Here is a 144,179-nt window from a genome sequence, read left to right on the forward strand (position 1 = left end):
AGAATCTTTCTTCAGCTTAATAGTTTATGTTCTAAACCATTATTCTCATGATAAGATCTTTTTCTCATTATCAAGGACACGCAGTCTTTCATGCCAGTGCATGCCATGCAAACGTATACTCATATGCCTGACTAGTGTACCTACAAGGCAGAGAATACTGATAGGCAGAGAAGGTAGCTCAGTTTGCAATAATTGTATTTACCCTGAGAAGGATTAACTGGCTCAATAGTACAAATGAAACATTATTGCTGCAGCTACAAAGTTTTCAGGACTTTGATTAGCTCATTTGTTTTTGTACTTTTGCTTAACACCACACTGAATGCATCACAATCACAAATGTGGAATACACACAAACGCACACTCACCCCACAGTCCTTCTACCAGTCTATCTCCTCCAACCAAAGCTCTTACCAGCAGGAGCTTTCCCTTTGAAGGAGTCAAATCCCTTCATTCTCAGGCTGCTCAACCAGGCTTTTTGAAGCACCACTCTCTTAGAAGCTGGATCCCTCCCTCCTATCTTAAAAGATGTCCAATACCTATATAAGATAGTCAGATGCAAGCCTGTCATGTTCTAAACCAAAGAAGACCCCAAAAAATGAATCTTATTGTTAACTTCACACTGAAGCTGTTCCGTCCAATCCTTGCTTATGTAAAGTTCCAGCTTAACTCTTGTAACTCACACCCCCGGTCATTGTGCTTGCATTAATCTAGGCAAAGATAACTTGACCTAATTAATCAGCAATTGCTGGTTAATTAATATTAAATGGTTGCTTAATATTTATCCTGCTCCATCTTCAGGGGTTACTGTATACCATTTCCTATAGCAAATGCTGACATCAGCAAATACGGGATCTCCTATGATGGCTAAGAAGAAGTGATAAGTCAACATTTCAGACAGTAACTGTCTCCTTTAGGAACCCTCCCAAGTGCCACTTTGAAAGACTCCTGTTAGATTCTAATTATCTCACTTCTGTATATTCACTCATCTTTAACTGATCTCTCATCTGCCTAGTCAGGTAAAATTGGGATGAATGTCAGAAAGTGAGAAGATCTCTGTGAGGCACTATACACCCCGTGGTGGCAGCTTAGCAAAGCACTTGAAGTGCATCTTTTGCTAGAGTGGAGACCAAATCAATGGCCACCTGCAGTCTGTGGAAGTCTGTGGATTTCAGAAATCTTGCTCATTCATATTAGAAAAAAAAGTTTGCCCTGTTTAGCTCTCTCTCTCCCTGTTGCTTATTATAAACACAAACAACAGCTCAGTGCTCAATTTAGCCATTACTAAATGATATTATTTATTTAATAAGTAAATGTGATTAAATGATAACTTTTTACAAAATTATTCCCAAAAACATCTTAATCTGATCCTAGAGCAGAGATATTAACATTTAAGTGTTTTAGAGCACCAGTCTTTCCTTCTCATACCCAAGGGTTTTGCACACCATTTCTACAGGGTGTGAAAGTGCCAGTGATTAGACAAGTGTAAATCCTTGTTTTTGTGTGAAGTTCATTTTAAGATCAAGGCTTCAGTCAGTGTAGCCATGGCAATTTTTTTGTAACACACTAATATCCAAACTGTTACCATGGAACCGAGTTACAAAGACTTGGACAATCAATTCCAATTATAATAGTCAAATGGTCATGACTTAAATCGTACAAATGGCAATTTTCATACACATATTTGAATTAAATAATTCTATTTATTGAGAACAGAGTGAGTTGTGCTTAGCATTGTAATACCAAGGCTTGTCATTCAGGATATAATGATATAATTTGCCCTGATATTCACACATGCTACTTTTCTTTTTCCTTTTTCAACATATATTCAAGTGCCATTCAAAAAGGTAGACTCCTGCTGTCTTTAAAGATCAAAGAAGCCAAGAAATTACATCCAATCTGATCCTGAGCAATCAAACATTCATATGTTCGATATTTCAAAAAGCAAACACATCAGCACCAACTGGAATTGGCTTTTACAAGGTAATTTTTTATCTGGAAGTCAAATAATAGTACAATTAAATTTCCCCGCTCGTTGATTTTGGAATAAAGCAGAAGAAAAAGAATGGGTCAGGATAATACAAAGACATTTTAAAATATAGAATTGGTTATTATTTCAGAAAGAACAAGAATAAAAGGTAATTGTAACTTTTTTTCTTGATTGTAAGCAGGAAGAAGGAGAAAAGAGTGAAATAGCAGACTAGGCAAAATAAGTCTCCTTGACTTAATCCTTCCTTCTAGCCTTGACAGGAGACACTGAATACTTTATTAGCACATATCTAATATACTGTCAAGTGGTCAGAGAACCAAATATTGCAGCTATTTCAAGGGTATCATTGTTTTGTGAACTCTGACAGGAAAACAAGAATAGAGAGTATCTGCTTCAGCAGAGCAAGTGAAGCATTCTCCACTCACAGTCAAAGATATTTTGGAGCCTAAACATTAGCTACACTTATTGCTCATTTGGACAAACAATCAAAGCGTGTAGAAATCAAAACAGCGGGTTGTTTATTACGTGCCATCTGCCACCAACATGACATAAACTTGGACAGCGTGATCCATTACTGTTTGCGCAACAATAGCATGGAATTGTTTAATAGCAGCAAGCTTTTATTGAGAAAGTAAGTTTATTTTACAATTGTTCAAGGAAGATTCCAACTTATTTACATAATTTCTTGGGCGAATGTGTCAGTCGAGTGCCTGAAGTCCTATTCACCTGGAAAATCCAATGTATGACAAGAAAAGAAAACCTATGCTACAGCATGACCATTATGCCTTTGCAAAGTAGAAAAAAAAAATGCCTGCAGTATAAAACACCACACTGATTTAAGCACTGCTGTCAACATTTGCTTCTCTTAGGCTCTAAGGACCAGTAGATTCTTACAGGGAAGCAAATCTGGGTCTGACAGACAGGCAGAGCTCCTGCCACTGATTATTCACACTCGGGTCCCCAGAAACTTTTTATTATATTTCATATTTTTCAATTTGAAAGAATTCACTACTTATATTGAAGCCTCCTTTCTCCCAGAAATTCAATCTATCAATAAAGATAGAACACCGGCACAGCCCACAACCATTAAAACCCCACCAACAACAGAAAACCAACCTTTCAGAACTGACTTTTACTTCTGACTTTCCCTTAAGTGTTCAGTAGATTAATAATTACTATCCACCTGAAAAATCGTTATGCACCAATATTGTCCTTAACCACAAAATAATACTATGCACTGATATGAAACTAAGTTGGAAACTTCTGTAGCTAACCATCCCTGTCACAACCTCTTTTCTCTTAATTGCATGTGTATTTTGCGTCTAGGATAAGCAAATGACACAAAGGAACCAAGCTTGACAGTTAATTTATTGTTACAGTAGTCGATTATTCATTTTTTTAGCTGTCTTTTCCATCTACTTGAACGGTAAAATGAAAACTAGTACTTTAAGAGTTAATGTTATACTAATGTGGGGAGAAAAAGAAAGAAATAGAGAAGAAATAACACTGGATCAGGAGAGATCTGAAAATTCAGAGATCTGGTCCAGAGACCTACTGAAGTTGACACACAATCTACAGTATTATGGTGAATTATTTTTATCCTCTACTCTAAGAACAAAGAGGAAAGCACATCACACATTTATAATAATAACTGTTTTTCAAGTCTAAGGAATTTGAGCAGAACTTGAAAGAACTTCACTGATGTTTCTGATTCGTAACAAGAAACTCTCAACCAATCAAAGACTTACATTTCATTCCAAGTTACATCATATTAAATTTCGCTTCCATACCTGATGTCTTCTTATTGTCCTATTGTTCTCCCAGGCAACCAGAGACCAGAAGAGAGGACACAGTCTTAAGCTGCACCAGAGAAAGTTTAAGCTAAAAATCAGAACATTATTTACAGAAAGAGTGGTTGGGCATTGGAATGGGCTGCCCAGGGAGGTGATGGAGTCACTGTCCCTGGAGGTGTTTAAAAGACGACTGGATGTGGCACTCAGTGCCATGGTTTAGCTGACACAAGGGTGTTAGGTCAGAGGTTGATGATCTCTAAGGTCTTTTCCAACCTAGTTGATTCTATGATTCCCTGATTCCAGAAGAAGCAGCCAGAAACTGTATGCATGTCTGATGGAGCCAATGCCAGCCTTCTCCAAGCCAAACCCCTCAGTGACAATAGCAGCATCTCTGGGATAACAGATTTAAGAAGGGGAAGAATTCGTTGTGCAGAAGCAATTGCAGCCAGAGAAGAATGAGAGCTTTGTGGATACCAAAGTCAGTGAATCACAGAATTATAGAATCATTAAGGTTGAAAATACCTCCAAGATCATCAAGTCCAACTTTTGACACCGTATTCCCATGCCCACTAAAACATATCATGAAGTGCCACAAAGAGGGAGGAGGTGTTCAAGTAGCAGAGCAGAGATTCCCCTGCAACCTGTGATGCAGACCACAGTGAAGCAGCTGTGTCCCTGCAGCCCATGGAAGTCCATGGGAAAGAAGAAATCCACATGCAGCACAGGAAGGACCTCACTCCAGAACAGGTGCATGCCTGACAGAAGACTGTGACCCAGTAGGAAACCTACACTGGAGCAGGCTCCTGCAGGACTTGTGAGCCATGGAGAGAGGAGCCCATGTGGGTTCAGGTTTGCTGACAAGACTTGTGGCCCTGAATTCATTCCATGATGGAGCAGCCTGTTCCTGAAGAACTGCACCTCCAGGAAGGGATCCACACTGGAGCAGGGGAAGTATGTGAGGAGTTCTCCCCCTGAGGAGGAAGGAGTGGCAGAGATAATGTGTGATGAACAGACAAGGCCCACTCCTCTGTCCCCCTCCACTGCCGGGGTTGAGGAGATAAAGTAATACAAATGAAGCTGACCTAAGGAACAAGGGAGGGGTGGGAAGGAAGTTATTTTGAGTTTCAGTTTTATTTCTCAATATTCCACTTGGAGTTGTTGGGCGATAAATTAATTTCTTAAAGTCCAGTCTTTTCTGGCCATGAGACCAATGGCTAAGTGACCTCTCCCTGTTCTTATCTCAACCCATAAACCTTTGGTTGTATTTTCTCTTCTCTGTTCAGCTGAGGAGAAGAGTGATAGAGCAGATTTGGCAGGCACTTGTCACGCAGCCAAGATCAGCCCACCAAAATGTTCAGTTAGGCATATTTCATCCTATCTAAGTAGTTGTCCTAATCTTGTATGTTTCAGTAGCAAGTGGACTGATTTGTTATCCATTCTGTAGATTCAGATGCATATTCATGATTGAAAAATCCTGGGAAAGAAAAGATATTCTATGGAGAGGAGTCAAACAAAACTAGAAGTAAAATTGCATGACTCATAAACTCTAGGCAATGCCAAATCCTCCTCAGCAGAATGACTTCTCTTCCAAAATCTTAATATGTTGTGTTTTCTTACTCTTCAAAAGGCTTTCAGTTTTATGAATAAATGTTTTCCATACCACAAACAGATGTATTTAAGTACAATCTTTTTCTTATGAAAGCTAAAGAAAACCATTAAAAATTAGCCCAAACAAAGCAAAGTAAGTTACAGAAAAACGTTTCTTCTACTACAACAATTCAGATGCTGTGTTTGGGTCTGATCAAGCTGTTTGGTCAGAGAAAATGTCTTACATTAAGAACAATGAAAATAACCAATAGTCCACATATGTCATGGGTTTCTTAACTTTTCGAATCCTAAATCCCTGTCATCTCTCAAAATCGCACATCATTTTTTTAACATTAAAACACTAGAGACGTAAGGTGTTACCTTAATGAAGAAGAACTGAAGCCTGCCTTGAAGACCAGCTGTACATACATACACGCGTACAAACATACATACATGATCTTGCTGAACATGAGGTGGGTTTTGTGCTAAAAATGCCTACAAGAGAAGAAAATCAAGTTCAAGAAGATAGTAACCATACTCACATTATAAAAAAAAATATGGCTTAATCAAAAACAAGTTCATATTTGCATTTAATAATACTGAAATCACTGTAGGCCTGCAGCCTTATTTTCAGATTTCAAAAGCTTCCTTTAGACTACTTTAACCTTGAGGGGAAATGGTAAAGGAATATTTGGGGGTTGGTAATTTGGACAATTGAATTAGTAATAAAGAAATAAACATATATAAGAACTAATAACAATAAACACAAGGTATTTAATTAAGCCTAAAGTTCAATATTTATTCATAAAAAGTTCAGTTTTCCTAAAATAAAGGGTGATTTTTTCTGAAATAGCAGCATACAATAATGTTTCAGTACACAAATGCAACTATTGCTTAATAAACTCTCTTCATTAAAAAAACCCCAAAACTATCCAAAAAAACTATCCCCTATCAAATCTAGTCTTAGTCAAATTTTCATTGGAATGATTTTTACTTCAGAATAACAAAGACATAGCAAAATATTTCATTCAGCCCTTCCAAATCTCACTATTATAAATTGTTCCAACATAAACTCATTTAAAACACGATAAAACCTAGGAAGTCTAATCTAAATCATACACCTAGCCATCTTCTTCCCACAAGCCTTGAAGTCTGAAAGTTACCATGGAAACAAATTCTACATTTCCACAAATTGGAAGAGCCAGCTAAAAACAAAACAAAACTAAAAGAGAATATTAGCTCACTGCTAACTATGCCTTACTCAATGTATTAAGAATGCCATGGCTAAATACCCTCTAAACAGGAACAGTGAGACTCACATTCTCATTAGTAAACCAATTTACTGTCCAGGGAGGGAAGGAGGGAGGGAAGGAAGGAGGGAAGGAGGGAGGGAGGGAAGGAAGGAAGGAGGGAGAGAGGGAAGGAAGGAAGGAGGGAAGGAAGGAAGGAAGGAAGGAAGGAAGGAAGGAAGGAAGGAAGGAAGGAAGGAAGGAAGGAAGGAAGGAAGGAAGGAAGGAAGGAAGGAAGGAAGGAAGGAAGGAAGGAAGGAAGGAAGGAAGGAAGGAAGGAAGGAAGGAAGGAAGGAAGGAAGGAAGGAAGGAAGGAAGGAAGGAAGGAAGGAAGGAAGGAAGGAAGGAAGGAAGGAAGGAAGGAAGGAAGGAAGGAAGGAAGGAAGGAAGGAAGGAAGGAAGGAAGGAAGGAAGGAAGGAAGGAAGGAAGGAAGGAAGGAAGGAAGGAAGGAAGGAAGGAAGGAAGGAAGGAAGGAAGGAAGGAAGGAAGGAAGGAAGGAAGGAAGGAAGGAAGGAAGGAAGGAAGGAAGGAAGGAAGGAAGGAAGGAAGGAAGGAAGGAAGGAAGGAAGGAAGGAAGGAAGGAAGGAAGGAAGGAAGGAAGGAAGGAAGGAAGGAAGGAAGGAAGGAAGGAAGGAAGGAAGGAAGGAAGGAAGGAAGGAAGGAAGGAGTGGACAAGGAGTCAATAGGTCTTTGCAATGTATTATGGTGCTAACCTATACGCACCAGAAAAAAAAAGTGGGAAAAAAAAGCCATCTCATTTCTACTTCAGTTTTTTTCTTACTATTCTTTACTTCTAACAGTTAAAAAACTTTGTTTAAAAAGAATGATTTCTTCATTTAGCTTCAATGCTAAAACAATAAACCTACAAAAGCAAATTTCTAAAGAACATGTACTTTTGTTACTTAAAATAAAATGCATAAATATTACAGGGATTGAATTTGTTTATTTTAATTGCATATTAGACACAGACTAAGTTTTCCCAGTTCTCAAAAATAAGTAGTCTTAAATCCTCAATGTTTTTCTTCCATGCTGTTTCAGTGCATACGGTAAATCTATTTCTAGATATTCAAACTCTTTTAAATCTATTGTAAAATCCAGTTCTTTTTTTTCTCCTTTGTTCTAAAAAACATTTCTCAGAGGAAAACCAAGAAGACGTATACTACTTTTGCTATAAAAAATCAAATATAGAAAAATCTATTTTTGGTTTTAAAAGTATCAACTATAATAGCAAATTCCATCAAATTTCCTAGGATTGTTGGCACAGCATAAACATTCACTTTTCTTATTTAGAGGTATGCTTCAGTGTTTTCAGATGAGAAAAATTAAGTGTTTGTGTGGCTTTAAGACATCCTTCTAGTTTTAGACCAGTACTGTCTCTGGTCATTAGAGAAAATTTGCAACAGAGATGATAAGTAAAAGAATTCATCATAATAAAAGAAAAAAGTATCAGCTACTAAAGGAAAGGGGGGAGAGAGGGCAACTGAGAATTGTGTGTTTCTCAAGAGACACAGCACAGTGGATGCTGATTAAGTATCTAAACAAAAAGATAGCTTTACTTCTTTCCAAACTAAAAGAATATGCAGTAATATACAGTAATCAAAACTAAAGAAGAAAAAAAAAATAAAACCAAAACCAGTCTCTGATTCAATCATCTTAGGTTTTTAGGTCTTTAAAGCAACTCTGTATTATTCTTCTCATGCCAGTTTTTTTCTAAGGTTTGATCACCTGTAAAATTGTAGTCTCCCTCAGGCTGGAGACTCAACATGTGTTATTTCCTACATCTTCTGTCATGCAGAAAAGAAATAAGAACACCTTCAATGATATTTGCTTCTATAAAGTGATTATAGTTTGTGTACAGTGTTAGTGCATTTTGAAACTGTTTTTTCACACAGCAGTAGGGTGTGCACACATTTGACACAACTTTTAATGTAACATGCTTGAGTAGTTCAAGTCATTTGTATAATATTTGTATATCATCTGCATTGGCAATTCATTCAACTTCCAGAAATCAGTATACACAGTATTTTAAAATTCTGGGTTTGTAATTTTAGAATAATCATCTAAAGTCAAAATACCTTTAACAAGAAAAATCTTTGTCAATTTTGGACTATAGTCCTGATGTTACCTCAAACTGATCTTCATGTGTAGTGTCATCACCAGTTTGTAATTTCATGGTGTTTCTTGAAAGTTTGCTTCATCTTTGCTTCAAACTCATTTACTGTTGATCCTTGAATACTTTCTACAAATAATCCTTCTTTCCTGTATAGGAAATAGAAAAACACCTTATTCTCAAAATAATGCACATTTTATCTTTAACTAGAAGTTGAAAAAGCATTTGGTTTCTCATTAATATAGTAACTTGGACTAAAAGCATGTACCTGTGTTCTCTTAATTTCAGAATTGCTCTTCACACAGCCTCTTGAACACTAACCTTGTTTGTAAAGTGTAGATTATTTCTTACAGAATCCACTAATACTTTCCTTATGCATACCCCTAGAAATATGTAGCACTGTAATTCAGACAATCTTGTGTTGCCTTGTTCTTCAGTTCAAGGCAAATTTTCTTACATTCTGTAACATGGAAAAATTCCTATGCATTTTTAAGTTTTAACCAAACTGTTCTTACATCTTGCATATGTAAAATATTGCACATCTATCATAACATTCTCACCTATTACGAATGAAAAAACATTCAGAGAAATCTAAGGTTTTCGTTTTGTCTGCCTCTCTCAAAAGTTTGGACATGCAATAGACTTTTTTACAGTCTTATGTACAGTCTTATGTTCACTCAAGTGAACTTCTGTAGATTTGTATCTTCTGAAAACTGGCTTTTTATTTAGGCTAGTTTTAAACTAACTAACTTGCAGTCATATCCCTGTTTTTTACGTGACATAAGGAACTTTAAGCAACTCATGGGAAATACCATAAACTGCAACATCTTCTCAGACACAAGACAACAATCAAAGAGAGAATTAGCATCAAACAACATTTTCACAGACCATGAGTGGCTGAACCATCACATGTCTGAACACAGCTGACAGCTTGCCCTTATTTAAAGAAGCATTAGCATTGCCTTCCAACAATAGGCCCAAGTCTATTCTGCTTCTTTTCCACAGCTATATAAAGGGATAGAGTCCTTATTCAGTTGGCTGTGCAGATCTTAGCACATCTGAGATTGCCAATCAGGGCACAAGACAAAGATCAGTCAGGGTAGGTTCCTCAGTGTCATACTCCTGGTGTCATGCCATTAATTGCTGCAGAAACCATTCTAGAAATGTTCAAATTGTACCTACAGAGAAAATTGAAGCAGCGTCTCTCCTTCAAATCTACTTTTTGTTATCACAATACTTTCTTCAAAATTATATCCTTGCAGAAAGGCCTTGCACATTTTAGTATTTTCTTCCCTGGAAAAGCATCCACTAAACTTTGAATTCACATACACAGATATTTTAAACACTAAAATTTTAATACAATTGGAGAAGAAATTGAGCTAAAAATTTCTATTGGGAAAAATAAGACCATAAAGTCTAACAAATACAAATACCATCCTGCAGTTATGACCAGACTGACTTTTTTTGCTGCTGTCCACTGAAATGTTTAACCAGCTCCAGATTATTGCATTTGCCTTTTTATTAATCTTATCTACACTGTCATGTTCCCAGACTACTACAAACGTTGCATGATGTCTTGTCTTTATGGTAAATAAGCTCTATCTGGTTACCTAGGTGCAACATAAAGTATTTTCTATGAACCAAATACAAAACTAAACATCTGAAAATGAAAAGCTTAGGGAAAAAAAGAAAACTGAGGTTTGCTGCCAGAATATATTCTTTATATTTAAATACTTGAACTCTCCTGTCAAATTTTCAAGCAATTATAGTAAACAATATTTAGTGTAATTTAATTTTAAATCTTATGCTAATTGTCAGTGACCTTTGAACCTTGGAAACAGTGCTACCATCCGCATGGCAAATGGAATCTGATTTCCCTATATGTTTTAAGCAATGAAACTGCTTTAATTGACACTGATATATATTTGTAATAACTTTTGTGTAAATTAAAAATCAATGTCAATATTAGCTCCCTGGATCTTATTTTTATCAGACTGCTTATTTCCTTAGAATTGGAGATATGTAAGAGCAAATATTTTGCATAATGTACAATATATATTTTAAATCCCAGTGTAATTTTCATGCATGCCATTTACGTAAAAAGCTTGCACATCTTGCTCTTATATGCACACAAATAAGGACAAATCCCGTCAGATCTAGGCTGCCTTCAGGAGATTTTGCTTCCAGCTGATTTCTGATTGATTGTCAAGCATGCTTCACCATGACTAAGTGGGATATCATTATATTATCTGGTATCAATGCTGCAGTGCATTGTAGATATCCAAAACAGGGTTGCAAAAAAAAAAAAAAAAAAAAAAAAAAAAAAAAAAAAAAAAAAAAAAAAAAAAAAAAAAACCACAAAACACTAGAAGTAGAATTATTCACTTTGATTGTTTTTTTTTTCCAATTTGTATAGGGCATTCTAGATTTTAAGCCCTTCAACCCTGCTGTGCATTCAAAGATATTCTTGGCAAACAGTGCTAACATTTCTCTCCTATTTTATCATTTTTCTTTGTCTCCATACTCTTTGTTTAAATGTTGGAAAGCAAACTATAAATACAAACATATAAAATGTATTTAAAACTTTATACCAAGAAAAATATCTTTGTTCATAAAAACATTCTGCCATCTGGATGCAAGCATTTATTAAGAATTCAGGTAAATTTCAGGCTAGGCTTTGAAACAGTCACAATAGCTGCTGTGGGGAGTGGAAGGAAGGGGATCTTTGTTATTTGAGCCCTCAAAACCAGCATGCTGGATTGAGTAAAGTACTTTTCTATTGTCATAAAAACCACCACTTACACTTTTTCCCAAAAAGTAAAAATGCCAGCAGTATATTTTGAAACTATGCTATTAACCATATAAACTACATATTAAATAAAGATGGATTGAGGAACAATGAAGAGAATAACAACACTCCAAGGTCTTGCTCTCAGACACAGCACAGGGCCACATCTGATCACACTGTGGTTTATCCTGCTGTGGCTGCACAGACTTCATTAAGCTTCATCCTTTATATAAACACAAATGAATACATAAATAGAAAGCAAAGATTGCACAGATTTTACAGTGGGGGGAGGGGGGCGGGAGGGAGGTGCAGAATCTGAATCAGGAAGGATCCAGCTTCAGCTCTGTTTTCAAAGGCTGCTTGTTCACATTGCACTCCTTAGCAAGGACGCTAATTTACATCATAGTTGCAAAGCAGCAAAACCAGTGCAGTATTATCAAATATCAGGGAAATTTTGCCTCTTGAAGAAATAACATTTTCAACACTTAATTGAAACTCAATGTGATGTAAATTGGGTCTTTATATTAGAAGCCTTAAACCATATCAGCCCTTTGTAATAATTTTAGCTGAAGCAGATGACTCTCCTCTTGCCTGCATCCTTTCCTAGCAGTACTTGTCAGACATCCTGATGTACCACCAGGATTCACACTCCAGAGAAAGAATCATCACCAGTCCTCTCACTCCAGGTTCTTCGCAGTAAACTGTATTTGAAAAGAAGGAAAAATAGGGGAAAAACATCAGAGAACTTAAAAATACACTTTTTTTTTTTTTACCTTCCAAAAGATGCACATTTTTGTGATCAGTGAAATAATCAATTTTAAAAATAAAAGAATGAAAAGAAAAATTCTATAAGCTAGATTTTGTAATTTTGTAGTAAATGACAAAAAGTCCCAGCACACCCACTGTACCTGTAGTTATATTTTACTTAAAAAACAAACCATCGACCTGTAATTTGCTTCTGATGTAGTCTAAAAGCACTTTATAATATTAAAGCTTATTGATGCCTGTAAGACCCTCTTACCTACAGCTATTTCAAATGTAGTGAAATAATGCAACACTAATCACTAAGACTTTTATTCCATAATAGATGTTTTTCTCACTAAATCAATTCAAAGGCTAATTGGGGTGGAAGGTGACTATCTCTAGTGGTTATAAATACATTTGCATCGCTATCAATCTTTTACCCGGCTGATGTTTAACGAGGCTGAACCGGAGCCCAGCCCGGCTCGGCGGTGCCAAAGCGTGGCCAATGCTGCCATCCAGCGGCACGGCCACAGCGGGACGGCAGCCACAAAGGATTCCCGTGCTCGGCTCCACCTTTGTCCTGCGGGGACGAACGTCCGAGCAGCTCTTCCAGCCTGAAGCTTGTGCTGCCCGAGCTCCCTCAGCTCTGCTGGTCTCCTGAAACTCGATCCATCCGCTGCAGCCAGAGGTGTAAGAGAGCAGCAGACACCCCACTACAATTTGAAACAGACAAGCCTCGCCTCGAGGAAAAGAAAGACCAGAGAGTTATTGATTCCTTCAGTGTGTCTTAGACCAAAACCTAATGTCTATCATATATTCTGAGTCACTCAAAACATCTGTAAGTACATTTCAACCTCCTACCCAGCAAAAAGTCTCTTGTCACTTTTTAAAACAAGTTTCCTCATGCGTACAATAATTAAAAAAATAAAACAAAAAAACCACCCAAACAAAAAAGGAAAAAAAAAAACCCTGTACGTTTATCAGGCACATAATTCAAGGTATTATTTAAACCCCACAAGTTTCAGATGTCAGAGAAATATAGAAGCCCAGTTTACTTAAAAAAAAAAAAAACAAACCCTGATTACGTCTGAAACAGGTGATATGGCTTTCCTTATAGAAATTTAAATAAACATTTTTGGCCTGAAGAAGGTTAAAAAACATTCTTACAGCATTTGCCTAATGAGAAATATGGAGATACGTGATGGGAGGCACCTGTTTTTCTACCAGAGAAGTCATTGGTCAAAAGAGCTGTTTTATTTACTTGGTTTGTCTGTGAAGTAGTGAGCCCAGCAGTGCCTTTCTCTGTGCATCATTTCTGTGTGGACAGCTTGCAATGAAGTGTACCTTCCCCTTCAAGACAGGAGGCTTTAAATCAAGTATTTTGCATACACCTGCAAATTTTACCCATCGCCAGCTAGACTGCTACAAGCATTATCCACAGAAGGATCATACATAGTCAATGGCAAACATATAATAAGCAAGCAGCCAATACAATATTTATGAAGTTACATTATTACTAGATGCTCTCTAGGCTTTTACAGCCAGAAACTTGAAATAGCCAGTTGCTGTTTGTTAGCAGACTGTGTTAAGTGAAGCCAGCTACCACGACTGCAGAATTTTGCTTTCATGTGCCTAATGTTGTAGCAAACAGTTCATAAGCTGTAAGTTATGATACTAAGGCAGTGGGCAAAAACCTTGTATTCTGTCTGTTATTACTGAGATTTTGTACATATAGGGTCAGAAGACAGTATTTCCTCTGAAATATTAATGCTGCAGGATGGTGCTTTATACTACAAGTAAAGACAAGACAACTCTTTGTGTCAATGAATACACAGGCTAAAATGAGTACAGAAATGGAAATGGAAGCCTAAGGGAAAATAGCATCACAAAATGAAAAAAATAAAGTTAGAACTAACTACACACACATATGCATAAGGGTAGTTAATTGCACTTTCTCTAGCTACAGTGAGAATTTACATTGCTGTTTAAAAGGAAATTAGAGGGCATATTTGTTAGATGATAAAAAATACATTTTAAAAGGTTTCTCAAGACTTAAATGAAGAATAAACATTGCAAAAAAAGGTCCAGAATAAAAGTTCACTTTTGAAAGCCTGTGGCTAAACAATGAGTGAACATTACAAAGAAGATCAAACTCTACAAATGTGGTGCATATGTTGTAGCATTAATATTTTTTCTTTAATGTGTTCAGAGATCACAACTGATGTCACACTGACATTTTTAATTTCTGCCTTGAGGACTTTTAAACAGAGATGCATATAATTAGAAAGCAACTGAACAGACTACATTTTCTCATTTATTAGCTGCTCAGAAATCAAGACCTACACTGGTTATTGAAAGTTCCAAAATATGACAATTTGAGACAAATCTATCTGGTTTCCACAGTGTAAGTAGAAATGAGAATTAGAAACTGTGTGTAGACAAAAAAAAGCATTCCAAGCAGGAAAAGGACAGCAATTGTCCAATTCAGATTATTTTCCTAGACATTGTGAAACATTGCAACACATTCTGAACTGCAATTAGAACTACCAACAACCACCAACAAAACACACATATAAACCAAAAAACCAAACCAACAATAACAAAAAACCACAAAGCCTGGAACATAAAATAAACATTATAAAATATTCAGAATGATATATCAGGAAAAGTTAATGTGCCAGGGCAATCAAAACTACAGTCAAACCTGGCCAATTTAACTAATGTTGTAGCTGTTTCTGAATTTCCTTACCACTGCCATGCCTCAGCAATAGAGGGGACATGGATGATGACCAGCTAAGGTTGTTCAGTGACAGTCTAAGGTAAGTTTCCAAAAATGTTAGTAACATCAGCACAATGACAAGCAGAGAGACACGTTTTACATCCAGTAGAATTATCCCAGTTAAGGGATAGCATTTTATGATCTTGCATTTCTGACTATCAGCCTCTCAAGGTCTGCAATTATTGTACAGGATTATCAGTCATTTCCTACATTTATTTCCAAAGCACTCATTTCCTACATGTGTTAATGCACATTTTCAGAAGTTAAAAACCCCAAACCAACAAAAACAAAAAGACAAAAAAGAATCCCAATCAAAACCAAAACCACCACCACCAAAAAACACCCCCAACATAAGAAAAAACTCAAACAAACCAAAAAACTCCGACAAACCAAAACTAAATTTTGGATAACCTCAGTTTGAGAGCTTATCCAAAGATTCCTACATGTTGAATTCATGTAGAAAGATTAACAGCATGACTCTCCATTCATCTAGTGTCTGAAAGAGATATGTGCCAATTCACAAAGCAATCGGGCAACTTAATCAAAGAAAAAAGAAAATTCAGTGAGGTTATTAAACTGATAAACACTGCTTATGACTGAGAACATTCCTGAACTATGAAATGTTGAGAGAGTTGATTATTGGGAGAAATATTAGTATAATCTTTCCTTTTCTCACACTCTTTCTTAGATATCTGATGGTGAACACTGACAGTGACAGACTACTCTGCTCAGTACACATTCAGTCTGCTGCAACATGGCTGTTCTTGCACTGTGACTTTCAAACCTTACCCATTTTCATTCTTAATATGAATTAAGTACATTTGGAAGCACTGCATTTGAAAAAAATCACAACATCTCATTAGAAATGTCCTTGCAATCACTTGCCTATGCTAAGACTACTTGTGGTTTCTGGTAAGTCATCTTAGTTTATATTTCATTAAAAGCTTCACAGCTGTTGATCGAGACAACCTTGTATCTCCATATAACACATGGACTAGAAGTGATCTGCTGAATTCCCATGCAAACTGATTTTGCTCTGCACCTTCATTCATTCACAGGTGGTGATGTCTCACTGCCATGCTGCTCTGACATACGTCACTGTGCTTGCTGAAGGAAAGGTAAAAACAAGTACAGTGTCAGTGATGATCACACGTGAACATTTTACCTCTGCTAAAAGGGAATGTTCAAATTTAAATCACTAAAATGCTTCAGCAACTACAAAGTTCAGTCCATGAGTATTCTAACATTAAAAGTTGTGACAACTTGTGGGCCTGACATTGGTCTGAATTTAGGCTTCAGGCTCTGCCACTGTCTGTGTGAAAGGCAAGCGAGTAACTTTCTCATGTTAGCCTGAGAGATCTTAAAGAGGAATTCAAACAAACCTTGGGAAGTGAGAAACTATCTGCAGGTGGTGTTTTTCCAACATGTTTACTGGAAAGAAATATTTACAAAAGAGTGTAGACGCTGAATAACCAATCATGTTCTTTGTACCGAACTACTCTATAAAAGTAGAATTTAGAAGAATAAAGTTTGCTCTCATCTTTACCATCATGGAGAGTCATGTTGTTATTTCTGTGCCGTCCGAAAACCATAGCAACAACAACTGACTAATTTTTTATTTTGTTTTGATCTAAGAGCAGCATTCCTATTTTCAAAAAAGATATTTTTTTTGTATGGTAAGATCACCCACATGGAAGCAGATGCAGTTTTTCTGCTGAATCAGGTCCTAATTCCTATCAAATTTATCCAGCAGAAATGCCCTAGTTTTGTCATACTACATTACTGTCTATTGAAACAAAATTGTAATCTTTTCAATACAACAGATTTCCTTAAAAGACTCTCATAGGCAAGTTTGATCTTTATACTACAGATTTAATTTAAAAGTAAGCTCTTACATTTATATTACTGCTTAACATGAACTCTAACTGAAATGTGACCTGACAATTTATATCTGTATGTATTCATGCTAAGCTTTCTGCTTCACAACTGCTGAAAGTGTAGTATATTGTTGCATATAGGTACAACCTTATCAAAGAAAGGCCTTGTAAAATCAGGCCTTATTGCTATTTCAGCTGAACTAACACATAGCCTGTTAAGTTTCCATGAGAGAGATTAATGAGAATCAGTTTGCATAACAATCTATTCATTTAAGAAGGCAGTTTGCATCTGTGAAAAATAAAGTCTATCCCGTGAGAATCCACAAAGAAAAAACTTAAACACCTGTGCAAAGACAGAGCCTCAGCATGTACACACACAGGCACCTTCTAACCAATGAATTGAGTGGAAAGAAAATTACTAACCAATTGGAATTGAACACAATGACTTGGAAAACTGTATAAAATAGGATGTAACATTAAAGTATGGCCGCTGAAACTTTGAAGTGTTTCATTTCATTTCTATCTCTAACGCGAGGTCCACAGTGACAGAATATTCATTGCAGAAATAATACTTTCCTGCTATTTCCAACAGTGAAGGTCACACCAAGCTTCACATGAAAGGAAATGTAATGTTTCATGTTTTTCAGTTATGGCACACCTTTTAAATTCCGTGTTATAATCATCTATAGTAAAGCATTTCTTCAAATTTCTTTTTTTGTCCTAACTCTATTTTCTCTCTTTTAGGTCAGGAAAATAGTTTATGTGTATGACACAGATAGAGAAAAAAAACAAAACACACAGATTTAAAGCTTACTGAGCTATACAGTTAAAACCAAACAAACCAGACCAAACCACTGAGGCTCAGGTCTGTCTGTGGCTGAGTTTCATTTGTGTACTCTTACCCCATTAGCAAAATCTTTCATTTTTGGTGTATGCAAAGAAAGGATCCCAAAGATATCTATAAGCTGTTGAGCTTTGTGTTCATATTAAACCAGATCAATAAGAAAAAATGCACGGCTCTAGTTTCATGATGAAAGATGTGGTCGATTTTTAATTCAGTTTTATCTGCACACTAGTGTCTTAGTTCCTAGCTTGTCATCAGTGCGTACCCACCATAGCTACTCTGCTAATTTCCACATTACACATTTGTACATTACACTTCCAAAGATATTGAAGGCTCAGAACAATAGATATTGCTGCCATGGAAAGACAGCTTCTGAAAATTTGAGTGCATTTTTCTGGTTAAAAACATTGGTTGTTTTCCTTTCTGTATTTTGAAATATGCAGATATAATTTGTCCTCTCTAAGCATGTTTCCAATGCTCTATCATATAGAAAATGCTCTAATGTATAATTTAAAACAATAATATGAACAATTTGTACATAATTAACTATTTATAGGATAGTCCTTAAATAAAAAATGTACAGTTTTTGTAGACTAGTTACATGAGACATCTATTGAACATTACTAGTTTAACATATTTAACATGAGATCAGTAGTTGGGCTGGGGGTTTTGTGTGCGTGTTGCTTGCTTGTGGGGTATTTTTTTAAGCTAAAAATTTTTGCTACAAAATGCATCATTTTCTGAAGCAGTTATTCAATTCCTCATCTCTCTCAATAAAGTGTATTTTATTTGAAATTAATTATTTCTGTTCCAAAGCACATATGAAAAAGAACACTCAAATGTTCACTTTAAGCAGCAAAATTGCAGCACAAATGAAATGACAGTATTTTAGCACCCATAGCAGGAAACCTGTTAAAAAAAAAAAAAAAAAGAAAGGAATACCATTCAAAAACTAATTCAGCTGCAATTAGAATTGCAGGAGAATCTCTGCTCTGGCACCTTGTCGTGGTTGGGGGGGAGGTGAATTTTTCCAGGGGGATGTGGGCAGGCCAATCAGTGATCAGGTTTTGTGCTGGCACCTGAATTGGTCACTCAGAGGTTTGGACACGCCTCTGAGGACACAAGGGGTTAAAAGCAGGACTCCAGGGGGGTTCGGCCTCTTTTGGGTTCCAGTTTCAGCAGGGAAACTTCTCCTCTCCCCTGCCCAGTTACTAGGCTGGGTGGGGGAGGGGGCCACGTGGCTGGGCTGAAGAGAACCACGCTGCAGACTAAAGTAAGCTGGGGCCCCGGGGGAAGAAGAGAAGAGACAAGCTTTGAGTTGAGCTGGCCCCATCCAGGCTGGAGGGGTGGAAAACTGTAGAGGTGCCTTCCTTCCTCCCCCCTCTCCTGGAGAAAGTGCCCAGCTGTGTGGGAGTTGCGGAGCTTGGGAGTGCCTGAGCCTGCAGCGCCCTGCCGGGAGCCAGGAACTGTTAACCCTTTCTGAGGCAAAAAGAAACTTTTCTTAGACATTGATTCTCATAGCTAGTGGTTTCAGAAGAGAAAGAAAAACAGACTGGGACTGAGATGATAAAGCACGATTGCAAAGAACCCGATGGGCAGGGAATTGAAGAAGAGTGGCTTCTGAGCTGGACTTTTCTTGCATAATGTTAGCCATAGACTGAACTCAAGTCTCTTTTGAACATAAACTGCATTTTTGGGGTGAATGTAGCCTAGCTTGACTTGCTGCAGTGAAGTGAAAAGAGGAGATTTGAGGAGATTCGAGGAGAGGAGATTCGAGGAGAGGAGATTCGAGGAGAGGAGACTCGAGGAGAGGAGAGGAGAGGAGAGGAGAGGAGATTCGAGGAGAGGAGACTCGAGGAGAGGAGAGGAGACTCGAGGAGAGGAGACTCGAGGAGAGGAGAGGAGACTCGAGGAGAGGAGAGGAGACTCGAGGAGAGGAGACTCGAGGAGAGGAGACTCGAGGAGAGGAGACTCGAGGAGAGGAGACTCGAGGAGAGGAGAGGAGAGGAGAGGAGAGGAGAGGAGAGGAGAGGAGAGGAGAGGAGAGGAGAGGAGAGGAGAGGAGAGGAGAGGAGAGGAGAGGAGAGGAGAGGAGAGGAGAGGAGAGGAGAGGAGAGGAGAGGAGAGGAGAGGAGAGGAGACTCGAGGAGAGGAGAGGAGACTCGAGGAGACTCGAGGAGAGGAGAGGAGAGGAGAGGAGAGGAGAGGAGAGGAGAGGAGAGGAGAGGAGAGGAGAGGAGAGGAGAGGAGAGGAGAGGAGAGGAGAGGAGAGGAGAGGAGAGGAGAGGAGAGGAGAGGAGAGGAGAGGAGACTCGAGGAGAGGAGACTCGAGGAGAGGAGACTCGAGGAGAGGAGACTCGAGGAGAGGAGACTCGAGGAGAGGAGAGGAGAGGAGAGGAGAGGAGAGGAGAGGAGAGGAGAGGAGAGGAGAGGAGAGGAGAGGAGAGGAGAGGAGAGGAGAGGAGAGGAGAGGAGAGGAGAGGAGAGGAGAGGAGAGGAGAGGAGAGGAGAGGAGAGGAGAGGAGAGGAGAGGAGAAGTTCGGGAAGGGAAGGGAAGGTGCGGGAAGGGAAGGTGCGGGAAGGTGCGGGAAGGTGCGGGAAGGTGCGGGAAGGGAAGGGAAGAGAAGGGAAGGGAAGGGAAGAGAAGGGAAGGGAAGGGAAGGTGCGGGAAGGGAAGGGAAGGTGCGGGAAGGGAAGGTGCGGGAAGGGAAGGGAAGGTGCGGGAAGGGAAGGGAAGGTGCGGGAAGGGAAGGTGCGGGAAGGGAAGGTGCGGGAAGGGAAGGTGCGGGAAGGTGCGGGAAGGGAAGGTGCGGGAAGGGAAGGGAAGGTGCGGGAAGGGAAGGGAAGGGAAGGTGCGGGAAGGGAAGGTGCGGGAAGGGAAGGGAAGGGAAGGTGCGGGAAGGGAAGGGAAGGGAAGGTGCGGGAAGGGAAGGGAAGGGAAGGGAAGGGAAGGGAAGGGAAGGGAAGGGAAGGGAAGGGAAGGGAAGGGAAGGGAAGGGAAGGGAAGGGAAGGGAAGGGAAGGGAAGGGAAGGGAAGGGAAGGGAAGGGAAGGGAAGGGAAGGGAAGGGAAGGGAAGGGAAGGGAAGGGAAGGGAAGGGAAGGGAAGGGAAGGGAAGGTGCGGGAAGGGAAGGGAAGGGAAGGTGCGGGAAGGTGCGGGAAGGTGCGGGAAGGTGCGGGAAGGTGCGGGAAGGGAAGGGAAGGGAAGGGAAGGGAAGGGAAGGGAAGGGAAGGGAAGGGAAGGGAAGGGAAGGGAAGGGAAGGGAAGGGAAGGGAAGGGAAGGGAAGGGAAGGGAAGGGAAGGGAAGGGAAGGGAAGGGAAGGGAAGGGAAGAGAAGGGAAGGGAAGGGAAGAGAAGGGAAGGGAAGGGAAGGTGCGGGAAGGGAAGGGAAGGTGCGGGAAGGGAAGGTGCGGGAAGGGAAGGGAAGGTGCGGGAAGGGAAGGGAAGGTGCGGGAAGGGAAGGTGCGGGAAGGGAAGGTGCGGGAAGGGAAGGGAAGGGAAGGTGCGGGAAGGGAAGGTGCGGGAAGGGAAGGGAAGGTGCGGGAAGGGAAGGGAAGGGAAGGTGCGGGAAGGGAAGGGAAGGGAAGGTGCGGGAAGGGAAGGGAAGGGAAGGGAAGGGAAGGGAAGGGAAGGGAAGGGAAGGGAAGGGAAGGGAAGGGAAGGGAAGGGAAGGGAAGGGAAGGGAAGGGAAGGGAAGGGAAGGGAAGGGAAGGGAAGGGAAGGGAAGGGAAGGGAAGGGAAGGGAAGGGAAGGGAAGGGAAGGGAAGGGAAGGGAAGGGAAGGTGCGGGAAGGTGCGGGAAGGTGCGGGAAGGTGCGGGAAGGGAAGGGAAGGGAAGGGAAGGGAAGGGAAGGGAAGGGAAGGGAAGGGAAGGGAAGGGAAGGGAAGGGAAGGGAAGGGAAGGGAAGGGAAGGGAAGGGAAGGGAAGGGAAGGGAAGGGAAGGGAAGGGAAGGGAAGGGAAGGGAAGGGAAGGGAAGGGAAGGGAAGGGAAGGGAAGGGAAGAGAAGGGAGAGGGTGTGGTGGCACCCTCTGCCCGCAGAGAAAACAAAGCCCTCAGCTCCAGGGGAAAGATGGGGAGAGCTCGGCATGCAAGCATCCTTAAAAGAGCCCTGTATGCAGCTTCAGCCTATGGACAGTGGTGAGAGCACTGGACATAGGAAGAGAAAGTGTCCCCTGGCAGACTTCTCCGGGCAGTGCCACGGGTGACATAAAAACACATAAGGGGTAGGCCCGTGTTTTCTGAGGAGCAGTCTGTGGTGCAGGAGAGACTCCTCTCTACCTTGCTGAATTGAAGGTTTGGGGTTTTTTTGAGGGGTGATTGTTTGATTTAAAACCCAAAGGTTTGGTCTATAGAGGATAATGTGTAAAGGGTAGAAACAGGGGGAGGAGAAAAAATGTTCTGAGAAGTTTTTATTTCTGTCTCTCTGTGTGTTTAGAGTTTTCTATCTCTGTTCTTATGTAATGTAATAAAGGGTTTTTTTCTGTTTTTAAGGTTTAAGCCTGCTCTGCCCTGTTCCTGATCACATCCCACAGTAGTTGTTAGGGAAAACACATATATTCATGGGTGCATTAACATCTGGGCTGTGCTAACCCAGGACACACCTGGAGCACCTCCTGCCCCTCCTTCTCTTCCTTGGTGTCTACAGAACTGTTTCTATTGCATATTCTCACTCCATTCTTCCCTGGCTGCAATTGCTCCTGCACAAAAACTTCTTCCCCCTGTTCAATTTGTTGCCTCAGAGCCGCTACCAATGCCACTGACTGGCCCAGCCTCAGCCAGCAGTGGGTCTGTCCCGAAGCCAGCTGGCATTGGCTCTGTTGGACATGGGGGAAGCTTCTGGCAGCTTCTCACAGAAACCATCTCCATAGCTCCCTGCTACTGAAACCTTGAAATACAACCCAAATATAGCCGTAGTGTTGCTGTTTGGATTTCAGCCTCAGCCTTGAACTTTCCACAGGCAGAGATAATTTCCATCAGTAGGACACAGTCTCATCAGTTTTCACGGAAAAAAATGTCCCATTTACTTTTAAATTGGTATTTCTTTTGAAATATGTCAACCTTCTAAGCTTACCTCCCTGGATACTTCAAACTTCTGGGTAGATTTGCACAGCTACCAGTTACTTTGAGCAATAGCAGGGCTGCAGCCTAAGCTTGGTGGTGAGGAGAGCAGGATCATCATCAGTTGCTGCTCCAGATACATCAGCAGACTTAATTTCTCCTGTCCTAAGGATGAGGCAACAGAGAAAACAGAATACCTTTTGATGTTTAGCATCTACAAAGGATAAAATTAACTTCCAGGCAGGTATGAAAGACGGACCAGAGCAGAAATATTTTCCCAAAAATTTCCTCAGTATCTCCTCTAGCAAGTCATGGTTGCCAAAAGAATCTTATTAAAGCAAATACATCAAGCAACCTCCTGTAGTAGTTCGCAGTGGAAGCCATAATTTTTATTCTGTTACCACTTAATGTTTCAATAGCTGGTACAAACCTGTCCCAGCTGTCTCCTGTTGGCTTGGCCACCCACACTTTCTCAGTACACAGTCACTGCCCTTCCTTCCCAGGCTATTGAGCTAAACAGTACTGCAGGGTGACAGCAAAGCCCAGCTAAGTGGCAATCTGCATCACTTCCCCTCCACACAAACTGACTCAGAGTGATTCCAGCACAAGAGATTCACATAAGCCTTGGCATTGAAGGAGAGGAGGAAGAGAGCAAAAATTCTTCTTTTCTCTTTCTTCTTAAGGGTGTTCACTACTTAACAGAAACCTAGAACGATCTAAGTCAGCCTAAGTTTTAGGTTTCAAACACCCATGAGACCTCTTCAAGACCACGTTGGTCTTTCACCAGCATAAGGCTCAGTTCTCCTATCCTGGTGTCTCCAAAGGCTGGCAACTAGCTTGAACTGCTTTTGCAGATTTTAGTTATTCTTCTCCTACAACCCTAATTTCAAGAGAGATGATCCCCACCTGCTCAAGAGGTGCAAGAAAATAGTCATCTGCAAGAGGAGACCAACAGCTGCATTTTTAAAGTCTTGGCTTTGAAAGAAAACTGCCCTCAAAGAAGCCCAGAAGAGGTGGGAGGGGCAGCTGCTGCCAATAACCCTCATGCTCCCTCGCTTTTATCCCCACAGTGCACCAGGCCCAACCTAACCTCCAGCAGGCTGCTTCTGCTGCCTCTGCTCCTTCACCAAATCATGGCACACCTTCCCAAAAAATAGCAGGACACCTTGAACAGAATAGCTGGGGCTTTGTGCCAGTATGATCCAAACAGTGAGAGATGCTTCCATCTAAATTAAGATGCTTATGAGACCATATGCCAAAGCCAGTAATAAGGATTTTTTTAAACTGTAAATGTGAAGTAGAAAAAAGAAACAGAAAAACGAGTGGGGCAGAGGAGAGAGATCAAGCAGAAAACAGTCACCACCCGTGGTTCCAGCAGTGTCCCATTGGTGCTTCTTCACCCTGGGCCTCCCAGTGTGGGTATCCTGGAGTCATTCTTCCGGGGGAATCACCTTTATACAGTCCAAGTTCCAGGTATCCACAGGTTGGTCGCAAGTGTTCCTGTAACTTGGGGTGGCATGTGTATGAGCAGTGGCTTCCTTTCCCACAGTTTGCCAGAGTGGGAATCTTTTGTTTGGATGCATTAACTAGGTTGAGCTAACCAAATCTCACTTCCACCAGGCTTCTAATTAGCATCTTCCTGTTGTAAGTTTCTCCAGTCTGTGCTTATTATCTCAAGTTCCTGCTTGGGTGATCCATCCTACAGCAAGTTCCTTCTGCGGCCTCAACTGTTTTCAGACGGACAACTGTGGTCTTTAGGTCCTCACACCCTGCAGCAGTCTTGCACAGCAGCTCTGCCGGCCCCTGGGGCTGCCCTGCATCCCTTTGGGCACCCACAGTTTTACATGGTTGTCCACTCTGGTAAAGTTGCCTGCTGCAGCTGTGCTCAGGCCACAGCTCCCAAATGTCCCTCCCTGACCGTGCAAGCAAAAGGCTGGGACTCTAGCACCCATTCGACCGGACTGAGTCCCCAGTAGGCACCCAGTCAGCAGACTACTAAACATCTGGAAACAAACCATCCAAATAAAAAAATCTTTCCAGTTGTCTTGTCATTTTATGGCTGAATCACTGACCTTGGATCTCATCTGAGAGCTTTCCAAGTTTGTGTAAAGTTATATCGAATCAAACAAAAGTGGGGGCATGAGTTCAACTAAGGTTAAAAGATGAAAGCACACCTCCTACCAAAACCTAGCCAAAAAAAAGCATTACTGTTTGAAACATTGTCCAAGAGCTGTGGATATCGTTTGTACTGAGCCAGGTGTTGAAAACTAGCTTTGTAAATGTGGTTTTCTGCAGAGGACAAGCAGATTGTGCCACCCTCCAGTTTTCTCAGCCCCTGGGCTCCAACATGGAGTGGCACAAACCCCAGGAGTGAGCAAGAATATCCACTGTGGTGTGGGGAGGAATCAGCAGAACTTTCATTTATATTTATTTTATAGTGAAAAACAAATAGTCAAACAAACAAAAATCCCAATAATAACAAAGAAATCAGTTGAGCTTTACTAACATTTAACATACAAATTGACACCAGTGTCTCCATCTCATGTATCAGAGCACCCCAGGCCATGCACAGTGCCAAGGTCTCAGTGAAAAGAAGGTATCAACAGCAGAGAGCTTCAAACAGTGCCCTCCCTCATTTGCTCACTCAGAGTATTGCCACATAGTGCAGTTCATAGTGACCTGCTCAAGTGCATTTACAGCATCTGTGCTTACCTCTGAGGTAAACAACTCTTCCAAAATGGATACAGAGCTCACAGAGCTTCCGGCAAAGAAACTGCCGGTGGAAGATGATCCTGATACTCCAAGCAAGTAAGAACATGACAAAGCTGACAAGTTCCCTGTTTATTGTACCAGGAGATTTTTCAATAATGCACAAAACTGATGCTTAACTGGGTGGCAAAATTACAGACCTTGAATTACAGATACTGAAATTCTCTGTATTAATCATTGATACAGAGGGCACATTTCACCTGCAACATGTGGGTACTCCTAAGACTACAAAAGCTTTCCTTGTCTTTTCCAGAAAGAGTAGTTTTCTCTAACTATTTCATAAAATGGCATAGCACAACCAGACTACAGACTACAATTTCTTTATTTAAGAAAATAAATATAGAAATACATTAATTTGTCCTGCATGTAAGAAACTGTTATTATAGCAAATTTAGATTGTTACATTCAGCTGTGATTTTAGTCCATGCAGGGACATTTATCAATCAAATTGGAGCAATTTGTGTATACTTCCTACCCACCTAATTCTTGGGAGCTCTAAAGAACTTTGTCTTCAATCCCTCTTTTTCATGGAAAGAGGGCATTAATTTGAAAAACAAAACCTCTAGCAGGGATCGTCAGGACAAGCCCATACGGCAGAATGCTGATAGTATATATTCTCAGCTGATGAAGCAAATGGGTTTACCCCTCAAAAATTAATTCAAACTGAAGTGGATACCCAAGCTCAGAAACTATGTATCCACAAAACAAAAAAAGAGGAACTACTATTGAAATCCCAAGATTTGTATCTCTGAAGCAGTAAAGAATTCTTGCTATTTTGTTTATGTGCGCCACAACAAACATGCTAGCTGACGCAATAAATGAGCAATAAAGAAAATACTAAAATAATGTGTGATGAATTTAAGACACAGTTGGAAACCCAAGCCCCAACTGTCAACTCATCAAACCAAGTGGAGGTTTGCATAGTCACCCACAGACAACTGCCTCAAAAACCAAATAAATATTTTGCAGCTATGCTGTGTCAAACGAAACCGCAGAAAGGCAACTGTTCATCTATGGCTCCTCATGGCCAAGCAATGGCCAGTCAATGCCAACACGTCATGCTTTTGAAATATGGTATAATAGTATATTCCTAGCTTTAATACAGAATTATGTTGCAAAAGCCCTTTAGGATCATCAACCCAAACCACTCTCAAGCACTGCCAAGCCCACCACTAAACCAGGTACTAAAGCATCACATCTGCATGTTTGAAATACCTCCAGGGATGGTGACTGCACCATTTCCCTGGTGAGCCAGTTCCAGTGCTTGAGAACCCCTTGAAGAAGAAATCATTCCCTAGCATCCAATCTAAATCTCTCCTGGTGCCATATCAGGCCATTCCCTCTTGTCCTGCCACTTTTTCTGAGAGGACATTGATCTCCACCTGGCTACACCTTCAAAGTCCCCCTGAGCCTTGTTTACCAGGCTAAAATGCTCCCAGCTCCCTCAGCCACTCTGCATAAGACTTGTGCTCTAGAGCCTTCCCCAGCTCTATTGCCCTTCTCTGGACTGGCTCCAGCACTTCAATGTCTTTCCTGAACTGAGGCCCAGAAAGGCACACAGGACTTGAGGTGTGGCCTCACCAGTGCCCTGTATAGGGGGACTTATTATCTGAGATTAGCTGAGATTATCCCTGCTCCTACTGGCCACACCATTTTTGATAACGACCAGGATGCCTTCTGGGCACAGCTGGCTTGTGTTCAGCTGCTGCCAATCAGCACTCTCAGCTGCTGTCAATCACACTTTTCTGCTGAGCACATTTCCAGCCACTCTTTCCCCAGCATGTAGGTCTGCCTGGGACTATTGTAAAGGCAGGACTCAGCACTCAGCCTTGAGGTTTTCATTCAATAATCTCAGCCCTTTGATCCAGCCTGTCTAGGTCTCGGCAGGACCCTCATACCCTCCAGCAGATCAACACTCCTGCCCAATGCAGTGTCATCTGTAAACTTACTGAGGCTACGTGCAATGCTCTGTCAAGATCGCAGGTAAGACCAGCTGCCAGCTGGATGTAACCCCATTCACCTCCACTCTCTTGGCCCAGCCACACAGCCAGTTTTTACCCAGTGACCAGTGCACCATTCCAAGCCATGAGCAGCCAGCTTCTCCAGCAGAATGCTGGAGGAAATAGTGTCAAAGGGTTCACTAAAGCCCAGACAGACAATATCCAGTCCTTCCCTCATCCACTAAGGTCACCTTGTCAAAGAAGGAGACCCTGTGGGCTTAGCAGGACTTGTATTGGTTGAGCCAACACCATTCTCATCCTATGCGTGACTGCCATGTGATGGCAAATTAAAATTATTTACTCCATGACCTTCTTCAACACTGAGGTCAGGCTGATAGGCCTGTTAGATCCCTGGATCCTCCTTCCACCCTTCTTGCAGATGAGTATCATGTTTACTAGTATTGCACCTGGCTGGGATAGGTTTTCTTCCTCCACAGCAGCTCTCATGTTGCTGTGTTGTGTGTCAGTGACTGGTGAGGTGCTGTTAACAGTGGTGTTTTGGCTACCTCTGAGCAGCCCTGGCCGAGCACCACCACTGTCTCCCCAAGATTCTGCACCCCCACCACCAGCAGGCTGGGGCTAGGCAAACCTTTGGAGGGGACATGAATAGGACAACTGACCCGAACTGTCCAAAGCAATATTCCATACTATACAAAGTCTGCTCTGAGATAAAGCTGAAAGGCCACAGTTTATCCTCCAGAAGTCCAAGGTGGCTGTTCTGCTGATCCACCTGCTCACTTCTCTGAGAACCAAAAGCTCTATCATTCTGTGATCTCTGTGCCCAAAACAGCCTTCAACCACCACATCACTCAGAAGTCCACTGGGGTGGACTTCTGGACAGAAGCACCCTTGAAAGCCAAAAGCCTGCTCTTTCATAATCCTGGTCAGTATCTCTGCTGACATTTTTTTTCATAGTGCCAAATATCTTAAATTTAAAATCTTCATAATCAGCTGTGACCAAGACAACCACAAATCTTCACCCATCAGACTATCTTTAGTTGCAACCAACAGACCTAGGAATGGACCTTTACCAAAAGCTACCTTCTATGTACTTCAGGCCTTTGACAAGCTTTTGGAGTGCACCAATGCACTAGCTGAGTGACAGCAAGGACAAGTTCAACGTCCTGCCCAGGGCAACCTCCACGCTAAGTACAGACTGGTAGAGGAAGGGCTTGAGACCAGAGAAGGACTTGGGGATACTGATGAATGCAAAATAAAGACATGACACAGCAAAGTGCACTCAACCCAGAAAGCCAAACGTGTCCTGGGCTGCACCCAAAGCAGCATGGGTAGCAGGGGAGGGAGGGGATTCTGCCCCTCTGCTCTGCCCTGGTGAGACCCCACTGCAGTGCTGCATCCAGCTCTGGGTCATAGTGGGTCCCTAGCATGAAAAACACTTGCTACTTGTTAGAGAAGGTCCAGAGAAAGAAACAAAAATCATGAGAGGATGAGAGGATGAGAGGATGAGAACACCCCTCCTATGAGAAAAGGCTGAGTATTGGGGTTTTTCAGCCTGGAGAAAAGATGATTCTGGCAATACCTTATTGTGGCCTTTCAATACTTGCAGTGTAAAACAAGGAGACTTTTTACCAAGGCCTGTGACAGAACAAGAAATTACAGATTAAATTGAAAGAGGGTAGATTTAGACTGGATGTAAGGAAGACTTTTTTTCCAGACACCTGAAGCAAGTTGCCTGAAGAAGTTGTAGATACCCCATCCTTGGAAACACTCAAAGTCAGGCTGGATGGGGCCTGAGCAACCTGATCCAGTGAAACATTTCCACACATTAGGTGGGTGTTTTGTGTTTGGACTAGATGTTATTTAAGGGCCTCTTCTAACCCCAAACATTTTTTTCTTGCATATCCTAGAACTCCTCAGGTCTTTTTTTAGGTAGCACAGACAGCATAAACTTTAGTTCATGAGTAGATTTCAAACATCTGCATTGAGGTCTCCTCACCCTATTGCTGTTAACAGGTCTATTAAAACACATAACTAACATCTGTTAAGTAAGAAAACACAACTGTAAGTCAAGACAGCATTATGAGAATCAATGCTTTCAAATTCCTTGCCATTCAAAGAGATTAAATTTGTACAGCACATCCTAAAACATTACTTCATCAAAGACTGTAGGAAAGGGGGGGAAGAGGCAAATTTTAAAAAACTATCTTTATTGTTTTTCTTACATTTAAACAGGGATGTATTTCAGTTTTAGACATCCAGCCATTGTTTACTTTGTTACTGTAGACAGGAAGTATATAAATGCAAATCATATTGGCATATCTACATTAATGCCGACTGCTTTACTAGAAGAAAACTTTCTTCTGCATTAAAATCAAACACTTAAAAAAACTGCTGAAAAGCAAATGACTTGCTAGTCATTTCAGCAAATAAACAGTTTTTATATATTCAACCATTGTAAATCCATAATATTCGCACTGTCTTGTTATGGAGTTCAGATCATACAAACACTGTAGAGATCAAAAACCTGCAAGAACAAAATTTATCAGGTGTGTGAGAGATAGACATACCACATGTACAAGCAATAGATTTGGGTCAATTACTACAAAGAAGGATGTGTTTTCATAAGAGAATGGTCAAGTGACCTACTTCTCAGCTCAAACAAAAACAAAGAAGTAACTTCATGGGTTTGAAAGAATCAGTAACACACTCTGGTAGAGTGAAAACTCATGACCTGTTACATAGTGTGTTTTTGTAGTAGGCCAAGTTTGGGTTTTCTAAAACAAAAATTTAAGAGCATGAACAGTAATACTGACAAAGATCAAAGTATACATATGAGCACATAATCCAAACAATAAAATACACTTTTGGCTCTTAATGAAAAATAAATTACAAAATAAAATTAAAATCCTTGTAAATGCAATGATTTTGCAAAAAATGTGTACCTTTGCTTTTATATACATTTTAAATGCTACCACAAAACAGATTAAAAATAAATAAGTATGCCAAAAGACATTTGTGGACAGAAAAAAGATGCTACCTAGCTCTAAGAGAACTCTAAAGAAACAGAGATAATCTGTGTTTTGGTCAATAAATCTGTCTTGTCACTTCCATCTTCCATAGCCCTTCTTCAAAAACTGGCAGTTAAACATGACAAAATTACAACTCTGTCATTATGGCTTTGAAAGAAACATATATTTTCTGAAGAAAAAAATACAAAATGGGCTGTCTTGTAAACAGAACTGTTGGTTTGTTCATATTGCAAACATTTCATTAGACTGTAGAGAAGCATCTGACACATTCTTGCCATCCTATGACTAGTGACCTTACACTCCAAGAGAAGAAAATTCCAGGGGAAAAAAGGCAGGAAATTTGGGATGCTCTGGGCTAGTATGCAGTGAAGGCAGAAGTCTAACTCATTTCCATTGCATTTGTTTTCTAAATTAAAGAGCAAAATAACACACCTCTAACTTTACATGGCACATCCATATTTTCAAGTTAAAGATGATGTCAATTGTCAATTACCTTAGTGAACATACAGCCTTTAATCCTTACTCTGCTTTAACCAGATTCAATATTTCCTCTGTAGAACTCTTTTGAAGGTAATTCAATCTTGTCAACATTACCAGATATACAATTTAAATTATACAAACATTTGTATTCTTTGCACAAACACTCTTATAATTTCTCCTGTACTGCAATCTTCATTGTAGGCAAAATAAAAGCAGGTTTTCAAACTGAGAGGATACTGGATTCTGTTAGTAGCACCAGCATTTTGACAACTGTCAACAGTTAAACCAGCATCCCCAGTATCTCTACACAGTGAATTTTGACTAGAATAACAATTTGACTAACAACTAATACTAAGGCAAAAAAAGAAAAACAATGCAAGTTTCACAAAATATATCTTAAGATTTTATTATTTCACAATATGGTTGTGTACCTCTATTTTTGTTCTTTGTTTTTGAAGAAAATTGCTTTAGATACACTGCTACAAACTCAAATAACCAATTTATGACATCCGTCTTCATCTAAGACATTGCTACTACTTCCTAGGAAAGAAGAAATACTTCTCAAGTTCAGCTTTGCTCAAGATACTGTTCATTTTCTATCATTTCATTGGTCCATATGTTAATGGTCAAAGAAGCACTCCTATGTGACAATATCTTAAAGCTTTCAAAACAGATGAATTAAAAGAACAGAAGATGGATGCAGAAGAACCAAATCAAAGCACAGAGGCACGATATTGTTTCTCAGGGAGTCCTCGGAAAATGTGTTTATTATGGAGGTTTTTGCTTTGGGTTTTGTCGTTGGGATTTTTTTTAAGATCACAAGACAACAGTCGGTCAAGTAAGCATTTTCCCGTATTCTGTTTGGTTCTAGTCATTTGTTGCGCTGGATGGTTTTCCTTTTCCTCCGCTTGAATAAGCAGCAGCACCTGCAAGTGTGACATGAATTACACATGATATAAAAAGAAACCACAAAATTATACTATTTATTGTATGTCTCACTTGAAGTATGTAGCTCAGGTACAGCCAGCATCACAAGGAACACATTAAGCTCTATTACAGGCGAGTGATTTATTAGAGAAAGAAACTGAAGTAGAGATATTTTTGACACATTTCACCTTTTTTCTGAAAAAAGTATCAAACTAAAAAAGCTATAAGGCAAGTAGCTATTAAATTTAGAGTATAGATGAGAGTATCAAAAGCGCAGATATTACAGGTAATACTGACTTAAAAATGTATTTGTAAGAATAAAGGATATTCCATTTCCAGAGTACTCTTTCATATTAACTGGCAATATGCCAAACAGAAGCTTGTGCTTATGCCTGTGTCACCTAACTTGTGCACTTAAGACACTATTGTTGCTAGAATCAGAAAACAATTCGAGCTTCCTTTGTCAACCAGAACTTGGTAAAACTTTCTCCAAGGCTATTCCACAAGATATTTTAGAAGAAAATGTTATTGAACAATATAATTAATGTTCTGATCCAGTGCTGTGATGATACTACTACAGTGAAAAATCACAGCTTAAATATAAAGAACACTGATACTGTTTTTTCTGCTTTGTTGCATACTACATGAATGAAACTAAAATTTGACAAACACTGTGAATTTCACTCAGCAAATAGAGACAGTCTTAAACTACCTGAAAGAACACTACAAAATGAATAAGAGTTGGAGGGAGTTAGATATAGATAATATACAGAAGGACTGCAGAAGTCCAGAAAGTACTTTTGAAAATAAGCTAAATAGGAAAGCAACAAATCACACACACACACTGAAAAAAATCACTTAAATTGTACTGTTAGGCATATATTAAGCAACTCCCAGGTCCTGAATACCACCTTTAAAAATAAAGCTTCACACTAAAATGTTCACAATGTGTGATCAAAACTGAACACACAAGCTGTCTACTCTAATAGAGCTTGCCCCTTGGAGATCTGTGGTTTGGTTATTGAATTCTCACTTGCAGCACTATACACTGAAGAGTCTTAAACTATCAAACACAGCAGTAGTGAAAATATAAATGTACTGCATCAATAGCCTTGATCAGTAAATCCTTAAGTTCACCAAGCATTTTATATCACTAAAATCCCAAAGCGATAGATGTTTTAGTCTGGAATATGGGAAATGGGGAAAGCATTTAAAAATCAGGGAGAATAAGGGTCTAAAAATAAGGTTCTACAAGGGGTGAGAACAACATCCAAAGTAAGGGGAGACAGAAGTTACCTTCTCAAAATATCCAAGGCACCCTGTCGCTCAGTCACTGAAAAAGTAGCAGTGGGCAGAGGCAAACCAGAACTGCTCTGAGAGTTACATAACTTTCAGTAGAAAAAAACATTGGTTATTGATGAAGAGGAAGCCCAAACTTAAAATTCAGTAGGGGAAACTACACAGATAAGTATTTTTACAGCTAGCAGAAATATCATACTGTATTTACTAAATTTAAAGTACTTCTTAAAGAAGAGATATAAGTGGTTTTGAAGGGTAGTAGTCACTAACTGTAACTGAAATCCCCCCATAACTTCTAACCCTTTTTTAGCATCTGCCTATAACCACTAACATCCACTATCACTTAGGCTTTGAATTTACTTGTAGATGTATGAACTCCAACTTAGTTTGATTTTCATCCCAAGTATTTTATATCTGTCATGCTTTAAAGCAAATCAGTGCTCCTCTCTTTCAACATGAATTATCCTATGACCAGTAAAAGAGGAAATTCTACCCTCAACTGTGATGGTAAATCACTTTTATACTTGTTTGAGATTAGCATGCCTTAGGGAAAACCCATTAAAAATTCTGACTTGATTTAAAACATTAGCATATACAGAACCCAAGTTACATAAGTAACTGTAGGGAGATGAAAGTAACAGAAAACTGTTAATTTATATTTTAGAACAGCTATCTGGAATTTTAACTCTTCACTCTTTAAATAAATTTTGCTTATATGGATTATAACCCAAGTAGATCAGACTTCTTAAATGCTTAGGACTACTTGGATCCTCTTCACAATTCAGGCACACTTTAGGTTTTCTTGCTTTCCTTATTAGAAAATTTTAACTCATCCTTGCTGCAAATCTCATATACTGTTTTTCATTTCTTCTGCATAGCCTATTTAGTTTGCTACTTCTCTGTCAACCAGAGAAAAAGAACATCATGCAATGGTGAATTCAAGAGTTCTATTTTTAACCAACATAAAGCACTGCTTTTTTAATCCTCTGGTCTTTTGGAGTTCATAATACTACTATAATTAGTGTAATTTCTATTAACAGTTCTTTTTTGGTTTGTTTTTTTTTAATTATAAAAACTATTCAATGTATTTCAATTCAAGGAGAAATCACTAAATACTGAAAACTTCTATTTGGTGTGGAAAAATAAATATCTTATTAATATATACCATGTCTAAAAAGGACTCAAGGAATGCAAATCCCATGATGAATTGTAAACCACAGGACTGTTTTGGAAATCTGAACTGAAGTACAATGAAACACTGTGTATTTTTATATCTGGAAGTGCTAAACTTTAAATTGGCTTCCAAGACCAAATAAATGTAATTTTTAAATATATGAACCTTTACATGGGATTATGACATATCAGACTGTATTGCCTGACAATAAATTTTATGAAAGAAACACAGCCCTGAGTTAGAGATTCATAGTGCATAATCTCTCAATAAGTATAATTCGTAACAGAAATGTAGACTTGTTCTTAAGCATACTGTCACTAGAGGGTGTTATTGTCACTTACACATAATACAGGTATTACATTGCTTAGGTGCATTAAGAACTATTAAAACAAATTTATTATACTATTCAATACACATGCAGAATACAGAAGAGATAAGTTCTAAAAATTTCTATTTCCAGGACAGGATTTTCTTTTAAATAAAGCATTTAATGACTGCTAACCTTTATCTGTAGTTTATGTAACATTTCTAGAGTAGGCAGTATAACAGCAATCTATAAAATGCAAAAAACACTGCACTTTTCCTGTACAATCTAAAGTGACCTTTGAGGTATTATCTGAGGTAGCAACCTCAGCATTATAGTTTTGAATACTTCTTGTCCTTCTTAAGACATTATCATATCCTTTTTCCCCTTCAATACCCTTCCTTCCACTTGAACAGTGCCTTGGGCCAAAATTCTAAATAACTTAATTTGTCATTTGTTATTAAATAGCTGTGGTTTTTATTTGTCATCAAGCATTTGGCAGGCACTTTACTACAGCATTAGTATTAAGTGTTTAAAGTGGCAAAAAAGATGCAAGATGCAAAAAGGACAGATCAATCACTGCTTGTTTGCCCTTCTCTGTTATCCCACAGAAGAGCCTTTTGGTTATCCACATCACATATGCTTCATAGAAGCAACTGTTGTGATGGCTAGCAAACAGTAAAGACAGTTTAAATGCTCCGTGATAAATGAAAGAGCATCAGTAGAAAATTATAGATAGATCTCTAGATCCCCAAGAGTCAGGCCAGCTCAGCGATCAGGTTAGTTTTCTCCTTGCTTTATAACTTCATTAAGTAACAACTGAAATAGGGCAGAAAGCAACTTTTCTAAAAACCAAACCCAACTAGAATAACCAACAATAATAAACCAACAACCCCCTCCATCCCCAACTCACAAACAAAAAAACAAATGCATCAAAATACCCAAAACACAACACTGACTGCTAAAGTCATGCCAGCTGCACAACCACCACGAAAATGACATGGCATAAGATTCAGAATATATACTGCATGTGAGTACGTAAATATTTATCAAACAATGAAACGTTTGGTTAAATGTTGGTTAAATGTCCCAAAACAATAAAATCCCTACTGAAGAAAATAATCCTAAACTTACCCTTCCTGATTTACAGGATTTCACTGAAATGGTAGCAGAAACTCTAACATTCAGCTAAATTACATTTTTCTTCACAGTTAAAATCATACATAATGGCGGAAATCCCACATAATGGGCACTGTTTTTTAAATCTTTTAAATGAAGATATAGTCATGCTAAGTTTCTAAAACTAAGAAAACATCTAGAACAAAGAATGAAGCATTTCTAAATAAGATTCAAGTTTGTCTTTTCAGCATATGAGGAAATGCTACGAACAGAAGATATGAGCAGGAGAGGTTAGCTTTGTTCATACTTTCATGTGGAGAAAAGATTATGAAAGAGGCACAGACTGAGAGTCTTTTCAGAAAACAATGTCTCCTTAAAACCAAAAATATCCATGTCACAGACATGAAAGATAGTAATCACTAGTAATTCACTAGTAATCCCATTCCCTTAACCTATTCCACAGTGTAAAAACTATAAACAAATATTCAAATGTCTCACAACCCCCTTTGATATTAGGTTTGTAATTACCATGTTAAAATGTAAAATTATCTAAATCTTTTGAAGTGCTTTTTCTGAAAAAAATATGTGTACCTATGCATTGGTGTTTGATAGCAAAGCTGGAGAGGGGGTGAGAGTGAGTGGGCGTGCATGTATGTTAATTACTGCCAAAATATAAAACAATTTCAAAATATAAAAAACTGCCCCCCACCAAAAACCCTCTAGTCACTGAGGAAACTTCAGCTTAAACAGACAGTGCTGAAACACTAATTTGAATGTTACATACTCAAAAAAAGAAAACCAATCTAAAGAGTAGGACACTGAGACTAGTTATTTTGTCTGTAACAAAACCAGTTAAGAGTAGGCCGAAGAGGTCAAGTATAGCATATTTGTCCATTACGTATTCATATCAGAAAAAGTGAACTTCTGCAATTCAAAAGCAGTTGAGCATCTTGGCTCCTGAGAATTCTCTTAACTTCCTGCAGATAACTAAGTAGGGAACTAAAAATGGGTTTAATTATGCTAAGCACTACTGAAAGTGCAAGAAATTCCATCTTTTTCTGTGTGTACATGAGTTGAGTATAAGGAAAATTATCACTATGCTTATATGAAGAGAGGGGACAGGGAACTTATCTATGTGATCTATATCTATCAATATCCTTGCCCCTTTGGATTTTTTTGTTTCAAATATATATGTATATTATTTACTGTATTCTTGACAGTAAAATAGTACCCTGCTCCACAAAGATGGTAACAAAGAATTTATGTCTTCTAAGTGCTCACAGAAAGCCAGTGCAAAAATGTGGCTCTACATACATCTCCATTCAAAATTATTAATTACACATACAAATAAGGCTTACCTACCAAAACCAGAACCTGTGGAACAATTGCTTCAAAAAAAATTGCACTTTGAGAAATTTCCCAAGTTGGGAAAATGGGTCCTAGAAAAATTGCTGCTACTGAATTGCTCTGCTACTAATGTATCCTTCATACCTGTGTGCCTCTATTTTACAGCAAACTAGATCCACACCCTTGTAAAATCCTATTTCAAGCACAATTATAAAATAGAATATGTTGGAATTCATATTACCTTTACCTATCAAGAAAATTTTTCTGTACCCCTTATCAAGTCTAAGTCTAAGCTACCCAAATATATAAATATTAGTTGTACATCCCATGGTAACAGCTCCTAATACTTTTCCCTGTAACATTAAGGAACCTTGAAGTTATGTTTTAGTGATTAGTTAGAAAGTTGTCACAGACTAATACTCTGGTAAATACTTTGTTTACAGAGATAACTGGAATAGCTCCAACATTTGCTAGCAATTAATCATGTGAGTTATTTTCTAGATGTTAATACGCTAGCTGAATGCTATATTTAAATATTTAAAAAGAATACTTCCCCCCTTCAAACAGAATAGAAAGTAAGAAAAAATATTCTAGTATCCATTTAAAAGTCTGATGTAAAGTACATCACAAACTATACAACTTAAAAGCAAGCAGGATTTGAAGCAGGCAGAACAGCTCCTGAAGGTGGCTTTTTGTATAAACAGTTAAATGTTTCACAGAATTAAAATGGTTTTTGTCATTTCTAAATAGACATTTCATTTTTAAGTTTTCTGAAATTAGTTTTAAACCCAATATCAAGAACAAAGCTCCTGGGGCTATTGCTGCCTGCCTGTGCTGTATAACTCACCACATGTTCAACACTTTCTGGCAGCTATACAGAAAGAGAGTAAGGGAAAAAAAGAGAATCAGAATACGATATAGAGGAAGAATTTTACATCTTCCACGCATGGTTTTTGATAGTCAGAACACTATCACAAAATATTTCAAAATCAGTTGAAATATCAAAAAAGCATGCACTTCTCTAGCCAGCATAGCAAGACACGTCACAAGGCTTAGCCAAAAAGGCACAAGCTATAGGAACTCTAGTATTTAAAAACTTAAAGACAAAATTAAGTATAGCACTGCAGTTTTGCTTCTCAGCAATATTCAGTTCAGACAGTACTTTCTGAAAAACTATATGAGAAAAATATCGAAGCAGCCCAGCACAAAACATCCAAAGAATATAAAAATAAGGACATACTTTGTTTCATCCATTACTTCTACTTCTGCAGGAGCTGTGATGGGTGCATTTGAACGGCCTGCAGTTGGGTCATCTGTGTTCAGTTCTCCATTTGTTGAGCTTACTACCTGAAATCACAAGAAAGACCTAAAATTATACTAGTGTGAGACGCACATTTGTTAATTCCTAAGATTACAATACAGTTTAAAAACCCAGTAATTTTTGTTATTTCCATAGTTATTTTTATTCCAGTAACAATATCTTCTCCAGTTTTTATTCTGACATCCCTATGCTCTTGCAATTTTCCTATCCGTATCTATTAGTGGAGCTGAACTCTACATGATGGACTCAAAGTGAGTAGACAAAGCAAAGCAACTCTGTGGATGCCATTTGCTAATCTCCCCCACATCTCTTCAGAGCCTTAGGGGAAGGCACTAAGCGTTTTTCCAATACCAATTCGGCCAGTCTACCCTATCTCTGCTTCTTCAGTGTATTTATGCTCCTCAGTTTGGCTCTTTATATTCAGAGTGAATACAAAGGCCTGATTCAGTAGTATCTCAAAGAACATTCACAGAAGAGGGGAAAACTAAGGCTGTTTTCTAGACCTAAGAGTATAGATGGTGTCTGATTTTTAGTATACAAAAACATCTACCGCCAAAAAAATTAATAAAAATTAATCTTCAATCCTATCAGTTTACCATCAAATTTCTAAGTAAATTGTTCAAGTCACCATGAAAGCTGTGATCCTCTGGGAACATTTGTCTGGACTTTAAACCAAGTGGAGCCCAATAGTCTCTCTCTCAGTTCCTGTCAGCTTTCCTGCATGACAAGCAGAGCCATTCCAGAGGCTTCTCCATTATTCATTCCACAGAATACGAAAAGGGAGATGGTTAACTGGTTGTAGACAAGTGCCTACCTGATCAGAGCTGCTGACAGTACTAACTGACTGACCCCATGCAGAGGTCTACTAACTCCTAAGCTGCAGCAACTGCTTGGCAAGGCAGCAAGCATAAAAATATTAATCTGGACAAACAATATAAAAGTTTGCAGAAAACACTGAAAACAATTAATCAGCTATAGAGACTAAGAGTAGTCCATAATTCAAGATTATTATCAGCTACTGCCTAATGGTCAGAGATTAAGGTAGATGAAAGGAGTGGGAAAGAAAATCATCACCATAATATTATTCCCCCTCACTCTTTCAAGCTCTCCTCTTATTATAGTAGTTATGTCTCATCTATTTATAACCAGAGCTAAGAGCCTAGCCTATTGAGGATTGTTTTGTGGTTCTTACTATAACTAAGTACAGCGCTTCAGAAGTTTGCTGCACTCAAAGCATTTTCCATCCCTTTTGCCAACATCAGGCTGAGTTTTGTCCTTCTAAAAATTTCACTATAATAGAAACCACTGCCAAAAAACCCCTTCACACTCATAACAAAATAAAAGATATGTGAGATTGCAGGAATCCAGCTACTGAGTCAATATAACTGAAGGAATCATGGGAGACTGGACTTTATTCCTGCAATGATAAGTAAGTCAATGGAATTTCAACTAGGTGTCTTAAGCTTAGTTTCATATCACTGAGCATGACAGAAGCACTTCCCATTCAGTGACAGAAATAGGTATGAATTGTACTTAACAAACCTTAAGATGGGGGAGCAGGCATCCTGAACAAAATATCCTGGGTTACTAGTTATTGGGTTTTACAGAGTCACAGAATATTCTGAGACGTCATCATTGTACATATTTACTAAGAAAGGGGATGTAGCATAATCGCAACCACCTCACCAGGTATCTTACTGTGAAGGTCATTTCATTGCTTCTTGTAAAATACCCAGAGTAGAAAAGGGCATCAGATGTATTTGCTAGCTAAGAGAGGAGCAGTCATAAAAATGTAAGAGTTAAAAAAAACTTTGCTCAACTTGACCATCAAATGAGTTTGCTTCCAAAGGAAGCACAGAAGCACAGAATGGTTAGGGGTGGAAGGGATCACTGGTGGGGTCATGCTCACATGGAGCTCCCCATGTCTAAATATAAAACTAACCAAAACTACAGCCTGCACTAATCCATACACAGCAATGCCACCCAGTTAATACTGCAGTCAACCTTGCCTGCAGCCCTAATAATGAAGGATTTCTGCTCCATAATCTAGACTTTAAAAGAACTTTTCTAAAAAGAACCTCAGATCCATGCTCAAGACTGAGTAAGTGTAGCTGATGAGAAACAGAAACTTTTGTCTTCAGTTTACTCAAATAGAAGTAGGGTATATCAAGAAATACTAAGACAGATATATGCCCCTTTCTGGATGGGAAGCAAACACAGTACAATTTAGCATTCCTGACTTTTTTAAAGAACAGCTCACAGTTTGCAGAGGCATTTGCAAGAACTCCTGCTTTCTTCTCTTTTCTTAAAAAACAAATGAAAAAATGTACAACTTTTACACAGATATCAAACATATTGCCCACCTGCAGCATCTGTGGGGCTTTCATTTGACACTCTCTTTCACATTTCTTTCCCAGGAGCACCTGTTCAATTATTCACATCTATCTTCTTGGACAGCACATTCAATAAAAACAGATCAAACTTAACTATTTGAATTGGAAAATATGAAGGTAGTCCTTTCTACATTAGTAATATTGTAAGTATTATGTATGTGCTGTACTAATCTAAGGTGACTTCATCTTTAAAGGAGCCAAAATCACCCTCTGCTGGGGTCAATGCACTACTATCTGTTAACAAAGAACAAATCTTATTGCAGCTTATTCTTCAAACTCACTTCAAAACTCAGTTTTTCTTGACAGTTTATCCATTAGCCGGATAAATCTCTTCTCAAAACAGCTTTTTTCCTAAGTTGGTTTATTATTTTGACTCTTTACTTTAAGAGAATTTGAAACACTTTGTTGAAAATTCCACACCACATAGCAAAAGACTGCCCTGCCTTGCTTTGGTCAATAATAGATAATCTCTGCCTCTTTGACAGACATCAAGGAGAAAGAGACCATAGTCCTTCCCACACACATACACAGGCATACATATTCACCAAATACACAAATACTATGAAGTGTAACTGTCTGCTGCATGACAGTCTAAACAGGAGGAACATGAAGTTCTTCTTTCTGGAAGGACTTATGATCACTGAAAGCATAAGTGAACCAAAGCGTATATAGTATAAATCCACAAAACAGCATCAGTCATGCTTCTCCAGAACCACAAATGCCCTGAGTTTCACTCAAAGCTACGACTGCTGAAGGCAGTTCTAGGAGCTCACCACTAAGATGAAGAAAATGAAACAAAGACTCCTAGAAAGGAGTACAAGAGATAAGCAGGAGTGCTTCAACTCCCCTGTCAGTAACGCTACAGCAGTATGAATTTAACTTCATGTTACATCAGGAAAGTGCTTTGCAATCTGACCTAAAAGAGCCTTTAATAAGGCATATCATTACATCTTTCTCTCCAACTACATGCCAATCAGCTCAAAAATCTGCACAACACAAGGCAGGAAGATACAGGAACATAACAGAATTGAGCAAGAACAAGTCACCCAGAGGACACTGTATGTACTGAAGGAGTGGTACACCAAATTCTGTAGCCAGAATGTACAACAAGTAAGGCACAATGAAAATTCATCACAGTAGATCCACATAAAAGGCCAAAACTTTAGGAGAGAGAAGCTACATGAAACTAAGTTTGCTTTAAGAGAAACTTTTAATTTAATTTCTCTACTTGTGACTCAAGTTGGAATGGATTTCCTTTGATGAAATCAATAGCCTGATAAAAAAATGGGAGGCACAATTAATCTCTTTTAACTATAGTGAAAAAATGAGGATATTTATGTTATGGTTATACACCAAAAATTCTGTTACAAAATACAGATAAACATTCTTCCTTAAATAGCAACAGAATTAGGTTTCAAAAAACTAACATTTTTGAAGTTTCAAGTTAGAAGTATCCCAACAATGAAGATTAACTTAAGCTACTCACCTGTTTTCAAGTGGGAGAATAACACTACACTGAAAACCTAAACTACTTTAAGTATTTTCATAACTTTATCCTGCTTTAAATTTAGTTCCTTCAAAGAACTTTAATCAGTTCTTTACAAATTCAATATGAAGAGCACCTATATAAAGAAGCTTATGCATCACTGGTTACTTCTTGATACTCTCTATGCCATGAGGTAAAGAAACAAAAACTCCACCCACCAGCCATGAATGACACATTCATTGTGAAATAGATTGATTTCTTACATACATGGTCCTCTGGAAGCTTGATAAAGACCATTATAACAAGACACAGTTAAGCCTAAATACCAATCGCTAAATGGCAACAGTAAATCTTCAGCCTCTACACTTTCTTTTGGATTAGTATGCAAACTGATCTTTTACTTGCTGTGTTCAAAAATCAGTTGGAAAGTCTGCCATAAAAAAACAAACTTTGCTTTAGTAATTTTCATTACTATAATCACAACAAGGAATTGCAAAAATCTGAAACAGACACAGAAAACAACCTCTTCATTCCACTAAGAATCTCAATAACTGAATTCTCTACTCAAAAATAAAGCCAGTCTACATCTCTAAGCAATTCATTAGTGACACTACACAGTTCTTCATTTTACCTTCAAAATGTTTCCAGTTAAGACAAAAGAATAAAAGTTCATCATAATACATTTTTAGTTCACAAAAGCTTAGCAAAACTGATTTGTTTCATCTAACACTTTACTATCTTGACTTCTTGAAGGAGAGGAGTCTTGCTACTCAAAACTACTCCCATCAATTATAAAAATCTTTCAAGCAGTTCTTAGGTACTATACTGGGAACTCTTTAACCCAATCTTTCAATCTAACTTCCTTTTAAAGAATTTACCAGTGAGAAAAAAAAAAGAAAAAAAAGAGGAAAAAGGCTAGTTAGTAAGTGATGAAAAAAAAAAGTAATGGAAAAGATTAATACCTTTAGTCTTTATGAGTGCACAAGCAGATTGCAGCTTATGGAGAGAAAGAAGTAATTCAGTGTTGTACAACTGACATTTTGCGAAGTGTGTCAAACTTATGAAACAAAGGCACAAAAGTTGTTGAATGAATAGCTGGCAGGTATGAGTTGATCATTAATAAGTTTACAGGAACTAGAAAAATGGACTGAGGTAAGTGGAAGAAGGGATGTCTCCCCTTCACAATTCCATTTCCTAATACCATTTGAACTTTAACTGTTACTACAAAGTAAAACTAGACATATCTAAGCACATTAGGATCTTTTGAACACAACCTTAGCATGCAAATGTACGCTAACAAACATATACACCAACACTCAGTCCCCTCGACGTTAATATGTCACAGAAAAGAATCACTAGCACATTTTAATAATCACCAAAAAAAGAACCTCAGAGATGACATCAGCAGTGGTATTATGGATGACTAATAGCACTGACCTAAAAACATTCCACTGTCACTTTAAAATAATATGACAAATTTCCATATCTTGCAGAAAAAATGATAAAACTGATCTCAAAGATGAGCAATGGCTCACTAACATCACAGAAAAAAAATAAATACCTTAATTTCACACCTCAGACTCAACTTTTCCTTTGAACAATTTTCTGTGGGACTTTTAGTATTTGACTCCTTGAAAGTAATTAGGAATCCTACTAAAGTAGCTAGCTAATGAACCTACCTAACAAATATCATGATTCAGTTAGTATCCCTGCCACGAAGGGGTATTTGATAACAGCCAGGGGCTATGTCACAGCATAACTGGAGATACTATGCAATTTTATAAGCGCCCTTAATAAGGAAGCATGACCACTTCACAACAAAAAGCAATCCAATGTGAAAACATCCTGCTGCACAACACTTGATCTTCAAAGACACAGACCATGGCTGCAGTTTTGCACAGTGCTTTTATTCACATGGCAATTCCTTAGCCTCAACGGACCTAAATGATCTGAACTCAGAGAGACTGCCTGCAGCCTGTGAGGAAAAAGGACAGGAACACAGTATTAACAGTAAGGAATACTAGTGTCACTTGTGTTATTTCCTAGAAAGTGTTCTCCTCATCCCCAAGGGGTATTTAGCATATTTTTCAATGGAAGAAAATTTCTTGTAATTGTTACATTTTACCTGACAAAGAATAGAAGGTTTCTTAAGTGCCACAATTGCCAACAGAGTCATATGATCACACTTTGAAAGTTCTACTAACTGTAATTTAACAAAGTGTGTATTTTTCTAACCTAAAATATGGGAAAAGAAAGTTATTTTAAACATTTGTCAATGGGAAGAACAAAACAACTTTTAAATTTTTCTTGATACACTCTAATAATTATCACCACCTAGATTTTGTTACATTACACATGACAGCTGTTTCTAAAGTAATGAAATTTGAGAGTGTTATCACACTTAGAACTGCAAGGACTGCAGCCTTGTTTTCTGTACCCTTAACTTCTCATTCTTTCTTCAGGCCATGACAAATTTTTTTCCAAAACTAAAACTTCAGAAGAAACATATATAACTTAGATTGTCATAACCAAAAATGCAGCAGACAATTTTCACACACAACCCCCATTCAGATAAGATTTCATAAAGCTAAATAATTTTCATTTTGGACTCAAAGCTCAAAAATCGCATGTAGACTTCACAGCTGGCATTTTGAATCTTTCAGTATTAATCCCTTACACATTACTCCAACTATTTCACAGCTAAATATATTCAAAGAGCAAGACATCAAAAATTGCAAAAATTAATTTTAAAAATTGAAGAAAACCAGGAAAAGATGAAATAAACTAATAATATAGAAAAAACCATTGGCTTCTATACATTTTTTAATGAGATGTATGAGGTGCACCATGGAAACATTTTTCTAGTCAATTAATGTTTGAATAAAGGAGTGAAGTTTAAGCAAACATCACTAAATAGCATTCTGATTTGATGTTTACATAAGGAACAAAAAACATAGCTTGAACAAGATTAAATTCAGTAAATAGTGGGTTTTAGTTGCTAATACAATTAACACATTTAAAGTCTAAACTTCAGTTCCTTGCACTGAGGTAAGTACACACTGTAAAAAAGACAGTTCAACTGTTTTAAGACTTTCACCAAGACACTTGCAAGAAAAATTCCATCAAATTCCAAAGTTCCATAGTTTCAGCACCCGTTTTCAGTTTCACACCTGAACTGTGAAATAATAAATAATAGCAGCAGTCTGAACATTACTGATAAGTAAACTTAATATGAAAACATGAATCATGTGATACATTACAGGAAAAGTAGTATTACATAAGGCAAAATGACTGACTTAGGTAATGCAAAGAAGAAGAAAATACCTGTACAGAGCCACCATGTCTGTCAGATGCCAGGTGAGCCCTCAAATGATGTGGATTGGTTTGCTGTGAGTCCCAAGCTGCCCTATGGTCTGTTGACTATCATTTTTGAATGTATTAAGAGTTATACAAAAGAAGAAAAAAAATTTAAGATAAACAATTTGTGCATTAATTGTCATATATTATTTTTGAAAAGCACAGAAGCACTACACACTCAATTCCTATATAGATTGCACTTACACATCATCAACATACTTAAACATGCCTTCATATAGATTTTCCTACAGAGCTGAGGTAGCAAAACCTCAAAATTCTCACTAAGAAAAAACACACTAACACAACCATCCAATTTTGCTTAGGTAAACTGACACAGCTCTGAATTCCTAACATTGTTATCACCTAAGTCATTAGCCTGGTTTAAAAAAAAACAAAAGTGAAAATGTTATACATACACATTAGAACTGAAAGAAAGGATAGAGTGTATGGAGGAGAGACAATGAATAAAGACGTGTGAATAGGGAGAAAATTCACTGCTTATTCACTATTCTATATCAAAGCTTAAAACAAGCAAGCTTTTAGGAGATATTTATATGTCTCTACACATGTAGACTTTAAGATCCACTTATATCAAAGTGAAAACAAAGAAAACCTAGACTTAATTTTATTTCAAAGTTCTAATACAAACACAGCACAAATCATTAGACAAAAGACATAGAGAAATGCTGATAATCTTACATGAGCAGTTTACCTGATTTTTGGATTGTTGCATTCTGTCTCTGTGTTGATACGCTTCTCTGTTTGAAGACATTGTAGGGTCTGAATGTATTGAACCCACTGGAGTAGGCTACAAATATAAATAATATGTAGCAACTGGTAAAAAAAATAAATTTCTAAGTCTCACCAAAAGTTACTGGTTTGTAATAGAAAATTATTTATAATTCTGACAGTTTCAAATAACACAAAATTACAAGATTAAAGCAGAAGCTTCACTAGATATTTATTAATACCAACAAGATATAAGCAAATCATGACATTCTGATGAAACTTGATGAAAGGCTGAAAATAATTTTTAATGCTAAACACTGAAAAAAATAACTTGCAATAAAATAAATGCTACAATTCTTTCAGAATCACAGAGAACTGCGGAGTGAAGTGCATAATCTGAAACTAGTCAAACATATACATATTAGCCCTCCCTTCTCTACATAATAAAAAGAAGTGAAAAATTTGAGACGAAGAAAATCCCATCCTCTACCATTTCTTAATTTATATAAACAGCATGTTTCCTGAACCCTTAGATGCACTACGATGAAATGTGCCATGAACAATGCAATATTTCTTCATAATGAACTCCAGAAATATCTGGAGTGCAAACCTCATATGCAGAAAAGTTATAGCTCTGCATTTCAAAAATACCGGGAACAAAAGAATTACATGCAGTAATGACAACAACTTGCAATAATTTTAAGTTCTTTCAACTCAAAAAAGAATCTGTATTTCTACCACCTCATTTTGAATTGAGCAGAGATGTACTTTGATATTAAGAGAACATTTGGAAAGAGACTGAATATGAAGCATTCAAGCCAGAAGATAATGTCAGAACATGCATATGCAGATGGGCTTGTAATAGCAGCTGTTCACAACTCTATCAGCAGCCTTGAGATGCACATATCTTATTAAGCTCAAAACTGATCACAGAAAAACCCATTATATTACTAACAGCTAAACTGTACTCACCAACTGTTTGCCAATCCAGTCATATTCATAATCAAACATGTAGCCTTTCCGATCAAGTAAGTCAGTGAAGAGCTTTCTTAAGTAGTCATAGTCTGGCTTTTCAAAAAAATCTAATCTTCTTACATAACGTAGGTAAGTGGCCATTTCCTCTAGATAAATAAGAAATACATATACATTTGTCATTATCTGTTTTAATGGAACTCAAAAAAATTCCCACCACCTTATTTCATTTTAAAGAAACTTGCACCTCTCACCATAAAACCTGAACAGTTAGTTGTTCACCACAAATCTCTGAATTACCAGAAAGGTTACTTAATAATGTTCTTTGAGAAGCTACCATATTCTGAGATATACTACCATATTCCAAACATATTCTAGCAAGCGAAACCCCACTAATTTTTCCTTCATGTTATCCGTTAAGATCTTCTATTCAGTGTTCCAATTCTTATGCACAGTGTGCAAAAATGTGTGTAGAGAAATTTCTTCTTTCTCTACTTTCTTCTTTCTTTCTTTCCAATCAATTTTACAGAGACAAGACCAAAGAAAGGCAAAGAAAGGGGTATACGACATAAAAGCATCAGCTTTGTGACCACGAGGCCTGTTGTGGACAGGATTTCCTTTCACTTGTCATGAGGTACTCTCAGCAAATCCACTTTGTCTATCAATGATATTTTGATTACCTTTCAAGGTGTTCACTTATATTTTGGCAAATCATGTCCATGTCATACATCCCCTGTTCCATGCACTGTACTACAACTTTTAAAAAAGTCATATTTCCTTCTGACCAATTTTCCAACACCTCATTGATTCTTCTTTTACTTATAGAGAACTAGAAGTGACATCTGAAACTTACAAGCTATTTTACATATTAGTTCAAGCTGTTTCTAATGCAGCTTGTTTTTAATAGGGGGGTGATAACAAATTTCAGCTGAAAAGACTTGCAAAATTTTCAGTGTGAAGATACAGGCAGACTAGTTGATCACTGTAAGCACACAGAGAGTATTGTTTTAACGTTTTAGAAGAATCTATATTTGAAGAAAAACAGCATTCGCTTACTACTGCTTCAAAGGATAATTCTTCTATCTGGGCCCAGCCTTGTTTAACTTACCCATCAATGACTTGGGTGAAGGGGCAGAGGCCTCCTCAGCAATTCCCCTGACAACACAAAGCTGGGAGGAGTGGCCGATACCCCAGAGGGCTGTGCAGCCCTTCAGAAGGGCCTCAACAGGCTGGGGAGATGGGCAGAGGGGAACCTTCTGAAATTCAGCACAGGCACATGCAGGGTCCTGCACCTGGGGAAAAATAATCCCATGCAGCAGCACAGGCTGAAGGCCAAACCTGCTGGACAGCGGCTGTGCTCTTCCACCTGGGAGTCCTGGTGGACAACAAGCTCTTTATGAGCCAGCAGTGTGCCCTGAAGCAAAGAAGGCAAATAGAATCCAGGAGTCTATTTTGAAGAGCAGGTCAAGGGAAGTGATCCTGTCCCTCTGCTCAGTGGCTGTGTCCAGTTCTGAGTTCCTCAGTACAAGAGAGACATGGAGCTCCTAGACTGGGTCCAGCAAAGGGCTACGAAGTTGATCAACGGACTGGAGCACCTCTCATATGAGGAAAGGTTGAGGGAGCTGGGCCTGCTCAGCCTCTAAAAGAGACAACTGAGGCAGGACCTCATCAATGTCTATGACTACCTGAAGGGAGGGTGTTATGAAGATGGACCAGGTTCTGCTCAGCAGTGCCCAGCAATAGCAGGAGAGGCAGTGGGTAGAAACTGATGCACAGGAAGTTCCACCCAAACACAAGGAAGAGCTCCTTTATTGTGCAGTTGACTGAGTAATTGAACAGGTTACCCAGAGAGGTTTTGGAGTCCCCATCACTGTAGATATTCAAGATCAATCTGGACACAATCCTGTGCCATGTGCTCTGGGATGGGCCCTGCTTGAGCAGGGAGATTGGATCACATAACCTGCTGTGGGCCCTTCCAACCTGACCCATTCTGAGATTCTGTGATCTTTTACACATACTGTAATTTTAAATCCAGATATTATGCAATTACCTATGTCAGCTTCATTTTATAAACCAGTACACAACATTTTTATTAACAGCAGACATTACCTGGGAAGTTTTCACACAATACTTCTATAGGAGTTGCTCGTTTAGTGTCTCCAATTTTCTGGTAACGTTCTTTTAATGTATCCGCCTATGACAGAAAAACAAACAAGCTTCTGAAGTTATACAGCTTGCAGACACACATTCAAAAAAAACCCAAACCTGTCAATAAAAGCCAATGATCTGAAAACAGGACAGAGGAAGATATCAAAATCCACTACCTTTAAACCTTGCCATGGAAGACTTCCTCTGAGAAAATACATAAACATATGCCCCAAAGCTTCCAAATCATCTCTTCTACTTTGCTCTGAAACAAAATGCAAATATTATTAGAAACTTCCATCTGCGTAATTTTACATTATATTTAAAAGACTAGCTTCCAGATTATATAAAAATAATTGTTAGGGATAAAGTAATTGAAACCAAACTGAGCATGTGATGGCACTCTTATGTACTATGGACTGCCTTAAGAGCACAGCTAAACCCAGGAAAAAAGCAGATGCAGACTGCAGGTATATTCATCCCAACAGCACTTCAAGCAAATTATCTTGCTGCAAGAAATTGTTCTCATTCTAAAACACATTTGACTCTTAATACTGCATTTTAATTCCAACATTTTTTTAATCTATTGTGTGTGAACTTGAAACAATTTAGGAAAGCTTCAATAGAATTAATTTTTCCTCTACAAAATAATGGAGAAGACTGTCTTTTCCTCAGGGAACCATTATGGAATTTCTAAGTAAGCCAAAGTTAGATTGAAGAAGGCTCAGAAGTACTATTATTTGAACAGAAATCATCATGTACATACAGTCTGCTATCAAGTCTAGCTGACATATGAGCTTTCACAGAACACAATGGTCACCAAAACTACAATTTTTCATCTGCAGTAAAGCAGTGGCAGTCCTTCAAAAATTTCATAGAAGGTTAAACAAAGAAGAAAGTAACAACAAAAATACAGTGTATTCAGAGTTTTCAAAGTACATTTCACTTAGTTTTTAAATTTAATCTGTCATTTTTGGGAGAACTGAAGGTAATAGGAATAGTGAGGTAACAGAGAATAGTGAGTCTTTAAATTACTAGAGGAAAACAAATCTTTTCCACCTGACTTCATCCTGTATTGCTGATGAAAGAAATGTTATACATCGTATTACGTACTACAGTAAGAGCCAGTATTTAATTCTAGATTTGTCTTTCTCCCTGACAAAAGGAGAAATACAAAACATTAACACTGTTTCTACTCTGTATTTCACAAACCAAATCATTATGCCTTGATAACAAGAGAAATGGAGCAGGAAAGTAAATGAAAAAAAATTTTTGAACACCGCCAAGTCAACAAATCCAACCTGGCTCTGATCTGATCAACACATAATATTGTCATAAATATTCTGCATCTGAAGAACAATTTTTAATTTTCATAAAAATACAAAAATGTACTTACTACCCTGTTTTCTAGCCCTGTCTTCTCATTTGAACATTGAATAAACACATATTATCAAACGAGTAAGAAAATACCAAAAAAATGATGGTGGTAACATGTAGGCTACTTTTAGCCCCTTACTTAATCTCTCATCTGCCAGACGTATAAAGCTCTTTCAGTCATTTCTCCTTCACTCTTTTCCATGTTTCCAAATCCCTTGCAAACACTCTTCTTGTTTATGTTCACTTCTCCCTTCTTGCTGTCCACCGGTGTCACTTGTCTCAGTGAGGGCCCTCCAGATAATGTGGTCCTATTTGAATTTCCCTACTAACCCTACAACATCCCACTTGCTAACCACATGCTATCCTGATACAATCTCATAGGTTAAGAGGAAAGCAGGAGTAAGCTGCAGGGTTCTTGCCTGACACATTTCAGTGTGTGAAAGCAACCCTAGGTCCAGGTGCTGGCAGAAATCTTGTGCTCTTTATGTGGTAGGGTGAACATGCAGAAATCTACTACTTCAGGGGGAATGCCCCTGACAAACACATTGTGCAATGCAGCACATTTCATGTAAGGCAGATCAGTGCCAAGATGGTAGAAAAGCACAGAGGAATGTTAAAAGTGGGCAACAGATGGTCCATCTATGGGCAACACCTGGGTACGGCTCATAAAAACGTACTGGAAAGCTCCATTTGGTCTTTGCTAAGGGACAATAATTCCTCTCTTTCAATTAATTTCTACAAGTTACACCAATGCAAAATTAACCCTTTTTCCTTGAAAAAAAACAACAAAAGTAATAGCATCTTATTGAGGCAACTGCTCCTTTACAGAGCGTCTATCTATGAAATTGTAATCATTATTTCAATTTAAGATGTTTCGTGGTGTAATTTTGCTGGCGTTTTTGTTTGGTTGCCCTCTGGGCTTTTTTATGATATGCAGACTGTTGACTATACTTCCGTAGCACAACAAAATTTCTCTGGGAACTACGACAGAAGATTTAAACTAACAGTCCCCTCAAAAATATGCTATGGGAAAGGATTTTGTATTCATTTTAATTTGGGTGACAGGGATTGTTATTTGGAATTCATTCAAGTTCTTTACTGATCACTCGAGTAATTAAGAAATAGTAGTCAAATATTCTTTCCTATGGAAACCTTCAAGATGAGCCTGAGAAACAGGAAACCCAAAGCCTATATATTGCAATTATTCAAAGAAGGACATCCAAAAAACTGGAAAAAAAGAGCAGTGGGCTAGCTGGAAGACAAAAGGATTTCAAGCATCAGCTGAAGTAAGGGCTGCTGATGTATACAGATCCTATTGTATCACATTTTAATGAGATTGAGAGGACATGTTGCCTAAATGATAATACAATCATAACAACGACACAACAAAGCTTTAGGGCCCATAGTTTCCTCTCTCTCAAAGAGATCTGAAGTTAGCTAAATTGTAAGAAACATATTTTTTATTTAGCTCATAAACTACAGAGAATTAACTCAAACAGGCTGTTTTAAATAAAAAATAGAGCTTCATTCAGCAGGCTATCCCCAGAAATTATCTTTCGTTAGCCTAAACAATTAAGAAACCATAACACAGTTTAAACAACTGACATTCAGTCTCTACAAAGCATCCAGCTCCCTTAAGAAAGTTTAGGAATGCTCTAGAGGTAGAAGGATACTATCTATTTGGATCAGAAGCCACAGTACTAGTTACTGAGAAGATGACATGGTTAAATAGAGAGATGGGAAGTGATTACCTAGCTTGAACTGTCAGTTCCTAACATTTAGCAAAAATAATTTTGAAACCCAGAGTCTGTAGGCTCACTAAAAATTACTGGATTTCATTTAATAATATGAGGGAAGAGAGCCTTTTTTCCTGAACTAAACCATGAATCCTGAAGTTCATGGTTCTGGTTCATAAAAATGAAGTTGCATGCCAATTTTATCATAAGCACACACTGTATGCCATACTGTTGTCTTAAGAATAATACAGACTGAAAGTTAAACTCTTATTTTATGCATACCTTTAATTAAGGGTGCAAAGACTTGCTTATTCTTTTTATTAGAAGCATTGTTTCATATAACTGTGGATTTATAAGGTTAACTTACACAGGGAAAAGGATTTCTCTAAGACAGCTAAAATTCTGCCCTGAAGTCCAGTGATAATTCAGTGAGTATGAGAAGGAAAACACTGAACTTCGTAGAGGGGAACTCAGGTCTGGGAAAGACTTTATCCTGCACCACTGGCTCAGTCACAAGTAAAAGTTGCTGCATCTCCTGTAGAGCCATCACCACAAAAAAACTACTACAAATGCAGATGATTTTTTTTTTTTAGCTAGTGGAAAAACTTCAAGATTTAGGCTAATAAAATTTCAGGACCAAATGTTTATTGTTCTTGCAATAAGAAGTTAATTAAAATTTGTCCAATGTACAATTATTTGTGGATGCTTTAGATTACAAAGGAATCTACCCCCTATAAAATTGATTCTAAATCTAGAACCTATGGCAGCTCTGACAAGAGAGTACATGTAAAGGTAAGAAAGCCTAGTTTTGTTTGAGGATAAGTATTTGTTTAAAGACATTGGCTTCATTTGGTCTTTCTATTCATATTAAGAGTAGACTTCCTTCAATCCCAGAGGAGTTTCAAATATTCATTGTACAATAACTAACCTCCACCTCTGCAATAATTAAGCACCATCATGAAAAGACCAATACAATCAAGGATATGGGTAGTTCCCCAGAGACCCTTACAGATGGCTAGATTAGAGTAAGTTGTGACTATACTTTCCATAGCCAAATAACTCAGACAACACTTTAACACACTGTTCTTCTGAATTTAGGGAAATCCCAAAATAATTACCAATGTATATATCCATCAAATACAGAAAATTGCAGGATTTTTACAGATGCAGATTTTTGTCTTCATTAACCTTTCAGTCAGAGTCTACACTCTCTGGAATCTCACTTTCCTTTCCTGAAAATGAAGTGAATAGGAGAAGAGGCACAGAGCAATTTTATCCCTATGAGAAATTATCTTATGGAAAGGTAGGGCACCAGCTACATGCTAGTAAGGGCTACAGAGTATTTGTATTTCCTTCAAATAGCTCTCTGAATAAAGCCATGTTATTGCTCACATAGACAAAATACAGTCTATTCCATATACAAATTCCCAGCTTGGCACAAAACTACCAGAAAACCCTGATCAAATGTCTCTTCTGAAGCAAAAGATTATTGGCTACAGGATGTTCAGTAACTATGTATTTCCTATATACACCTTAACAGTGGGCTTTGATGATTTTGAGCAAGATTTGATTACATATTTGAAGTCTTCCTAGTAGCTATGCATTTGTTATGATAGTTTTAAATATCAAGAATTTATACTAAAACATACTTTTGATTCAAGGACATCATCCTTCCTTACTCATACACACTAACCGATAAAGTTACAGTTCAATAGAGACATAGTCAAAAGTAACTTATACGAGAATGTGAACTTGACAGTCTCCTTCTTTACTGAAAATACTTATTTTTTTACAAGGGTTAGCTGTCAGGCCATTCAAGCAGCTCAGGAAATTATCTACAGATTAAAATACCACCTTAAAAATACCACTATTTTCAGAGCAAATTGTACCCTATACGCCATTGTCTCTGCAAACACAGAGCATGAGGATCTTCAGTGTTCTACATGTCTCACTGCATGAATTTAAAAATATACTACATTTTTAGAGGAATATCACATAAAAAAACTTGTTGGAATGGAATGATTCAGGCTCTTTAGGAAGGAGAGGCAAGGAAGACCAGGAGGCAATGTCACCCTCCATGGCAATAGCCAGCTGACTGCATGGAGTTTTGTTTGGGGATGGATGAGGTGCTGACATTGGGGAAGGATTAATGGGAAGGCAGGGTTAGGCAGCCACAGGCCCTCCCAAACAGGAAGACTGAGCAGCTGAGTCCTTGTGGTGGTGCATCCCTCCCCCACTCGTTCCTAACAGTTGTCTACTGATACAGGATCCACCTCGTCTTCACAAGCCCCGCTCCTCATTGGGAACTTCAAGCACTCTAGTATCTCTTGGAGTGACAAGACAGTAAGGCATCAGCAACCCAGTAAGTTATCATTGATGGTAACTTCCCTATCCAAGTGACAGAGAAGCTAAAAAGGAGGTGTGCCATGCTGGAGCTTGTTCTCACCAGCAAAGTGAGGCTGGTGGGGAATGTGAAGGTCAAGGGAAGCCTTGGCTGCAGTGATGATGAAATGCTGGAGTTTGAGATCCTAAAGGTAGTGAGAAGGGAGTAAAGCAAGCTCAGCACCCCAAATTTCAGCAGATGCAACTTGGCCTCTTCAGGGATCTCCTTGGCAGAGGTACCATGAGATAAAACTCTGCATGGAAGCAGGGCCCTAAGAAAGTTGGATAATGAAGCATGAACTCCTTTAAGCCAGGAGCAATGCCTTCCAAAAAAGTCAAGCAAAAATCATCAGGAGGCCTGCATGGATGAACAGTGAGCTCCTGGATAAATCCAAAGAAAAAAAAAGGAAGTATATAGAGATGGGAAGAAAGGACAGGTATTCTGGGAGGCATACAGAGAAATAGTCTGAGCAGCTGGAGATCAGTGGAAGAAAGCTAAAGCTAATAAGATTAAACGTGGCCAGGGACGTCAAGGACAGCAAGAACAGCTTCTATATGTAAGATGGCGACAAAAGGAAAACTATGAAAAATGTGGGACCTCCCCAAAGGAAACAGGAGACCCGGGATATAGAGAATGCTGAGGCAAAAAAACTACATTTTTGCCTCTGTCTTCTCTGGCATGTATTCAAATCACATCACTCATGTCACAGAAGACAAAGGCAGGGACTGGCAGAATAAACTACCTGCTGCAGACCAGGTTGGAGGCCATCTAAGGAACCTGAAGATGCACAAGTCCATGAGATCTGCTGAGATGCATCTATGAGTCTCTAGGAAACCTCAGGCAAAGACACTACCCATTACATTCATTACACCTGAGAAGTCATTACAGCCCAGTAAAGATTCCACAGACTAAAAAAGGAGAAAGATAACCCCATTATTACAAAGGGAAGAAAAGGAAAGCATGAGGAACTACAGGCCAGTCAGTCTCACCTCAATGCCTAGCAAGATCAAAATGTAGATTCTCCTGGTAACTATATCGACAGATGGAAAATGGATAGAAAATAAGATGGTCAACACGGCTTCAGTCAGGGCAAATCATGCCTAACAAATTTGGTAGCTTTTAACACAGTTACAGTGTTGGTACATGATGGAAGAGCAACCAGCATCATCTACCTGGCTATGTGCAAAGCATTTGACACTGTAACAGGATATCCTTGTCTCTGAACTGCAGAGACACTGATTTGACAGACAAAACGAGTGGATAAGGAATTGTCTGAGTGATCACACTGTAAGTTGTCATCAACAATTCCATGTCCAAGTGGAGAGCAGGTTTTTAGGAGTCGTACTGGGACCAGTGCTGGGTAACACCTTTGCTAGTGTCATGGACAGTGGGATCAAGAACACTCTCACTAAGTCTGCCAATGACTGCATGGTGCTGTCAACATGCTGGAGAGAAGGGATGCCACAGTGGCACCTGGACAGACTTGAGAGGTGGGCCTGTGGGAACATGAAGTTTAACAATGAAAAGTGCAAGGACATTCACCTGAGTTAGGGCAATCCCAAGCACAAATCCCAAGCTGGGCAGAGAATGGAGAGCAGCTCTGTGAGAAGGACTGGGGTTGCTGGTGGATGAGAGGCGGGACATGACCCCACAATGAGCACTCACAGCCCAGAACACCAAACGTGTCCTGGGCTGCATCCAGAACAGTATGGCCAGTACAGTGAGGGAGGGGATTCTACACCTCTGCTTTGCTCTGGTGAGACCCCACCTGTAGTGCAGCATTCAGCTCTTATCTTAGGGCTCCCTAAGATAAGAAAGACATGGACCTGATGAAGCAAGTCCATGAAGATGTTCAGGAAGTGCCCCTCCTATGAAGGCAGTCTGAGAGTTGGTGCTGTTCAGCTTGGACAAGCTAAGTCTTCAGGGAGACATTATAGCACCTTCTAGTACCCAAAGGGAGCCTGCAAGAAAGCTATACAGGGACCTTTTACAAGGACATGTAGTGACAGGACAAGGACTAGTGGTTTCATGTTGAAAAACAGTAAGTTTAGATTAAATATTCAGGAGAAATTTTTCAGTGTGAGAGTGGCAAGACACTGAAACACAATGCCAGAGAAGCTGTGGATGTCTCATCCCTGGAACTGTCCAAGGTGAAACTGGATGGGGCTTTGAGCAACCTGGTGTTCCAGTCTATGGCAAAGGGCTCAGAATTGATGATCTTTAAGGTTCTTTCCAACCTAAACTATTCTATGATTAAACAATTACCAGTAGAAAAAATTAACAGATTCTATGTTAATATCAGACACGTAATCAAAATTCAGTCTGTTTTTCAAGTAATTACCAGTTTTACATTTTGGTTTATTTTTCTTAAAAGGTTTTGGGGCAATCTTCTTATTTAAGGAGGAGTAAAAAATTTATTTGATTTTAAAAGTTGTTGTGACACTGTTGAAAATTTTATAATAATCAGAAGTCTATCTTACCTAGTGGAGACAAGAGCCCTGTGTCAATAATGTAACAGTCACCTTAAGCTGACATCAACATTTATGCCTGAAAAATATAGTGAATGATTCTTCTATCTGAAGAACCCGAGTTCCAAAAGTAAGATTTAGAAAGCTCAAACCGTACACTTGAGTGTTGGAGTATGCTTACTAAAGACTAACAAAGAGTAACAAAGCTGCTGAAGGGTCTGGAGCACAGGTCTTATGAGGAACAGCTGACAGAGCTGAGAGTGTTCAGAAAAGCAGGTTCAGGGGAGAGTTTATCACTCTCTACAAGCCCCTGAAAGGAGCGTGCAGCCAGGCAGGGGTTGGCCTCTTGTCCCAAGGAACAAGGAATAGGGCAATGGGAAAAAGTCTCATGTTGAGCCACAGGAAAGTTTAGATTGTATATTGGGAACACTTGCTTCACCAAAAGGTTCTCAAGCATTAGAACAGGCTGCCCAGGAAAGTGATTGAGTCACTATTTCAGAGGTATGTTAAAAGCCTTGCACATGTGGTGCCTTAAGGACATGGTTTATTTAACAGCTGGACCCGGTCACCTTAAAGATATTTTCCAAGCTAAGTGATTCCATGGCTCTGCTTTATTGATAAAGTACCTTATTTCTGTCTGAGAAGTGTGAATGGTTTCTCATTTGTTGTATTAACAGTTGTACTTAAACTGTAAGTATTGTGCCAACATTTTTATTACCAATTCAAAGAGTAATCTAGTGATTATCATGTAGTGATAAGCAACTGGCTTACATGAATTCAAAGGGGTCTAACTAATTGTTTTCACTAGAAAACCTCTCTATAGCTGGAATAAACAAAGATCTGAGTGCTCATACCTTTTTCAAGGTGAATTTATTCATTCAATAATTACCACTTCCATATTCCACATCCTCAAATTTCTTTAGCTTGCTGGCATAACCTTTAACAACTCTGACAAAGCCCTATAAACAGCGTAAGCACTAAAAAACAATCAAGAAATCAGAATTATCTCTAAGCTACTTTACTATTTTATGGTGCATTTCAAAGAGATCAGAAAAGCAAAGAAGCATTGAAAACCCATTGTTATTCCAATCTATTGACTTTTCTGTATTTAATACGTACATCTATTTCCTGCACACTTCACTCTGCCGTGGTATATTTATAATGCGAAGGTATCATGCTACAAAAAGATACAACTGATCTTTTAAGGATAGCCAACAAAGAGGACAATTCCCAAGACATGATCATGATGATTAAAGATTCAAGAAAGATTATTCCCATAAACAGTGTTTCCATAAGGACAAATTATATTTTGCACAATACACAAAATTTGCAGTTCTTAATGACTATCTAGACTGAGAAAACCTGTAAGTTGAAAGCAAGATGATTTATGACAAATCACAGCTGTTTCTGTACCTAAAAAGCAACGTACCTTTTCCTAAATGTGTATTTATACTCATGTATCTAGCTGTTCCTGTAAGGCTCTTGTGTTCGCGATATGGTATGTGCTTCTTTGTTTCTGGATCTATATACTCCTTTGCCAAACCAAAGTCTATAATGTGAATAATTTGCTGGGTTTTGTTTCCAGGTCGTCCTATTAAGAAGTTCTCAGGTTTTACATCTCTGTATATCAAGTTCTTTGAATGGACATATTCCATACGAGAAATCTTCAATAAAATAAAAACAGACAAGGAAGTTTAGTTTAAACTTTAAAATATGTTAGAAGCTAAGTAACTGATATTGGCTTTAATTATAGAAGAAATTACCACTCCTAATATCTTAAGACCAAAGTGATATTGTTCTTAACAAAGTATCACCCAGTTAAAGTGAATGAAAATTGTACACTTTTCCAAAGCAGATACACCAATTGGTGTATTGGAAACTTTCACACTGCACATAAGTCATCTATCTTGTACATAACAGAAGTTTTTGTCTCTCAAAACTGCCAGTACACATATGTTTTGTGTACATTAAAAGTAAAACCAGAAATTATGCCACAAGGCAGTAAGCAGCAAAGTTTGATGTAAACATATTACATATTAAAGATATAAAAGAGAGAAGCACTGAAAGTTCATCATTATGCATATAAAGTCTATTCTAGCTGGACTGCTTTCTATCAAAACTTCCATTTTCAGAGAGGAACAGGAAGCATTAAATAAAGCTGATCTTTGAACTTGTGAGATCTCAAGCATTAAAAAGAAAGAACTCAGTCATTTTGGCTGTAAGTAAGTTTAACATGTCTGTATAACCGTAGTTGGAGGCCTGTTACACAATTCCAGTCATGTTTTAAACATCTGTTTTTAACAATCACAGGTAAAAATATCACTGTTTAGAGAAGTGGAAATCTGGTAAACATGCACAGCTTTAATTGTCCTTCTTTCTGCTTCCACCACAATCAAGTCAGAACCAAATAAAGAAATCTTCAAAAAAAAGAATAATTCTTCATTGCATAATTTTCTGCTATAATTTCTGGAAGGATTTGGGGAATTTTTCATCTGTTTGTTTGCTTTCTTATAAGAATACCCAGGAAAAAATATTTATGCTATTTCGGAGTCCCATAATACACTGCTTGTGTGGGCTAAAATTACTTTTATTTCCTTATAGTTTTCTTTTTTGAAAGAGTATGTCAAAGTAAAATTCATCATTTTAGGTTGTGACACAAGTAATTACACTCATTAACTGACTTGAAAAATTGGAACAAAGTAAATGAAAGTAATGTAATATTCCTGCTTAAGCTGGATCACAAGCATTTTAAATACTACCAACACCAATTTAAAACATGAGAAGTGCAAATCTCATAAGTGAAGCAAGAATTTAATCCATTGAAGACTGATTTAGTTATTCTAGTGAACACTCAAATTAACATCTATTCTACTTACCAACTGTATGGCTATCATAAGAACGGTTTTAAGAGAAAATGTCCTACCACACAAGTCAAATAAATCTTCCAGACTAGGTCCAAGTAGCTCTAGCACCATAGCATTATATTTGCCACATGGGCCAAAATAATAAACCTGAGGTATTCCATCTGTAAAATGAAAATACAAAGTAATGATAAGGGGTTAAATAAGTTTAACGAACATAGCAATAAAATTCCTACCCAATTTTGAGTTGATCTTAAGTTAAAAATACATTTTACACATAAAAGCAAAAACAAACCTCATAAAAAATATAGGTAAAAGACACAGCAGGAATACTGAAGGCAATCACAAAATATTTAATGAAAGTGGTACCATTACATATTCGACTTGTGAAAGAGATCAAGACTTTTATAAAAAATTTAAATTAGAACCTCTCTTATTAGGTTTTGTAACCATAAATTGAAACACAGTTTTTAAATGCCACAAAGAAAGCCTCTTGTACAAAAAAATGCACTTAAATTAAACTTTTTAAATTAAGGCAATTCCTACCTTTAGGAATAATAAAACCTTATTATCTAGAGAAATCATTTAAAAAATTAAAAAGAGATTAATGAACCTGATAGTTTAATGATACATTAAGTCTGGATTTTATAGTTTTAAATGAACACACCTGCATTCGGAAAACAGGCAATTCCGAAGTTTGAAAACAGAAAGAGTTAAAGCCTTATGTCCAATCTTACTTCCACCTTTTTGTACAAAATGCATTGTGCGTCTATTTAATTAAAAATAACTTGATATCATTGCTTCCACTTATCTTGTACTTTTCCACATGCACAGGATATCTTCCTCATTCAGCAGAATTTTGTTTACTTAAGGAAGCTAGTTATTCCACATTTTTTGGTTTTTGTTCTTTAATACATATCCTCTATTTCATTTATTCCAAATATTTAATACTCTGAAAATGTATTCTTTTCATATGAGCTTTTTCTATAGTGTCCAATGCTACAAAAGTGCACTATACAGAAGTACCAAACCTATCTTCAGAACACCTTAATGAAACACTGCATTGCACTTTCATTCTCTGTAGGTCAAATGTAACCCTAACTCTGAGTGTTTTCTGAAGTAGATAAAACCTTCAATTTTTCATACCTTACTATAGTGACACACTGAGCGCACAAATTTGTAACTGCATTTACTACAGCTTTGGGTAAAACAAAAAATATTTTAAAAATACTCTTTTAACAAAATTAACATCAAATGAATGCATTATTTTTAAAGACATTTTTCACTAATCTTTTTTCCTACAAGTCAGAATATTTAAAGCAGAACCCCTAAAATCCAGTTTAACTGTTCAGTTTTCAGAAGACTTGACGTTGTTTTTCACTACGTATCACCCATCTCTGTATTAATATACATAAAATGCACAATCGTACCCACTTCAGAAAGACTTCACAGGAGTAGCCTATTGCTTTTGAGGAAGGACCATTGACCGTATTACATCCTGTATCAGAATATGGTACGAGATTGTGTTCTTCAATTTAAAAACATCATCCTGAATCATCAGATAGATACCTAAAACACTTGTCCTTCTGATTAGATGAGAACCCCAAATCATCCCAAAACTGTGTTTAACATGTAGTAACTTCTGCAGTGCATATGGCACATCCTGTCTAACATTACACATGTTGATAAAATAATTTGATATTGACGGTTCAAAGTACTAGAAGTTAGGGGCTTTGGTTCTTAATCACAGCACTCTCAGTGTTTTTGCTTAAAAGCAACCAGTAAGTATCATTCTGCTACTTACATTCTTTCCTCATGTCTCTAAACATCCAGAAGACAGAAAGTAACATGCTACTGATAAAAATATATATGAAGCTTTTTCTCCCACTACAGAGAGATAAATGTAAGCTCTATTACATGAGCCTTTAAGAGGTATTGGTTAAGTTAAAAACAAAGAAACTCTGATTTTTAAAAATTTAAGAGACCCTTATTTTGTTGACAAGATACTCCACTACTTACTACCAATTAAGAGGATGTGTTTTATTTCCATTTTGAATTACTCTAGCTCAAACCACTGCAGAACAAAAGAAGGAAATACTCTAAACATTTAGCCACCTAAAACATAATTGCTGTACACCTCTGGTCTCCAAAATCAAGTCCAAACACTCCAAAAGTACTTGACTATCCACCGGGAAGGGAGAGGGGGCAACGAGAGCCCCCTAAACCAGTTATGTGGATTTATGGATTATGACATTTAATTTTCACTCAAACACATTAGTCCACTATGTTTAGGTACATGATGTCCAAAAAGTTTTTAAAGCTGACAGATCTGACTTCCTCTACAATGATGAAAGGATAAAAATATTAGAATAAAGAAAACATGACTAGCAGATTAAACTGTATCTTTCAAACCTCTCCAAAATAAAGAAAATAAGTTATTTCTGCATCGGGACAATTGACTATCTTGGTCGTTGTCTTTTTCAAGAACTTCATCACTAAACATGATTTAAGCTTGAGACTGCATGTTGTTCAGTTATCCAGAGCAATATACATGACTAGAACAAAAACACATTTATAGCTTAAGGAAAAAAATCCATCTATTTGCTCCGACACAGATATTACATCATAGCTTCAATGTTATGTGTGTGTCCTCATTCAGGAAAAAAAAATTAACTTGATAAACAGGAAGCAGAGATAGCTAAAGGAATATGTAACCCATAGATCAGTGGCAACTCCACTTGCATTTAATCTCATCTATCACTGACTTAATTCTGAGCTGTATTTTGGCAAAACGTCTCTATACAATACAATCTAAATTTGTAAAGCTATTAAGCTAGTAAGTAGCTTTCCAGTGTTTTTCAGTTTCTTGTAATATCATTTTCCTTTTAGATCTTTCTCTAAACCAGTCAAGAAACAGACTGATGGTATCTGCATTATATCCTACTGCTTAGAGTCTGTTAACTCAGGCACATAAATGCCACTAAAATACACAAGACTGCTCTTGCAGATCATGGTGCTGTGCATTCAGCTTCCTATACCTGACTGCCTTTTATCTACAGTCTTAATTTTCCTATGTGGCAACCCCCTGGACACAAGCCAAATACTTAAATCTAGTTGGAAGATCTGCAGTAACAACTGTCTTTCACAGCACATTCATATTGGTACTCTTGTCAAGGATACAAATCAACAAACAGCCATAAACACAAGTATTCCTTAGTTAGTCTACAGAATCTGGTTTGAATACTCTCAAAGGAAGTGATCATAAAACTCATGGTAATGTGCTCTGGCTTGAGCCAAAGCAGCATACACAGAAGGCCACACAATCTCTGGAAATACACCAACTTAATGCTACTGAAATCATGATCAGCCACGAACTATAAAATTCTAAAAGTAAAATGAGACACTATATAACTGCAACCTTAGACTACACTTCTTACTTACAAATATATGTTTGCAAAAAGAAGAAATTCAAAGGAAAAAATCTTCTTTGCATTACTAAAACAGAATTAGAGATGTATTTTACTGTAATCATTATTAAATCAAATATTAATTTATCTAACATTCACTTTGTTCAGTGAACTGTATTATCAAGATTCCTTCCACAATTACAGCTATCTATTGTATGCCTCACAATCTCTGAAATCTGTGTGATGTCACAATACAAAACCAATATACATTTTACATACAACCAGGCTTCATATGGCCAGTAACTACTTTCTCAGAAATTTTATCATGTAACTCTCTATTAGCTGCCATTCTTACCAGATCTCTTCCACTTATTCTAGGAGAAAAAATTACTTTAAATTCAGAAAATCCTGTATGTGTCATTGAGTTAAATGCGTAAATTGGCATAAAACAAGAAAAACTGCCAGCAACATGCTTATAATTTTTGTTGAACCACACCTCAAAAATAAATTAGGTATTATCATCATTGTTTATTCACATAAACATAAATACTAGCGTATTTACATTAATAATTGTGCAGCTTTCCTAATAAAGGAAGCATATCAGCTGCAAAAACTCAAAACTGAGTTAATTTTCCCCAAACAACTCACAACACAACCATAGCAGTCATCAGTACACAGATTAAACGTGCCTATGAACAGATTCCTACTCAGTCAAGAGATTCAATATTTGATTCAGTTTAAGTGCTCTAACACTACACTCTTAAATTAAGCTTAGAGCTTTATTTTCTAAGATCATCTTCATGTTTGTTCTTTTTTACTTAATACTTATTACAAACCACTTCAACTAATTGCTTATTTTTTATTCCCCAGCACAATAATGCCAGTCAAATCAGAACAAAGCAGGACAGCATGACTTAAAATTAAAGAAACAGCCATCAGTTTAGCAGCAAATTCTCAGCTACTTACCTAGAAGTATAGTTACAAGCAATTAATGTGAAGTTACTAATAAAACTCACTTTGCATTTATAGTGAATGATGGCTAGCAAGATGTAGAGAAAAGATATGAAGTGAGACAACTCAGACATATCTGTGAGAACTGATGAACTGTTATTTAGATATGTAAACTATGACTAACCCAAACTGACTTATTTGCTAACTCTGTAGTTTACAGCTAAACATCTTGTCTTCAATATACACTGTCCTTGATCATTAGACACATAACACCCTTGTTTTAGAAATCAAATAATACCCTAAAATCTGAAGCTCCAGTAAATTACTGATGCTTTACCTAAGTAGTAGGAACATTCAAGTAATATAGCTGCACATGTCACATTTGAGTATTCTCACAAAATTTGCTTTTCAAACTCACTTCAAACCTTCATAACTTTCATAATGCTTATCCTATAATAGCAGCAAGACATCAATCCCAAAATATTATTAAAAAAAGAATAAGTTATTTTGAATTGCTTCTAGAAGATCCATGAACAAAAATAATCACCTGACACAATAATCTAGCTGTATGCTTTGTTTCTCACTACACTCAAGGAGACTTGCTATTGAGACACTTCCTCGTGGTATGATAGAATATCAATATAATAAAGTACCAACTGAGAAAGAAATTAAGAAATTATTATACTGAAATTGTTGTCTTGGGAAGACTTACAGCAGAACACAGATGCTGACACACCACAATGAAATTATGCTGGGCTGCCTTTTCTCCCAGAAGCTACAGTGGCAGCCAAGGTGGCTAAGGCCCAGGGGATGAACTAGAGATAGTATCACTAGCAATCTGAGATCCCACTGCCTTCTCCCAGTGGCTCACAGTGACAGTGAAAGTCGCCTGTAGTTATCTTAAATACAACAGGTAGCTCGTCTTTCACTGGCAAACTCTGCTTCACAGATTCCATACCCTTAACAGAACTGAACAAAAAAAAATAATAGCTGTCACTGAACACTCAGATCTCTAAAGCTGGCCTGAACTGAAATTAAATCAAGAAACATTTTCTTATCCTAAATGTTTTTGTCTTTACCTAGAGGAAAAAACACTAAACACTGAAGTATTGAACCTCATTCTTGGCCTTCGGCCCACCAAACACGTTTCCAACAAAAAAGAAAACCGTAAGCAGTGACGTCTAACTTACTAGCTCACATCTGTGTATAAGGTACCTCATAACAGAGAAGTGTCCTTGCCTTAAGGTACTCGGCCCTCTCAAGATCAGAAATTTCAAAATCACTTTGCTGCATTCTCAAACCAAAATGTAATTATCAATCTGGCAAACCCTGACATGCTCCAAACGCTAAAATAAATATTCTACTGAGCTTGACGAGAAAATGGTGAGCAGACTCCACTTACTGTAGAGTAAGATTTCTGTATCTTTTAAAGCCACATTATGCCCATGCTGGAATCTTCCTGAATCACTAATCCAACAGTAACTGTGTCATTACAGCTGTCCAAGTACTATGATTCCATTGTGTCAAAGGCAGGTTTGTATGATCTCAAAACCGAAAACTGTATTTTTAGACAGCAATACAGAGCACCTCACATGCACGTTCATACCAAATCACAACGATTCAGGTAGAGGATGCAATACTAGCACTCATTTCACAGTTGCAATGACCTTCTCAAATACAGCACCTTTCTCCACTGTAGACAAACATATCCTGTACATTGACTGGTCAATAGCAGTCACGCTGTAAGAGAAGTGTTAGGGTTCCAGTTTTTCAAGTGGAAGTATTGACTAGATTTCAGCTAAAAGAACAGATGCATGAAAATTAAGAAAAATAAAACCTGATTAACTTGTACCTTCCTTGTCTGAAATATTAATACAGTAGTTTTACCAGCAGGATAATCCACCAATGAACAGATTTGTGACCTGTTTTATGATCTGTGACCTCAAAAATGACCTCAAATGAAAAAAATAGAACTGCTGCTATAAACAAGAACTGTTCTAAGTAAGTCTGTTCTAGCAGCAGCATTACAAACAGGAGCTCTATTAAGACACTTAAAGCAGCAGAAGCTGCTTGCCATTCTTCTCCTCCACTTGTCAGGTAAGTAAGAACAAAAGAGTTCTCATTCACTTGTAAAGGCCCCCAGTCATTATGATAATGACCCCTTTATTAAGAGAGGTTAGAAAAATCAGACGATTAAAGCTTAATAGTTTTTATGCTCTTCACCACTTAACACATAATTTCTTTCATTTATAGACTGCTTTCTGCAAAAGGAAACTGAATCGTACCGCAAAAATCTGTCAGTTAAATTACAGCATAGTGCATGAAATACACCTACACCTGATCTTCTAATCATGCAAAGAAAGGCTGATAGCATAAAAGATGAACTCAAAAATCAATAAAAATATAAAACTGTTTTCTATTTATTCCAAAAGCCTTAGTGCAATTTCAGGTAAGAATTCACCAATCATTTTATTTGGAGTACTGCATTTATAATAGTATAGCAGGTCTTTTTATAACTCATACTTGCATATTAAGAAAATACACATTAAACAAAATTTATCCATAGCAAAGATATTCTAAATTTCATCCATACGTTCCTCATTCAATTAACTAGAAATTTCTGCATACTGACTAACGATCTCAAACTTCCTGAGGAAAACCTCAGTTACTGAATGACAAAATTCTCACAGAAAAGAGAAAGCAGTTTCCATAAAAATCTCTATTCATATATGAAAACTAAATGAAAGCCAAATAATGATAAGACTAAAATAAGCCACACCTTTAAACTAATTTTAAAAGTAGTTTTCAATAAGTTTGAGGTCCATTTCCCTAAAGAAGTAAAAACATTTCTAAAAGCCCAAAAGCACTGGAAGTATTTCCTCTTTAAGAAAGATTCTTTGCATTTTTTTCCTGAAAAACACCTACATATTACTGTACATTCAGAGGCATTTCAAAGAGCATATTTAAGAGTAAAGTTAGTTAGGTCTTCTTTATGAGCAGATCCTCTCCAAAGGAATACAATTTTGAAACTTCAATTCTTATTCATGCAAAACAAAATCACTTGTTATTAAATACAAGGAGTTAATACTCTCAGATCCAAAGTTCTGTGTACAAAAACTGCATATCTATCATATTTCATGCCTATTTTCTCCTTGTTCTCTCAGTGAGTAGAACTATAAAAGAACCTTCTGATCTTTTTTTCAGTCAAGAACGTCTTCCATCTTCATGGCATTTAAGACATAAAACAACATGACTTAGAGCAGACATCATTAATAATAAAACATATATTTAAAAAATCCTCCAAGAAAAGCTACAAGGTCATTAGAAAAGCAAGAAAAAGGGTGTTATAAATCAAACAAATAGATTTATTATACAAATACTGTCTGCAGATAAAGAAATACCAAGAAAACATACAATTTCAAAATATTACTCTTTTCATTGAGGATGCCTGCAAGATCAGAGAAGTACAAAGATGCTCTGTTAAAAAGGTTTGAGGGTAAAATAATCTGTTATCACAATAACATTTTCTTTACTTGCTTTCAGAATCATATTGCCAGAAAAAAACCTGATTTTATTCTAGAACTACTCATGCACATGTTAATGCCTCTCCCTCCTCCTTCTGCCACCTCCAAGTCAAGTGGGATTTCACAGGGCCTACAAGAATTTTATCCGTAAGCTTCAGGTTATTTCACACTAAGCATAACCAAATTTGTAGCATAAACTGCAGAATTTGTAGTTCTTATTTGTGAAAATCATGGATTTTTTACAGAAAATAATGGCTCTGCTTCCAAGACTGAGAAGGAGTACTGGGAGTACAATTCCCCTTTCATCAATTGCTTCTGAAACCACAGTTTAGTAGTCACTTGGTAGTAATACACAAGTATACATGTAAACATGAGGAGAACAAGGGGAAGTGCAGTTTAGTACAATTAAATGCAAAATACACAGTCCACATGGTTATAAAGGTATCAGCCAAATTACTACAAGTTTGTGTGAATAAACAAAAACAGCTAAGGAAAATACTAATTCATTGCAAGAAAGCCCACAAATGTGGATTTTTAGAAGCTTAAAAGATGGAAAGCTTCAGACAATTGTAACTCACAGGACAGACTCCTCTGCAAATTGCATACTAAAGATCATGTCCTTCAATATATTCTCTCTCTGATCAAAGTACAACCACTGTCCATAAAGCAATACTGTCCATATGGATAGACCAGCCTTAAGGTTTTTTTAATCTCCTGTTTTACATAGGAGGTTTACTTCCTTCTTACTGAGCACTTACTTCCTGAATTTGTCACTTGGTGGATCAACTTTCCAACACTATGTTTTCAACTGTTCATGAGATAAAATTACTTAAATCTGTCCTTGACAGTAAATATGCATGTCACAAAAAATTAGTAAACTAAAACCAATTGTCACAGATTACATGAGAACAGAAACTACATAATACTACAACCTTTTTTCTGCAAATCATAGGCCACCCACATAACTTCTCAGCTTGAGGGCCCAACTATTAAAAGTATAGAAAAAGAGACTGCTGCCAGAAGATAAGGAATCAGCACTCTTTAACTTCTACGTAGATAGGAACAAGAAAATTACTTTCTTCATCATGAGCCTTTTGCACAAAATCCACTAAAATAAGCCTCAAGTGGAGTGTCTGAGAAAGGCTTACAAAGGAGCTTTCAAGCTGTGCTGGGAGAGGCTTTCACTTTTTAATGAAAGCAGGTTATTGCAAAAACAAAGGAGGTCTATAAAAAAGTTCTTCATAAATATTGATGATACTTAGTGAGTCACCAGCTCTATCTTTGCATTTTCACCCTAAAGGTCACCTCATCCTCATGGAAAGAATCAGAGAGGTGACTTTCCCTTTCAGTACTTCAACAACATCAGAGCATCAGAGAAAGAAGTTGTTGCAACCAGCAACTAGGGTTAAGAAGAGTGAAGGATATCTGAAGGAAAGCAGAATAACTTCAACTTGACTTCATACACTAAACACAGTTCCCAGTTTTATTCAGTAAATAAAAAGGTAAACATGGTTACACTCACCAAGATATTTTCCCAAGAAATAATCGTATAAGCATTCCTTCCTCTGAGAAGCACTGCCTAATTTCCAGTCTGAACTAAAAATTACAGTTTTATTCTTACCTTCACTACACAGCTCCTTTGCAATTTTAAACAGTTACACCTCTATGTTCACAGATAGGTAATGCACCAAACTTGTAAATTGTTATTCCCCATTAGTTAAGCACTTAGGATCTCAGCTTCTACTCATCAACTACTTCACAATGCTAGTGTGCATTATGCTGGCAATTTATAACAACTGACAAAACGTCCATACACCATACCGTGATGGCTTTCTCCAAACAGCAAGATTTTGAGTACCTATCTGCAACTTTATTTTCCATTTAGGACGGGAAAATGTTGTGTTTTGCCAAAAGTAATCTCTAAAAATTCCTGGTTGCAAAGCATTCATAATACAGCAGCAAAAAAAGTCTATAATAATTGAATATACTAGAAATTTTGCTTCACTAGATGTAGTCTTAAAAGAGTAGCATGAAATTTTGAAAGCTACCTGAGAAACACTATCCAGTAACTGCAGCAATGAGCATATGATCCTGAATTTTAAGAAAAAGTTGAAAATAGTAATTAAAAAGTATTAAAATTCATCACAACACACACACATTTTCAAGGTAACAAAATCAAAGCGGCATGGGCATGTTCATTTTCTATTTCTTTTCACAGACAACTTTTCATACTAAGTAGGATTTTATTCTAGTTCAAGCACAACTAAATTCACTGTTACAAATTCCAGGCTGCCTTTGCTAAAAAGCCCCTGAACACATATGTAAAAAACCACTATTAGTAGCCTACTCATAAAATAAACTACTACATTAGTAAAAAAATGGGAAAAACAGTTAATTGCATGACCTACTCTAGGAATAATTTTAAGGAAAAGATGTCAAAAGATTTCTTTTTCCTAAGTTATAGTTGATTTAGAGAATATCTGTACTCACTTTACTAGGGTAAGAAACTTCACATCTTCCTAACTGATTATATGCAGTTTTGTGAAAGGCAAAAAAATGTGTGAGTTTTAGGTATTGCTCACCTATGAAAACAAAAGGTGACAGTTGGATCATTCAGGCGATCACCAAAAGAGTATTTCTGGGTACAAAAGCACCAAGGGGAGTGAAGTAAGAAATTCAAATATTAAACTGCATTGAAACTTTTCCTAGAGGTATTTAAGTGTTTTAAAACTAGTAAGCAGCAATGTATACTGTAACAATAAAAGTGAAGTAAAGTAAAACTGAATATGAAGTTATTTAAATATTACATCAACTTTAATTCAAAATATGTGATTAGTACATGAGCAGATTGGAGATCTACAATATTTTTTCAAAGAGTTGTACTAGGAACAGTCTAAGATTACTCAGTTTAAGGTATACCTGTATGCACACAAATGCTGTCATAGGCAGGACTTATCAAATAGTCAGACTTCATAGATATACTTTATAGAGTAGAAAAAATATGTTAGAATACTGGAATTCATACATTAATCTACTAACTCCTGGGGCTTTTTTCTGCTTTAAGTAGTTAGGAAGACTTTATTAAATAGATTTATACCTCTAAATCAGGAAACTTCAAGCAAAAATTGACCCTGGATTACATCACAGTAAAATGCATTACACTGCTTTTTACCTCCAGATCCTAGCTGCTTGTAGAATCTGTATTCCAAATGTAGCTGTGGTGCTCTCGACTTCATTGGCTCCTGATTTGAAAACAAAAACAACATTTAAAACAAAGCCTAAAAACTAATACACTAACCTGCTACCCACAAAACTAGCCCTATTGCTTCCAAGCCACAAAGAAAGTTTGAGTATTTCTTCTGAAATGACTGGCAATTAAGAAACAAAGAAAACTAAACCTCCCTCAGGTGAGACTAGCACATGTAGGGATATTTACATCTTGTATTGCTTCACTGGACCAGAGCTCAACATGCAAACCCAATAATAAACACACAGTGGAACAGGTAAAATATAGTATGTTTCTCCAAAGCACATGGATGGTATGTCCTACATTTCTCAGAAACTGGCATCAAAGTGCATCTTAACAACTGAAAAGATCCTCCAAACACCTAATTCTCAACAGCTGTACCTTTATAAGAATGAAGTCTTATCCTAGGATATTAACAAAAAATACCAAAACCTTTCACCAAATAGTAACACCTTTGCAGAAATCAAGTATCACTGTTCCAAACTATAAATCCAAAACAAGCAAAAAACACCTCAGAATAAAATAAAGAATGTGGTTTATGCACATTAATGAAATCTTATTTCTGTGTTCAACATGCCAGTGTGTCAGGGTCTCACAGAACAAAATAAAGTGACATGAGATTAAGCAGCCTAAAAGGAACCCCGAATTTCTTGAGTATCTGCCTTTGCAAAGAAAAGGTTCTTTAGCACAAGATTCCTGAAGTAATTTCCTGGGGCATATTTTAGAAGATATGCCTTGTTTCTTGTGATACGTAACATGAACTTAAGATTAAGCTCCACCAGAGGAGGTTCATTAGGAGGAATTTCTTCACAGAAAGGGTGCTTAGACAATGGACTAATGCCCAGGGAGATGGTGGAGTCGCCATCCCTGGAGCTGTTTAAGGAAAGACTGGTCACAGCAGTGAGTGACATGCTGATGTGGTGGTCTTCAGTCAGAGGCTGTACTCAATGCTTTCTGAGGTCTATTCCAGCCTTATTCCTTCTGTGATCTTCCAAAGCATCAGAGACAATTTGAAAACTGATTTTGTTACTACTAGAACTGCAGCACTAAGTAACTGTTAATACAGTTATAAGCAATAAATGATACTGCTGAACATCAATTTTCAGGAATAGCACCTGGGCGAAGTGTTCGTATTTTCCTCAGACCATGATCTTCAGAAACTACAAGTTTATATACCTGTGTTGTTTCTCAGTGTCACATTCAGGGCATAAAAACTATGAGTGAATGTGCAAGAATAAGAAATTTAGTCTTCCTCCTCAAGCCACCTCCCTTCAAGACTTAGCTGTTTCCAATTGCTGCCAAACTCCCTGACAGTTTACGTTTACGCAGTTGATTTTGCCAGGATGCCAAAGGTGGATGCTTAAAAGTAAAGAAGGAAAGGACTAATGTAACAGTTTCTGCAAAAAACAAATAGAATTTTCTGTATGTTTTTTATGCTCCAGAGCAACCAGCATAACAGAACATTGTACTCTTTGCAAAATAAGTGAGAAGCGAGCAGGAACTTTCTAAAATAAGCAAATGTTTATTATTCAAAAAATTAATTACTAAGCAAGAGTAACCGGGCCACCAAAGGCCTAGTTACAATTTATGAGAAGGACAAATAAAATTTATGGTAAAGTATTGACAAGAGATACTCCTTAAAAAAACACTTTAATGTAAACATAAGTCAAAGCAAATCAGCACAACTATCAACCTTTAGTACTCAGTTTTCAGAGGTATGACAAAACCCACTATGAAGAATTTGAAATATTTTAACCTTTTAGGAGACAACGCAAATTTAGCAATTAGTTTGCTTATAGTACACAAGTGTATTAGTTACAAAATACACCACACTCTACATAATGCCTAATTAAAACTTACGGTTCTGCCAGCTAAGAAGAAAATATTTTAGTTCAAAAAACTCTGCATGTCTGCTGCTTTTAATAACACAAGACACTGGCTTATAGGAAGTTATATTTTGTTCAATTATAAAGTTTTGTCTCATTTGATGGTACACTAACAACTTAACCCTCATGGTTATAACATGGTCCCATTGAAAAACAGGTTATATGTATTAAATTTACAGGGGTAGACAAAAAAAATCTAGGTAAATGAAGTAGCTTCCAATTTCTAGCATATACCCCCTCTTTTTCGTGAATGCTGCTTGTCCCAGCATCAGAAAAAACAGTCCCGATAAATCTCCAGAAGGCATGTTCTTAAACAGTCAAATACATCTACTAAACTACTACACAGAGCCAAAGCTAAATCTTGTTCAACAGAGAAACAATTTATCCTCTTCAGTAAAAAAAAAAGATATGGCAATAAGTACTCATAGTTCATTTACTGAATGACAGCCTTTAGGAATTGCCTTATTTTTGTAAGAAGGCTTAGACATCTTCCTGTCATGCTAAACATGCAGAAGGAACACATCATGTTGTTCAACAAAACTTGTAAAAGGGAAGGTACAATAATGTCTTCACATACAATTATTTTATTTCTGCACATTCCACTCTGCAGTACGCAATGGCTACACATAAATGAGAAAGGACAGAAGAAGATAGATCAAGACAAAAGAATGCTAAATGTAAGCCTTCACCATAACATACAAGTGAAGAATACACTACTGTTATCTACAAGTCTAAAAAGAAAATTCAGTAATAAAAAACCAAAATGGCAAGTAAGTTCTTTGGCTTAACTAGCATTTTGGTACATTTCACCATCTAAAAATAAGCCTGAGAATATATAACTGCTCAATCTGGGATCATGTTAATCCCAGAGTCCCAACTTTTCCTCTGAACAAAAGAAACCAGTGTATTTTCTTTATTTAAATAACCCAGGTCTTCACTCAAGCATCCTGAAAGAATTATTCTGGGATCTGCAAAGTTCTGTGTACAACCCTCCCCACACTGCTTTTATATTCACATCTGATTATTTCAAAGCTTCATTATTAAAACAGATAAATTCTTTTCCCTGCAAAAGACCATCTCTCTCTGAATAAGGAACATGGGAAAGAACTAATGTGCAGGTTACTGAGCCCCAGTTACCTGAGTGACAGAAACAATGGCTCTTAGTTTACCAGAGAGGTTTCTACCCCCTCTTTTTTCTTCTGTGGCATTCTTATAAATTCAAACAAAACAACAAAGACACCTGAAATGTCAAATCTGTTTCAAGTTCATTATGAATTATTTTTAAGATTATTTTTGTCCCAAATACAAGGAATAAAGTATCATTCAATTTTCAAGTTACTTCCCATCAAAGGAGCTTTTAAAAAGTAGTTTACTTGAATTGTAAGGTTAGAAATGTTCAAGAAGTCTAATAACCCAAAGCACAATATAAATATTCAGCTATTACCTACTTTTCATGGGTTTAGTAATTCAGTGAGAACCCATCTCACTTTATGCTCTGTGTCCGTTTCACATATTTGTAAGCAATAGCAAACAAAAGTCATTTCCGGGGAAAAAAGAATCTTTAAGAGGTAGGCTCATATTAAAGGAAAAGACCAGTCTATTAAACAGACTTGCACTAGATTTGGATTTACAACATGTTCTAGAGGAATTCTGAAAAGGTGTGACTCTAGACCATGGTATTCCTTAAAAACAAAAACCAGAGAAAACGCAAACGCCCTTGAAACGAAGTGCAACCTTCTTTCCACACACACCCCTCACTTACAGTTTCAGTAATTCAAATCTTAAGAGTGGACTAGTGAATTGGTGAATTAAAGATTATAGTTTAAAAGGCAGTGATAGCTACTTTGTAACTTCCTATCTTTTACCCAAAGACATTTCCAGCAGTTCTGTGGAGGACTAAGCATAAGCATGTTTTGTCTCAAATATTCTGACTGTTATGACAGGAGAAGTGTGATCAAAACAAAGGATCCCATGGAGATGGAGTAGCACTGTTCTGAGCCAGCTTCCTGCTCCTGCTCAGTCCCCCCACAACTGACTTCCCAGACAAAGGTTCGAAGAGCTGCCTGTGGATGTGCAAACAAAATAAGATAAAAAGTCTCGTTTACATAAAAGGCTGCAATAGGTTCACTATAAAAGGATGTGAATTCATTGGGCCCCCTCACCCACTTTTTCTGTCTCTTTCCCAGCTCTGGACCACCCATGTAGCATGACCAGCTGCAAGAATCTACAGAGGGTGAACTTCTTTGTTCCCTCTCACTTTTCCACTTTAATTTCTCTCATCCCTTTCTCTGCCTGGGGAAAGCATAGCTGTCATATTTTCCCCCCTACCATACAAAATGAAGGACTTGTTAGCCAACACCTTTTCAGAGTAATAGTGGGGGTGCAGAGTTATAACAAGTGTATAATAAAGCACAAGAGCTCCCCAGCGTGTGGTCTGCTGTTGCTGTTTAGGCTGGTAAGAATTTACAACAAACATCATACTCCTACCAATGGCTTGTAACAACAAATTGGCATCACAGACAGGACTCTCATGAGGCTGAGAGGCACTGAACAGCTCTTGAGCTCTTTTTAGCTGGGATGGGCTCAGATATCTCTCCATCTCTGACTGGGGTACAGGATGCATCAGGAACAGTGAGAAGCAGGACATGACAGCCCAGGAAATGCCAAGCATGGACCCCTTCCCGTTATGGGAAAGTATGAGCTATATTCATTTTCATATGTGGAGTATTGTATATCATGCTGATGGAAACACAAAAGGATAAAAACATTAATGACTCCTTACTAAAATGTCCAGATAGAAACCAAAAAGAAAGGGACATTTCTATAAAATTCTGTTGACTCTTTACAAAAATATTCATACAGAGAATAAGATGAGACAGACTATTTTTTACTAAAATGTTTAGATAGCAAAAGATAGAGACAAATTACTACAAAATCTGGTCACAAAACATTTGCAAGTCTTGGTTGACTCTTTATAAAAACAGCCATGAGATTTGGCTGAGGTTGGTAAATCACTTACAGAGATGTCTGGAAAGAAAGAGAAATGAAAGAGCAAAATTGGAATCTTTGCTGAATATAGAGAGAGATCTTACCCAATTACTATGCCTGGAGCTCTGCAAGGCTACAGAGAAGGAGAAAATACTGAGAGATGTGTTTGTTACCATGGTAGGGATGAGACGCTGGCCTTGGGAGTACAAGAACTTACACAAGTGCTCAGATAACGAACTAATACATGAAATGAAGAGGCAAGATTAGGCTACTAGATTTTTAGAAACAGAGTGACTCACCCAGTAAAGGAATCAAAATCAGTGAGGCATGAGGATGAGGAGAAGGAGAGGACCACAGGAGTGCTGGGCAAGGAGAAAAAGGCAGCTGTGGAAGAGGCTGAAGCCAGAGAAGTGGCTATAGGAAAGACAGCAGTGTAGACAGCAGTTGCTATAGAGGACAAAGAAGCTTCAGAATAGGAGCCTGAGGGATACTGAGAATCTGAGGTTTTCATGCAGGTAAATGATCCTTTTGAGTCCTGATCCCTCATCCAGTGTTCTGCCTATTGGTCAAGGGGTTTAGGTTTCCTGGAGAGGGAAAGCAGGCCTCAGGAGACGGTGCTGCTTGCTGCTGAGAGTGAGCAGGAAAAGAGGCTGAAGGCAGAGGGGCTTTTGATGTCAAGCACGGTCATACTAGCAGGCTTCAGGCACAGCTTCAGGATGTGTATGAGAGAATCTTTCATGAGGAATTGCAGGATGTAGAATCTGGATTCTGGACCACTAGTTAAAACTGAAACCAGAGATGATGGACAGGGTCAACAAACTGCTACAAAATACTGCTGTATACAGTAACAAAAATCTCACAGTTATTGCAGGGTAAATTAAATGAGAAGGAAGACACTATGTATTCCCACCTCAAACATGGAGGTTTGGACTAATCCAGGGGAGGTTTTTAGTCCAGGCACAGGCAAAAGCACATAGTTTTAATGCAGTGGTTCAGGTATTTACCCAAGCCCAATACCATCCAGTGAGACAATGGCAGCCACTGTACTGCTCCAGTGGTACAGGAATAGGCCACTGTGCATCAATTGTATCTTTCACAAAAGGAAAGACAAGAACCAAATTAAACTTAAGTACTGCCCACAACAATCAGTTCTAGCAGATTTTTTCACTATTGGAGAAATGAATCAAGTCTTTCAGCAGCTATTTATGGATAGCTACCATAATAAAGCCCATGATAAAGAACATTGTGTTCACACCAGTAGATAGCACCTTTTCTTCAACCATTGGTTTAGGACAACGTATTTTTCCTTTTTCTTTTCCTACAAGAACTATGACAAAGCAATGACTGATGTTAACATCAGGCATTTTTGACTGCATGTTGCTGTTGTTTTATTATCTGTACCTAGCACTAGTGACCCAGAACGTATCCTTTTCCCTTCATCCTGTTAAACAAGAACTATTGTAGTAAGACTCCAACTTAGCCTGGGAGCTCATACAAGGATTTGTAAGAATATGGAGGCCTCACAGCAAAGGCTTTTGGCCTTGCCTTGCCATGCCCTGCTTCACACAGAAAGGAATTAAGATTCTTTCTGTTGCCTGTAAGTTTGTACACTGTGATGTTCACTACTTGTAACACTTGACCTGAAGATCCCCTCTGAAATACAGTTCATACTTGGTATTAGGATTTTGAACAGATATACTTGTACTTGCTACAATTGTAATACGACCAACAGCCCGTACATTTTTCAGAGTAGTATCTGATGGTAGTACCTGATGGCAGGAATTAGCCTACCACAGAGCCACAAGTAATTATCCTAAATCTTACTGACACTTATAATTGAAGAATGATGAAATATACAGCCCCTTTGGGGTTGGCTTAGAGGAGTTCAGATGAAACACCTTATTTCTAACACTAGAATACCATGCTAGATGGAAATGCAGTGTCTGAATTCCTTCCCTGTGTCCTATCAATGCTCAATTCGACCCTTCAGAGATGGATGCATTAGCATACCCATTACTGAAAAAATATTACATGGGATGCTGAGCCTCACTGAATGGGAGTGCTCTGTCACCATGCACAATGTTACAATTTGAACTAAAGAGGCTTGAGCAAAGATGCAGGAAGCTACTGACCAGATTGCTGAACAATTCCAAACACTGCAACCAAAGAACTGGTTTAAAGAATTAAGCTTTTTACACCAGATTTCTTTTGTTTTTAAATCATGAGGTGGAGAAGGTGTTTGATACAAATGAGGATTGTAATATTGGTCAGATTTCTGGTTTTAATGATGAGCATAAACCTTATTTGCAACTATGATTAGCTGTGTACTGTCTTCTGTTTCCTCTCTCTTCTAACCCTCTGTCCAATACACAGAGATCACCACAGCCAAAGATGCACCATATGCCCAACCAATAGTAAGGAAAGTCTGAGCCACTGGGTGGTGTGGAGGACCCTCCATAAGTATGTTTTGTCTCTAACATTTTGACTGTTCTGGTAGGAAAGCTGTGATTAGAAGAGAGGGTCTTGCTGAGGTGCAGCAGCGCAGTGCTGAGCCAGCTCGCTGCTCCACCTGGAGACTTGTGCTCACTTCCTCACCCTGCACTCACTCCCTGGAGGAGGGGTCCAAGGGCTGGTTATGCATCCAAGAACAAAACAGCACAAAAAATCTCATTCATGTAAGCAGCCACACCAGGTTAACTGTGAAAGGAAGCAGACTGGGCTCCCCTGCTCTCTTTTACCTCTCTTTCTCTTTTACTGTGACACAACTCCAGCCCTGGACCAGCGAGACCAAGGCAGGATCTAAGGACTGATGATATTCTTTGTTCTCTTCCTTTTCTGCTTTTATTTCTCCTCTCCCTCTGGAGAGGGCAAAGAGAGACTCTGTCTGCACAAAGCATGGCTACCATTTTCTATTCCATTCTCTGTACTGAAGTTTATGGTGGGAGTGGGGAGTTGTGGAAACGTAGTTTGTGAGCGCTCACCTTTGAGTAGTGTGCTGAGGGAGTTGAGACTTTATTGAAGTGTACTGTAAAAATTACAGGCTTGCTACTCAGCACTTGCAGAAGTCTCCAAATGTAAGGGCTTGCTAGCCAACACCTTTTAAGTATAAATAGTGGGCCGGTTGCCGGAAACAAGGTGATCACACAAAGAAGCACAGAAGCTCCCTAAAGCATATCCAGTGTCTTTGTTGAATCTTGATGAGACTTTAAAATGAACATCATGGCCCCTACTGATGGGTCATGACATGCTCAAGCAGAAATTCCTTTAGCTAGTCTTTTGGTAGTGGTTAAGCATCTGCAGAGGAGGTAAGTTTGAACAGTGGAGAAATGTGTCAAAGGGAAATGGAAAAATAACGAAGGAGAATGAAAAGCTGAATAGTGAATAAGAGATTTAAGTCGAGTACTGGGTCATGTAATAAAAGTAGTAAATCTAACAATAAGAAGAGGTGAGCAGCAAAGGTAGAGCTTTTACACACCAAATATCTATCACTAAAGAACCGTCTGATCACAAGAAATCAGTGTATATACTAAAAGACCAGCAGAAACATATGAACACCACCACACAGCACTGAACTGGTAAAAGTCCAGTTCTTAAGAGTTTCATTATAGTTCTTAAAAAAGTCTACTCTGACCTTTCAAACTGGAGTCTCTGTAGTAGTTTCATGCTTGCTAATTCAGACTTTTCCCGGCTAACGCACTAAATTTTTGATGGTTTTTGTGCTTACTCTCTTTTCTTTCTGTGAGATAGACTTTTGGGAGGGAATAAGGCAAAACAGGCCCAACTTAAAAGTTACAAAGATAGTTTTACTAATATACACTAAAGGAAGGAAAAAAGGAAAAAAAATTTGAAATTAAAAAAGAATATTTGAACTCTTCAAAACCCTTCTCCCTTCCCCACAAACTGTTCACTTTCCCACAACCAACATAGAGAGACAAAATTACCATTTTCACCAGTTTCACCATTCAAACATAATTTTTCGTCACTTTGGGAGAGGAGTCTCTCGATGTCCCATAGAATTTCCCCACTAAAAACCAGTTTTCTGGTGGGTTTTAACTGCCACAAAAAACAACAGCCCCCCTGTAAAAAACTTTGCTTCTGTGACCCCTCCCATTAGCAGTTTCTCAGGCTGCTTATGGGTCATGGGTCTAGACTTCTGCATATTAGGGGATCACCTTTTAAAGATACACAACTCAAAGGAACAAGGATTCTTTTTCTCAAAGAACAGAGACATTATCTCACTTCTTCACTAGCACAAAGGACTTATCTCTATCTCTGTTCAAGCATCTCATAAGATCAGCATCACTTAGTCCATCACACACACCTTTGTTCAAAATCTACACCCAAATTTGCACATCTCCTAAATGCATATCGTCCCATGATTTGAAGGGGTATGTTAGTTCAGTTTCCATGGTTTACATCCAGAGAAGTCCAGTCAGAAATGTCCACTTCCTCAATCCCTCCTTCCGATAATCTTTATCAGTTCTTTCACTGACTTTCGATCATGTTTGGCTACGTGTTCCTTCCTCTCTCAGGCAAAGGGCTGCAGTTCTGAAAGCTTCGGGTTGCCCAGAAAGCGTTAAGTCTGCCTAGCTCTGCAGTGGTCAATGTGATCAGCTGCTCTGACGAGGCTGGGCTTTCCCGCCCCCCTTCCCCTCTCAGCCCGGGAGTCACCGGAGGAGGTGGAGTAGGGGCGGTCCTTGCCCATCCCACGGTAGCGATCGGGGTGGGCTGCCGGGCCCAGAGGTGTAATGAGGGGCCAGCTCCTGCCCCAGGCCAAGCCCAGAGGTGTTATGAGGGCTCAGCTCCTGCCCTGGGCCAAGCCCAGAGGTGTTATGAGGGCTCAGATCCTGCCCCGGGCCAAGCCCAGAGGTGTTATGAGGGGCCAGCTCCTGCCCCGGGCCAAGCCCAGAGGTGTTATGAGGGCCCAGCTCCTGCCCTGGGCCAAGCCCAGAGGTGTTATGAGGGCCCTGCTCCTGCCGCTCCCTCCCGGCCCTGCTGGCTCCAGGGCCCAGAGGCACGGCCAGGCCTGAGCCGACTCCCCCCAAGGGGAAGGGAGCGGCAGCGCCGGGCCAGGCCAGCCTAGGCCGTCCTAAGAGAAGTGCCCGGCTCGATGTTACCTGTCCGACTTGCCCTTCCTCAGAATTTTATATGGGTATTCCTCAAAGTTGCATCTAGCTTCCTCAATGGTCCAACAATATGTCAATATTTTAAAATTAACTCAGATAGTTGCCTGTCTGTTTCCAGTTAACTAAAAACCGAACTGTGTCAACCTGTAACAGTCCCCAACCAGGACAGGCAATAATGGACTAAGACAGATTAAGAGGAAGATTCCGGAACTGCAGCTGTTTTATCAAAAGAAATACACATTTACATAGAAACATTATACTTTAAAATGCATATGCTGTATGACCCTCAGACCTCACATAGAAAAATTGTTTAAGTTATTTTTTTCACAAGTCCTGAAGCTGCCCTATGCACCTTAACAGGAACACACTTACATAATTTTGTCCACAAGGGAAACATTAATTCAAAACAATTAAAAAGTCTGAGTCAAAACTTCATTTATAAAAAACACTTTTAACATCATAAGCATTCCTGAAAGCTCCTGTATAAACACAGCCAGTCACTGCACTTGAGAGAAACCCACACACTCCTCCTGCACTAGTGTATATGGTTACCACTGACACACAAAACATCTGGCATAGGAGATGTCTTGCTGCTCATAAGACAACAGTAGGTCAACAGTGGAATGCTACCGTGTGGAATTCAAATTCTGGGATACTTCAGGAGAGATTAGAACAACCACGCCTGCCAAGGGTAATTGCTTAAACTGTAGCAAACTTAATTCAAGTAACCCCATTCAGGAAGGCTAAACTTGAACTACAACACATGCAAAACAGAGAGCAAGTTAAGAGTGTCTCATTTACAATAACAAAACAAGGGCTCAGCATAGGCCTAATGACTGCTCTGAAAGCACAAAGGTAAAAGTGCCAGAGAAAATAAAAGCTTACATTAAAAAAGGAAAAGAATGATATGCCACTGTATCTGTAACTGTTACAAAAAAGTCTTGCCACTGTCTCAAATAGGAGAAGAACAGAAAAAAATTACAAAATCCAAATAAATCCTACAGTTTGATGCAGCTGCTTTTAGCAGACTGAACCTTGTGACCCAAATCCCTTCAAATTTGGAAATAAGTATTTACCTAAAATACACACTGAAAGGGAGAACCATACTAAAAGAATACACTAATTCTACCTGCCAAGAAATGTATTTTTATCTTACTATGATAATGCAAGCTCCAGTGTTGATTTTCATTAGGAGTCCTTCATCTGTTTTTCATTGCAAAGACCTTATAGCTTTTCATGCCACTAATGTAAGAGGACAAATGGAAAAATCCTCTACATATTCAGACTTCTTTCAGCACTAGCAGTAAATTACTGAGATACTTAACCATGTTGGTTCTGTAGCAACTTCAAACTTGCATGTTTTAAAAACTTTTACTACTCCCAAAATAAATATTTTCCAAAGCAAGGAGAGTGACACAGTATTTTTCAGGTGTTTATATGTTTGTAATGCTTTTCAGATTTCTTATCTAAAGCCATGCATTTCTGTTCCCACAGTTTACCTTTAACTTTACTATGATTTGTAAAAATTTCTGTGCTACTGCAGCAACAAGAAATTAACTGGAGTCCTGCAAGTCCTTCAATGATAAAACGTAACCAAGAGAATTTCATCATGAAAGACTTCATTTAAGAAAACAGTCGTTTACCAAGAAGTTAAAAAAACCCAAAAGCAAATTATGGTGTAACCAAAGCAGTTCTGATGACTGAGAAAAAGCCAAACAATGACATATTAACAAAATATCCAAAAGTATCATGTTTGCAAGAGAAGAAAACATATTACACAGAATTGCAAATATAACATGTCTACCAAAGTGATGTGTGAATACCAGCAGTCAGAGGTGAGAAATACTTAGGGGCAGGAATGAGGACGTTAAAACACATGCAGTCTCAAGAATTTCTGGAGTTTCTCTGCAGTCATCTGATGTTAAGATACACAGTAAATTTGTTGTTCCTCTGCTTGCTGGACAACAAAAGAATCTACTAAAATGACTGCTGCAGAGCACATCCTTGAAGCAGCACTAAACCATCACTGACTTTGCAAACATAGCTTTAGCCCTGAAAACAGTGACAACAATTAAAAACTAGTTTCCCTCAATATGCCCAAACCATACAATTACATCTATCACTAATTGCTTTTATCTAATTCAATGAAATCATACAAAATATTATAGGTTTCAACTAAAGAAATCAAACCATTAACATCTGAAAAGAAAAATCCAACTAGTTTTTCATCCCAAATCCTTTAAAAAAATATTAACTTACCAGCTTAATTGCCACATAGTCATTTGTGTATAAATTTTTTCCTTGAAAAAAAAAAAAAAAGAAGAATGTGAGACACTGGCTTTTCTATTCAAAGAAAATGCCATTTAAACATCAAGAAAGTCTTCAAAACATTTCTCATCTAAGGTGCTAGGTGTTCTGGCAGTGACTTTGGCAATGTGAGTTTATAGTTCAATACCTTATTTTAAAAAGGACTTTTCCTTGAATAGAGTAAGAGGCAGAAATTTCACAGAGTTTCAGATATTTCACCAAGTTTGTAATATTTTTATGTACTAAAAAAGCTTGAAAACTGGTAAATCCCAATAACCAGAACATAATGTTCTACATTTTCATAATTATTGCTGAAAACTATTTGAAATTGATTTTTAAATTACCATAATTTTGAAACATCATCCACTAATTAAAACTATAATTAACTAGTAAACAATTCATTGAGAACTATTGTTTTCCTCAATTATGCAATTTACTAAGCTAAAAGGACAGGACAATGGCATTACTGATATGCTTACATCACTTGGAAAATGCATCTGCTGCCTTAAAAGGGATTCTGTAACTGAGTAAGAACTTTTCAATAAGCATCACTTCAAAATGTATGCAATGACTAAAATGTTAAGTTTTATAGGTGTATAATTTAAAAATTGCAGATAACGGATAAATTAAGCTGTCACTTCCAACATATTTTGTTTCTTTACAATCTTCAAATGCATTTAGTGCGTATTATTCCTAATAATAATCCTCATTTTTTTCTCAGTAGTATTACTCAGGTCTGAATTTCCGATGTTTTGCTCAGTTTTGTTAACAAAATCAAATAGGGAAAAGACATGGACCAGGACTAGAGAGTTCCCTGTGAAGACAGTTACACAGAATCATAGAATATTCTGATTTAGAAGAGACCCACAAGGATCACTGAGTCCAGCTCTTAAGTGAATGGCCCATATAGGGATTGAACCCACAACCATGCTTTGACCAAGTTACACCAATAGTCAAAGACAGAAGTGCTAATGATTCTTTTAAAAAATAGAGTACACTTCTAAAGCTGACACAAGACGCATTAAAAGCTTGCATGTCTTAGTGGATCAACTTCACAAAAAAAAAATTACCTGGGGGTTTCACAACAACAAACATAATCCATATGAGCAGCATGCCACAACCTGACCCACAAAAGGAAGTATACTCCAAGACATACGTAGGGACTAGAGGGCATATCCAGGCAGCCTAACTATTTCTTACCTGATGATAATAGCAGTTACATTTTTGATAAAAAGTGTACTTTGTTTGAAGTTGTTTCTGTGTCTTTGGATGGTATTACAATCTGTGAAACACTAACAAAAACTCCTGCAGGAGCCCTGCTCACTCTATCTCTTACATACATCACCTAGGCTGAGTAACAAATCCCATTACAGTTAAGTAACTGGATATTGAGTTCCAAAAGCTGTAACGACATGCTAATTCTGAAATGGTGTCAGGAGGAATACTAACTTTCCAGTCAGGAGAGTCAGGACAATTGTCTCTTTAAAATACAGCAGACACATATATATGACACCACCATTGATCGCTCCATGAACACACAACCGATATTGAGTAAGGCATCACTTGCCACAGTAACAAGTTCTCTCTTACTACCTTATCGGTTTATCTTAACTGTATCAGTTTAATTTAACTATAACAAAGAGTCTTAAAATTAACAGCTCCATATCCAAACCAATTTAGTCCTTTACAAGCTAAGGATTGAACATCACAGACAGTAATTTTCTAGACACAGCCAATTTCCGATTTGATCCGCAAGCCACTACTGAACCACTTTCTTCTCAGGTGGAAGAACAACAGCTCCTGATACATGACTGAATTTTTATCTTTTGAGCACAACTTCATCACTCTACAACTTTATTCCTCCTTTAAGTTCCTCAGGTATAACCTTAGGACACATACTCAAAATATGTTCCCATTTTCAGAAGAGCATATAAAAAACGAAGTGCTTGCACATGTCTTTGTAGAAAGGGTGCACACTAAGTACTTGCTACTGTAGCAAAACAAAAATTTAAAAATTAAATCAAAATCTATAACAGCAGTATTAACTCCTGCTTTCAGTAACTTACATTTAAAACATCTTACCTCACATAAAACAATAAAGAGGTATTTGGAATATCTAGAACATAAGCAAAACCCACAGATATTAAAATGAGAAACATTTTAATAAAACAGCTGTACTTGTCCTGGTGACTGTTGCAGGACAACACACTGCCCCATAATCTTCCTCCTATTTCTTTTACTTACTTGTTCTATTTTATTTCAGTACTATTAAACTATAGGACTTAACTAATTTAATATTGTATTTAAAATAAAATACATGGTTCCACTGTAATAGCTGCAAGTAAATGAGTTATTCAGATATTAATTTTTAATCAGCTCTGTACTTTGTGACCAAAATAACAGACAGACAAAAAATTAATTTTACTAGTTTGCAGTTGCCTTTACGTAAAATTAATCTTGCTGGTTTGATTTAGTTCATTGAGAGGTTAGAAACAAAAATACAGATTTGAAGGCAGTACTCAAAAGTTTGAGAAGTGAGGAAGAGCGATTTTTCAGCCTGATTTGTGGACTGCAAAGGCGTGGATGTAACACTGTAAATGCCAAAATTAATCTAATCGTAGTAACAAGTGTACCTTTGACACTGCAAAATTCAATGTTCTAAGTCAGAGCTGCAGCAATATTGCCTTTAATCCCTCTACAGTATCAATTTTTTAAGCTTGTTTACATCCTGACAGCCCCCAGAATGCACTATATTAGAACATAATATACTTTATGCAAGCACTATATCACAAATATTGTCTGAAGGGCAGTGAGTATTAGTTCTACCACAGGCAAAGATCAACAGAAACAATACCATCCTCTCAAATATCTAACTTAGAAACCTACCTCTATTTAATGCATGAAGCACTTTAACTCAAGCCTTCTAACAATACTAGAATAAATTCTTGTCATTAAATGTCAAGTTGTATTTATTAACATATACTTGAACTTACTCATCTTGATAACACTGGCTCATCATGCTGACCATCCTGGAAATACAAGTCCCCAAAACTAAACATACAGTCTTCCAAAAGCACATTTCCAGCTTTGCTGCCCAAATTCTTAAAAACTCTATAGGTCCTTCTCAGTCTATGCTTTCTCCATCATCTGATTTTCAGCCATCTGCTCAGCAGAGAACTAGAGCAACTGAATGATCCCAAATTTTCTCTACAGATGGATTCTCACTGTCCTGTTTAACAGCAACTCGATGTTTAGCCTCACTACATCAGAAAAGAAACTAAGGAATTTCCATGCTCGCTGGTATTAAAAACACTGTAGTACCTAGTTATGGTATCTCTAACAGATCTACCAGACCTACAGGATAGGGAGGTGTCTCATACATTTAGCCCTAAATATACCTCAATAAAGTGCTTCAGGAAGTCAGAAAAGACTGCTACAATAACCATGATGTAACTCCCAGCATCTTGGAAGAGAAAACCAACTGAATTTAGGAGAGCACAGCACAGAGTTAGAAAACATTTTAGTCCCAGAAAGTATCCTGCTATACAGATTCTTCATGTCATCAAGCTTGCATTGGCTGGGGTAAAGCCACAAAAGATGGGTTCAATATGCCTTGCACATCTGAAGCTTTAAGGCAGTTTGAAGAGCTGCATGGTATTCACAGAGAAATTTTCTTGCCTAGACTGCATAAAAATGGCCTTGAATAATGTAAACAGAAATAAAGAAACAAGGATCTTACCTAACCGTAGTTCTCCAAAATTACCACATCCAATTTTTTTACCAACTCTGAAGTTAGGGCCAACCATTAACACTCCAGAATTTGAAGAACCAGATCCACGTGGATTATGGCCTGATCTCCCACTAGGCCGTGCCATTCTTTCATCTGGTTTGTCTTTGTCTTTCTTTTTATTTTCCATGTCAAGTTTACGGTACTCCACTTTGATTTATTCCTCTTTTTAAAATCAGTATCTGCAAATTCCAGTTGGACAACGTGAGAATGAAAACATCATGAGTGAAGTGCCCAGGTTACTGTCAGTAAGCAGTCAACAGCAGCATGTTCATCCTGTTTACAAAGCCTCGGTGGAATCTGGGGTTAAAACGTGTTTCCACAATGCATGACACCAGGAGTATTTCCTAGTCTTTAGAGGAATTCTGGTAAAAGAGAAACAAAGTTACTCAAGACACTAAGATCCTTGTACAAAACTACCTTTCCCTTCAACTAATCACACAATTAAGCTGTAACTAATTATATTTGCTTTACAGATCTGTTCTCTCTATTTCTAGAATAGAACAGCAAGAGATATTGGTGTGACTCAAGTGTGCTAAAATTTCAACACTTCAAGCAATAGTTATTTTTCAAAAAGCAACAAAAAAGCCCTATAAAACTTCTTCCTGAATAAAAGCACTTAAAATTGACACTTGGACACACTCACTTCATCTTATGCTAGCTCTTCAAAAGACCGCATTTTATATATTTTCCCTCCAATAGTATCTGTTGTTTTAAGCAAATGCTCAAGCTGCACAGTTACTGAAGTTATAGAAATATATTTTCTGAATTGTGATTACTGAGATGCACAAATTATAAACTTATGGCAAGGACACTTGAGTTCTTTCATTAACTCCTAGAATCTAAAAATAAACTATATTTACTGATTCTCCCCTATTATACTTCTGTCATAAATGTGTTTCCCTGCTCCCCTTCTCCCATCATTGCCTAGACACTAATTCCCACATGGATTTCAGCAAAAACAACGTTATTTTACTACTGTAATAACGGACCACAAGAAAGCTTTTGGTTTTAAATCTCAGCCATAAGACAATGGATATTGTTTTCTATTTGATGACAGTGATCTAAAACCCTGGAATTCAGAACGTTCTACACCAGCAAAATTCCACAATGAGTTAAAATACTTGTCCAAAATCATTTTCCTACATTTGCTTCAATGTCAGGAATACACTGCAGTAACGGAGAACATCCTCTGGAAAAATGTATTCATGTGCTACAGCCCATTTCAAAGGTAGCCACCAGGAGCTTATTTTTAATGCTTTGAGCTGAAGACACCTTCATTTTGGAAGCCAACTTCTCACAAAGTAAAATTGCTACCCACATCACAGCTTACCATAAAATTTCAAAAATCAAAGAGGTAGCAGTGAAATATACCAAATAATATGAACAGTCACATGAATAGTTGCATCTGCTAAATTATACATAGTTATAACTAGATGACATTTAAAAATCATTAATCAAGACCTGATTAACCTATTACCTGAACAATAAAGTACATGGAAATTTGTTTGGCAAAGAAAGATGATCACAATACTGTGGAAGGGGGAATGAAAAGCTTGTTCTGAGAGCAATCAAAAAACACAAATGCAGATTACAATCCAAGATGACATGCTTAATGCCAGAGAAAAGTAGTTCAGCACTGAGTAATGAAAGCTGTGGTATTTTAAGGTACTAGACAGAAGCATTCAAGAGAAAAATACAGATACATTACTACACAGTATTGCAGATTTTCAAGCACCACCAGATACTCTAAAGTCAACCTCTAAACCACGCATCTCAAAGGAACTGACTCAGTGGGAAGCAGTGACATTGTGTGTTGAAGTAGAACTTCAAGGTCACCATTTAGTTCTTAGAATGAAGGTCAGCACATTTGATGCACCAGAATGCAACTAAATGTTTTAGGTACCAAAGAAAAGAAGAATTATGATCTATATCTTACTGGATTCTTCAAAAAGAACTAACAATAAACAATCCTAGAATGTTTAGTGTACCAAATACATTACAAACAACACCGATTTCCAGAAATGTGCTTATTATATGGACAAATCTATTACACAGTAATTTATGTCCCCCCCTTTCCTCCGGCTGAACGAACAGATACTCCAGTTACATTATAGGTAAGCTTTCATACATAAACTGAAATTAGAACCTTTTTCTAAAGATACCTGCTCACCAAACAAGTCCCACACATTTTTCCCATACTACATATCAAAAGGAAGATATGTAAGCATTCCTGTCACAAGTTTCTCCAGGACGCAGCTGTTCTCTTACATTTTCCTAATAAAATAATCTGCAACTAACTCAAAAAAAGGTTAGTACTTATCACTTTCTTAATTTTGAAGCTCCTGTACAATATTTTATGATGTACTTACCTTAAAAACAAGAAAGCTTTTCGTGGTTATATTTATTTGTATTGTGCTTACCTATGATAGTGTTATAATGTTGATGGCAGTATCTTTTCTTCACCATAATGTTCACATTCTGGAGAAAAAGGATCAAAAGGCAAAGAGATATATTTATGTCATATTTGAAATTACTTAGCATGTGAAAATTTCTGATACAGAATGAAAGTACAGTTTTTGCAACTGCACTTTTAGACTGTTAAGGAAGATGCAGCAGATTTGTCTCAAAGACTCAACATAATTTTTAAGGCTCAGAAGACAGACATCATTCAAAGGTATGCAACATCTGAAGTGTAAAAGAAATACATACAGTGTAAGCATTCTAAATAATTTGCAAAATTGTTTTCTTGCTATATGATAGTTATGGGCAATCTGTCTGAAAAACATGTCATCCTCATTTCACAGCTTGATTTTCTGTTTTTCATTTTTTTCATTTCTGCCTACACAAATGAGCACACTTGAACCATAAACTTCAGCCCAGCATCAGGGAATATTGCTAGGATTTAAATAACTGTTCTTAATTCAAAATAATATATGATTAAATATCACGATAATGGCTAACACACCATCAAAGCCAAGTTGACAAAGCAGTATCACAGGAGTTAAATGACTGTGTTCAAGTATGAAGAGAAAGAGAAGGCAAAAGAAACTATCAAAGAAAAGGTCAAAATGGTATTACATGGAAAAGTAATTAATCTCAATTATAAAGTAAACCTATAATCTGTATAGACTGAAAATAAAAAATAAAACAAGACTGGAAGAAAGCAAGTAACTTCAGAGTAGCTGACATGCACAATTAACAACAGCTATCAGAGGTTTCACTTTTTCTTGTTGTAATCTGCTACATTTCCCAAGCACTGTAAAAAGACTGTGTGAAAAGTAAGGAGAGACGCAGTGAAGACAAGAAAGAAAAAATTACAACAGTGTTTCAGTTGACTGACAAGTCACACACCTAAGATCTGCAGAAGTATCCCTAGATTAGAGCTATAAATCTACACATCTCTCTAAATCTCTGCTTGAAAATCTCCCAGTTAACACTACTGAGGACTATAGGCCACATAAGAACCCTATTCTGCAGCAACAACAACTCTCTAGGACACTACATAAGGCAGAATAAAGGAACAACTCATTTAAGCATCTTCTTTATTCATACATTTCTCAAATGCCTGGTCCTACAGGAGCAGCAGGAACACCACTGTAATTATATGCTTACATGTTCCAAAGTGTGGTCATGACAATGTTCATACTCAAATGTGTAAGTCACCTTTATAAAAAACAACTTGCTATCTACCTCTTTCATTTTCAAGATTTACTCCTAAATAAACTGATTATGGGAACATTAAAGTAGATAAATAGAACATTGCACTGCCCACGAATGAAATGAAACATGCAACCATAACTGCTCCCTTAGGTAGCATAAGCATTACCCTTCACATTGCAATTACAAAATCATACATTACTACTAGAATCGGTATACTAATATTTTTCTCTACTTTTAAGAAAAGCATACAGTAACGAAAGAGCTACAGAGGAAAATAAAAAATTGATTGAGACTTAAACTAGATTAGAAGAAGGAAAGAGACATCAACAGGTTTGATAGTGATAAGCGATTGGATAGTATGCCAAAACTCAAGGAACTGAGTGCTAGCGAGAGCCTTAAACTGGTCCATGAGGTGTCAGCTACAGTGGATCACATCCAAATGTTTCACACCAACATCATGAGCACCATCACCGGAATAAGTGAAATCTGGTAGGATGAGCCCCTTGACTGGAGTGCCATGCTGGATGGCCACAAGCTCTCCAGGAGGGACAGGCAGGGCAGGAGAGCAGGAGAGCTGGAAGGGCTAGAATGTAGCCTGAAGCCAGAAATGGCAGGCTGACAGTCTCTGAGTAAGGATTAAGAGACCAAAAAAAAAAAAAAAAAAGTGAAATGTGGATGTAATCATAGGAGTCTACTATAGGCCACTTCGCCAAGACAACAATTCCAGAGAATTACTCTTTGAGGAGCTAAAGGACACCTTCAAAACGGAACATCAACTTGTCAGATGTTAATTGGGAGCATCACACAAGCAGCACAAATAGGTCCAGAACAGTCCTAAATCTGAATAGCCCTATGATACATCTACTAATGGAGCCAGCTACAAAATGTGCCCTCCTTGATTTGTTACTTCTTAACAAGGAGGATCTCACAAACGAAGTGGTGACTGGTGGCCATCTTGGCCACAGTCACCACAAAGCAACTGAGTTTACAAACTCTGTTATAATGAGGAAAAGTGATAGCAAAATTTCAGTCCTGGACATGACAAGAGTTCACTTGAAGATGTCTGGAGTACCAGTACGGTGCCCTGGGAAAAGGCTTTTGAGGGTGATGGGCTCCATCAGGTCTGGTCATTTTTCAAGCACTGCCTCTCAGGGCACAGGAACAGGCAGTTCCAAATTGTCAGAAGTCATGCAGAGGAGGCAGAAGGACAGCTTGGCTTAGCAGGAATCTTCTCTCAGAAACAAGGCAGAAAAGTGAGATGTATGCCCACTGGAAGCAAGGTCTGGTGAACAGAAGAACTAGAGAGATGCTACAACCAGTGACAGGACCTGAGGGAATGGCCTGAAGTTGTGTCAGGGGAAGTTTAGGTTGGATATCAGGAAAAGTTCTTCACCCAGAGGGTGGCTGGGCATTGGAACAGGCTCCCCAGGGGAGTGGTCACAGTACTAACCTGACAGAACTCAAGAAATGTTTGGAAAATGCTCTCAGGGACATGGTGTGACTCGGGGTGCCCTGTGCAGGGCCACAAGCTGAACTTCAATGATTCTTGTGGGACCCTTCCAACACAGGATATTTTATTATTTTATGAAACACAATAAAGAAACAGCCCTGATTTCAGCACAAGGCATTTTAAATTCACTCAGTCTTCTGGCATTTTCATACCTCTGCAATTTCTCACCTCTCAAGTTCTGTTCACATACTTCTAATCGCAAGGGCTCATGATTTTTGGCAGACAGTAATTTAACAACACAGCTTCTCCTCACATCTTCTAGAAGACTGCAGAGAAAGTTTCTCTGCCACAGATTTCCAAGAGATTTTATCTAACATTACATGTAGCTTTTATGGGGTACTTCATCTACCACAGTCTTCCACTGAGATGGAGAACAGTCATATTCACTTTCAAATCATCATTTCAATGTTACAAATATATTTGTACTGCAGAAAAAATAAGTCAAGATTCCACCCAACAAAACTCCTTCAGAAATACTTAAAACGTAGAAAATCTGAAATTCATACTACAAATACTACAAACTCAGACAACAGTACTGTTCTCACAGCATTCAGTCTTTTTCCACATCTGTCTTCTGTAATAACAACCTATTCTAGACTCAGCTAAATTTTGCAAAACCAAGAACAGAATTTATTCATTTTGATGTACAAGTTAAACTATCAGCAATTCTAAAAAATATGATTGTTTTAAGATGTGTATTTGCTTACTCTTACAGATATATATGATTTTCTTAGAAAACAAGGGTTTAGGTAACCGAATTCGTAGATTAGGACAAGGAGTGTGTGTATGTAAGAAGATAGAAGCAGCCTAATTGAAAGTGTCATGGCAAATCCAAGCATCTTTCTTATGAACAAAAATTTACATAACCAAGCCCTCGTTCTTCTTGTTTTCATCTCCAGTGGTAAATACATTAAATAAAAAATTGCATTTTTCTCTTACCATATCAACTGCCATACACTATTTTCAACAAAAATAATTAATTTGAGATTCTAGAATAAGCATTTCAATTTTCATATATATAGGCATTTCCGTAGGGAAAGTTCATCAACAAACCACATATGGCCACATATAGTCCTCCTTTAATGCACAAAATCTAACAGAGGAACAGCTTTACTAATGCACTGAATCAACCACTTATCTGTACAAGAACTAACCAAAAACCTACCTCATCTTTATTGAAGCTTGTTTAAGAAGTCTATTCCAGTTAAAATAGTGTAATTTTTCTTGTACCAAAGTTTAAAATCACATGAACAAATCTGAGGGCTCCCAATATCCAAAATTCCGTATTTGTTCTGTACACCTAATTTTGTCATTTGGAAGTCTATTACCTAATGAACAATAATGTATCCTTCTGCACCACCAACTGCCAGTTCTGGACAAAATGCTGTCACATCAGAAGACATGTACAGTACTGGGGGTCACCCTCAATACAATTTTTCCACAAATGACAGCCTGGACTAACTCTGTAGCAATTAAGATCTCCAAGCAATCTCTTAATCTCTGTTAACTCTAAACAAACATCAGCTGAGATGGCTATCTCTGGTCACAACATAAACGTTTTTATTTTCTCATTCATCTAAAAGGCAAGTTTGTCCTAATCTACGAATTACAGTTCATCATAGGGTTTCACCACAAAATCCTACCAAGTTCACTTTAGGATTCCATGCAGGTGCATGCAGTTACTTGGTTAGAACTTCTGTGTGTGCATCCTTCTTGCACTTTTATGTAACTACCATTTCAGAGTAAAAGCTGAAAGTCAGTTTTCACAAAGGAGAGCCATAGCACAAGGAAGCATTTTTAGAAGTCTAATAATGCCACTATTAAAACTGATTTACTAAAAAGAGCACAGAAAGGACAAAACTGATGGTTAAGCAATATTTCAATCATTTGTTTCTCCACTCTTCCACCACCACAACCATACAGACTTATATGGGCTACATTGTCTACAGCTGACAGAAAGCTAATGCTGAGCTAGCTAATACTACATAATGGCAGCTTCAATTTTCTACATGAATAATTGCACCATGGCACTCAACTATTATAGCAACAGAAGGTTCAACAACAGAAAGGTTCAGATTAGCCTAAGGCTAGGCCAGAGAAACTGTGAAGTTAATACATCTAAAAATCAGAAAACAAATCACAGAGTACTGCATTTCATCTAACACCATAACTACATCTGAAGACAAAATTAAGTACCATAGTGAAGTGCCCAGTGCTACATGGAAAAAAAAACCCAAAACATTTCTGAGAGTCAAAAAGATACTATTTCTGTTTTCAGGTTAGATTTTGCATAGGCTAAAATACATAATGTGCTCTGTAATTCCACAGTGATTGTGAAGATCAGTTTCCAAAATTAAAAGTATTTTTAGTTCTCTGACACAGTTCCTCCTGTCACTTTATTTTAATTACATCGTCAGATCCTACTTCAAGAATTTAAGACAAGGAGACATGTTGAAATTTAGTAACTCCACATGTGAGGAAAGGGATAACACACACTACAGGAAAATGTCTCCAGACTGAGGTTTGCAGCTATGATTCTGTCAAGGCTTTCTAACAATAACAAACTACATGAGAATCAAATGAGACTGCTGTCTTAAGTCTCCATAAACTAGATAGGTACCTTCTACAGCAGTTCCAAGTATTTTACTACAATATACACTTGCAAATCTCTCACTTGCATAGCTTTCACTGGAATATATACCTAAAACATTTTCTTAAATTGAAAGTACAGTTCTATAGTCTTCAAAAGGCTATAAAGCTTTTTTCTTGTATTATAAGTTTAATATGGAATAAAATGGTATAGATAAAGTGGTATAGATAACCACACCAAATAGAATCATGCTTGACATCTTCATATTGAAAGCCTAAGATGCATAGTGACACAAATTTAAGGAAAAACACTAGCCACAGTTACGATCTTGGATTCAGCATTAGTGATGTAATACAAAACATATTTAAACCAATACTCTCCTATGGAACTTAGAGGAAAAAACAAGTCTCCCAGTGTTTTACACAAATTCAAACAACACTGAATATGAAATCATCTGATGTAAATTAAAAGTTCTGAGATCAAAATAACCTGATGCTGTTGACATCTGTTTTGTCAAGGTCTTGATGGCAGTTACTTAACTACATTGATTTTAAATCAAAACAAAATTCTCAAGCACTAAAATGAGAAAATGTCAGCATGATGATGAGGATACTTGTGTGTAGTAAACTCTTGATGTAGTACTTAGGAAGATTAAGACAGAATCATTCCTCAAAAGCATCAAAGTTAACTAAACTTAGCTGTCTACAGATTAGGTTCAACACCCACACAGCCCCAGTGTAGTAATTTCACCTTGCTGGGTATCTTCCACATTTCCACAGAATTCCCAGGCCACCCTCTGATACATCTTCAGCTCTCTTTCTTCACAAAACCCCTTCTTTCTTCCCACATTAAAATGTTCCCTTCTTGCACACTGAGATGTTCTACTGCTTCCCTAGTACTACAGGTTGCAAGCTGAATAGCTCTCAAGCTACTACCACACAAAACATATCCTTCCTTCACCATGGTAATTGTTAATAAATATCTAGTATCTAAATTGTTTTTTATTAAGCTTATGGGAACTTATCTTCACAGGCATAACAACCCAAGCTTGGTTGAAACTGCGCTAAAAATTCTACATTTCTACAGGCAGCAAATGAGAGAGCTGCAGACCAAAAATACCCCATTTCCTTAAAAAAAACTAGCCTTCTTTTTCAGGAGAAAATTCAAAGTACAATCAACAGAATTTACTTAAAGGTGTCAAAATGTTCTACACGAAAACAAAGAATAGTGAATGCTGTTGGAAAAATTAAAAGCAAAGACAAGAGCATTTCTGCAAAGACATTTATCCCAGTTTGACAAAAGCTGAAGAGCAAATTTAGTTATTCTGTCTTCCTCATGTCTGTTGGAAAAACTCTGCCCTCCCTCTCTACTGTTAACCATAAATTCAAGCTTCATCATTTCTGCCCTCTCTCTTTATTGTCAATCATACATTAAAGTTTCATCATTGTTTTATTTCTCCAAATTTAAAGATGCCTCAGCCTACCATCAGCAAATGTTACACAGAAACTTTAATTGCCTGATACACTGAACAACTTGCTCCTGGAACATTGCAAGCAATGAATGAGTGCCAACTGAGGTGATCTTTCACAGAACCTAAAAGACATTCTATACTGAACTTCTCTGTTCAGTAAGAAGAAAGCATTGGCAAGGTGCAACTAAGAAAATACTAGTGGCTGAGGTTAGAAGTGCAACATGTCTCCCAAGACCCTTAAAGCAATCATGTCCCTGACTTCAGCCTCTATAGTATTACTTCATCCCCCAAGATTACTGCACAATTACTTAAGATTTAAGAAAGCTGTATTTTAATGGACATTATCTACATTTAAACTGACATCAAAAATATCAGTACTACATGAAATTAAATATGTTTTTCATTATAAGCTAGCAGAACTCCTTTAAAGCAACACTGAATACTTTTAAAGATTGTTTTATATCATTACATTAAAAAGCTGTTGAAAGATGTTAACAGTCATGTTAACTACTTCACTTCAGTTCAAATATAAAGACATAAAATGGAAAATACTTAGTGCTTAAATACACAAACGTACTCACAGGATTCTTCTACATGTAACAATACAGTTTTTAGATACTACTTTCTTCTAGGCTGCAGACATGTCCTATCCTGGACTAAATCACACCTTCCAGCATCACTAAGGTAACCTGCCAAGAAGCCCATGTTTTCAAAGCATTTTCTACAAAAATGCAGCCAACGCAGCTTTAAAAATTTAACAGATCCAACATTCACTAGGTATCTAGCACCTCAACCTCAAAGACAAACTCAACCAAAAAGAACAGTTTTAAAGGAACAATAGAACCTAAGTCTGAAATATGCAAAATGCAATTAGACAACTTTGATGGGTTAATACAATGGTTCTTCTCCTACTGCATGTGGCACACTACCTACTGCTCCCATTGCTCACCAGCCTCAGCACTCCCACACCTCAGTGAAGCCACTGCTCACTCAGAGTAACAGAAAGCTCACAAACTCAGTAACTCACCACTGAACAGAAGCTGAATCAACTCAGCGGAGGATACAAGAGACAGGATGGATAGCAAGAGTGGAGCTACAAAACTGCACAGCCAGAAATGGAGCAGGAGAATGCTCCACATTAGAGAGAAGGGCCTTCCCAACATCTGGCAGCACAGCCACCATGACAGGTGTTTCACATCCCTTCAAGGACACCACACCCCAGTGACCTCCAAACATAAACTGCCACCCAAACACCACCTTCAACTCTGCTCCTGCTGTTCCATCTACGTTCTGTTATGGCACAGGGTTTATTGAATAAAGAGCATGGCACCTCTCAAATTATTCAATGAATAATTGCAGAGAGTACAAGAAGTGACAAACCACATACTTCAAACTGAAATCTAGGCTCCACTTGTCATAAAACCTCTGGGTTTTTTGCCTACTGAGAAGGACTTCATCCTCCACTGTTGTGGTCCACATCCTGTGTCAATCAAAAATAACATCATTGAAACATATGGCTGATGAAGAGTATAAATTACTACCCAGGAAATCTGGTGGAAAATAAATTTACTTCTAGGAAAATGACATTAAATTTACTTAACTTAGTAATTTAATGACATTAAATTACTAAGTAACAGTTATTACAAAGTCTTGGTATGTTAAAAGCTAAGCTGGCTAGTAAGCTTACAGAGAAGATCCTAAAGCATAAGAGAAAACTGCTGTAGTCATATTAATGATGTTACACACAAAGTGAAATAAAGTAATGAACTTACTTGAATATGCAAATCTTACTTGTGTGTGTGTCATGGCATTCTGTGACCTACAGTTACCTGAGTAAACATTTGGGCAAAGACAGTTCTGATTGATCAGTATGTCTCCTCCCATTCCTAGCTCTACAGCACAAGCACCCGACACAAATGGCAAAAGAACTGTTTCAGCTTTTCATACCTACAGAGTATACTTATTTTGTACTAAATACCCTTTTTGAACAGCCAAATGGGGATTCTAATCTATCTTAAATTTAAAAGGTTTCCTTCACAAAGTCAAAAACACCAGATAAAGGAGGTGGTGAAGAGAAGGAAGCATAGATGTTAAAAATGTTCTCTGTAAAAGATAAGGAACACACAGTTCAATAAACATCCTCCAAGAATGCACTGATAAACACAACTGTTTTATATTCTAAAATTGTTGTATATTTAATATTATGTATTTACCACAAATATTTATATTTTAACATATATGTAATTTAATATATGAATATTCTCTGCCCCCCTTTTTTAGAAAGAAATCTTAAATTTAAGGGTTTGACTATATGATCTATAAAACACTAGAACTAAATAACACAGGTGAGCTAAATCTCATCAAAATAAATTATTGCATACTTTACTTCTAAGAATTTCAGAACTTCCTCTGAAAGTACTGCTTTCAGAAAACTCCCTAAGTAATCACAATTCAAACCAATTCCACAGCATGGATCAGTGTGTGATATCTCCTCTTCTACACCCTCCCTATGCCAAAGAGGAGACACCAAATTATGAGTGGCTTGCCTAAGATCACAGGGACAGATGTTCCCAGTCACTGTCTTTATCTGTGATCATCACCCTAGGTTATAACTACCTTCTCACTAGTCTGCTTTTATTTAAGCAACTATTTAGCTTAAACACACACGATTTTCTTCAGCTGTTTCAGACATAGCTTACAAACCTCCAGAACTCCAGTGACAATGTGTAGGAGGCTACTCAGAATTACACTTAGAAAAACAAGCACAGCAGCACCAGGTTTGATCTCATTGCACTGGTTCTGCAGCAGCAGCACTGAGGAAGCATTAAAATGCCTGCACAGCATGAAAAAAAAAAAAAACAATAATTACTTCAAAGTTACTTTTTTACCTTTTAATAGATCAGGGAAACAAATTACACAGAAGTCTCAAAACGTTTTTGAAAGAATGTTAAAGGCCCAGTGTACATTGGAAACATACCATTCCATTTACATTATTAAATGACTCTCAAGTATCACTGTCAGTTTTAGACCCTTTAAACACAGACCATAGCTGAAAAGGATTGTCCCACTCTTCCCTTAGGCATTGTTCAGTATTTTGTTCATACAACCTCAGATGAGGTATTAAGGGTTGACTGAGAGCCCTTGACATTAGTTTGCAGTAGCATCAGTGAGCTTAAACTGTGAAGGAATGTCAAACTTCATTACAACTTTGTTATTCCTGTGGTTTGTGTGTGTTTTTAATTACATTATTACTTTTACGTACAACATCCAAAAAAAAACCCACCAAAAAAGCAAAAAGAAAAGCCTGAGGAACAAGACTTAACTATGTTTTGTTTACAACAGACTGAAAAAAATGTTCAGCTGGAGAAAAGTTAGATAAAGACAGTTAACACAGCTGATAAGTACCCTGTTCTTTAGCAAGTTCTTTTTTGTAATTAGAAGATATTGGAGAACCACTGCCGCTTCCCTGTTCCTCATGTTCCATTTATTGTTGTCTCAAAGGCATAACTAAATTATTCTTAAACACCAGAAGACTTTCTAATCCTTTTTAAACAAATATTCAAGACAAGAATAAAAATGTTAGAAATATATGTAACTTTGATACTTCTAATCACAGAACCACTTAGCACAGTAACCAGTGAACCAAGAACAACTCTATTTCTATAGGACACACTTTGTAGATAGAGTAGAGACACTAAAATTTGATACAATGCATGAGCTTTAATAATGAAATTAATTATGAGACTATTAAAAACTGAAAAATCGCAACAGGATGTAAATTCAGTCTTGTTACTTGTACATAAAAGAGCTGGACAAGGGAAAAACTTTTCATAGATTCAGTTAATCTTGTCTTTAGGGGGAGAACAACCTCAGAAGGGTTAAGACATGGCCTGTCACACATTAATTCTCTTAACTAATCTTGAATATATTTATCTTGAACACACAGAAGAAAAAAAGCTCTACAGAAATGTGATGCATAAGAACTAGTACTCTAGATTCTGAAATTCATTAACATTTTATAAACCAATACATCTATTTGATGCAGAGTGGCAAAAGAGAAAGATTAATTTCATTAGCTGGAAGTCATTCTCAGCTGATGTAAATAGTCCACTGTTTGCCAGGTAATATCTCCATTTCAGGCCCGCACAACAAAATACCACTTTTTTCCATTGCAAATACTGTTTAACTGTTGAAATGTCTCAATTAAAAAGAATTGACAAACTGATATTGAGGTCCAGAGAGGACATGTCCTAAAATATAGTTAGCACAGAAACTTCTAACTCATCTTTTCCTATTAAAGCAAAATTGAATTACTACCATCTTGGATTTTAATATCCCAATGCAGCTCGGGATAAAATGTATTCATTAGACAAGTGGGTTCAGAAGTGTGAGTCTAAAGAGCAGGTAAGTTGTTTATCCTTACAAGCAGTCATAACCCAGGCAACAAGGCTTAATATGCTTAACAGTGTGCTTTACTTATAATCATGCTTAAGGACATGCACAGTATCTATTTCTAATTATGTATGCAGTTACAAATGACCTTAGCTACAAAATTCAGCAAGAAAAGAATCTTCGATTATATTCCAATTTCTTTTTACACAATGCAACTTCACCACTCACTAAGGGTGTACCAGTAAAATGAACAAGAATGCTTGAAAACAAGGTCTGTCCGAGTTTCATGGTGAATCACTGAAATATCACTTTTAGAGATTTTAATTAATCAAACTTAAAACCACTACATTCAGAGCGCGCCTATAAATAACTCCCTAAAAAGCAAAGTTAAAGGTAATAAAAAAAAAGAGCACTGGCAGCTCAGTTTGCCTCTAATCCGCTAATCTGCCAACCTAGCACAATCGCACTCCAGTAACCTGCATCCAAAGACCAGAAAAACAAATTTATTTGTTACTACAAACCCAGCTTGGTGCTCGGTCGGACCAAGCACCGCCAGAAGCACCGGCCAGACAGGGAACCCCACCGCCGCAAGCAACCCCTGCAGGAGAGGGCACTCCGAGGTCTCACAGCGACGGCTTCTGCCACCCGGGAGCGCAGCCACAGGGAGGCGACGGGCCCTCCCGGCGCCGGCCCGTCCCCGCCGGCAGCGCCAGCGCCCGCGGCTCCCGGCGTGCGCTCCGCCCGGCTCCCCGCAGGCTGCCGGCTGTCCCTCCCCTGGCCCGGGCGGCCGCCCTGGTCGCCGCCGCGTTCGCAGGGGGCTCTGCGGCCCCGCACGCCCCGCAGCCGCCAGGGAAAAGAGGAGGAAGGCAGTCCAAGGCCTCGGCCCACGGAGGTGCTTCGACAGCTACGACCGCCGCAAGAGCCGCCGCTCCGAGCGGCAGCTGGGGACAGCAACCTACCGGGGAGCCCAGGGGAGCGGGGCACAGGCCCGGCGTTCAGCCCTTCACCTCCGGGCACTGCTTTCCGACCCGCCCCGCCCCTGGCGCGCGGCTCCGAAGCGGGGCCGGGCGGGGCGGCACTCCGAGGCGGAGGGGAAGCGCTGCCGGCCCCCAGCGCCCGCCCCTTCCCACCGCGGCACTGGCTCCCGGGCGGGCGGGACGCGCAGCGCGCCGCTGGCGCGGGTGATTGACAGGGCGCGCCGGCCACTCGGCGGGCGGGAAGACAACGTCAGGTCGGTGCGGGGGCGGGGCTTGATGGTGGGCAGACCCGACAGCCAATGACGGCGAGGCGGGGCGGGGCAGCGCGGGGGCGGGGCCGCGCTGGCGGCGGCGTGCGGAGGGGCCCGGTGGGAGGCGCCCGGGCCGCGGCTCTGCTGCTCCTTTCATAACTCAGGGATCGGCCTCAGAGGAGGCCGCTGCGCGCCCGGCCCGGCTCAGCTGCGCCCCTCCCGCCTCAAGCCTCTCCTTGTAGGGACAAAGGTACCTGCTTAATATGTGAAGGGCTGGGCTCCAGGGATTGCTCTGTGCCCAGCGGCAGCTGAGTCAGTGTCAGACCGCAGCCGCGGGGCGCCTGGAACCGCAGCGCTCCTCCATCCACTGTTGGTGACAGCCCCCAGATGCCAGCAGCCTTCGCCGCCGGGCGGGTGGCGCCTGGCCGTTTCACAGAAATGCAGTGCCCACGTTGTGGCTCCTGGGGTTGGCAGCTGCCACACGTGGATGAGGTTACCCTGCCCGTCACACTGCATTCCCTGTCCTGTGTGTCCGTGCAGGAAGCTGGGAAATCAGAAGCCTGCTTTCACTTGATGTCTGCAAGAGCTGCCACGTAATTATTAGCAAAAAAAATACTTATAAATGGTATACAAAAGACTTTGTGCCAACACTCGTGCGAAAGAAAAGATCTTTACGCTCTTTTCTAGTTCTCCAGTCAGGAGAGTAGCATTTTAAAAACTTTGTCATTTGAGTATTGTTTAGGCCATTGAGAATCTAAGGCTTTATGTAAAAGTTTTACGTCGTTTATATTTTAATACATAAAAACAACTTTAAAAGTTTGTTAACTTGTTTTACAGTCATAAATATGGAGGAGAGAGGATGCTAAGGATAAGTGTTGGAGGTTCTGACAGATCTTGGAGTATTGCTTGTTTAAATAACTTTTTAGGTATAGTCAGTACATTCCAGAACATTCTAGAAGTTCTTGTAGAAAAAAGAATTAGAAGGACTATAGCTTCCAGAAACTTTCAGAAGTGCTTTGCTGAAGCTTCATTTCCTTGTTTCAGTAGACATTTAATTACTTTTGCCAAAAATCCTCCATAGGCAATCTGTGCTGTTAGTCCTGTGAAAAATATGGGATGTTAATTTGTGTTCTTATGGGTTATGGTATGTTAGAAATTATAAAAACCACTATATATATATGTTATATAAGAATGTAACCTTAGTTTCAGCCTGCCTTGGAATTCACTGAGGCAGGCACCACCCTGGAATTTCCATTTAGAAAAGAGACAAAGAATTTACGGGAAATCCTGGCCTTCTCTTTGGCATCAGAAAGAAGGACACATTAAGATACGCAATCAGTCCTTCCCCCATGGGCGGCAGAGCCATCATCGTCAAAATCTCCCGTTCACCCACGGGAAACCAGAAATTGACACCTTGCAACAGAGGGGGAAACTCCTTTCAGCTGGCCGAGACGACTATGAATTCGAATAACCAACCCTGGAAACAAAAGGACTATGGGGAAATCTTGTGCCAGAGGCGGAATAAAGTGTATAAAATCTGAGCCCCGAACAAGGCCAGTTTGTGAACTCAGGGGGAATGCCAGTGTGCCAGGTACTGCGTCCCTGTTCGCCCTTGACGATTCCCCGGGTCAGTCATCAACGTAACTCTGCTGGTGGGGGGGTTTGTTGACATTCTGTAATTCGATCCTTTTTAATAAACCAAAATTATATTTTTAATTGGACTACTGTATTGGCATTTATAACAATCCTATTAAGAAAGATCTTGGTGACATTTAACTGTGATCTTGCAATTTAGTTCCATTGATAATTGCCCTGTTCTCATGCTAAGTATTCTGCAGTGTGCTGGTATATAGAGCAGGCCTCGGGAACTCACTGTAGTCACTGTCGTTCATTCACAGAAATGTGTAACTGCTTGCACACCCTGTGCAGTACAGATTCACCTTCAGCAGTTCTCTCTTCCAGCAATTAATCTCAACTTCTCTAACATCAAAAGTGATGCATTCTTAGGACAGTACAGAGGGCTGATGTTCTGCTCTGACAGTGTCCCCTCTGTAAAAGATGCCTTAATCAAAAAGGACTGAGCATATACTTAGTTCCAATTAGTTTTGCAGAATCCTGATGGACACAAGCGTTCCACTCTCACAAGCAACTAAGCAGAGACAAAAACAAATCTTGCATTACTTTAATGCCAAGTTCATCTTGTACGATTCTCCTGAAATTTTCCATCAACTTGAATCAGAAATGGACACATATTCACAAGTACTGGTATTGGTTTTCCCAGCATTTTCTAAATACAGTCTCATAAACCAAACAATAAGTGCAGATTTTTTTTCAATGTAAAAGCTGTGGGACATTTTCCAGTTATGATTCGTACCTTAAAAAAAAACAATAGCTGTTAGTTCAACCCACAAAATTATTTAGTAACCTGTAATTCTAAGATTTTGGTGATGAACATAAGGCAAAAGGAAAAAGATGTCTTCCACATGTCAGAATTTACAGAAAGGTATATCAGTTTGGGGTAGTTAGAATAACAGCTGGGCTGCAGTGGAGAAAATCAATGACTGCTACACGTAATCTTAATCTTCAAGAACAACAGACACATACCATGCCGTATATCAAGTACATAAAACAGAAAAATTGTGCTGTGGCTTAAGCTTTATAGCGTTCTCATGGTTTAATCCCAGCCAGCCACCAAGCTCCAGGCAGCCACTCACTCTCTGCCCCACCAGTAAGATCAGGGAGAGAACTGGAAGATTAAAAGCCAGGAAAAATGTGGGTTGAGATAAATAATAAACCAGTTTAATAGGGAAAGCCACACATAAGCAAAGCAAAACAAGTAATTAATTCACTGTTTCCCATGTGCAGGCAGGTGTTCAGCCATCTCCAGGAAAGCAGGGCCCCATCACACTTAATGGTGACTGGGCAAGACAAACACCATCACTCCAAATATCCTCCCTTCTTTCTGCTTCAGCCAGATTTATATGCTGAGCATGGCACCACAAGATAGGGAATGTCCCTGTGGTCAGTTGGGGTCAGTTGTCCTAGCTGTGTCTCGTCCCAACTCCTTGTGGACCCACAGGCTACTAATGGTGAGAGTCAGGAAGCCAAGCAGCCACAAGCAACAGAGAAGGCTTTGACTCCTTGTAAGCACTCCTCAGCATTAACCAACTATACACATACTAAATACACGTGTTACCACACATAGTGTTTCCAGCGTGTGGAACACAAGTTTCCAAGTGTGAAACACAGCCTCATACTAGCTGCTGTGAAGAAAATTTATTGTCCCAGCCAAAAGCACCACGTGAACTTCCCAAAAGGTGATACATCTTGCTGTGTATATATATGAATGCTGTTCTAAGCGAAGGAAAAGGTACTTCCAGTGTTTAACCCTAGACTGAGCATTATTGACCTCATGGAATCCTCTTGCCAATTCCTGCACACAGAGCATAGTAACAGAAGTTACCAGGTACCACACTTCTTAACTTTCCAGTACTTTTTATCTTTTTTGAAAGTACTTTACTATAAAAGTGACATGATATTTTGTTGCCTGTAATATTTCAGCATTCATTTTAATATTCACCATTTGGCAGTATTTCAACAGCTGTTTCCAGTAGTGTACACCATTTTATTCATGCTGTATTTCTCTAATAAACTTGTTCCCCCTTGCCATGCTGAACTATTTAATTTCTACATACTAAAAAATTAAATTCTTGCACTAGAAATGCAAAGGCATAACATCTGGCTTTTAAGTATTATAGTTCTGATTTCCTTTCATATCTTAAAAGCTCTTCCAGCTACTTAAGATCTTTGTTCATTTCACACATGTGGAAGAAATAAATGTGATTCCTCCTTCCATCCTGTGTTTTAAACTCATATTGATTTCTAAATATTGGTCTTTTTTTCACTGGCACAGGATTTGAGGCAGTCAAGGTAATTTAGAATGACTGTTCTCACTGCAGGATCTCAAACACAGTCCCTTAAAATTTCCTCCATTAAGGATCCTGTAACTGCATCCATATGTCTAGGAAGATCTCAACACCTAAAAATAGAACTGAACAGGCAGTAATATAACCTCCTGCACTAAATTAATTATTTTTTATGGAACATCCAAATTCTGTAATTACCCTTTAGTTTAAGTTCTTTGTTCTGGACTAGAAGTTACCAATGTGTGATAAAAAAATTACTGCTACATAGTAAAGCGCGTAGTCACAAGCCAGCACTTCGCCAGCTTTTAGGTCTGTGTGGAGAGAATCTGTTCCTGGCTGCTGCAAATGTGTGCCTACAGAGAAACAAACAACCCTGGGTACCTTTCATTTGTTCTAAAGTTCATGCAGTTTGGCAGCAATGCTGATGTGAAGGAGAAAGCCTTACCTGGCTGGTCTTAGCAGCATGCATTGCAGACTGGAGTCCACTCGTAGGTTCCAAAATTTTAGGACAACAAAGAGCATTTTATAGTCTTTGTATGAATGTAGAGAGCACAGCAAAGGTTTGTTAATACCATATGAGAGAAATGTAAGGCTCGTGCAGTTCCAGGTATACTGCTGTCATTGCTATGGTTATATGACCAGTTAGTATTCTCTGGAATACAGCCATCTCATACATCATACAACAATAAAAAATTGATAGAATGTCATTACCCTAAATAAAAAACAGTAACTCACTTTACTCGTTTATGTCATCTGACCCATGTACAAATGTTATACTACTATTTCTTCACAGTCCTGAAATTGTTGGTTGAGCTAAGTGTTTAGCAGTTTGCTGGTCACCATTTTTCATTGGAAGAACTCCCTGTAACCATGGAAGAGTACTCCTACGTGAGGGAGAGATGTGGAAAGGTTCTGTGATCAGGCTGATCCCCTCCATACTAATGAGCCTTTAAAAGCCGGTGGAAATCAGAGTTGCAACATAAACAAAAACAAAACAAACAAAAACCACACACATACACACACACAAAAAAAAAAAAAAAAAAGAAGACATGAGGACATGTAGAACTTAACTGGTGATATGCCTCAACTGCGTGTAAATCTGTAATGAAAAAAATGTGAGTCAGGTCAAGTGAAAGTACTGAAAAAGCTGCATGGATAAGAACCACAGGAAAAACCAGGCACTTTGGCAAAAAGCTAGAGCTCTGGAGTCTGAGATAGTGATCAGTGATCTGATTGTTGATCCAACGCTACTTCATATACTGAGAAGATTTTGTTTGTTTTAAGCATTTAATCATAGACCTGTGTTGGGGGTTAGATTTGGTTTTGTTTTTTTTCCTCTTCTCACGGAATTTTTTCCCATAAGTTTCCAAGAAGCCTTAATGACTACTTAGTCAGAACAAAAAGAGTGCTTGAGGGATATAGCAGCACGAAGCTACACCTATTGTTTTTGAGTCCCTGGGAGTGTCCCTCAGACGGGAGAGATGATTAGCTTTGGGGAAAGGCAAAAAGACAGATCTGGGGGAGGGGGAGGCACTCTTGCTCTCAGCGCCGAGGAGGACGGTCAGGCTGCCCTCTGCCTCTGCCTCGTCCTGGGAAAATCTATCGTCATCTGCTGTGTACCCGGGAATCCTGAACTCGCTTTTCTCCAGCCTCTCCCCCCACCGCCGCTGCTTCTTCGGACCTTTGAGGCTCTCCTGCTACTCTGTAGCCCTGCACTGCCCAGCCCTCCGGGACACCCCTGCTGTTCCAGCTGCCAGCGCAGAGCTCCTCATCTCATCCACCAGCCCGGGACTTTTCCTTCCTTCCAGTTCGGCCTCTCGGAGTCCTGCAGGGGCACCCAGATCAAACTGCTCTGGGCTTTTGTAAAAGAAAGCCCTCAAGGTTCTTGGTTCTGTTTATTATTGATGCTGTAGTTGTTGTTTGTTTGTCGTTTTGTCATATATACTAGTAAAGAACTGTTATTCCTACCCCCATACCTCTGCCTGAAAGCTCCTTTAATTTTCCTTTTAATTGGAATAATTTGGAGGGAGGGGATTTGAATTCTCCATCTCTAGGGAGGTCCTGCCCCTTCCTAGCAGATATCTGTCTTTCAAACCAAGACAACCTGCTTAACCTATTGTAATCAGTTTATCATTTATCCAAGAGGTTGAACAGAACACACATTTTTTTTTTTCAGGTAATTAAGAGTGATCATCAAAGTCCAAAATCTAGGGACAAGGAAACATGGAGATTGAAAGTTTTTGGCAAAAAATCAAAGAGGCATTTGAAAAGGTTTTCTATGTCATAAGCACTTTCAAAGCTGAGCTTCCAAGTAAATGTTGAAAATAAAACTAGACACTTGTGTCAGAATATTTAGAAATAAATCTATTGATTTCATTATAAAACTACTTGTTTTCATTCTTTGATTCCAATGTAACTATTTTAATTTAAAGCTGATACAGGCTTTTTTTAAAAAATTGAACTTTATTAATGTAGAGAGTTTTTAAGAGTATTTTTTTCTTTTTCAGCACTATAATCTTCCTTATATTCTCTTTATCTTATTTTCTGTTCTCAATATGATTTAGAAGTTTTTTGTTTTCTATTTTCAATATGTTTTAGGCTCCATAATTCTGGAAAATTGATTTTAAATACCCAAACCAAAACCCAGAAGATTACAGCTATGATGTAATTTTTTCAATCTTTTTTCAGGCACTCAAATCAAATATTTGTGATTATTTTCCTCTTTTACTGTAACAATAAGGAACTACAAATAAACTATGTATTCCAAGCTATTCTGCAATATTTCCTTTCATAAGAGTAGTTAGTAAGGTTCAAGGTTTTTAAAATGTTATATTTGCTAAGATATCACAAACTGCACTAGAAATTGTACTTGATTTTTATGCCAGTTGCTAAAATGTTCATAATTTGGCTTTGTTGATACTTGTGGTTCTTCCCAATCCTTTCCCTTGAAGAGCAGCAACAAATAATCCTTTGAATCTAGATTTTTACCCTTGTTACACCGAAGACTCTGCCCTCAAATCTGTTCTCTAAGTTACTAATTGTTTGAATACTATTTTGGAAAATCAATAGCACCTTAGTCACATTAGGGTTTGGCTTTCTAATTGTCTGCCCAATCAATAGCATTCAGCTCATTGACACTAAAAATTTTTTCTAAAATAGAGCAATTGATCAGATACAGAGCTACAAGGCAAAATTATGGCTGTGCTACCTAGACCAAGTGCCTTTTTATAGTAAAAGCTAGAGAATTCTCTGAAGATTTGTATCCTATTATGAACTGCACTTGCTCTTATTAAAATTAATGGGAATGTGTGTTTCTCGTTAAAATGTTAAAGAGAAGCAACTCATCCATCATTACTCAAATCTTTCTTTTCTGTTGGAAGTAACTAATTTTACAGATTTGTATGGCTTTTAGTGGGTTTTCCAGACACAAATATTGCACTGGATTGGTCATGGTATTTTACATTTTCTTTGAAAATTGAGATCAATGGACTTTCTTTTACAGATAGAAAATCAATGAAGAACTGAATCTAAAATTAACTTTGTTGTTAAATCACATTCAAAAGGAGGTTCTCTTTGCTTTGTGTTACTATCTATGCTATTGATTTCTTGAGAGTATAGTCCACCAATTTTGACCCTAAAAAGCCCTATGTATCTTTTAAGACATGAGTATTTAATTTCTGAATATTGGATTCATATGGATTTGGAGGACAAAATAAGATTTCCTGCTCAATCCAGAAACAGAAACCATTTATACCAGCAGATGGAATATAAGGGATGTGTTGCCTTCGATATGAGGCAATGGCGACCTGGTTTCAAAGAGTCAGCACGGCAGCTCGACGTCCTCGAGCTACTCGGGCCACTGACACGCTGACACCAATGTGGTGGACGGCAAATGGCAGTTTATTGTATTACACATGGGGTTAAATAGTCTAAAGGGTCTTCTACTATGTCAGTGGGAGGGCAAAGGATCTAAAGGTCAGTGGTTGGTGGGAAGCTAATGGGGCTAGGAGGGGCCACCACCGAAGGGACGGGGGGAGGGTCCTTATCTTCCCGTGACATCACGTAATCTTCCGAGCGCCTGTCCCTAGCTATCACCCACACATCTCCCCCCCTCTTTTCACAAAAAAAAAAAAAATGAGGTAGTTAGAGGCATTGGAGAAAAGGGGTACAAGGTAGTAACTTGATAAAAAAAAGAAGGGGTTTGGAAAACTTGAGTAAATTCTGCGAGGCTGACTAGGCAGAACTTTGCAACTGGCAGTGTTCACAGTTTGGTTTACAACAATTGTTGCTGTCCTACAAATAGAATGTTGGCCCGTTCTAGGCGTGTTTGAATAAATGTGACCAGCTTGTTTAACAGGCATGGTCCAATGGCGAGAGCTAAGAGTAACATTGCCAGTGGACCTATCAATGTGGAAATTAGGGTGGTGAGCCATGGCGATTGATTGAACCAGGACTCGAACCAGCCCTGTTGGGCTTCCCTGTCTTTCTTTCTCTGAGCCAGTCTATCTCGGAGTTCTGCCATGGAGTCTCTAACGACTCCTGTATGATCAGCATAAAAGCAACATTCTTCTTTCAAGGCGGCACACAAGCCTCCTTGTTGCATGAACAGGAGGTCCAGTCCCTGCCTGTTCTGCAGGACGACTTCTGAAAGTGAGGAAACCGATTTCTCCAGGAAGGAGATGGATTTCTCGATCCTCTGCAAGTCCTCGTCGATAGTCACTTGTAATTGAGAAAGTCCTTGGTGTTGGGTCACGAGGGCTGAGACACCTGTGGCTGTACCGGCTGCTCCCAGGCCGAGCAGCATCGCGATGGTTACCCCTGTTATTATTTCTCGCTTGTGGAGCCGGCCCGGTTCCTCGGAAAGTTGACGCACCTCCTCGTCTGAGCGGTACAAGACCCTAGGAACAATCAGAACTTGGATACAAAAATCATCAGAGTTATTGAATTTGGCCAGGGACACACAAGGACTCACCCCAGACCGTTGACAAACCCACATTCCGGATGCAGCTGGGATCACCCACTTATTGATCTTCTTGTCAGGTTTGACAACTTCGGTGCAAACCTTTCCCTTCTGCTTGGCTAAAGTTGCACTGCCAAAGCATTTTCCCTGACCCGTGACTTGACTCAAGGTGATTCCTCTGCGGGGAGTGTCCCACCTGCACTGAATGGTTGATGAGGATAATAGTCTGGGCTGGCTTGCATTCTGGCAACCAGCCCCAATAGCAAAATCATACAAAAGCATCGTTGTTGCCTGGGTCTCACCGGCGTGGGACACTTGGGTGCTCTCGGTTCGTTCCTTTTCTCTGGAACTGGAATGCACACTTTACGGGGGTGCCTCGCAAGCATGTCCTGTAAACAGAAACTCACAGTTTTCATTAGTCTCATCCTGAAGATCAGGCTTGATTGACTTAAGTGGACACCACCTGATTCTTCCCTCTCTTTTGACAGCCGCGTACCCTCTCCCCGTGAGTACCAACTTCCAGCCCCGTTCCCATTCACCTAGCTCATTTCTGATCACAACCCGCGGGCCCTCCTCTAATGCTTGGGTGGCCCAGTGTTTTTGAGCAGGACTGTTTGCTTCATCTCCCCTGGGGAATTGATTCAGCGCTAGCAGGGCAGTTGCTAGCAGCCGTGCCTGGTCCCCTGGGGGAATGACATTGGTGAAACCCTCTGACTTCGCCAGCACCTCTATTCTGGTTTTGAGGGTTTGGTTTGCTCGCTCCACTATGGCCTGACCTGTAGAATTGTATGGGATGCCCTGCACTAGAGTGATGCCCCACTTTGAGGCGAATTCTTGCGCAGGTTTGGAGGTAAAATTTGAACCATTGTCGGTTTTAATTTGTTTGGGGATACCAAGCCATGCCATGGCGGTCAGCCAGTGCTGAATTGTGGCCTTAGAGTTTGTTTTGGGGTGTTGTGTGGCTACAATCATTCCGCTGTAAGTGTCCATTGTCACTGCCAGCCATGCTCGAGGCTTCAGCAGTTGACATAAGGTGAAGTCCGACTGCCAGATTTCAGAGGCCTTGAGACCTCTTGGGTTGACCCCACTGGTCCACAGGGGTGACTTCTGACAATGAGGGCAGGTGGCCACTACATGTTTTGCGTCCGCTGTCGAGATCCTGCATCTCTTTGCCAACGCTTTGGCTCCGATGTGGAGTGACTCATGCAGATGACGAGCTTCCTGCAGTGTCCACACTCCCTTCGCTGCGGCGTCTGCTTTGTCGTTGCCGGTCTGGAAGAGGCCCTTGACTGGGTTGTGGCTGTTGACATGAATGACAGACACGGTGCCCTGTCGCGAGGAGAGTGCTTCTTCAAGCATTGAGGCTGCTGCAGATGTTGACACACCTGGTCCTGACATGGCCAGGCAGAGCCTTGCCACAAATATAGAGTCTGTCACGATGTTAAGGTGTTCGTCTTGGAAAAGTCCGCACGCCAAGACCACAGCTGCTGCTTCCAGTTGTTGCACTGACAGTGTGGGGTCGCATGCTTTGACGCAATGCCATTGTTCTCCTGTCTGCCACACTGCCGCTGCCGTGGAAGTCGTGGAAGAGGCGTCTGTGAAGACCGTCGGTCCTGGCAGCGGTCGGTCCATGACCTTTGGTGGCATATCGATGTCAACAATGGTCAATAGTTGAGTCCAAGGTGGTCTGGAGGCGTAGCAGATTTCTCCTCCGAAGCCAGTGAGGGCAAGGGCCAGGTGCTCCGACGTGGTGGTTGATTCTGTGGTCAGTTGCTTGCGGAAGGGAAGGTGGATTCTTGTCGGTTCGGTTCCCAGGTGCTTCAGGGCGAGTTTCCTGCCTTTCATGATGATGTTGGCAACACATTCGACTCCCGGGGAAAATGCACGAGCTGGTCTTCCGAGGACCACCCACTGGATCGGCTGGGCCTTCTCAGAGGGTCCTTGGGCCAGTGCTCCCACTCCTCCCTTCTGTGTAAAGTGGACGTATAGATCAAGGGGCACGCCTGGGTTCCACCTGGCGAGTGTGCCAGTAGACATCTGATGTTCGATGAAGTCGAGGGAGCTCGCTGCTTGTGGCGTCAGCTCCTTTGGTTCCCAGGGGTGCTTTCCTTTCAGGAGGTCATACAGGGGGTCCATGACCTCGGGAGGGATTAGGATGATGTTGCGAAGCCACTGAAGAGATCCTACGAGTCGCTGCATGTCATGGAGCGTCTTGATGTCTCGGCAGACCTTCACCTTGGGAGGGGTCACGTAGGAGTTTGTAATCCCCACTCCCAGGAAGGTCACGCAGGGTCCTCTCTTGATCTTTGCGCTCGCAATCTCAAAGCCGTTTGCCTGGAGAGTCTCTGTGATTGTGGACACTAACTGATCCACCTGGCTGGCTGATGGTGCGGCGATGAGGATGTTGTCCATGTACTGAATGATGGTTGCAGCAGGGTGGGAATGTCGGACTGGCATCAGCGCTCTGTCCACGGTGATTTGGCATACCGTGGGGCTGTCCACAAAACCCTGTGGTAGCATGCGCCATTGGAAACGGAGGCTGGGTCGCTCGCCATTCGGGAACACAACAGAAAAAGCAAACCGTTCCTTGTCCTCAGGGTGCAGAGGTATTGAAAAGAAACAGTCCTTGATGTCCAGCACTGCACATGGCTGCCCTTGAGGGATGGCTGAGTTCATGGGCAGCAGTGTCTGAACAGGACCCATAGGTTTTGTTGTCTTGTTTACTTCCCTAAGGTCGTGGACGAGGCGATAGCCTTCTCCAGACCTTTTGGGGATTACGAACACGGGGGTATTCCATGGACTGGTCGAGGGTTCTATGTGACCCTTTTGCAGCTCACGGTCAACCAGTTCTAGCAAGGCTGCCATTCGAGGCTTTGACAAGGGCCACTGCTCAATCCATACAGGTTCTGACGATTTCCAGGTCAGTTTGATTGGCAGCGGTGGGTGCACGGCAGTGGCCCTTAGGATAAATTTGTGATCCTGACTCCTAGCATAGAGAGGATGTCCCTTCCTATCAAGGGTGGTGAATTTTGCAGGATGTAGGGGTAGATTGCCACTGTCTGTTCTGGTCCTTGTTCCGTGTGGAGTGTTATAGCCACCAACTGAGTGCTTCTCCATGCCCGGGTCTGCCCTCCCACTCCGTTCACGGGGGGTACTTCTTTAAATTGCCAATGTCGGGGCCAATATGCTTGAGGAAGTATAGAACAGTCCGACCCTGTGTCTCCCCAAAACTGAAGCCCTATGACGTGGGGGTCCCGACTGCCATAGAGGCGGCATGTCCCCCAAATCATTAGAGGCTCCTTCCCTATTTTCATGGCCAGGGCCACCCAGGGGTTCCGCTCTGGGGCGTCCCCTGCTGGCCCTGTTGCACAGGCGTGGCTTGCTGTGGTGGTGGGCACGAGGGCACCGCTGGCGGTGTTGTGAAGCTTTGCCATTGTGTTGCTGTGGGGGGTGCAAAACCGGCTGTCCCCTGTGGGGGCATGGGGTATGAGGGTTCCCCACCCCACTGGGGGTTGGCATAGATGGGCCGCCTTGCATTCACAGCGGGAGGAGGCTGGGTGCGGCCCGCACGCCCCCTCCCTCTCCCGTTTCCCTGAGGCCGGGACCTGCAGTCTTTGGCAAGGTGCCCTCTCTTCCCACAGCCCCAGCAGGGCCCTCTCGCACGGGCTTGGTGCGGGGGCATCGCCGGGGATGGCTGTGCTGGCTGGGGACAGCTCATTGCAATGTGGCCTGCTTGGCCACACTTGAAACATGCCATGGCACTGGTTAGGGTGCGGACGGCTGCTTGGATAGGTGTCAATTGCTCTTCCTTTACTACATGTTTAATCATGTCGGCCAGGCTGGCTCCGGCCGGCAAGGAGCGCAGAATGTCTTTAGTAACAGAGTTACATTGTTGCCGCAGGCAATCGGCTACTACCGGACCCTTCGCCTCTGAGGGCAGGGCAGATTGCTCTATGGCTGCTTGGAGGCGGTCCACAAACTGTGTGAAGCTCTCACTCTCGCCCTGTTTTATGGTGGCCCATGGGGGGGGCTTGGACACTACTCGAGAGGCAGCACGAATGGCCTCTCTGGCTGCCTGAGTGGTGGCTCTGACCTCCTCAGCCCGCATGCCTGTGGCTTGCTGCTGAGGGGTTATCAGGTCATCATGTTTACCTAATAACCTCGATAAACTGGAATTGTGCAGTGGCTGCCCTTCTCCAGAGGACTGAGCTAGGAAGTTTGCACAATTGTCCTTCCATTCTTGTTTGAAAACTATCAATCCCGCCCCATCAAATATCATGCGTCCTATCTGCTTGATATCGAAAGGCAGTAAATCATAATTACCAAAAAGGCCATCCAGCAGAGTGGAGACCATGGCAGAGTGCATCCCTTTCTCTGAAATCGCTTTTACAATTGTTTGTATGTCTTTGGGATTTACTGGCGTGTATATTTTTTGTTGGTTGTCCCGTATTCCAGTAACCCTTACTGGGAAGACTTTCACTGTGGAAGCCGGTGTCCACTCAGCACAGGCTATTTTTATTTTTCCCCAGTCAGTGACCTGGGCTGGCTCATGTTGTAAACTCTTTTTGGAGTGGCTGAAAGCTTTATTAGGTTTCATTTTAAATCGTGTTGGTTCTGCTCTCTTTGTTTCTGAATCCCAATCACTGTCTGTCTGCTCTCCGGAGCTGCTGCCGCCGGTACTGTCTGACAAGGAGTCAGAGGCACACTGCCAGCTCACTTCTGGGTTTGAGTGTCGTTCAGTGCGGCTCCGGCCCCGCCCCTCCTCTCGGGGGTGGCTCCACTCCCGCCCCCCCTCTCGGGGGTGGCTCTGCTCCCGCCCCCTGGGCTTGCCCTGCCTCCTGCGGGGCGAGGTCTCTCCCCTAAATGCTGGCAGTGCTGAACGCAGCTCCCGACGGGACACGTGCTCCTCGCGCCCCTCCCGCACGTGCGTGCCTGCGGGAAACCGCGGCCCCGAGGCGCGCACGCGCTCCTCACCGCTGTCCCGTGCATGCGGGTTCGCGGAAAACCACGGCTCCGAACCACGCGGGCGCTCTCCGCGGCTTTCCCACGTGTGCACGTCCGCGGGGAACGGCGGCACCTCCCCGAATGCGCCCTCCCTACTGCCTCCCGGCGCGCACGCGCCCGCGGAAGCCCACGGCGCCGGGCCGGGCGCGCTTTCCCCGCCGCTCTCCCGTGTGCACGCGCCCACGGGGACTCGCGGCGCCGCTCCGAACATGCACCCCCTCCCCTCCTGCTGCGCGCACGCGCCAGCAGAAGCCCGCGGCTCCTGTCCGAGCACGCATTCTTCTCCCTCTTCCCCGGCTTTCCCCTGCGCATGCGCACTGGCACACACCCACGGCTCTGGGCTCTCCCCACCACAAACGTTCAGACCCCGCCCCTCCCCGCTGCCGCCGGCGCCATTTTCAAACCCGTACGGTGGCGGTGCCGGCCGTGTGCTCTCCTGAGCCACGTGCTCGGCGTCTCTGGCCTCCTCGGCCAGTCCTTGCCAGAAAAATCGCACGCGCTGCCGCGCCTCGGGCACCAAACCACCGATCGACGGCAAGGGGACTGAGGAGGGACCTCCGGATGCCCGGGAAGGCTCTGCGGGCGGGGGGGAAGCCGACGGGCTCGGGGTGGGGGTCGGGGGGTTCCCTGAGGGCACCGGGGGCTTTGGGCTCGGGCTCCGGGAGGGGGGAAGCGTGCTTGGCTCCCGCGGCTTCTCGCACTCAGATAAATCATTTTCAGACGCCGTTTGTGTGGTGGCCCCCACTCCCAGCTTAGGAGTGGCCAGCAAACACACACGGGCGGCACTCCAGGTCTCTTGTTCTTCCAGCGCTTTCCGTAAACTTTGCTTGACCCTCCCCCATGCTTTAAGGTGTTTCCCGCTCCCTGTGGATTCCGTATCTTCGGCCAGCGCGAGTGTACACCTCCCCCATACCTCCGAATGGAGGATTTCTACTGGGCGCTCTATCACCCCAAGCTCCAGTAATCTTGCCAAAGCAAGTTGTAAATCTCTGGGCTTGCACTCAATCCCCCACTGTCTGTGAATTACACTTACGACCTTCGCGATTGCCTCCATGAGTCTCGCTGGTCCGGGGACGTCTCCCCCGCCGAGGGTCAGTTCCTTTGGCCTGCCCCGGCCGCTGCTCCTGTCCAGGCGAAAAATCCCGACTCCCGAGCGTTTTTCTTGTTCCCGGGCTTTCGGCACCAGAATGTTGCCTTCGATATGAGGCAATGGCGACCTGGTTTCAAAGAGTCAGCACGGCAGCTCGACGTCCTCGAGCTACTCGGGCCACTGACACGCTGACACCAATGTGGTGGACGGCAAATGGCAGTTTATTGTATTACACATGGGGTTAAATAGTCTAAAGGGTCTTCTACTATGTCAGTGGGAGGGCAAAGGATCTAAAGGTCAGTGGTTGGTGGGAAGCTAATGGGGCTAGGAGGGGCCACCACCGAAGGGACGGGGGGAGGGTCCTTATCTTCCCGTGACATCACGTAATCTTCCGAGCGCCTGTCCCTAGCTATCACCCACAGGGATGAAATAGCTTGGCTTCCTTAACATCACTGCCTTTTCACTAATTCAATAAAAATCTGTTTTTAAAAGCTGCTTATGTGCTCTATGTTGCTGTTATTATATAATTTTTTCTGGAAACTTGCCAATGATGTGCTGAACACATGGGTATTTCCACCGAACTCCTCTTTATTCATGAAGACTTATAACATATTCAGCAAAATGCTAAGCTCAGGGGATGATGATTACTATTACAAGATCAAAGACTTTTCTGTGAACAGCTTTTCTGTGAAAATCCTTGTATTTGTAATCTACAAATTCTGGCAGCTGTTACCGCACTGAAAAAAATAAATGATTGCGTGGGGAAAGGTAGAAAGATAGGATAAATACAATGTGAGCTTTTTTATTTTTATGAATAGTTGCTATACATAGGTTATTAGAGATGTTTAGGGATTGTTTTGTTTTCTTTGAGTTTTGGGGGGATTGTTTGTCTGGGGAAGGAGTTTGGATTAGTTTTGTTTGTTTGTTTGTTTGTTTGTTTAGGGGTGGATGCTGTTGGTGTCCCAATAATGGAGTTATTACTTTAATCAATTAAACTTCAGAGACTTTTTTTTGTCAATCCAAAATCACACAAGCAAATTCCTAGTTCTAAGAATCATATTTTATCTTTTAAAAGTTGCAAAGGTAAAATACATCCTGATTTATACTCTTGTATGGGCAATTGAGATAATGGAATATGCTGTCTTGAAGCAGCTAGTGGATCTCTGGATAGACTGGTTCATACATTTCTTAGTTTTCCCTCCATTGTTCTTCCTTATGGAGACAGGGATATATTGCTGCCCAGAGGTATCATCACATGCATTCCCACTGACTTTTGCAAAACTTCCCAAACTTTCCCCCTACAAATATTACTTTCATAAGGTACCTTGTAACCATTTTGTATTCATAGAAATCCTGTCTGGAGAAACTTCAACAGTAAGATAACAGCGGTCTGATTTAAAGGTATACTGAGGGATTTCCACCTGAACCAGCAAGGCTGGAAGCCTGCAGCATCTTTTGAAATCAGCCCTTGGCCTTTATATGAGAACAAACGCAAACAGCATTCCACAGGATTTTTGTTATTTTTTCAAAGGACTAGAACCATCACTGCCCAAGGATTAGTAAGAATACAGCAGTCATATATGAGACTGCCCCCATGTGTTTTCCAAGTCACCAATTGCTTTAAAGTTAGGGAGTTTCTTTGCTTTTTCTGTTTAGTGGCCCTCAATAGATCTTTTTTGCAATGTTAGTCCAGGCTCCATTTGAACTCCTGTCAAGTCTATGCACTGACAATGTCCTGTAGTGAGGAGATTCACAGAAAATGTAGCCCCTATCTGAAGAATTTTGCTTGTTTTGAATCTGGCTTGTCTCTGCCTTGACTCTTGTTAGAAGTCCTGCTTAATTTATTGCCACCGGTGATTTTGCAACCTCTGACACAACCGTTATTAAACTGTTCATTTGTGGGGGAGGGGGATTCTTTGGTTTGTTTGGTATGTTTTTCCCAGACTGAAAAATCTCACCTCATTCTCTTGTTCCTTGTAAAGAAGTTTAAAGAAACTGTTACGTGCATTGGTCATGCTTGTTACCCTCCTCTGAATCTTCTATAATTCCAATACCTCTCTTCTGGGATCAGGGGGATAGAGGATTGGGATGATCCTCCTTGGTTCTTTCCGTATTATTTCCAAACTATTTTTAATTCCCAATTTTCTTTTGTTTTGGCCTCTGTAGAGCATCAAGTTGAAGTTTGGCACCTAAACTAGGGTCCATCTTCTGCATAGTTATGATCAGCCCACCTTTTTATGCATGAAACTAGCATTGTTTTGCCCCAGGTCCATCAGTTCACATTTTCTGTTTTGAAGTTCACCTGGCATTTCAGCTGCTAGGTGATTTGGTCTTATAAGAGACAGGAATTTTTATCATTAGATCATAAAACAATCAGATTGGTGCACATTTCTAAGATACATTTAATGTACAGATCAAGCTTGGGTTTGTAGTTATCTTTTGGTTTGAAAAAATAGAGTGATGGTATAGGATGAAAAGACAAAGGACAAGACATTTATCTTAAGAAAAATAGAAATTCCATCACACTAAGTATAGTATAGAAAGCCATTGTACCACTGAAGATTTATCTCTATGCATCTGACACAAAAACCCCAAACAAACAAACAAAAAACACACACACACACAAAAAAACCCAACTCTTTTCAACAATTTATTCTTTTTCAAAATATTGCAGTTAACTTATTTTTTTCCCTTTTAAATTGGCAATAAATTCATATCTTTGTTTTTCCATGTGGGAAAAAAATCCCTGCCACGTAGTAGTTTCAGATAAAATCCACACTGCATAAAGGCATTTAATCCCATTTTCACTGCATACTTAAAGGTTCAAAAGAGTGAGAATGTCCACTTCATTACAATAGAAGCTACCTAGCAGGATGCAGCTCTTTAAGGTTTTTGATGTTGTTGAATTTGAGGAATAATGAAGATAAGTGTTAAGACAAAGAAAATATAGGAAGTTATTTTCTGCTAGGAGACAGTAGGAGACTGAAGGAAGGAAACCCTTTAAGGTGTCTGAACCAACATGCTTCTGTTGTGAGAGAAGTGTGTCTCATTTGTTCTTAGTGTAGTTAATAAAAACTCAGGCAGTGTGCAGTGTATGCATTTTAACTCCCATCACAGTCTGAAATGCAAGAAGGACAAAAGAAAAAATTAAGGGTCTGAGTTACCAAGGCATTGCTTAGTTTAACAAAATCTAAAGAAGAAGCTGTAGCACTGCTTGTGGTATAGACTACATTGTATATTGATAAATACGTTTTACACTTATCCTGATAATTTTAACTCTGCTATAATTATTCTTAAATTCTGCAAACTTCTATGTATTCTACATTAATTATATTGGTGTAGAGTAAATTCTCAATTATTTCACTAATTGTTGGCTGTTGTGGTGTGGGTTTTTGCTTTGAGTTTCCAGGCCAGCTTTCTATTCCATTTGTGAGTTTTGATTGTCATTATGCTTTGTGACATGGAGCTTGTCTCCCCTAGACCCATCCTCCCCCACTCCTAGAGACAGGCACCGTCCTTCATTTGTATCGGTTTGTTCTATTCTTTGGTTCTCTACTCTAATTGTTATGCATACTGTTATGTGTCAATTCCTTTACTTGTCAGCTGGCCACACCTAGAAGTTTTCCCATTGGCCCTCAAAAGTTTGTCCCTTCCCTAATCCCCTCCTTCTCCAGTTGTCAATGCCCTGTAACCCTGCCCTTGTTTCTAGAGCCTTCCCTGCCCATCTTCCCTAACTTGATGTATCATTTGCTGTCCTGTATTGTTCCCCTCCTTTTGTTGTCCCCATTGGATTTAGTTCTGTATTCCCTGCCTTAGACTCCTCCCTAAGTGTACCCTCATTGGTTGTTTGCTTTGTGCTGCCCCTTCCATAAAACCCACTGCCAGAGGCTAGCTCTTGGTTCTTGGGGTTGAGCTCTCAGTTGTCCACACCTTCAGTAAATCTCCTCAGTTCACCCCAAGACCTGTCTCGTCTCTGCTTCATCTCTGTGCCCCAGAAAGTCATTGCTGAGAGCATCGGGGTCCCTGGGTGGGGAGGGGAGAGCTCCCCGGGGAGAAAGTGTCGCACCTCTTGCTGCCGTGCGCCCTGGGACATCAGAAGCACACACCGCGTGCTTTTTATTTATTAGCATTTTATTTTTTCTCTGTCAAGGCTAGCAAATGTAGAACCTTGAGAATTTGAAGAAATTATGAACTCTTCTCGTATTCCTGTTATGCCATTAAAATGCTATGCATTTTTAGACAGCCCACTGTAAAAATTTTGATAGCAACTAGTTTCTTAGTTACTTAGATCATTGTGACAAAACAAACCTACAAGCAAAAAAAGAACACAAAACCCCAAACAACAAGCCAAATTAAAAAACCCCAAACAGCTAAGCAATTATGGTAAGGGGAACTAGTTTTTTGTTTACACACAGCATTGCCAAAATTAATTATTGTTGCTTACCCACTGTATTTTTAACATTCAGCCAAAAGATTCTTTTATCCTCTATCTGAACAATACTACTATTCAAAGGAATCATTGCCTGCTCTCCTTAATTTTCTAGCCTTCTTGGGAAAACATACCAGCACTTTATCCTACTTTGTATCAGGATAAAGTTGACTAACATTGCTTTTTCACTTATAATTAATTTGTTCCTGAATTTTCTGACCTATACTCATGTAATTTCCGTTGACTTCACTAGGACTGCTTACATTTTCCAGACATAGCAGGATTAAGGATTATAATCTTTATGTTGTTAAAACATCACTAATTTAGATATAACCAAAGCAGGCATTTCTTAATGTTAAGAAATCACAAAAATATGTCAGTTACCCCCAGAATACAATACAGTAAAACCACAATGCAAATAAATCTGATTTAAATATGTATGTATATGGTAAAATTAAATATTTTTAAATTACAGCTGTTTCTGTTTTCATTTCATCTCATAAATCAACATTTGTCAGTGTATCTTTTGTCGTTAAAACATTCTCACTAACACATTTCCACCCTTGATCCTGATCTTGCCTGATGCCTCAGGTGGAGTCCACCACCCATCAGTACAAATAGGCATTGTGCCCCTGACTTCAGATCCAAAAATTCCTAATTGGAACCCTGGTTATATGCAATTAAAAGGTAAATAATTCTATTAAAGAGATCTATCCTTAATGTGCAGGTTTTCTATCTGTATTGAAAAAGATAAAGCAAAAATACCTGGAGCTCATACTGTATGTTCTTCTTGGCGTGTTTTCCTCGGCAATACACAGCACCAGTAAGAAAGTTTTCATTACATTTTTTGGATTAAAAAAGTAGGAAAAACAGATAAATCTTCAAAATTCCTGCTTTAAGATATATATTTTTTTTGTACCATTCTTGTCTACTCAGTAGGTTGCTATTAATATAAAACTACAGGTAAAACAAAAAGAATATCTGGAAAAGGATCTGCTTGTATGATTTCGTAATCATTCATTTTAGCAATACAAGCTTTCAATCACTTTAGAACATACTTCTAGATGTTATTTTAATTTACATTATTATATCATTCACTTACAATTTTACTATTAAAAGACAAACACATCTAAAGAACATACTAGAAATACTTTCTGAATCAGCAACTGATGAAAGATTCTAGAATTTTAAATAATAGAATGAGTTCTTAGATTTTTTTTTTTTATCCAGAGGCCTTGCTGATTTCATGTGGAGAGATATTTGGGGCTTGACATATTAGCATACAGTAGAATGTATTAACTTGCAAATTAATGCAGTATATTTATTCACACCAGAGGTGGAATGATATGGAAATCATCTTCTTACAACTCTATTACTACCAACATATGTCTTGAGACTGGTGTCCTTTGGTATCTTGTTATTCTGGTTGCCTTTCAGTAATTACATCATTGTAATTTTTTGAAGGTTATTTAGAGGATGCAAAAGAAAAAATGTAGGCAAATTTTGCTAAATTTTGCTTATCTTGGACTGTCAGCACTATTGATTTTTACACACCACTTTCAAAACCTTATAGTATTTAGATTGAAGGCAGAGGCAAAACTTGTCGCGGTGCCGATAGAGAACTGTCTCTCTGCCTGCCCAGGCTAGCTCAGGCTCCGCGGCAAGCTAGAAGGTACAGCCGGGCGAGTCACGCAAGCCCCTGATCCCTGTGAGTCCTTGTTTCCCGAGAGGCTCTGTGAGGCGGTGGAGAAGCGCTGACAGCGACGGAGAGAAACGAAGGGAGGAGCCAGCCAAGTAAGCTGACAGAAGGTTTATTTAGGGGTCAACGGGGACCTCCTTACCACCTGCAGAACGCTCAGGCTGAGCCAAGGAGGCTCTTGTAACATGATGTTTTATACAGCAGTGACGTGGGGCGTGGTAAGAAGGTTACAATCAATGGGCTTCAACCTAGGAGGTGGTAAGGACATGGGGTGACATTACAGAAACCAATCAGTAAACTTAGGGAGGGGATTCACATAAAAGCCATAGGGGAAAATTGACAGATAACTGACAAGTTATATAACTAGGGGGATTCCAGGAACATACCAACTGGGAAAAACAATGGGGTACAGAGAACGAACCATTGTACAAACAGAATCAGTAAAGTGTGTGTGTACTATGACTTTGTGTGTATGTACGTATGTGTATACACCTAGGCATATATCCTCGCAGCTCACAGCTTTGTAGTGAAGAAGAGAGCAAGAAACACCATTTTCCTTTAATATGTGTTTTGTACTAAGGAAATTTCATCCTTCTTGGAAGCATCTAGCAATTAGTACTAGGGAAAACAATCCCAACCAACTATGGTTGATTTACGATAGTCCTATAGTAGCTCTGAAACTGTGCATTCTCCTGCTGTATATTTCTCAGATCCATATTTCTCTTTTTCATACCTGATTCCCAGTCATTCCCATGACTGTTAGAATCCTACCCATTGGCCCAGTCCATGCTCAGATCAGTCTCTAAGAAAACGCATCACACCCTTTGTGATTCTGCGGCACAAGTCATTTAATCTGCTTCTTGGCCATAACAGCTGCCAGTGCTGTGCTCTCAGATGAGACCTGGTGGGGCTGAGAACAGAGCCAGGTTGACTCTCTGTCTACCATCAGGTGTTGGGACAAAGAGGGCATTGATCTGCATCTTGGTGTATCTGATCTTAAAGCCAATCCTGTTGTGTCCTGAAAGGGGGCAACAGCTTGTAACAGGCTCAGGCTGGCTGTGCCTTCTTCCATTGCTTGTCAGTGCTCGTGCCTTGGGCTTTGCCAGCTTTGTTGTGGTGGCTGCCCTGCCTCTGAGGGCTGCTGTGAGGGCAGAGGCTGGAGCCTCCCTTAGCTGGGAGGGTCCCGCTGCCGCCCGGCCGCTGCAGCGCGGAGCTGGCCCGAGGCAGCAGCCCCTGCTCGGGGCCGGCTTCGGCATGGCACAGCCTGGACTGACGAGAGGGTCAGCGTCTCCTCTGGGCAGCTGTCCATGTCATAGCAGCACCTGAGGAGCTCTGCTGTCCCTGCTGCCCTTGCCTGCTGTGCCCAGTTGGGAAGGTGGGGACGTGTGCGGTGCTGAGAGGGCGAGTCCAGTGGGAGTGACTGATCTGTGCTGTCAGGATGAAGAGAAGCAGTGTGGTCCTTCACACGGGGCATGGGCAAGGGTGTCTTGGAGCTCAGCCTGCTCATCAAGAGTGAGGGTCCTGATGCTGAAAGCCCCCTTGGGATTGGTTGTAGCATGACCTGCTTCCGTTTACAAACAGAAAGGCATTCTTTTGGCAAACTGCTGCTAGGTGGAGAAGATGCCCTCCTCTCCTGAGAATGCATCTCCCTGTGCTTGCTTTCTGTCAAGAGATCTCTTAAAAAGGACTGTAGAAAACCAGTCTCTGTGCTGGCCATTTGTACTGCAGAGCTGCCTGTCTTGCTGTGCTTCTAGTTGTTTCTTGTTGTTGTTTACCCAGCTGACCACAAAGGACTCAGAGCCCCAGGCAGTGGGGTTGCCATTTTTATCTCCTCGACGCTGGAGTCTCTGCTTTCAAATGAGCACCTTGCATTTTTTTTTTCCTCAGAGAGAATGGTGACCATGGAAAATGCCGCCCTGAGGAAATACATGCCGTTGGAAAATATTGGCAGTGGGTGAGTCCAACCACAGTGACTTCTACACAACCATGGGCCAGGTGATTTGCTGGGGCAATATCTATCAAGTCAGAAGCCAGGCAAACATATTCAAACATATTCAGACACTGGTGTTAGTCCGCCCCATCTCTCAGTACTGGCCAGAGTTTGTAAGTGTGGTCAGAAGGCATTGTCAAAGACACTTGTATTTCATTGCCAGAAACTGCAACCTACCCCTTATCACAGCAGTGAGATAACATTTCTCCAAATATTTCTTTCCAAGAGTTTGCTGAAGGAAATAGTCTGTGGTCAGGATAAAAACTGCACAGTTTAGAAACTGAAATCCAAGATGAAAGAGTAAACTGGACTTTTGAGCTGAGGCAGTAAACTCTAATGCTTCAGCGGCAGTACCCATGCACTTGAGAGAAAAATGCATCATCTACCTTCTGGCAGATGCCTCCTGCACCCTGCAGGCTTTAGACATTTCTCCAGCAGATCTCTCCGGTCTGGACTGGCTTTTACTCCATGATCTGAATGGCTTCTCCTTTCTTTGCTACTGTTTTGTTTCTAGGGCTTTTGGAGATGTCTGTAGAGCACTTGACACTGCCACAGGACAGGAGGTAAATGTCAGCAGCCCCTACAGACTCTGCTGCTCTCGAGGGCTTTTGTCTGTGGTGTGAGCTGTGGCTGCAGCTTTGGGTAGAGCTGTGTTGAAAAGAAGCAGCAGAAGAAGCACAGCCTGGTGCCAGCCTGTAAATTGCCATTATGGCAGTCTTTGTCCTTCTCTGCCAGAAGGAAGGCAAGGAGGGCAGTGGTTCCTTTCAGAGAAGGATGCTCTCACTTACTCAGTTGCTAAAACAAAGGTGGTGCCTCTTAGAGCATCTCAGTGCTCTTTGGGGCTACAGCTTGAGTCCTGAATTCTCATTTCTGGCTGCCAGCAAATTCATCTGAAGGTTTCTGGGAGTTCCTTAGCCGCCCGCAGTGCTGCATTTAGGAACTGCCCATAGGGAGAGATCTGCAAGGCGTCCGTCAAAGCCCTAAGCCCTGCCCATAGCCCAAGATGTATCCACAGAGTACCAAGGCATGGATTACTACTTCTGAAGTACAGGGAAACAGATGTGTGGCCAGAGCTTTGTGGGTGATTGTTGAGACCCCATTGTTAACAAGTGCACAAGGCAAAACGTCAGTGGCTGCGTATCCTGTAACTGGCCCCCAATGGAACACAGAAATGGGCTGTTGGAATGTCAGCTCCTAATGACTCCTTTCTCTAATCACAGGCCACTTTGGCCCAGCTCAGCTGTGTCATTGCAAAATCACTTGCTCCTTGTGCATTGTCGTCTCGTGCCACCACTTTCTAAAGTTACTGCTTTTCAATGTCACTTTAGGTGGCCATAAAGAAAATAAATGTTGCAGGACTGAGGAACAAGCAATTAACCATTCACGAAATCAAGATCATGAAGAGGCATAGGAGTCCCAGTGTTGTAAACTATTTAGGCAGGTAAGTGGTCGTGGTCTTATGCCATGAATGTTTGTTTACACACTAAAATTATGCAAGGTTAAAAATCCACTTTAGCCACTGGCAGAAAAGAGAGCTGTTAATTATTGGTTAGTTATTATTTCTCTACTCCTCTCCAATGGATGGGAAGAGAATGCATTTTGTCTGCATGAGTCTTCCCTGGCACACCTGTAGTTTGAAAATTGTTCAAAAACCTGGACCAACCCTACCACAGTAAGTCAATACCCTCTAAGTTCTCTGGCTCCATGTTGTTTCAGGATTGATTTTTTCAAGTTTCTTAAATGCTGATGAGCCATCCTAGAGAGGATTTCCCTTGGATTGTTGCCCCTCTTTTCCATAACTGTCCATGCTAGGAACACTAGGTGCTCCTTTCCAGAAATACCATGAGTGAGAGGTTTTTAATCTTGGCTGTTACTAAACGGCATTTTTCACTTGCTGGCCATCAAAGATACCTCCTTTTCACAGCTGTGCCATTCTCCTTGAGACTGCATAGACTGCAAACAGTGCACAGCCTCGAGGGAGTGTCTATTCTTTCTATTCTGTCCTTGCCACAAAGGGCCCCGGAAACAAGAATCAAGCCAAAAACCAATGTAGCCATCATGTTCATCTGCACGGCCTTGTTTCCTTCTTTCAGCTACCTTGTGCATGAGGAAGTCTGGCTGGTGATGGAGTACATGGATGGAGGCACCCTGAGCGATGTCATCTATGAGACTCGCATGTCCGAAGAGGAGATCGCTGCAGTCAGTCGGCAGGTTAGGGATCCATGCTGTGCTTCCGAGGGCTTAAGCAGGATTGTCTAGAAAATAGCTCAGAACTGGAGCGATTCCATGTGCCAAGCTTTGTTTCTGTGTTGCTGGTATGCTAGGGGCAAGCAAGAGCATCTCAAATGAACTGCCTGCCAGGGCCGCTGCACTCACCGTACTCTGTTCCTGTACTCTTACCTCCTATTGTTGCATTCTAACTCTATTTGTATTTGCTGTTCTCCATCCTGTCTACACTGCATTCCTTTCCTGTAAAAGCAAAGGTGCTGGTGGCAAGATTTGATATGGAGAGCAAAGACAAAAGAGAGACTCATTTCTCACAGTCCTCAGCTGAAAAGCTTACTAGTGCCGCCAAAATGCTCTTTGCTTCTGAGCACATCCACTGCAGCAGCAGTCATTCTGGCTGGTTTGCAGGAGACAGTCTACAAAAGCAGTTGCTGTTACTCTTTCCAAAGCTGGCATGCCTCTCCTTTGAAAGGTGCTGCTCTGCTAGTGTTGGAGCAGCAAGGTGTTCCTCTCAATGCACTGTGTTCTGTCATTACTCCCCATTCCCCTGGAGAGGGAATTTTTAGAGCTGTTTCCTTTCTTGTGTGATGAAATCACAGCACTCATTTTTGCCCTCCTGTTTCTGTTTTCTCTCTCAGTGCCTGCAAGGATTGGATTTTGTTCACTCAAACCATGTGATCCATCAAGATTTGAAGAGCAACAACATCCTTCTCAGAATAGGTGGCTCTGTCAAGCTGGGTGAGCATATTCTTGGTCAGGTGCAGCATTCCAGGGATGTGGGGTGTGGGGCTGCTTTTGAGTGACTGACAGCTCCCCAAAAATGCTGCTGGTGGCAGTGCAGGGCCCCGTGCAGTGAGCTGGAGACACGGTTGCCATGTGCACAGACATATCGCAAGCAACAAGCAGTCCAGAGTGTCATTGCTCCCTTGTATGTCCTTTCCTGAGTGAGGGAGCCACAAGTCTAAAGCTTCAGGGGAAAAAAAGCCACTGCAGTGTAAAAAGTGTGGGGATTTTTTAAGTAGCCAATGCCATATTTCCTTGGCTAAAGTCCTGAGGAAACAGAGTAGGGACAGTTGTCCAGAGGATTCCACAGCACATTCTCAAACTTACACTGGGAAGTTCTTTTGTTTGGTTTCCTAATTGCAGAGTATTAAAATAAAAACAGACTTTTGATTTCTCCCCAGCTGATTTTGGCCTCTCTGTTCAACTCATGTCTGAGCAGAGTAGACTGAGCTCCATTATCGGGACTATCTGCCCTGTCTTGCCAATGGAGCGGGAGGTGTTTTGCCAATTCACAATCGGGTGTAGTTAGGTGTAAAGAGGCTCAGCTGCCCGAAGGCGCATGGGCCTCCTACTAGATGAGAAGGGATTCTAGCAAAGGCCCTGTCTCCACAGATGAGAAAGATGCCAGGGTCAAGGGGCTGAGGGGAGTCATCAAATGCAGAGGGAAGAGGGATGCGAGCTAAGTGGGTACACCATTTGTTCGCGGTGAACACTTCCTTGTATTGCTTTAGGAGGTGGACAGGGTGATAATAAGGGGGTTCAACATCAAAATGAACACAATGGGTGGCTTGAGCTGATCCTAGGAGCTCAAACTCCTGGGGCTCATTCTTGACTTTAGGCAGGGCTTGGACCCAATTGGTCCAAAGCTAAAGGGGTTGCTTGACTTGGATGGGGACTTGGTAAGTTTTATAATTTGCATAGATAACATAATGTTTTCCTGGCACCTTGTTTGCTCTCTCTCTCAAGTGGAGTAGGGTGAAGGGGAACCTTTCTGGGCTTACCGGAACCCCAACCAGGCACACTGACAGAGGGTTTTCCGTCAATGAAGCCGAGAGGCAGATGTGCTACTGCTTGTCCTAGGGTGACAGGACATTTTCATGCTTTGTATCCCAATCGTGTGTTTCTGTTCCTGCGCTCTCAGTTTGTTTTGTCTATAGCTGCGCCCCTCCCCCGGCTGCTTGCTCTTGCTCACTGCTGCTAGCTTTAGGCTCGCTTTGCTGGCTTTGCTCTCTTGCTTTTTGCTTGCTTTTTGCCATTTTTCTGCTTTTGTTTTTCCCCTTCTTTCCTTCCTCCCCTTCCCTGAAGACATCAGACCTGCTTCGGATCTTGACTGGGGAACGTCAAGGAACTCCCCCGGAGTTTGCATCTGAGAGAAGCTTTGGCAGCCTCCCCAGCAGACTGCCCAAGCCGCTTGGCCTCTCTTGGACTGGTGAAAATGTTTGTTGTCATCTCAGGCTGTTTTTCTTGGGTTGGGGAGTGGTTTTTGTTGTTTCTTAATAAACAAGTTTTTTCCTCTTTTCCTCCCAGGAAATTCCTCCCAAACCCAGTGGTGGGCGTGGGGGAGGAGTTGTGGAGGTTTGTTTCCTTTAAGGGGCTCCTTTGGAGATTTTCCCCTAATTTGTCCTAAACTAGGACATGCTTCATCGTCTCTGCCAACACAACCCAGACGTTTTTCCTGGGTTGAGGGATGACCCATGCAGTGATGCAAACGGCCAGAGACAGGAGGAAGAACACGCATGCTTTCATGGAGTGCATGATTAGGTGATGTTCTTGTCTGTAATAAAATAAGAGAAAATTAACCGAATAGGATAAACTCAGGGAACTGAAATGGGTCCTTGGGCCATCTCTGAAGCATGACCTCTACCAGTGTGACCTTTCCGTCCAGGGGACGGACCAGGTGAGTGGTAACATATGGTTTCACCCACTTTTGTGGGATCCACCGCAGCCCTTGAGGAGTGGATATGCATGTGTATCCACATCCCCACAACACAAGCTCGTGTGGCCCCTCAATCTGTCGACTCTCCGGGTCCTTTATCAAGACTTGGGGATGTTCTCTGCTGTTCGGGTTCACTGGTTGAAAATGCCTGGAGGCATTTCAACCTGCTGAGGATGCAGGTTGTCAAAGCTGCAGTTCAGGAAACTGATCGTAAACAATGCCTTGCACACCCTCTCACTGGGTGTGAAGCCTTTTCCTCTTTCCCATTGCCTGAGCAGCATCTGTTTGAGAGTCTGGTGGGTTCTCTCTACTACGGCCTGACCAGTGGGGGAATGAGGGATGCCATACTTATGCTCTACTCCCCACTCTTGCAGAAATTCATTCAAAGCCTTGGAGGCGTACGCTGGGCTGTTATCTGTTTTTATTTCTCTAGGAAACCCCAAGACAGCAAATGCGTGTAAGAGGTGGTTTTTCACATGATCTGCTTTCTCCCCTGCATGGACAGAGGCATAGACAGCACTTGAGAAGGTGTCGACTGAGACATGAATATACTTCAGCCTTGTTGTATACTTGGGGGAAGTGGGTCACGTCTACTTGCCATATTTCACAACTCTTGGGTTTACACCCAAGATGGAAGGGCTAGCTACTGACACTGTGGGCATGTCGCCACAATTGCCTTTGCTTGACAGCGCCTAAGGTGAAACTGACATGCCAAGGCTGGTGCATTCTGATGGTACATCTCATGGCTGAGGTGTGCTTGCCTGAAGAGGTCTGGCATGTTTGCGAGGTCAACTGCCCCAGCGGCAAGGGAATCTGCTTTTTGGTTCCCTTCCGCTATGAAACGTGGTAAATCGATGTGCAATCTGACGTGCATTATGAAAAAGGGGTGCTCTCACCGGGAGACAGCATAAATCAATCTTGAGAGTAAATCAAAAAGACACTGATTGGGTATCTCCCTGAGAACCACGTTCTCTGCTCTGGCTACTATTCCTGCTACATAAGCTGAATCCATGACCAAATTAAGTGGCTCCGTAAACCTTTCAAAGGCCCTGACAGCTGCGGCCAACTCAGCGATCTGAGGAGAACCCTCAATTTCTTCAATGTCTGTCTCCCATTGCTGAGTCTGGGGATCCCTCCAGGTAACACTGACCTGCGGGATGCTCTGGACGCATCTGTAAAAACAGTTAAGGCTTTCAAAGGCCTATGACTCCTTTTATCTCTAATGACCAATCTGAATTTCATGTTGAACAGCTTATGGGCTGGAGCATGGACTGAAATCTGTCCACTGTAGCCTTGCAGTGCAATCAGCAATGATTTTTGGTTCTTCAGTAAATACTCAAACATGTCTTTGGTCAATTTCTGCGTACTTACCTCATCCACTGACAGGCCAATTGGGAGGTGGATGCACAAAAAATCGCAACCGGCCAATTCTTTGGTCCATGTCTGTCCTTTTCCTACAAGCTTTGCCATCAGCTCCTGTGGCGTAGTGATGTTCTTGGACCTATGATGACTGAGGAACACCCACTCTATGGACAAGAGTGGATCCCTCTGGTTCTGGTCCCACTGAAACAGTAACCCATACAGATGTGGTAGTTTACCTAAAACAATGAACTTGAATGGAAGTTCTGGTTTGTATCTGTGAGCTTGTCTCTGTGACAAGGTGGTCCCGACCTTCTCCAGTGCTGCTTTTGCCTCTAGGGTCAGCGCCCTAGGAGAACTGAGCTCATCTCCCCCTTTCAATAGATTGAAAAGGGGGGCTAGGTCTTCGGTGGTGATGCCTAGCTGACGCGGCCTGGCGGTGTCCACCAAAGGCCACTGACCACCTCTGATCAGTTACCGCAGGTCTTCGGGGTGCCACGTCCTTCCACGGCGAGTCATCTTTAAAAAGACGCTCCTCGCCTCAGAGGCACAGGCAGTCCCCCGTGATCAGCTCAGTTGTGAGTGAGGTTGCTGGGGCAACCAAGCTCAGAGGCCTGCAGTGCTCTCCAAGAGAGAGTGGGTAGAACTGCTCAGCTGGGCAGTTCTCTTCTTCAGGTGGCACAGGAAGGAGAGGCAAGAGCCAGAAGGATTTTCCAGAGCCTTCTTTATTTCCAGGAACCAACGACCCCAAAGAACCTCGAGGGCTCAAACTGCCCTGTTTATATAGGATTGAAGGGGGCAGGGCCTGCCATTCGGGCCAATGAGAACACAGATTGTGAAACTAACCAATCAGGGGAAGGATCCAAAATGCACCAATCAGGGTGAGGGATAACAAGGAAGTGTAGCTTTAACCAATGGGGGATAGAGAATTAACGTGAGGGCAAGGGCTCATGGGTTTTTGCTCCAGGGAGGTCACCCTAAATATTGGGAACATGAATTAGGGAGACTCCCTAAGGGGATTAGTGCTGGTTCCCAATTCACTCTGCCTCCAAGAGAGAGTGCTACTCTGTGAGAGGGCCTCTTTGGCTCCCACACCTATCTAGCGCCTGATCCAATTCAAAGTTCCACACAGGGAATGGAGGTCTGCTAGAGTCTGGGGATTACTGTTAAGAGCTAATTGCTGCAGCACAATGGTTTGCACAGTAATCTCCAGACCCCGGTATCTCGAAGAAGGCATCCTTTGAACTTTCTGCTCTTGGAGAGTGAACACTGCAAATGTCAAAATCTTGACTAGTTGTCAAGGACTTGCTGCAAGTCATTGTCGGTTGGAGCAAGTCGTTGTCGGTTGGAGTACAAACAAGAACATCATCCATGTAATGGAGAATGGTGACATCTTACTCCTCTGCACACAGTGGGGACAGCAATGAGGCTAGATGCCATTGACAAATTGTCGGCGAGTTCTTCATACCCTGAGGTAAAACCTTCCAATGGTATCTTCTCATTTGGGCTTCTCGGTTGATGGTGGGAACCGAGAAGGCAAACTGTGGGGCGTCGGCGGGGTCTAGAGGAATTTTGAAAAAGCAGTCTTTTATGTCTATCACGGCCAATTGCCAGTCTTGTGGGAGCATCATTGGGGAAGGCATCCCAGGCTGAAGGGGTCCCATGTCTTCAATGATGTTCTTGATGGCTCTGAGGTGGTGGAGGAGCCTCCACTTGTTCTTCCCCGGTTTCTTGATAACAAAGACTGGAGAATTCCAAGGGCTAAAAGTGGGCTAAATATGGCCTTGAACCAATTGCTCCTCAACGAGCTCATTGAGCACCGCTAATTTCTCTTTGCTTAACAGCCACTGATCTACCCAGATAGGCGAATCTGACGTCCAGTTAAGCTTCTGGGCGGGGCGCTCATCAGCGACTGATATTAAAATCCCAAGGGGTTTTTGGGATCTCAAGTCTTACCCCCCATTGTGACATGGCATCCCGTCCCCACAGGGGTACCTTATAGTTTGAAATGTACGGCCTTACCCTTGCCAATCAGCCATCCGGCCCCATAATTTGCATGATGTTCTTTGAAATATCAGCCAATTGCACACCCCCTATGCCCTGTATCTTGTCGGCCACAGGTTACAAAACCCAATGTCACAGCCGTCCCCTTTCGGGGGTGATTGTGACATCTGCACGTCCATCACACCCTTGACGTTGAGGCTTTCTCCCCCATGAGTGATGGTGCAAGTGAGGGTAGGCTTGTCTTCCCCTACAGCTTCTGCCCAGTACATCTCTGGGGCAGTTTCATCCACACAGATGGTTTCAGGGAAGGGAATTGCCTGAGCCACTGCAGTCTCTGCTGGTAAAAAGTAGGGAGGATGGACACAACTCACCAAGATCAGGTAGCGGTTGTCAAACCTTCCTGGCATTGTGAGAGGCACTACCCTGATCTCAGCAGGTGTGCATTTTGTGTCTCCAATGACAAAGTACTCACAAAGGCAAATCTGGTCAGAGAATGGGTCCTCCAAGGGGTGAACCTGAACAGGTGTCCAGTCCCTAGAATTGAAAACAACAGGTGTTATTGTCATCAGGAAAGATCACAATTGAGGAACCCAAACGAGTGTTGTTAAAGCCAGTGGAAATTCCTCATGTCCAGTGAGTCCGTACTGCACTGACCTTATTGCCCCTGCTCCATTTATGTCATCGTGCAGGGCAGGGCCGTGCTGGCCTCTTAGTTTTTTGGCTGCTGTGCAACCAAGGGCTGTTGTTGTTGAGGGGCTGCCCCTTCTGGCTGCTTCTGCGGAGGTCCCCACAGTTGGGGAGCTTGACAGTAGCACGCCATGTGCCCACACTTGTGCCCCCGCTTCCCACACCAAAGGCAGATAATGCTGCTCATGTCCCTCCTCGGTGGTGGTTGCAGTGCCTGTGCCGTTGGGTTCGCAGGGCTTGCCGCTGCTACAGTCCTCCTAGGTGCTTGTGGGGGTTGATGGGCTGTCATCAGGAGAGGCGCCTTTTGCATTCAGGCTTCAATGATGACAGGCAAGGATGGTGGTGGGTCCAGTGGGAGACCCAGAATGACCTGCTTACACACTGAGTTCATGTTAGCTTTGGCCATCTCAAGAAGCATTGGAGTTAATAAACTGGCCTCACTAACTTGCTTCTCCATTTGCACTTTCAGTCTGTTGACAAACGCAGTAAAGATCTCAGTCTCCACCTGCTTCACAAAGGTGAAACCCTGAAGAGGGTCCCCAGTGGGCAATCTGGTAAACGCCCTCTCTGCAGCCTCTTTGATTTTCTTCAACACCCCGCTTGACAAAGCTCTCAGCTGGTCATGGGGGTCTTCCCACTCCCCCTCACCACACAGATGGTCTACAGTGATGGGGTGGCCAAAGGTGTCCAGGCCATCCTCAGAGCTTTGCAGTAGCTCAGTGGGAGCGCCTTAAGGTGGTGCTTCCACCCTGCCTCCCAAAGCATGTACTCAGATGCCAATAAGAGACATGCAAAAAGATCTTTTATATTGTGAGGGAGCAGGGTATTTGAGGAGAAGGTAGCTCTCAAAAGCCCTTTGAAGAACTCCCCTTCTCTCCCAAATTCTTTCTGAGCTCTGCAAAGCTCTTTCTTGTTCTGAAAAGAAAAGGGCTTCCATATGGGGAGCACCTCTCACTGGTCACTGTAGACAACTGGTGTTGCAGTGGGGATATCATCCTGTTCCCAGTTCCAAGCCTCAGACTCTCCATGAGGTCCAGTGCTGGTCTGCCAAGGAGCTCCTGCAGGTAAAATGCCAAGGAGCTGCAGGTGAAACAGTGCCCGAGGGATGGGCTCCTCCTCCACTGAAGTCCAAGGCATCAGATGAGCCCCCGCTTCTCTTCACCTCCCCTCTTGGTTCAAATGAAAACAGTGAGCAATCTTAGACTGGGCTGGGCTGTCCAGGGGAGCAGGGACATCTTTAAAGATATCAAGATGGTCATACCTGAAACATTTCCAGTGGTGGGGCACTTACCACCTCTTGCAGCAAGCTGTGCCAGTGTTACCCCATGCTCCTTAGACCTACTCTGACTCAATCCCCTTTTCATTGAAAAAACATTGCCCTGCCTTTGAAACTCTTAGGTTGGAAACTAATGGTTTGTTGGTTTTTTTCCCTTTTTGCAGCATCAATTTGTAACATCAGCCAAGCCTGCGTCCAGCCTGATAGCTCTCATTCTTTCAGTGAAGAAGCGGAAGGAGAAGAGAAAAACATGAAAAATCACTTGAGAACTGTTTCCTCCATGACCACTTTAGAGTAGGATTGTAGAATAGGATTGTAGCTAGGATTGTAGAGTAGGATGGGAGCATAGGATTGTAAAGAAATAAAGTTTCTGAGACCTCAACTAATTTGGAAGATTCCTCTCCATCTGATCTTGTGAGAAAGCTCAACATTTCCTTCTGAATTGTCAGCTTTTTCTTAGAGGTGCAAAGGGACATTTATGACTTCTTTTTAGTGCTTTGAAACTGGGGAAGGCTCTTCTTCAGTCATCCTCTTCAGACCATACTGCCTTTGGAATATGGCCCGCTGGCTAGGTTTTACCCAGCTGTGGCATTTCCAATTCGAGGCAGAAAGGGCAATGGCATTTGCAGGCAGAACCAAAGGAAATGTGGCGTTTCCTAAACATCTTGTGCAGATGCAGGCCTTGAGCTATGACTCGAGAGCATTTGGGTTCCTGCCGCTTGGATTTGTATCCCTAAGTGCAATCACTTTGGCTGCAGGAGAGTTTTGCTCATCTGAGAGAGCAGAAAGATCTGAAAGGTCGCCTGTGGTGCCGAGCTGTCAGTGAGTGTGAGGTGAGAGCAGCCCCAGCCTTGCCCAGGGCGGAGCTCCAGCAGAGCCCTGGCAGAGCCCGGAGCAGCCTGAGGCTGGCAGAGGCAGGCTGGAAGGAGGCCCGTGGAGCTGCAAGAGGCAGCAGCCCGGCCTTGGGTGCCTCTTCCTGGGCATGTCCCCCCTCTTCTTTAGCTCAGCAATGAAAACCTACCAGGAAAAACCAAAACAATTCCTAAGACAGTGACAACAATAACAACTAGAGCAACTTTTCAAAAACTGTAACACAGGCATATAACATTGTGACTATAGACACATGGAATCAGGAAGATGTGACAAAAGGCCACGCACACCCTGAGGGAGTTCACTTCACTTGGTGGCCTCTAGAGGCACACGCATAACCTCTACCCCATGTCAATAAGTCTAGTGGTCCTTTCCATCCTCCAGTTAGTAAGTCCTTTATTATCACAGGAGGTTTGGGATGAGTCTTTGTGTCAAAGGAATATTGCCTTTCACATGCTGTATGGCCTGTCTCATCATAAGATTTTCAAAAGTTGGGGACATGGAAGGCCTTGACTAGCCTATTGTGAGGGCACTCTAATTCCTCCGTTTTTTGTTTTTCAAGCCTGGTTTTTCAAGTTTTATGGGCACACTCTACTATAGCTTGCCTTGTGGACAAGTGTGGAACGGCTGTATGGTGAGACACACCCCATTGCTGTGAGAAGTGATGCATTGGCTCTGAGGTGTAGGCATGTCCATTGTCAGTTTTGATGGTATGTGGAAGGTCTAGAATGGCACAGGTGAGCCAGTGTTGGATAGCATCACGGATCTTCTCTCCAGTGTGAGCAGTTGCCATAAGGAAATGGAAATAGGTCTTAATGGAAACATGAATATCTTTTAAACAACCAAATTCTGGGAAATGGCTAACATCAGTTTGCCAAATGGATTTAGCTGGTAAGCCTTGGGGGTTAGTCCCCTCTGCTAAAGGAGCAGCAGCAACCCCACGGCAGGAGGGACAAGACAGCAGAATATCACGAGCTTGTGAGGAGATTAATTGAGATTGTTTAAAAGGAGAATGAGCATTGTGGAGGAAAAAGTTGTGAGATCATTTGGCCTGTGCAGAAGTACCGGGTACCACACCTGCCATGACAGTGATGTCTGCATAGTTGTTACAGTCTGTAATAGGCCCTGAGTGGGAGCAAACATATAATACATAAAAATCATGCTGCCAGGTGTTAATCAAAGTCTGAGGCCAGCGTGAGGCAGTAACAGCTTGTCAGGTCAAATCTGCAGGAGCCAGTGCCTAACACAGCTCTGGCAGGAGGTGCCTGCAATCCTGGGGTTCTGCACTGAGAACAACAGAATGCTGCTTTTTATTGCCTTTCCCAGCCCAGGGCAAACCATGTCCTCTTTCGCTTTGGCTGGGTACTGGGGAACTTCTATTCTCTCCCGACCGCCTACTTTTCTGTCCTCTCCCCTCTTATCCTAGTTCCATTTTGGTGTGGTCGTCAATGTGGCACCTGTGCCAGCCTCACAGCAATACCCCATATATTAACTAGAACAAATCCAAACCATAAATAACAACACCTGGAACCAACAACTTTCATTCCTTTTTCTAATCATCTTTTGACTGCAGCAAAATTTTGCCTCGTATCTCACAGAGGGAATCAGGTATGAGCCTGTGGTTTGTGCTTGAGCAGTGAATTAATTTGGAAGGGAGCAGAAGGGTTTCAGTAGGCAGTTTGTGCTTTCTTGATGAATTCCTGAAAGAAAGACATAGTGTGGTTTCAGCCAGCAAAAACGTTTTCAAGGTGCATTGATGAAATTCTTGGGAGCAATTCACAGAGAAGGAAGATGTTGAGAAAATGTTTAACAAAAAATGAATTCCTTTAGCATTAACAGACAGTGTTGAGCCCTCTCTTCCCCCAGTGCGGTGATTAATGTGTGCAAGTGGCCACCTTAGCCTTGGGAATAGAGTAGTCCTGCTAAGAAGGTAGCTGGAATGCATTCAAGGGGAAGGAAGTGGTTGTAGGACACTCTTGACCATCAGAGGAGTATTTGAGGAATGAGATGTTCCCCAAATGACCATCAGAGACCTTCAAGAGAGCCCTACTCTCTGATCAATAATTTCTGAGAAGTGATTTAAATATGTCCAGTAATTGGAGGGAATGTTTACCCTGGGAGTTGCAGCAAAGTAGTGACTATGTCTTATTTGCATGGTCACAAATTAGTAGGTGAGAAATCTGCATATGCACGTGTTAGAAAAGGGATTGCCCACGCAGCAAGCACTGAAATCAGGTAATGCCTCCTTTCTCACCCTGAGGTGCCGCCAGGGATAGGGCCCTGCTTGAGAACTTTCACTTTTCACTTCTACTAAGTGAAAATGAAACTTTTCCATCTGTTTTCCTCTGGTTTACCTTTTTGGGGGCCAAAGCTCTGTGCTGCAGGTGGCCTGGGTGTGTGCAGAGCAATGCAGCCTCCACAAATCCCTTGGTTTTCCCACAAGTCGTCATGACTGGTTCCCAGGTGTGCCCAGCTCTGGCAGGAGAAAGAGCACGCAGCGCTGTGGGGGCCGTGCCCTGCCCAGCCGGGGCTCTCTGGCACAGAGCAGCAGCAGCACCAGCACCTTTCCATCCACTCCTGCCCTGGCTTCACCTGGGACACAGAAGCCTCTGGAAATCAGCACTGCCAGACACATTCCCAGCTTGGAGCAGCTGCTGCTGGTAGGCAGATCCTGCCACTTCTATTGCTTCCAAATAGGAATAAAGGCAGCGGTAGAGATGGACATACAGAGAAGCCCTGGGCTTGTCCAATAAATGGGCAAATGTCTCAGGGTTGCTGTTCCCTGAGCTTCTCCTCGGGGTTGCTGTTCCCTGAGGTAATAAGGTTTTCTCCCAAGGTTGCTGTTCCCTGGGAGTCTCCTTGGGGTTGCTGTTCCCTGAGGTTATAAGGTTTTTCATCTTCACTTTGCCCTAAGTGTTTCACACCGGAGCCAGAGACGACAAGCTGAGTCCGCCAGTGCATGTTTCCAAGGTTGTTTATTCTTCATTATCTCTCAGTTCTTTCTCAGCTCTGCCAGGCATCCCTGGCAGGGTACATTATCTTAGTTCTTTCTCAGCTCTGGCAGGCCTCCCTGGCAGGGTACATTATCTTAGTTCTTTCTCAGCTCTGCAAGGCATCCCCAGCAGAGCAGGATACGCGGCGGACTGGGCAGATCAGAGAGCCCCGCACCTTACATACAGTACCCTTGACCCAACCACCGTCCAAAACATACTTTTTATTTACAAAATTTTACCAATGCCTACTACCTATGCTAACATTGTTTCTACTCTAAACCAATTTCTAAAATCCAACTCAGCAAAAGATGGGGGACAAGAGCAAGAACAAGGAGCACAGGGGCCACTCTCCAATTCCTCCATCTTGTCTGTTTGACCCCATATACTAAAAATCCTAGATTCTACATTTACATTCTATGATAAACTAAATACTACTTATTTTGAATTCTCTCAGCTTGCGATTCTTCATACAATGTGGGCATTCACTCCCATGGCCAAGGATCAGATGCAGTGTCCTCCTGGGCTTTGTGTGAGGCTGGTTGACCCCCTTGTACAGATCCCCAGACCCCCCTGTCCGGTCTCCAAACCCTCCAGGGTGGCCAGAGGGATGTTCTAGACTCCGACACAAATGTAGGAAGGAATGTGTTAAGAAACATTCCAGCTGTTATGCCAAATCCGCCTTCTCTCCTTTTCTGTCTTCACATTTCCTGTTCTTTTCCCTCTCACATTTCCACCCCTTCCCCCTCACAACTCTCACAGTTTTCCTCTCATGTTTCCCACCTAATTTTTACTCATTTTCCCCACCCTTTTCAGCTCACTTTCCTCACACTTTACCTCTCACTTTCCTCACTGTCCCACGGTTTCCTGGATTTTTTTCCCTCATGTTTCGCACAATTTTCCCCTCACCTGTCCTGACCTTTTCTCCCCTCACGTTTCTCTCCTTTTCTCAGTCATTTTATTCTAAGTTTTCTCTTCACATTTCTCACTTTCACCTTCATGTTTTTCACCCTTTTCCTCTCCCTTTTCCCACACTTTCCCCCTCACGTTTATCATTCTTTCCCAATCATATTCCTTATACTTTTCCTCTCAAATTTGTGCCCTTTTTTCACTCCTGTTTTCAGCCACTTTTCTCATCAGAGTTCACACCCTTTTTTCCCTTGTATTTGCTGCCTTTTTCCACCCTCTGGGTTCTCACTCTTTCCTTCACAGGATTCTCACAATGTTCCCCTCACATTTTCTGCCTGTTTCTCTCTCTTTGCCAGTAAAGTTGCTCACTCTCTTATTCTCCATATTTCCCTCCATTTTCCCCCCATATTTCTCACCCTTTTCCGCTCTTGTCTCTTAGAATTTTCCCATCGTATTTCCTACCTTTTCCTCCTCTCACCTTCCTCTCCCATTTTCACTCCCATTTTTCACCATTTTCCCTTCAGTTTTCTTAACCCTTTCTCACTCAGGTTTCCTACCCTTTTCTTCCCTGACAGTTCTCTCCTTTTTTCACTCATATTTCTCACAGTTGTCATTTCAGGTTTGCTGCCTTTTTCCCCCTCGCATTTCTTAACCCACTGGTTCCTGTCTCTGACGCTTCCTCCTCTGGAGTTGATGGGCTTCTCTTCATTTCTCCTGCAATCCCCTACTCAAAATAATGGGTGCCAGAGCAGTGGTCCAAGCAGCTCTTGCCTGTGTGTCTGCTGAACAATGTCTGTGCTCAGCTTGAAGAATCTCCTTAAGAACAACCTAAACTGCACTGCACTTCCTGCTGCAGTTTTGGTTTGTATTTCAATTCCATATAGTCTTCATAATGTTCTAGATAAAGAGGTACACTGAGGGATACACATCGCAGGTAAGCAGCCACTGCACCATTTGCCTCAAGCAGATCCCATTTCTGTTTTCATTGCCTCACAGTCATCATGATGCCTGCCTGAACAAAACCAGCTGTGATGCTTCTTTATGCTAAAGGAATCCGTCTGCATAGGAAATGCTTTTGACCCTCTTTTGGAAAAAAATTAAAGATATTTTAAAAAGTTCAATCCCTGGAGTTCCTTCCTATTTTCACCTATTTGAATTGCTGCGAAATCAAAATACTGCCAGTTGATGTTCCAAACCGGCTGGTCTGTGTTTGTGTGCACAGACCAAAGACACCACACTGTGTCCGTTTCCCAGGTGTCCATTAATGTCCATTTAAACAGACGGCTGAGGGAGGGGGCTCTGCCTGCCCCGCGTGCCTCCGGGGCTGGGACTGGGCTGGCAGGGGCTGCGGATGGCACTGGGAGGCACAGCCTCAGCCCCAGCTGCCATCTTGTGCATGGCTGCCTCAGCCCTGGCTGCCATCTTGTGCATCAACCTAGTCCAACTCTGAAGCAAACGTGTTGCTGCTTTGTCAGCAGTCGGGGTCAGCACCAAAGACACCAACACCAGTTGAAGGAATAAGCGTCATTTACTGTAGTGCAAAGCAGCAAAGAAGTACAGAAGGATAACCTAAGCAATGCACCTGATTATTACTACAGAAGCATGCCTGTAGGGATTAACAAAGGTACATCAGCAGTTGCCCTAATACTTGACCATCGTCCTAACACACACATCAGCTGGGGAGCCCCTGTCACACCTCAGGATTGGAGAGGCACTCCCAGTAACCGGGAATTCCTATGCGGCTTGCCCAGCCACAGGCAATGCCACAAACTTTGCTTTGAGAGGGCCCAGATTTTATGCTGTTGAATAAACAAGCTACCATAACTTCTAGTGCAGGAACATCTGGTTTCATCCTGCTCTTGGCCAGGGCTGAGGAACCAAGGCAGTTTGCTTCGACTATGTATCTTCAAACAAGAGCAGAAAGAGAGAGAGATCTGATTCTGTGGCCTTGTCTGGCTTCTAAGTGTGGAATGATAAACACCTGCTTCACTAAGGAGCAGATTCATATATCATACTGGTAATGATCATGCATATTTTGTTTATGAATGAATATAAATACAATGTTTGGTTGGAAGGTTCATCTGGAGGTTAGCTTTGGCTTAGAGCCCGTTGTTCAGGCCTTAGCACTTCACTAGAATTGTCCTTTTACAGGCAGTGATCCTGTGCCCTTGGCTGCAATGGCATCTTCAGCTGGTCCCACAGGAATTGCCAAAGCTGTGGTTGTGCTGAGCTCCTTGTGGGTGGAATCATCAGTCTCTTGGATGAGCAGATCCTCTGTCATGGAGTCCAAAATTTTGCCCTGGGATCCACCAAGGTAACAACAGGAAAGCAGGTCTGCAGCTTGGACATTGAAATTGTCGTTCTGAGTGGGCTTTGCTGTGAGTGTGAAACACAGCAGCTCTTTGGCCATATGGTGATGCTGGCAGAGCCAGCTGCTGCCTGCTCAAGACTCAGGTAAGCACCTGAGCTTCCTTGCTGCACTGCAAAAACCATCTCAGTGCTCATGGCACCTGATCCCTTGTCTCAGTGGGAGTCCCACTAGCCCAGTCAGAGTGGTGGCTCCTCAGGATTGGTGCTGCCCTTGCTCTCCACCCTGGTCCTGGCAGCGCTGGCCTCACTGCCATGCACACACAGGGAATGGGAACTGCTGCCTGATGTTTTTTGAGCTGTGCTGCTGCTGCTGCTGAAGACACCTTGATGAATGAATTAGTGGGATTGTGGGCCATATTGGCCTGTGATAGCAAGGGCCTGGACATGAAGGCAGAGATGCAGACGGTCCTGCTAATCCTATTGCTGCATATTTCTGGAAATCAGGGAATTTCCCTTGATGCTGTGAGGCACTGAGTTTCAAAGTAATGGTTCCATTATTGCTGTTGTTTTTGCTGCTGCTATTGTTGTTGTTTTCCCTTTGAGCTGCATCCATATTTGATGCCAGTCGAGCCTCTCTCCAGATGGGCATCTCTGATCATTGCAATGAAGCAATGGAGAGAGTTCAGGAGATGGTGACAGCCATTTCAGGATGACTCTCTCCAGTTCAAGCCCTGAGTGGGACTCCGAATAGAAACACTATCAAACCTCAACTCCATTGGAAGGTTCCCTTGCTTGTCACCCTGTGAATAAGCTCTACATTAACTTTCTGAATTGTCCATTGTGTGGGTTTAGTACGGTTCAGAATTGGGAAGGGTCTCCTTCTGATGCCAAAATGATTTCTGCTTTTGTATTTCCTTCATCTGTATTCATAGCTCTGTAGACTATTGTTGTATACTTACACAGTTCCTAGGTAACTTCAGTACTTTTCCTCCTCTTATAGGCTGAAAGACAAAACACCTTCCAAAGGCTCTTATCCTATCTTACCTCCTCTAGGAGCCAAGGCTAAAACACCTTCTCAAGGCACTTTCTCAACAGCTCACTAGGGCCAGTACAGCTAATAGAGCTAGTAACAAGAAGGAGGGGCTCCAGAAGAGGTGGA

At 40.4% G+C, this 144,179-nt stretch overlaps 1 protein-coding gene across 9 annotated transcripts; it reads right to left on the bottom strand.

The window, feature by feature from the left end:
- Window positions 1-29,802: 29,802 nt before the first annotated feature.
- Window positions 29,803-102,486, bottom strand: CSNK1G3 (casein kinase 1 gamma 3). Of its 9 annotated transcripts, none has more exons than XM_063422516.1 (18): window positions 101,866-102,293; window positions 99,656-99,785; window positions 98,340-98,432; window positions 90,142-90,199; window positions 87,671-87,900; window positions 83,884-83,924; window positions 71,550-71,619; window positions 60,511-60,659; window positions 59,064-59,298; window positions 49,850-49,935; window positions 49,635-49,719; window positions 47,526-47,674; window positions 46,537-46,632; window positions 45,792-45,887; window positions 38,508-38,614; window positions 38,115-38,138; window positions 33,321-33,412; window positions 29,803-32,023 (listed from the first exon to the last, which is right to left on the bottom strand). In XM_063422516.1, exons 5-17 carry the CDS (start codon window positions 87,846-87,848, stop codon window positions 33,355-33,357), a joined length of 1,374 nt encoding a protein of 457 aa, XP_063278586.1. In that variant the 5' UTR covers window positions 87,849-87,900; window positions 90,142-90,199; window positions 98,340-98,432; window positions 99,656-99,785; window positions 101,866-102,293; the 3' UTR covers window positions 29,803-32,023; window positions 33,321-33,354. The 9 variants fall into 9 exon arrangements, with proteins under 9 accessions (XP_063278586.1, XP_063278584.1, XP_063278585.1 ...); XM_063422514.1 differs by having other exon boundaries at window positions 87,671-88,083; window positions 101,866-102,292; XM_063422515.1 differs by lacking the exons at window positions 98,340-98,432; window positions 99,656-99,785; window positions 101,866-102,293 and adding an exon at window positions 102,304-102,486.
- Between the last annotated feature and the right edge of the window lie 41,693 nt (window positions 102,487-144,179).

This window comes from Prinia subflava, chromosome Z, assembly GCF_021018805.1.
Source record: "Prinia subflava isolate CZ2003 ecotype Zambia chromosome Z, Cam_Psub_1.2, whole genome shotgun sequence".
Lineage (NCBI taxonomy): Eukaryota > Metazoa > Chordata > Aves > Passeriformes > Cisticolidae > Prinia > Prinia subflava.

Excerpts from the sequence above, each read along its gene's own strand:
- CSNK1G3 (XM_063422515.1), bottom strand. The coding sequence starts at position 87,848 with ATGGAAAATAAAAAGAAAGACAAAGACAAACCAGATGAAAGAATGGCA. Across the intron at positions 38,139-38,507 it reads GAAGTAATGGATGAAACAAA|CTGCCAGAAAGTGTTGAACA; the intron begins GTATGTCCTTAT and ends CTTTCTGTATAG. Across the intron at positions 33,413-38,114 it reads CAGAAAGTGTTGAACATGTG|TTATGTAACTCTCAGAGCAG; the intron begins GTGAGTTATACA and ends TTCTACTGAAAG.